Below are 139,833 nucleotides of genomic sequence, written 5' to 3'. Positions count from 1 at the left end.
TTCATGTCGTCGAATCTAATAATAGCGGTCGGAGTAAGTGTGTGATGCATGTCATCTGATGGAGCTCTCACAAGGCCATTGTGAAATAGGTTTCTCATTACCTATGTTTTACTGATGAAGAAATGGAGGTTCACAGTAAGGCCACAAGCCTTTGTGTGGCTAAACTGAGAATCTGTAGGTCTTTCTGTTTCTGTAGCCAACAGTCTCATTTATGACATGAGTGAGTCACTTAGCAGACATCATCTCTTCTATTTATCATCTGCAAGGAGGAACTCAGGATTTTCTTTTTTCCACTAGTTATTATCAAAAGGGAAAAACCTTGAAGACTGGCAGAATTCATGAGTAGTGGAATAAAGAGTAAAGGAGACATGCAATAATATTAGAGTATTACAAGTGAAAGTAAAAATGATTAATATGAATGTGTGATACCAAAAAAATATGTGATACCTACTGTGCTTAAGATTCATTAAGTTATATTTTGTTTCTTAGTAAAAAGAAGTGTGTCTTGACCAACTACGACAGTGTATAAATTGTTATAGACAACACAAACAATGGATTGCTTTCTAGATCATTGTTTAGCTTCTTGCCTTATCCAGATTGCAGGCTTCCCTATCTCTGTAGGAAATGGGGCCAAGGATATATACTCCCCCTCTCATTTCTTTGAAGAAATTTGGAAGGCACTGGGTATAACATAAGATGGAGACCCTCAGCCTCAGGAGGGGAGGGCCTCTATCCTTCCTGGGATTCAAGGCTTAGATGATCCCAATGAAGGCCCATCTATGCCTTGGTAGGTCTACAGGTCCTTCTACCTGTGGGTCGGGAGGGCAATGGGGAGCCCTCTCCCCAGTCCCATGTCTGCCATAGCCAAGACAAAACACTGTAAAAAGTATATGTCCTCTTCCCTTTGTTCCCCTAGATCCTTTGTTAGGGCTATCCAACATGGCCACTGCAGTGTCAGGTGATACTTGATATACAGATCAGCTAAGGGACCTGAGGCCTGTACCTGTCATAAGCACTAGAGTTAAGAGTGCAGGAAGGCAGGGGTTCTCAAAGATGATGGGGGAAATGAGAGATATGACTGTTTGTTTGTTTTTTCACAATAAGAAACACTCTGATCAGCCTACAAAGCTTCCTTGCCTGATGTGCCCTCCCAACCCCAGTCAGCTATCTGGAAGGAAAAGGAAGAGAGACATTCATGAGTCTCAGACTACATAAAATGGAATCTTCACTCCTTCCTTGAATTAATTCCTAACATCCAGGATCGATTGTCTATAGGTGGGGAGGTAGTTATACTTTAGGTGAAAAAGAAGAGTAATATTTAAAAATACCTGTTTTTAAATAAAATTCTATTTGCCTCCTGCCTGGAAACCAGAAGCAAGAGAAAAACAACTTTGACAGGGAGTAGTTCTGTTAAATTTCTTCATTGTCCTTATTTTTCTCCCATTTTTCTTATGTGTGTGCTGTAATGCAATAAGGAAACCACCACAGAGGTTAAAAGTACAATAAAGCCATAGAGGTATGCAAAGTGGTAGGCTTAAATAAAGCTAGATCAAACCAAACCAAGTCAAATCGATGTTGTTCTACCGAGGTGTGTTCTACCACGCTCCAGCCAGCGAGCCTGGTATAGAGCAGACATCTAGAACTGACTGTGAGATGGTGGGGCAAGGGTGATAGAAAGGCAGAGGTGGGAGGATGGGAAATTTTACACAGTGGGGGTCCTATTTACACCTGGCCTTGAAGTTGGGCAATGTCATGAAGAGTGGGGAGGGCATTCTAGGAAGTGATTACAAGAAGAAGCAAGGCATGTCAGCATGAATAAAGATGGTGGGGTCAGGAAATGGCAAGTACCTTGGCACAGATGGTCAGGGAGGCACTGGGGAAAGAGAAGGGACAGAGAATGTGGCTGGGAAGGTAGACTGGCCCAGACTGCGTAGGTCTTGAGTATCAAGCAAAGGAGCTCTAACTTCATCTTGTGGACTGCTATGAGAATTATCTTAGGAAATCAGAGTGTGTACATGGTTAAGCAGTGATTAAAGTAGTATCAGCAATCTTGCCTTGAAACAACCATGGAATTTTTACTAAGTAAACAGATGGTTCTGTTTACTCAGCACCGATTGTTGGGAGTAGACATACCGTTGGTTATTGTAGATGTCATTCTTTTGTTTGAATGTTGGGGTCATTTCTTTGTTCACTTCTCTCAGTGTTTTCTTAGTAGCTAGCTATAATTTCTAAAATTCTTGCCTAACTGAGCTATGCCAGGGAATTGAAAAGAAAGGATATTTTTGTTCCAAAAATTGGAATTGTAAGAAGGAATTGAAAAGAAAGGATATTTTTGTTCCAAATATTGGAATTGTAAACTGTACTCAGGGAAGTCTGGCATGATGGCGACAAAGGCATAAATATTAGAGCTCCAAGAGGAAGGAGAAACCTGGGGGACAGAATCAAGCTGCTTGGTCAGCTTCTCCTCCCTAGCTGCAGGTTTTCCATGCATTTACCCAATAAATTATTTATAAGTGCATTTATTTTTATAATTTGTATTATTTACATATGATATATGTTCAAACTAAATAATTTATAAAACTACTTATATATGAGGCATCCTTTTCTCTACAAAAATTGTGTTCTTTTAATGAGGATACTGAGAACTGAAACCATCTGTACCACATGACTTACGGTCTACATTCATATGAGTTTATTTTCTTCATTAACATATGCCTCAAGGAGATTCTTGCCTAGGAAGATAAAAATGGCAGATAACTATATTGTTCATTTCAGGAACTTCCTAAAAGACCCACCAACTCTTTCATACAAAGCAACAAATGGCAGTTTATCCCAAGAATTTCTGAAGACTATCCTCAAAATCTTTACCTTCTGGGACCCACCAAGCTTAGTCTGTTCTGTCATCATTTTTCCCCAATTCTAATCCAATGCCAATCACCACTCTGTCCTCCTTCAAATGACCAGACTCAACATCTCAAGAAATATCCCAACTTTGCCTTGTCTCCCCTCTGAGATGCTAACAAGACTCCATAAAGGCAGCATTCCCCTTACCTCCATAAGCCTAGAATGATCAGCAGGTTGTTCGGTGTGATGTGGGGGACCCAACATTCCAAAGAAGCCCTTCTCTTAAGTTGGCAGTTATGTGAAGTTTGAATTGGAAAAGTTCATGTGGAGGAAATTTTAAAGAATTGAATTACTGAAGTGAAGCCTTACCTAAGAATTAGATCACCATAGTAGGAAAAAAACAGACGACTAGGTTAAAAGAGGACATGAGAGATACAGAGAAACTGGCAAACCAGGCAATTGTTAGCAAAACATGAAAAAAAGCCAGAAAAGTTCAGGGAATTGGATCCTCTTGGAAAATGATGAGACAGCTTCATTTTTTAGTAAACAAATACTGTAATTATTATCCAGTTACTAAGAATAAGCTGTGGGATTAGCCCATAAACTTGGCTTGTATCAAGAATAATCTAAATACCACAGCAGTCCAAAAATGTAGGGAAATGGATTTCACTTGGATATTGGGCTTTTGTAATACAGTACCACAAAAACAAATATTTAGACAGGTCAATTTAATAGTTTCAGTGGCAATAAGCTTGTATTGCTTATAAATTAGCCCAACGTTTTGATCTGAATCTGCCTGAGGTTTAACATATAATATATAAGGACATGTTTTTGCATGGAATGGAATGGAAATTTGAATATGCAGAAGCAAATGTGTTCTCATAAAAATGATCTAAAGATTTTTAGTGTTGTGAAAACATGTAAGTTTAGATTTAGTTTAAAAAATTCAGTGCAAGTTGGAGTTTCTTCCTCTTCAACTGTAAACATGTTTGAGTGTAATTATAATAAGGCTTATGCAGAACTGAGGAAACAGTGAAAATTACTTGTACATTAAACATTGATTTTGGATTTCTGAATTAAGAAATTACTTTTTGGGCAACTTCAAATTTAAATTTCCTCATAGATACATCAACATTGACATGACCCTGATATGAAATGTTTTCAGGACAGTTTCTTAAAAAAAAAAAAAAAAGACAGTTTCTTTGCAGGTGAATTATTTAAATTCATACCTGCCAGTGATTTGATGCTGTCAAGGGTGTTGAACTTCTACTAGTTGAAGATTTTGTTACATCTTGATATGGGAAAAAAATAATGAACGATCTTTTGGGGTTTTGATGATTCATATGTCGATGCTTTCTTCCAAAGTAGAATCCTCCCACTGGAAGGGGAGAGCCTGGCTTATTCATGTAGTATTGTTTGTTCGATAATTTGGGTTGATATTATCAGACCATACAGAGTTAAAGTGTGACTGGGATATGCAAGATATTTTTAGAGAGCTCGTGGGGCCAAAACGATTTTCATAACAATACTTAGACAGCATTTTCTTTTTTCACTCTTATTCTCCCACAAGCGTAGAGTGGAGTTTCCAGAGGCTACACCACATGCAATATTGCAACAGAGCAAACGCAAAAAAAAGACACAAGAATTCAGCTTTCTATGAAACTTTACATTAAAGAGTTTTGTAAAAATGCAAAATAATGCTGCTCTTCCCACTGAATTTTTGTTTTGGAAAATGTAGTCATTTTTTTGCATAAAAATATGTAATTTGTATGCAGTGGGGGTTTTCTTGTTATCTTTCAATGAATGAATACATCACTATTTTTTAAATTTCTTGGTTTTCATTTCTAATATAGTAAATATTGGTTAATGTAGCCCACATTAAACTAAAGCTCTTTGGGGTCCTCAATAATTTTTAAGAGTGTAAAGGGATCCTGAAACCAAAGTTTGAGAACCACTGCCATAAAGTTTTACTACTATTCCCCATCGAGAAATCATTTGCAGCATTCATAATAGTGGATCACCCAACCCAGGAAAAAATAATTCTGTTCTTGATGAGGTCAGAGATTTGGGAGGAATTTTGTCAATCTGTAGGACAATCTCAATTATCGCAATGCCTTTACTGACCTGATTTCTAATCTTCTCATTAGTGCAATTTAGTTTTTCCTGGGCTCGGCACAACATGGCAAGAAAAGAGAATTTCTCTGGAAAGGATCTAACCAGAGCCAAGTGCAATGAGCCTATCAACTTCCTTGATTTGTCATTCTATTTTTTGCACTATTATGTCTTACAGAATTGCTGGTAGCAAATCCTTATTTTTTCTGAGTTTCTCCAAGAATTAGGGCTCTCCTAGTCTGTGTTCATGCAATAGATTCTTTAAACCCTAACGCTCATTCAAACCTCATTGTGTTGGGCTTGGTTCCAAATTTTAGCCTATCACATTTTTTAAAATCTTCCCTTAAATCAGAAGTGGCAAAACTTTATTCCATTATTATCTCCTTCCATTCTTGGAATAAGGAATTGGAGTATGAAATTTTAAAGCAAGCAAACTAGCAAAAATTTGATGTTATGTTAAAAATAGAGACATTTAGGGCGCCTGGGTGGCTCAGTTGGTTGAGCGACTGCCTTCAGCTCAGGTCATGATCCTGGAGTCCCGGGATCGAGTCCCGCATCGGGCTCCCTGCTCAGCAGGGGGTCTGCCTCTCCCTCTGACCCTCTTCCCTCTCGTGCTCTCTGTCTCTCATTCTCTCTCTCTCAAATAAATAAATAAAATCTTTAAAAAAAAAAATAGAGACATTTAAGGGACACCTGGGTGGCTCAGTCCGTTAAGTGATCAACTCTTGATTTTTGGCTCAGGTCATGATCTCAGGGTCGTGAGATCGAGCCCCACCATGGACTCTGTGCTGAGTGTGGAGTCTGCTTAAGAGTCTCTCTCTAGGGAGGAGCAAGATGGTGGAGGAGTAGGAGACCTAAATTTCATCTGGTCCCAGGAATTCAACTAGACAGTTACCAAACCATTCTGAACACCTACGAACTCAACAGGAGATCAAAGAAAAGAATAGCAGCAACTGTCTGAATAGAAGAGCGACCACTTTCTGGAAGGGAGGACGTGCGGAGAGTGAATCCGAGGCGATATTCAGGAGGATAGATGGCGGGGGAGGGGGCCTCTGTCTGCCACTTCTGGCAAGTGATAGAGCCGCGGAGCACAAAATTGGAACTTTTAGAAGTCGGCTCCGCTGAGGGACATCGCTCCAGTGGCTAAAAGGGGGATGGAACCCTCGCGGGACAATGTGGTCTCAGGACCCTCAGGGTCACAGAAAGACCGGGGGTGCCTGAGTGTGGCAGAGCTCCCAGGTATCGGAGCGGGGAAGCTGGCTGCAGAGACAGAGCCAAGGCGTGGGCTTTCAGCTCGGGGTTGCCATAAACCGTGATCTGCGGCACAGTCGGGCCACTGCTCCTCCAGCAGGGACCCAACAAGTGGCAGATCCAGGGAGACTCCCCTTCCTCCCCCGGGAGGAGCGACGCAGGAGCGCACCGCAGGGATCTGCTGGGTTTGGAGACTCCACACCGAGTCGGGTGCCAGAGATAGAACCGCTCAGTCACTCCCCGAGTTCTTGGCTCCTCCCAGGCAGAGATTGGGAGGCCGCCATTTTCACTCTCATCCTCCAAAGCTGTACCGAAAGCTTGCAGGGAACAAAAGCTCCAGAGAACAAACCCGAGCAGATTACTTAGCCCGGATCGGCAAAGGCAGGGCAATTCCACCTCCGGCAAAGACATCTGGGAACCAGGGCAACAGGCCCCTCCGCCAGAAGATCAGCGAGAACAGCCAGCCAAGACCAAGTTTACTGATCAACAAGAATGGCAGAACTCCAGTGCTAGGGGAACACTGCACATAGAATTCATGGCTTTTTTCCCCCTGATTCTTTAGTCTTTCAAAGTTAATTTTTTTAATTTTCCTTACTTTTTCTTTTTCAATTTCTTTTTTTGAATTATTCTTTCCTTTTTCAATCAACATCTTATCAATTCCTTTTTTAAAAATCTTTTTTAATTTTCATTTTTTACAATCATATTCTATCCTTCATTGTATTTAACCTTATTTTTTGTATATATATAAGTTTTTCTTTCTTTCTTTCTTTTTTTAATTCTTTCTTTTTTTTTTTTTAATAAGTTTTTCTTTCTTTAAAAATTTTGGGATACAGTTTCTTCTAACAGACCAAAATATACCCTAAATCCAGTGTATGGCTTTGTTCTAGTCTCCCGTCTGATCACATTCTCTCCTTTTTTTTTTTCTTCTTTCTTTTTTCAACCAACTTCTTATCTTACCAGTTCCTTTTTTAAAATCTTTTTTAATTTTCATTTTTACAGTCATATTCCACCCCTTCATATATATATGTAAGTTTTTCTTTCTTTAAAATTTTAGGAGGCAGTTTCTTCTAACAGACCAAAATACACCCAAAATCTAGTGTGTGGCTCTGTTCTATTCACCAGCCTGATCATATTCTTTTTTCTTTCTTTCTTTCTTTTCCCCCCAGTTTTGGGTCTCTTCTGATTTGTTTAGTGTATAATTTTCTCGGGCGTTGTTACCCTTTTAGCATTTTTTCCCTCTCATTTGACTATTCTTCTCTGGACAAAATGACAAGATGGAAAAACTCACCTCAAAAAAAAGAATAAGAGTCAGTACCAACTGCCAGGGACATAATCAATATGGACATTAGTAAGATGTCAGAACTAGAGTTCAGAATGACGATTATAAAGATACTAGCTGGGCTTGAAAAAAGCATAGAAGATACTAGAGAATCCATTTCTGGAGAAATAAAAGAACTAAAATCTAACCAAGTAGAAATCAAAAAGGCTATTAATGGGATGCAGTCAAAAATGGAGGCTCTAACTGCTAGGATAAATGAGGCAGAAGAGAGAATTAGTGATATAGAAGACCAAATGATGGAGAATAAAGAAGCTGAGAAAAAAAGAGATAAACAACTGCTGGCTCATGAGGGGAGAATTCGAGAGATAAGTGATACCATAAAGCAAAACAACATTAGAATAATTAGGACCCCAGAAGATAGAAGAACGAGAGGGGGGCAGAAGGTATATTGGAGCAAATTATAGTGGAGAACTTCCCTAACTTGGGGAAGGAAACAGGCATCAAAATCCAGGAGGCACAGAGAACCCCCCTCAAAATCAATAAAAATAGATCAACACCTCGACATCTAATAGTAAAACTTACAAGTCTCAGGGACAAAGAGAAAATCCTGAAAGCAGCTCAGGGCAAGAGGTCTGTAACCTACAATAGTAGAAGCATTACGTTGGTAGCGTACCTATCCACAGAGACCTGGCAGTCCAGAAGGGACTGGCATGATATATTCAGGGCGCTAAACAAGAAAAATATGCAGCCAAGAATACTATATCCAGCTAGGCTGTCATTGAAAATAGAAGGAGAGATAAAAAGCTTCCAGGACAAACAAAAACTAAAAGAATTTGCAAACACTGAACCAGCCCTACAAGAAATACTGAAAGGGGTCCTCTAAGCAAAGAGAGAGCCTAAAAGCAACATAGACCAGAAAGGAACACAGACACTATACAGTAACAGTCACCTTACAGGCAATACAATGGCACTAAATTCCTATCTTTCAATAGTTACCCTGAATGTAAATGGGCTAAATGCCCCAATCAAAAGATACAGGGTATCAGATTGGATTAAAAAAAACAAGACCCACTGATATGCTGTCTGCAAGAGACTCATTTTAGACCCAAAGACACCTCCAGATTTAAAGTGAGGGGGTGGAAAACCATTTACCATGCTAATGGACATCAAAAGAAAGCTGGGGTGGCAGTCCTTATATCAGACAAATTAGATTTTAAAACAAAGACTATAATAAGAGATGAGGAAGGACACTATATCATACTTAAAGGGTATATTCAACAAGAAGATCTAACAATTGTAAATATCTATGCCGCTAACATGGGAGCAGCCAATTATATAAGCCAATTAATAACAAAATAAAAGAAACACATTGACAATAATACAACAATAGTAGGGGACTTTAACACCCCCCTCACTGAAATGGACAGATCATTAAGCAAAAGATCAACAAGGAAATAAAGACTTTAAATGACACACTGGACCAGATGGACTTCAGAGATATATTCAGAACATTCCATCCCAAAGCAACAGAATACACGTTCTTCTCTAGTGCCCATGGAACATTTTCCAGAATAGAATACATCCTGGGTCACAAATCAGGTCTCAACAGATACCAAAAGATTGGGATCATTCCCTGAATATTTTCAGACCACAATGCTTTAAAACTAGAACTCAGTCACAAGAGAAAAGTTGGAAAGAACTCAAATACATGGAGGCTAAAGAGCATCCTCCTAAAGAATGAATGGGTCAACCAGGAAATTAAAGAGGAACTAAAGAAATTCATGGAAACAAATGAAAATGAAAACACAACTCTTCAAAATCTTTGGGATGCAGCAAAGGCAGTCCTAAGAGGAAAATATATAGCAATACAAGCTTTTCTCAAGAAACAAGAAAGGTCTCAAATACACAACCTAACCCTACACCTAAAGGAGCTGGAGAAAGAACAGCAAATAAAGCCTAAACCCAGCAGGAGAAGAGAAATAATAAAAATCAGAGCAGAAATCAATGAGATAGAAACCAAAAGAACAGTAGAACAGATCAACGAAACTAAGAGCTGGTTCTTTGAAAGAATTAATAAGATTGATAAACCCCTGGCCAGACTTATCAAAAAGAAAAGAGAAAGGATGCAAATAAATAAAATCATGAATGAAAGAGGAGAGATCACAACCAACACCAAAGAAATACAAACAATTATAAGAACATATTATGAGCAACTATATGCCAGCAAATGAGACAATCTGGAAGAAATGGATGCATTCCTAGAGATGTATAAACTACCAAAACTGAACCAGGAAGAAATAGAAAACCTGAACAGACGCATAACCAGTAAGGAAATTGAAGCAGTCCTCAAAAATCTCCCAACAAACAAGAGCCCAGGGCCAGATGGCTTCCCGGGGGAATTCTACCAAACATTTAAAGAAGAATTAATAGCTATTCTTCTGAAACTGTTCCAAAAAATAGAAATGGAAGGAAAACTTCTAAACTCATTTTATGAGGCCAGCATTACCTTGATCCCAAAACCAGACAAAGACCCCATCAAACAGGAGAATTACAGACCAATATTCCTGACGAACGTGGATGCAAAAATTCTCACCAAAATACTAGCCCATAGGATCCAACAGTACATTAAAAGATTATTCACAACGACCAAGTGGGATTTATTACTGGGTTGCAAGGTTGGTTCAATATCTACAAATCAATCAATGTGATACAATACTTTAATAAAAGAAAGAACAAGAACCATATGATCCTCTCAATAGATGCAGAAAAAGCATTTGTGAAAGTACAGCATCGTTTCTTGATTAAAACTCTTCACAGTGTAGGGATAGAGGGTACATACCTCAAAATCATAAAAGCCATCTATGAAAAACCCACAGCGAGTATCATTCTCAATGGGGAAAAACTGAGAACTTTTCCCCTAAGGTCAGGAACACGGCAGGGATGTCCACTATCATCACTGCTATTTAACATAGTACTAGAAGTCCTAGCCTCAGCAATCAGACAACAAAAAGAAATAAAAGGCATCCAAATCGGCAAAGAAGTCAAACTCTCACTCTTTGCAGATGATATGATACTTTATGTGGAAAACCTGAAAGACTCCACCCCAAAACTGCTAGAACTCATACAGGAATTCAGTAAAGTGGCAGGATATAAAATCAATGCACAGAAATCAGTGGCATTTCTATACACCAACAACAAGACAGATGAAAGAGAAATTAAGGAGTTGATCTCATTTACAATTGCACCCAAAACCATAAGACACCTAGGAATACATCTAACCAAAGAAGCAAAGAATCTGTACTCAGAAAACTAACTATAAAATACTCAGGAAAGAAATTGAGGAAGACACAAAGAAATGGAAAAACGTTCCGTGCTCATGGATTGGAAGAACAAATATTGTGAAAATGTCTATGCTACCTAGAGCAATCTACACATTTAATGCAATCCCTATCAAAATACCATCTTTTTTCCATTGTATGTAACCCGAAAAGACCCCGAATAGCCAGAGGTATGTTGCAAAAGAAAATAAAACCTGGTGGCATCATAATTCCAGGCTTCAAGCTCTATTACAAAGCTGTAATCATCAAGACAATATGGATAATGGCATAAAAACAGACACATAGATCAATGGAACAGAATAGAGAGCCCAGAAATGGACCCTCAACTCTATGGTCAACTAATCTTTGACAAAGCAGGAAAGAATGTCCAATAGAAAAAAGACAGTCTCTTTAATAAACGGTGTTGGGAAAATTGGACAGCCACATGCAGAAGAATGAAAGTGGACCATTTCCTTACAGCACACCCAAAAATAGAATCAAAATGGATGAAGGACCTAAATGTGAGACAGGAATCCATCAAAATCCTAGGGAAGAACACAGGCAGCAACCTCTTCGACCTCAGCTGCAACAACTTCCTAGAAACATCTCCAAATGCAAGGGAAGCAAGGGCAAAAATGAACTATTGCGACTTCATCAAGATAAAAAGCTTTTGCACAGCAAAGGAAACAGTCAACAAAACCAAAAGACAACCGACAGAATGGGAGAAGAAATTTGCAAATAACATCAGATAAAGGGCTAGTATCCAAAATCTATAAAGAACTTACCAGACTCAACACCCAAAGAACAAATGATCCAATCAAGAAATGGGCAGAAGACAGGAACTGACCTTTCTGCAAAGACATCCAAATGGCCAACAGACACATGAAAAAGTGTTCAACATCACTTGGCATCAGGGAAATACAAATCAAAACCTCAATGAGATACCACCTCACACCGGTCAGAATGGCTACAATTAACAAGTCAGGAAACAACAGATGTTGGCGGGAATGCGGAGAAAGGGGAACGCTCCTACACTGTTGGTGGGAATACAAGCTGGGGCAGCCACTCTGGAAAATAGTATGGAAGTTCCTCAAAAAGTTGAAAATCTATCCTACGACCCAGTAATTGCGCTACTGGGTATTTATCCCAAAGATACAAATGTAGTGATCCAAAGGGGCACGTGCACCCCAATGTTTATAGCAGCAATATCCACAATAGCCAAACTATGGAAAGAGCCTAGATGTCCATCAACAGATGAATGGATAAAGAAGAGGTGGTATATATATATACAATGGAATATTATGCAGCCATCAAAAAAATGAAATCTTGTGATTTTCAACAACATGGATGGAACTAGAGGGTATTATGCTAGGCGAAATAAGTCAATCAGAGAAAGACAATTATCATATGATCTCACTGATATGTGGAATTTGAGAAACAAGACAGAGGATCATAGAGGAAAGGAGGGAAAAATGAAAGAAGATGAAACCAGAGAGGGAGACAAACCATAAGAGACTCTTAATCTCAGGAAACAAACTGAGGGTTGCTGGAGTGGAGGGGGGTGGGAGGGATGGGGTGGCTGGGTGATGGACACTGGGAAGGGTATGTGCTATGGTGAGCACTGTGAATTGTATAAGACTGATGAATCACAGACCTGTACCTCTGAAACAAATAATACATTATATGTTAATTTAAAAAAAGCAAAGATGATCCCCTGAGGTAAAAAAAAAAAAAAAAAGCATAACACAACTATATACTGTTTATAAGGAAACAATTAGGTAAAAAGTAAAGGGTTGGAATTATCTTCCATATTCACACTGATGAAAAGAAAACTAGGGGGACTATGTTAATATCAAACAAACTTGCCTTCAGAGCCAATAATATTTCATGACAGGGTAGGTTATTTCATAATGATAAAGTGGTCAATTCACCAGGAAGATACAACAATCCTAAACATTAATGCACCCAGTAATAGACTTTTAAAATATGTGAAGCAAAAACTGAAAGAACTGAAAAGAAAAATAGACAAGTCCACAACAGTAATAAGAGATTTCAATACTCCCTTTCCAATAATCAAAAGAACAAGTAGTCAGAAAATCAGTAAGGATATATAGAACTTGAATAACATAATCAATCCACTTGACCTAATAGAAATTTATGGAACACCCCACCTAACAACAGCAGAATATATGTTTTTTTTTAATGCATATGGAATAGTTACCAAGATAGACCATAATCTTGTCCATAAAATAGGTCTCAATAAATTTAGAAGGATTTGAGTCATACAAAGTGTGTTCTATGACCAAACTGGAATTAAATTAGAAATCAACAACAGATATATTTGGAGAGACTTCAAGTATTTGGAAACTAAATAAAACACTTCTAAGTAACCCCTGGGATAAAAAAGAAATCAAAGGTAAATTAGAAGGTATCTAGAACTCACTGAATGAAAATGAAAGCACAACATACTAAAATTTATAGGATCCTATTAAAACAGTACTTGTGGGGGAACTTGAAAACACTAACACCGTTATTAAAAAGAATAAAGGTCTCAAACTAAAAACCTCAATTTTCACCATAAAAAACTGAAAAAAAAAATAAATGAAACTCGAGGTAAGAAAAAAAAGAAAAAGAAAGTTCAGAACAGAAATAAATGAAAATAGAAAACAGGAAAATAGAAAAAAACTAGAGTCCAAAATATGTTTTTTCTAAAGCAAGTCAATGAAATTGATTAATCTCTAGCCAGACTGATCAGGTGAAAAAGAGAGAAGACACAGATTACCAATATCAGAAATGTGAAATGTGACATCACCACACATTCTGTAGATATTAAAAGATAATAAAGGAATATAATGAGCAATATTGTCAATAAATGAAATATAAATAAGATTTATTTAAAAGGCTTTTATTTATATGAGAGAGAGTGAGAGTGAGAAAGAGCATGAGTGGGGGGGGAGGAGGGAAAAGGGAAGGGGTAGAGGGAGAGGGAGAAGCTGACTCCCCACTGAGCAGGCCCGATGTGGGACTTGATCCCAGGACCCTGGGATCATGACCTGAGCTGAAGGCAGACACTTAACCGACTGAGCCACCCAGGCACCCTCCGACATCTATTGTTGATTAAACACTCTCGGCAAGCTAGCAAAAATGTGGAAAACTTAGCTACCAAACTGACAAAAGATGTGCAAGATCTACACAACGAAAATTATAAAACACTGCTAGAGAAATTAAAGAAATTCGCTGGTTAGAAGGCTCGATATTGTTAAGATGTCAATTCTCCCCAGTGTGATGTCTAGGTTCGATGGAGTCCTAACCAAAATCCCACCAGATTTTTTGACAAACTGGTGGACTTTGACAAACTGAGTCTAATATATACATGGAAGAATCTAGAATGGCCAAACAACTTTGAAATATAATAAAATTGGAGGATTAACACTGCTTTTTTTTTTTTAAGATTTTAAAATTTTTAAGTGATCTCTACACCCAGTGTGGGGCTCAAGCTCACAACTCTGAGATCAAGAGTCCCATGCTCTACCAACTGAGCCAGCCAGGTGCCCTAATGCCAACTGATTTTAAGATTTATTATGAAAATATAGTAATTAAGACAGGGTGGTATGGTTTCACAAGCTGAGAAAAGAGAACATCTTCCTGATTGCATGTCAGGGAAGCGTTTCTTAGAGAAGATACAAAAGCACTATGAGAAAAGATTGGTAGGTTTGATCACATTAGAATTAAGAATGTCGGGCGCCTGAGTGGCTCAGTCGTTAAGCGTCTGCCTTCGGCTCAGGTCATGATCCCAGGGTCCTGGGATCGAGCCCCACATCGGGCTCTCTGCTCCGCGGGAAGCCTGCTTCTCCCTCTCCCACTCCCCCTGCTTGTGTTCCCTCTCTCGTTGTGTCTCTCTCTGTCAAATAAATAAATAAAATCTTTAAAAATAAAATAAAATAAAATCACAACCAGATACCATCACAAACCTTACAGATTAACAAAAATGAAAGAACCTGGTGGTATTTAATGTCAGTGAACAACATAATTTTTCAGAGATAGCTGGAGAAAGCATATTGGTACAATCACTTTGGAAAATGATTTGTTATTATCCAGGTAAGTTGAAGATCTATTTGCACCTCAGCAATTCCTTTCCTAGAGAAATTCTTATGCACATATATTGCAATCCAGTGTCTATGTATACAAAGATGTTCATAGCAGCATTGGTCATAACAGCAAAAACCTAGAAACTCAAATGTGTATCCATAATAGATTGGAAAAATACAATGCAGTGTACTTACACAATGGAATAGTAAGTCGAAGTTAATATAAACAGTTACAAGAACATGCATGAAAGGAACCTCATCTTTCATGATCAAATGAAGCAAGCCAGAAAATGATACATATTTCCTAATATATAAATATATTCTTAATGCCACTTTTCAAAGTGCCCCCTGCGGGTACCTCACCCCTGCCATTTGCTGCCTGCATCAATGTCCTCGGGAAGCTTGCCATCTTGTAAGGCTCCCAGAGCCATCTGTCTTCAAGGAGCCAGGGGGAAGCCGGGTTCCATGCTGAAATGGACAGAACTTCGCTGCCTACTTTATCTTGTACTTGTCACTTGGGTGCTGAAGCATCACTGTTTGAGCCCCGAATCTTACAAAATCTTTCACTAAAACCCCTTGAATGTTTACTTCTAACCTCTTCCTCCAAAGAGGCTCAAACCCACCCGCCATGTTGGAGGTGGTAGAAGCAAGTAAGGGTGGGGAGAACAGTAGGCAAATACCGTACTCTATTGGGTTGCCTGTGGAAAGCAAATACCCTATGGGCACCTGGGTGGCTCAGTTAGTTAAGCATCTGCCTTGGACTCAGGTCATGATCTCAGGGTCCTGGGATGGAGCCCCTCATCGGGCTCCCTGCTCAGCGGGGAGTCTGCTTCTCTCTCTCCCTCTGCCCTCCGCCCTGCTCATGCTCTCTCTTGCTTTCTCTCTCAAATAAATAAATTAAAAAAAAAAAATAGAAAAGCAAATACCCTGATCCAAAATAAGCAAATCCTACCCTCTTCAACTCCAAACAAAAAAGCACTCGCCCTTAGAATTGTGCAAATTTGCTTAATAAACTTAGAATTTGTTAACTCTCTCTATTCATGTTGGTAAATGATCATCCCTGTTACACTTCTGGCTGGGCTTTTGGAAGCATGCTCACTGAATGATATGATATGTATTCCCTTCTTCTTTCACTTTCACCTGAATATTCTCTGAGAGTCATATTTATTGTTCAGGGGAAAGCCCTGTGATCCAAGAACCCTTGCCTTCCCAGGCGAGCGGGGATGGTTGAGTGCCCTAGCAAGAGTTATTCATGATAAGTGACCTTATGGTATCCACTTAAGAATTCTACCCTCACCACTCCTTTGCTGCCTGTTGTTACTTTTTCCCCCCTGCATTGTATCCAGTGTTACTGGTTTCTCCATCAAATTCCCCTTCCCTTTCCACATTCCAAGCATCATAATCCATTATAGTTGGAAGGCAACTTAGATGTTACCTGGTCAAACTTATTGATCTATAGGTGATCAGACGGAGGCTGGCGAGGAGGACCAGCTAAATGGATACATCTAAATACAGAAGTGGTTATGCCTTGCAGTAACAAATCTGTAATAACAATAGTGACTAATACTCCTACGCTGCCAAGTCTTCCTGCTCACTGGGGACAACTTGTCCTTTAAGATGAGGAAAAAAGTCCCCAAATTCAGATCCCATTTATGATAAGCAACTTGGCTTCTTTCCCAATGTCTTGGGAATTCTTGGCGTCCTCACAGTCTTGCTGGGTGCCTCTAGGTCCAGGCCCTGTGCCTGCTGATTTTCTGATGCCTGACCTGCTTTCATTTTCTGCACAATGTTGCTGGGACTCCATTGCCTGGGACTTCAGCAGCTGTGGGCTTAATTTCCCTTCCACTGTCTCTCCTTCCAAACTGGGCCGTCACCATAGGCCATCACTATGCTCACCAAGGTCTTCCTCCAACCATCATTAAAATTCTTACTAGATTTCCCTGCTTAGTTTCTTAAAAATGATCTTTATTTAGCTCACCCTTCAGTACCATACGAGCACTAATCTTCCAAAACTTGGAGCTAGTTTGTTGGTCTAGGGTGGACCCAGTGTGTTGGAGCTAGGGTTGGTCTAGGGACAACTTGAGAGGACCCACAGGAAACATTTCTTCCACTCAATCACGCTTCTGATACATAACCAAGTCAGTGTCCCCTGAGCTTTGACACTTAGATCACTTCTACCTTGGGAAAGTTCCCTGCCCACCCCCACAAACTGCCCAAGATGAGGAAGGGTCTTTCTTTATCCACACCTGAGTCAGAGGTCTTGGTTATGGGACTGTGGTTCCTTTTATGGCTTTGTCCAGGGGATGGATCATATCCCCATGCAAATGGACTCCTGAGTGCCCCCTACCCCCGGAATTTACGTGGGACCCTAGATATGGAAATCACACCTTCTCAGGACCCCACTACATTTAAATATCTATAATAATTCCCAAGACTCTAGCTCAGTAGCACAAATACAATTTTCATGGTTTAGTATGGAGATAAAGCGATTTCTATCCCAAGTCTTAATCTAGTTTTGTTCGTCTGATTTCTGTGCTTATATAAAGACAGCTGAAGATAAAGGCTAGAATGACAGAAATGCACTGCATTGAATATTTACTTACCCCTCTGAGGGAGAGAAAATGAGCTGCTTCTTCATTCTGCATGAAACACGGGATTGTTTCGATATCTCGACTCTTGCTTTTCTGTTGACCTCTGTCCATTTTCTGATAATACTCCCAGATTGGGCCTAGCCTAACCTAAGGAGCAGGCTCAGTGAGCTGCAGGGGCAGCTGGGAGGGCAGAGGACGTCATTTCCCCTTCCTTGTGCCCTTATCATTCACAGCTGGTGTGGGCCCAAGCTTTGAAACTTTATTGTGCATCTTAAGCAATCCCCAGTGAATGGGACACGGTAATCTTTTGGAGACAGTGTCTCCCTAGGCCAGTCTGAGCCAGGCCAATCTGTCCACCACCACCCCCCCCCGGGGGGTGGGGGAAGGTGGCACTCAGCACTTTCAGGGGTGTCCTGAGGTTTCTATTAGAGAGTCAGGCTTAGCATCTGGCATTCTAGGAACGGAAGCCTCAGCCTCCTTGTGCCTGGCTGCAGATATATGGCCCTCCCAAGAGGGCTCTTCATACCCAGCCAACAATTAAATCCCCAGTAAAAGGTACTGCTCTGACAAGTCTGGAGGCCATCCAGGAGCGTCTGGTTCTAAGTCACCACCTAGCCCCAGGATCACTCTGTGTTCCCTTTAAAGAACTCTGGGTAAGCCCCACTTGGAGGTGGGCAGTGGCAGGGCATGTGAAGCTGTTCTTAGACATAATGTGCTGTGTTTGACTTTGAACATGGTGTGCTAGTTCCAACCCATAAGAAGAATGCTATGAAAGTCGAAGTGATCAAGAGAGCCATGGAGACGCAGTACTGAAAGTCAGACACCGCCCGTGTCCTGAAGGGGGCACAGATTTTATTAAAAAGCAACGGTTGCGGATAGTTCAGTTACTTCTGCTGTTGAAGAGTTATCTGTGACATGCCTTACCAGCATCTTCCCAGTTTTTTTCTGTAAAGCCTTTAAAGATCAGAGGGAAAAGTGTCTGTGGTCTCATTCCCACCTCTGCCCACCATGGAAACTGTATCCATTCATTTATTAATGCATTTATTCATTAAATAATATGACTCTCTTTGTTGTAGCGGGTGCTGTGCTGGGAGAGGGCAGTGTGCTAGATGCCTGCTCCCAGGAAGCTTCGGATGAGTGCAAGACTGGAGAAGCTTATATAACTCACTATGGTTCAGGTGGTCGGAGTCTAATGCGAAGAAAGCACAAAGGAGATTGTGGATTCTGCCTTGGGGGGCGGGGGTGGTGGTGGAGAAGGGCTTTCCAGGGCGAGGGGACGTGGAGTCTTGACCTAGACGAGTGGGAGAACCTTGCCAGGTAGGAAAGGTGAAGATAGGTGTCAAGACGGGGACCTCACCAGTGGGGGGACCATCACCATTCGTGGCCCAGGCAGTCTCTGACCTCGAACTGACAGGGGTGGTGTGAACACACTAGTGTTGCCCAGTGACTGCTTCCCCCCCCACCACCCCCCTGGCTTGCAGGCATTTTCTTTCTTTCTTTTTTTTTTTTTTAAAGATTTTATTTATTTATTTGACAGAGAGAGAGATAGCGAGAGCAGGAACACAAGCAGGGGGAGTGGGAGAGGGAGAAGCAGGCTTCCCGCTGAGCAGGGAGCCCAATGAGGGGCTCAATCCCAGGACCCTGGGATCATGACCTGAGCCAAAGGCAGACGCTTAATGACTGAGCCACCCAGGCGCCCTGCAGGCATTTTCTATGCTATGCATGCTGTTTCCCATTCTTACCCCGTGAAGTGCCACTTCCTGGAGAATCTAGAAAGAGGAAGACTTTGGTTTCCTTCATTCCACGAGGATCTGCACTTCCCATATGCATGGCACTGTCCCAGGCCCTCTGGGGGAAACAAAGGAGCATCAGGCACAGCACCTGGGCAAGAAGAGCTTGTAGTCTTGCTAGGAGCCATTCCAAAATAATGCCAAGTAGTAGGCGTGAGTCACAGAAATGAAGGTCATGGGTTGGCCACGGTGTTGGCTCCTTCCATATTTTATGGAATGCAATACCAAACATCACAAACACTAATAATAGTTTTTCTAAACTTCTCTCTAATATTCTTTAGGAAATTAAGCTTAATTTGTTTACAAGAAATGTGCTCACACTGAAAAAGCTTGTAAGACTCAGAAATACAACGGTGAGAGTTGTGTTGCTGATGACAATGCACAACAGCATCAAGTAACCAACCGTCTCTGGTGTCCTATCAATAATGCAATGTCCGTGACTTCGGTCATTTCTTCTTTCTATCTTCCCAAGAACCCACCATCACCACCGCCGACTCTAGGTTGATGGAACTATACATTTCCCTTTATATTTCATTTGAAATATAGGATTGAATGCCAACCTAAGGTCCAGCACTTCCCCCGGTGGGAAAATTCAAAAATAGAGGACATAGTAACAGGTGAACACCCCCGAGGTGAGTGGAAAACTAAAGGCAGGGCTGAGGGGAGGGAGGAGAAATTCCTGGGGAGGTGTCAGCAGACCCTTGCCTCCAGGACAGGTTATCTGAGCACAGAATGTCTGGCTTCGGGCTGTGTCTCCAGTCCCATGGTGCCTCCAGAAAGGCCGCCGGTTTTCCAGGTCAGCGCTGAGCACCATGCATTCATCATCATCATCGTCGTCATCATCAACGTCATCATCGTGAGCTCCGTGGTGGTGACAGCCTTTCTTCCCAAAGGGCCTCTCACACAGCCTTGGGGCCAGGCACCCACCTCCAAGGACCCATCTGAGGGTCCTGGGAAAGTGTTCTCTCTCCAAAAGGAAGCAGAGGCTACTGCTCAGACCCTTGATCTGCAGAAAGACAAATAACCCTGGAAGGAGCTCCCAGCAAGCCCTTGCTCCCCAGGAGACATTTGCTTCATGTTTGCTTTCTCTTCAACAGACGCTGATAGCAGTCTCCCCGCTTAGACAGGAAGAGGCGTCTTCTGGACAGAAGTCTTTCCTCAAAGAGGCGAGGAGCATCCAGGGAGAAGCTCGAGGTAGGAAGTACACAGTGTGACATAAGAAGTAAAAAAAAGTGCTGCCTCATTTCTCTTCACTGTTTCAAAGAACTGATTACCAGATGCTCATCAGTAAAGCGAACATTTCGTACTCAAAAGCCCTACATTTCTTTTCTTTTTTTTTTTTTAGGATTTTATTTATTTGACACAGGGAGAGCGACAGCGAGAGAGGGAACACAAGCAGAGGGAGTGGGAGAGGGAGAAGCAGGCTTCCCACAGGGCAGGGAGCCCGATGCGGGGCTCGATCCCAGGACCCCGGGATCATGACCTGAGCTGAAGGCAGTCGCCTAACCAACTGAGCCACCCAAGCGCCCCTGTTTTTGTTTTTTTCATCTCTTTGGGCATCTTGCCCCAGGGTTCCCTGGCTCAGGAGCAGCTACCCAAGGACAAACAGAGCTGGATGGTTGGAAGCAGACTTGGAAGCCCTTGAGTGGCCGGAAGGGGAAATCTCAGAGGTGCTCGTTTCAGTCCACACTATGGGCCGGGCCCCCCTCTGGTAAGCCTGGAACCGGCAGGAAGTTCTTCTGCAGTGTTGTGGGGTGTGTGCAAGGGGAGGTGGAGGGAGAGGCTGGGGACAGGGAAGGGGGTTGGCTCCTGGGTGGCATGTATGTAGAGAGAGAAGTGGATGGTTACCCTAGTGTGTTTTAAACTTCAATTGTGAACACACAGCACCTGGGAACCTTGTGGAAAGGCAAATTCTGACTCAGTGGGCCTGGAGTAGGGCCGGAAATGCTGCCTATTTGACAAACTCCTAGTTCTGGCTGCTGCCGCCGGTCCCCGACCCGTACTTTGAGAAGCAAAGAGGAACAGAGCCGGAAACAGCGAGGATTCAAAGACAACATTTTCCAGCTTCTGAACATTGCCTCGGTCTAGCCCTGGCCCTGGGCTTGAGCTTCAGATGGTGCTCCAAATGTGTTTTAATCGCCCGGTAGGCTTGCAGCTAATCTCACAGATTCGGCTGGAAAGCCAGGTGCATAGGTATGTGCTGCCCCCTGCCGGTCATAGTCTCGCATGTGCGTCTGCCGCGCCCTGGACTCTGGGAGCTGGAGTTTGGGGGCCAGGCGAGTCCCAGAAAGGCATTCAAATCATTCCTTCGACTTTGCAGGTCCATTCCACAACAAACCCTCAGATACGCACGTATTCTGAGCTTTAGCACGGGTTACTATTACATAGCTAGTTCTCCGGATTCGGTGTTAGGTCTGTGAGGGGCCCTCACGGTCATGTGGTCCTGGGTGGTGGGCGTGCCCGAGGGACCTCGGAGTTATTTTCACAAGAGACAAGAAAAAAGGACGTATGCTCAGGAGGCATCCCAAGGTATTCTGGGAGGCAGCCCCCTCTCTGCTGAGAACCACCAGAGTGGTGGCATTTTTCAGAGCCCAGCATGGTGAGCGACAGGAAGACTTGCTGGTGGGAGAGAAGGCACTGGAACCTCAGTGGTGCACACGCCGCCTCACACAGGGTCCCCAGGTCATGGCTCTGCACGACGAGGTGGCAAATCTCCTTCAAGGCGAGGATGGGTGACCAGTAGGGGCTTCCCCACATCCTGCCCAGTACCTCAGTTTGGCAAAAATGGCTTCTTGGTCAGAAGGAGGGGAGAAGGAAGTAGGGCAGCCCCTGCTAATGATTTTTAATACGAATCATCCTGGAATAACCCAACCGCGGCTGTCTGCAGGCTTCCTCTGTCAAGAACAATGCTTGTGATGACCACTGAGGAGCCCTGGGAACCTACCCTGGGAATTTTAGTCCCAGGGCTTTCCTTTAAGAGTTACTGTAGGAGACAGCAATGGAAGGGATCCCGAAAAAGGCCCTCTCCTTGTAAGTAATACACGCAATAGCCTTCCAGTCTCCGTCTTACAAGGGAGGTGACTTCATCTGCGATCCTAGGGTTTATGCAGGTAACCCAGTTACTAGGGAGACTGATCAGCAGGCTGCTATGGGGAGTATCAACTGGTTTTGGGAAAAGGATCAAAAAGAAAAGCACAAGACAACGTGGTTACTACTAGTCAAAGAGAAAAGAGGAGGGAAAAAAATGGATAGGTGGGGAAAAAATCCAAGAGGCCAATTCAGCTGTCTGTCCTTTACTGCCTACCCTTCTTTGAAATCATTTTACACCTTTGGGGCCTCTTTTACTCGACGGATCATGTCAGCATCCTTGCTACTAACCAGCTCCACGGCCAGACTCCTCTGGGGGCCTCACCAACACTAGGGGCAAATCATGCATAATATCACGAAGTACATTTCTTGTTTCCATAACACAGTTGAGGATAATCCCAGGCCTACCAGAATTAACTCTTAACAACTCATCCCACCTCCTGCACCCGCCCTCCATGCCACCCCAATCCATGGTCAAAGCCTTTTTACAACAAAGCAATCATTCCTAGTTTGACAGCATTTACTTGTCTCATGACATTGCCTTATCGGATGACACTGAAATGTACGTACAGATTTTTCCAGATTTTTTTTTTTAAGGTTTTATTTATTTATTCATGAGAGACACAGAGAGAGAGGCAGAGGGAGAAGCAGGCTCCCCGCTGAACAGGGAGCCCGATGCGGGGCTCGATCCAAGGACCTGGGATCATGACCTGAGCCGAGTGCAGACGCTCAAACATCTGAGCCACTCAGGGGCCCTCCAGACGTTTTCAATAGCCAGGGAGGGGTTGGTTTAGATTTAAACAGATAGCTAACGCATCCCATAATTCTGTCACAAACTATCTCATATTTTTGTAGTAACTTTACAAATCTTTTGCTTCCCTGCTCTATAGCTGTCTGCACCATATGCTATACATCTGTTGTGTAATTAAGAACCATAATCAATCACTAAGTAAATCTAAATCTTCAGGCCAAGTCTCTCCCATAGATACAACGTCCTGCAGGGGCTTTAATTCAACCTCGCGATAAATCTGATCAACATCAGTATTATCATACGTTTTATCACCTTTAGCAACATTAATTTTTTTTTTTTAAAGATTTTATTTATTTACTTGAGAGAGAATGAGAGAGCGAGAGCACATGAGAGGGGGGACGGTCAGAGGGAGAAGCAGACTCCCTGCCGAGCAGGGAGCCCGATGCGGGACTCGATCCAGGGACTCCAGGATCATGACCTGAGCCCAAGGCAGTCGCTTAACCAACTGAGCCACCCAGGCGCCCTAGCAACATTAATTTTATCTATGCTTCCTAAATTATAGCAAGCAGTACTCTGGACACACAGTTCCAATAGAAATCAGACATAAATACAGTATGGATACATAAACTGCTCTTTAAAAAACGTATTCATTTCGGGGCGCCTGGGTGGCTCAGTCAGTTAAGCATCTGCCTTCGGCTCAGGTCATGATCCCAGGGTCCTGGGATTGAGCCCCGCGTCGGGCTCCTTGCTCAGCAGAGAGCCTGCTTCTCCCTCTGCATGCCGCTCCCCCTGCTTGTGTGCTCTCTCTCTCTCTCAATCTGACAAATAAATAAAATCTTTAAAAAAAGAAATTTACTGAAGCATATTTAAAGAACTGTCTATATATATATATATATATATGTTTTAAAGTGTAAACAATCCAAATATGGGGCGCCTGGGTGGCTCAGTTGGTTAAGCGACTGCCTTCGGTTCAGGTCATGATCCTGGAGTCCCGGGATCGAGTCCCGCATCGGGCTCCCTGCTCGGCAGGGAGTCTTGCTTCTCCCTCTGACCCTCCCGACCCTCCCCCCTCTCATGTGCTCTCTCTCTCAAATAAATAAAATCTTCAAAAAAAAAAAAAATCCAAATGTGTATTGTTGGGATTAACCTCTGGCATGAGCAAATGCTGTACAAACGGAAATGGGTACACACGAGCTCCAATGGAGCTGGCCACGGTCCAGTTCAGTGGTTGGCCGGCTATAGCCCACTGGCCAAACGGGGCCTGCCACCTATTTTGTAAACAAAATGTTACATAGTCTTTTTTTTTTTTTTTAAGATTTTATTTATTTATTTGTCAGAGAGAGAGAGAGCACAAGCAGAGGGCGAGGCAGGCTCTCCACTGAGCAGGGAGCCTGACGTGCGGCTCAATCCCAGGATCCTGGGATCATGACCCGAGCCTAAAGCGGACGCTGAACCGACTGAGCCACCCAGGCGCCCCTGTTACATAGTGTTTATATCCATTTCCATAATGTTTATAGCTGCTTTCATGCTACAACAGCAGAGTTGAATTTTTGTGACAGCCCACATGGTCTACGAAGAATAAAGCAATCCTTCATGTTCTTCTCACAGGACAGAGGGCAAAAATGGTCTGCTCTCTTGATTAGTTCTGGCTTTTTATTTTATTTATTTACCTCTTAAAGATTTATTTATTTATTTATTTATTTGAGAGACAGAGAGAGAGCGTGCAAGTGAGAGAGCACAAGCAGTAGGGGCAGTGGGAGGAGAGAGAATCTTACTCAAGTAGACTCCTCAGTGAGCGGGGAGCCCGATGTGGGGCTCAATCCCAGGACCCTGAGACCATGACCTGAGCCGAAGGCAGACGCTTAACGACTGAGCCACCTAGGCGCCCCTGTGTTTATTCTTTTGTAGGTATGAAATATGGTATAAGTTTTAAAATTAAAATGTCAAAGAGTACTTTCTATTTCCATATAATGCAAGATTCTAAGTATGTACTAAGAGCCCTCTGGACTACTAGAACATAGCTTTTGAAAAATAAGTTTTCTTTAGTTTTGTTTCTCACAGTGTGTTCTATAGCTTGAGGGTGATCTACTGACAAAGAAGGGTAAGAGTGGGAGGATAGCACTCCGTGATCAAAAAAGCTTAGAACAACCCCATATTATACCTCTACTTCAAGATTCATAATGCACATGCTTAGTGTATTAAAGGCTCTGACAAGACCTGCAGAAAAGAAACCTATTTAAATTCAGTTAACCCAGAATTTTCCAAACTTTTTTGAATGCACCCATTGTTTTTTTTGTTTTGTTTTTTTGTTTTTGTCTTTTTCACATGACAGCTATTCCATGGACCACACTTTTGGAAGTCCTCTCACGCGATCTGATGGCAGTGGGTAAGAGGAAGAATGGGCCAAAGTGAAGCAAAAGGCCATAGCAATGGCCTTGGGTGATTCTATATGGTTTTGAATTGAAGTGGAGGCTGTGGGACAAAGGGTAGGGATTGAAATAGGAGACATTTTAAAGGAAGAGTCACCAATGCTAGAAGTATATTTGGATATGAGGTAGGAAGCCGGTAGATAGAGCAGGATCATTGTACATATTTTCATATTGGAGTGACTGGGGTCGGCTAAAATAGGAAAGATCGTGGAGATCCCGTCTGGGCCAGTTCATGAGCTGCGTAGACCAAGGCAGACCCGACAAGACTGCCTACCTGTGTTCCTGTCATTCACGGAAGGGTAGGGAAGTAGCCGGCCTAGAATTGTCGTAGGTCAGTGGGAATTTATTGCAAAATGAAGCAACCTCTATTCTCTTCATGTAGAAGAGAAGGCAAAACTCATTTGTTCTTTTTTTTTTTTTTTTTTAAGATTTTATTTATTCATTTGAGACACAGAGACACACAGAGAGAGAGAGCATGAGCAATGGGAGAAGCAGACTCCGGCTGAGCCAGGAGCCCGATGTGGGGCTCGATCCCAGGACCCTGGGATCATGACCCGAGCCGAAGGCAGACGCCCAACCATCTGAGCCACCCAGGCGCCCCAAAAACTCATTTGTTCTTTTGATAAGCTTGTCATGAAACCTATCACCAAGCGTACACTGCTTTGCATCATGACATTTTATTGATCGGTTATGATTACATAATGGAGTGGCCAAGGAATTTCTCTTAAACGTCCCGTGTTTTATGTCGTGACCCAAGGTGAAGGTTGGTGTTTTATGCAAAATGTGTAATGAGGGGTTTGCATCTGCTAGGTTTTGTCCTTTGTGTTTGAGCAGAATGTTGAAAGCGAGGCAACATTCTTTGATGATTGGACTTCAGCGTAGCCTTGACAATGTCAAGCAAGTCAGGTCCCCTGAGCAAGGTCAGGAGATAAGATAAGGACAAAACTATGAGAGAGAAGAAAGTAAATCTGGCGCTCTTGGATCTGGGAGGTGAGGAGAGGGGGCTGACGATGCCCATGGGGATGGCCCTTGGAAATTCTCTGACAGCATTGCCTCGGGGTCCAGGCCCCTCCTGCCCTTGGGATGATCAGGACAGTGGCCCAGTGCAGACTGGTGTCCTGAGGGCAGTCTACTCTCTCTTAACCCAGTCCACTTCACGTGATGCCCTCAAGGTCCATCCATGTAGAGCAGAGCCTGTGGCTTTCTTTCAGTGAACTGTCTTTGTGAAGTTTTGGTAAGAGTGTCTCAATGAATTCTTGGGGGAAACTATGGAGCTTTTCTTTTTCTGTGGTCCTGGAAGTGTGAAAACGGGGCATTATTCATTTGTTGAAGGTTGGAAGTGAATTCACCTTTAAACCCCTTTGGACTTGCCGTGTTTTAGGAGCTCAGAGCAAAGGAGATACTGTTCTTGGACAAATTCCTCATTTTCTCCATAGTTATTTATAGGGTTAGGTTGTCTATTCCTTTTAAAGTACATTTTAGGGGGTGCCTGGGTGGCTCAGCCATTAAGCATCTGCCTTCAGCTCAGGTCATGATCCCAGGGTCCTGGGATTGAGCCCCGCATCTGGCCCCCTGCTTCTCCCTCTCCCACTCCCCCTGCTTGTGTTCCCTCTCTCGCTGTGTCAAATCTGCCAAATAAATAAAATAAAATCTTAAAAAAAAATAAAGTACATTTAGCAACCTATACATACATACATGTCATAATTTAAGATGGATTAGTATGGAATTATGTCAAATAATTTCAAAAATTGTAGAATTTCCTCTGTATTTCTAGTTATTTTTTGCTTATTTATTTCTACGTAGGAGTATTTGTCACTTCCTTGTTGTTTCTTTATTAATCTAGTGAAAGGTATTGCTCCTTTGTTTTTTTACTTTTTAAAAATTTTTTATTTTTTGAAAGATATTGCTCTGTGTTATCCTCGTTTGTCTCTTAAAAACATGTCATATAGATTTAGCTTTTTTACTGAATTTGATAGGCCTTGATCATGCACTGAATTAATCATATTTATTCAGTAAATATTTATTAAGCGTAATCCTGAAGGGACACCAGAGGGTCGTTTTGCCAGATTTAGTGTCTCACAAGCATTAACACAATTTCAGAATGATTATAAGCGCTCCATAAGGGTCAGTCTGGGTAATAATAAATGGTGAATAAGACAGGGTCCTTGCCCATAAAAACATGGCAGTTTACTTTGACTTTTAATAGGTAAATTCAAAATATTTATATCTATGATAATAAAGATAAGTTTTATCATGTATCTGTTATCTAACCTTATTTTCCTTTCATCATGCTTTCCTGACTTTTTCCAGATTGAAAAAGTTTCCTTTATATTCCTGATGGTTTCTCTTTCTATTGGCTCGAATATTCTACAATCCATTCATTCACTGAATATTTGCTTAAGGAGCAAAGGGAGTCTATGTGAAGGCGGCACTGTTGGATAGTTTTCACCTGCCATTTATTTAACTAAAGTGAGATTTTGCACGCTTGGGTAGCTGTTTGGCTTAAGGCACATTCTCAGACAGTCCTGTTTGAATGGGAGATTTGTCAAATACTGAGATCAAATGGGATGTCGTGACTTTTGCTTGGATACTCCCTCCTTCACCTTTTATCCCAAATTTCTCCTCCGGGAACTTTCTACTATGGGCCAGCCTGGAGAATAGCAGCTGTGTCCAAAGAAGAAATCGGGGCCCAAGCTTGGGGGGGGGGGGGTAAGTAGTTCCCTCTGGTCATGGGGAAGATGACAAATACTAGATACTAGATACAAAGTAAGCAGATAGAGATAGCTATTGGTTACTTTTAAAAAAAGTGTACTGACTCAAACTTTTAGGTAATAGTTCAGGCTCTGGAGCCTACTCCCTTGAAGACTAAGACTTTCACTAACCTCATTCATTCCTTTGTTCATTCATTCATGAAGTACGTATTGAACACCTCCTATGGACCAGCTACTCTCTCAGGCAATGGGGTGATGGTGGTGAGCAAGACAGACAAGATTTCTTCCACATGGAGTTTTACATTTTGTGATGGGAGAAAGAAAGCAAAACGTGAACACACATTAACTCAGATTCTAATAAGCTGATGGGATAAATCCACTGAATGTGAGGTAGAGAGTTTTTGGGGGGAGAGGGTAGGCATGCCACTTCACTCGGGCTGATCAGGGAAGGAGGCCTATCAGTTCATAGGAGACATTTGAGCTAAGACCTGAAGAGAGAAGTCAGCCCTGCAGAGAGCCGGTACATGATTAAAGGCAGAGGGAAAAGCAAGTGCAAATGCCCTGGGACAGGAAAAAAAGCTTGGAATCTTTGAGAAATAGCAAGTCAGTGTGACACATGATAAGCAAAGGGAGTGTGGCCCAAGATGAGGTCAGAGAAGCAGTCAGGGGACAGAGAACAGAGGCCTTGGAGGCTCAGAAGTCTGTATTTTGCTGTAAGAGCAGTGGGAACTCATTGGTGGATTTTTAAGCAGGGGGAACGTGATCCGTTTTCACTGTGAGAAGTGTATAGTCTAGAGAATGATTTATAGCGGCGGTTTTCAGTCTCCAGCATGTGTCAGAACCAGTGGGGGGTCTGTGAAACCAGACTGCTGGGCCCCACATCCAGTGTTTCTAAATCAGTAGGTCTGGGGTGGGGCCTGAGAGTGTGCATTTCTAGCAAGCTCCTGGGTGCTCTGGTCTGAACCGTGTCCCTTCCAAATTCTGATGTAGAAGCCCTGACCTCCAAAGTGATGGTATTAGGGGCTGGGGCCTTTGGGAGGTAATTAGGTTTTGATGAGGTCCTAACGGTGTGGTCCTCAGGGTAGGATTAAGGTAAGAGACATCAGAGAGTGAGTGAGCTCTCACTTCTGTGCTGTTTAAGGACACAGTGAGAAACCAGTCACCTGCGAGCCAGGAAGTGAGCCTTCCCAGAACCCAGCCATGCTGGCACCTTGATCTTGGACTTCTAGCCTCCAGAGCTTTGAGAAATAATTTCTGTGATTTAAGCCCCCTGGTCTGTGGTATTTTGTTATGGCGGCCCCAGCTAAGACAGCAGGTGATGCTGGTCCGGGGCGGGGGTTCACACTTGGAGAACCACTGCTCCAGCGAGAACAGAGCAGGTCCACAGAGACCAGGTAGGAGCTATTTCAGAGGTCTGGGTGAAAATGGGCAGGCAATGCAGCATCAGTGGAAAGGGGACGGAGAGGGCGCCTGGGTGGCTCAGTCAGTTGGGCAGCTGCCTTCGGCTCAGGTCATGATCCCAGGGTCCTGGGATCGAGTCCCGCATCGGGCTCCCTGCTCTGCGGGGAGCCTGCTTCTCCCTCTCCCTCTGCCTACTTGTGTTCTCTCTCTATCTCTCTGTCAAATAAATAAATAAAATCTTTAAAAAAAAAATAGTTTAAAAAAAATAAAAGAAAGGGGACGGAGAGAGAATCAGTCGGCTGATCTGTAAAAAGCATTTACGGTCAGACAAACCAGAAAAGTTAATACACTTCCTAACTAAATTTTACTCTAAAGTTGACAAAGAAATTCTCTCCACCTTGTTTAAACATTAGTCCATTTTTCTTCTAAGTATTTAAAAGTCACGAATTCAAAGGTTCGGATAAAGGGGTGAAACGGAGAACTGAACGTTTTCTCGGACTTTGGTGACAATTCTCAAAGCAGCATCGTGGAAGCATAGGACATCCCTCCTTCTGTCGTCCTTTGTGTGACAACAAATTAGGCATCCATCCATGCACAAGAATGCCAATGTGGCAGTTGTGGGATCCAGCACTATAAGCCACGGGCCCCCAAGTGGCCTCTTGCCCACCTGCGCATCTGGTAGTAGTCAGACCTCAGTTCTAGCTGTTGCCTTCTCCTGGCTGCGGCCCGGGGAGAAACCTGGAGAATGCTGACGTGGGCAAATACCCACGGATGAAAGAGAATTTGTACAAGTCCAGCCTTCCCGAGGGGAGATTCCAGCACGCCTTTGGAGCGGAAAAAAAAAAGTGTACACAGTGGAGAGGGAAAGCGGCACTTTGCCAGCACCAGCCCTCCCCAGGACAGCACAGTGTGCCACTGAGCTAGCCCCAGCTGTGCGGGAAGATGCTGGAGAAACCCATTTCTCTCCAGCAGCACCCAGAGTATTGGTGGGATCCTCCGTGACTAGGCGGGAGCAGGAGATGGGGAGAGGGGCAGCTAAAATACCAAAGCCCTGGCTGCACTCAGGACTCCAGCAGGAAGCCCACCCATGAGCTGCTGGGAGGAGAATCTTACCTGGATTGCCCATGGGCCCCAGTCACCCCCAATGCCCTATGTAGTAAACACATATCCCCACTCAGCAGCGGGGTCCTTATGCATGCTCCCAAGTGCGAGGGCCAGGGAGAGTCCGGTAAAGGGGATGCTTTCAGAGAAACAGACCAGGATCTGCAGGCAAGGACAAAACCATGAGCTTGAGCTACGGTACCACCTTCTGAAAAGGGAAAGAGAGGTTTCCAGCGGCCAGCTGGTGAGTTTAAGAACCAGAGAAGACAGGGGCGCCTGGGTGGCTCAGTCGTTGGGCGTCTCCTTTGGCTCAGGTCATGATTCCAGGTCCTGGGATCGAGCCCCGCATCAGGTTCCCTGCTCCGCGGGAAGCCTGCTTCTCCCTCTCCCACTCCCCCTGCTTGTGTTCCCTCTCTCTCTGTGTCTCTCTCTGTCAAATAAATAAATAAAATCTTAAAAAAAAAAAAAAAAGAACCAGAGAAGACATAAAAGCTTAAGAGCACTGCCCCAGGAGGGAGCAAGAGGTGTGGAGAGGTGGATTCATACAAAGTCAGAGAGAAAACCCCTGAGGTAACAGTATCCCCTATCTGAAGGCAACTAGTAAAGATTTTAGGAAGTTTCTGCTACTTCACTTGCAAAAGCAGCAATGCAAAACTGTAAGGAACACAAAGAATCAAGGAAACGCCCTCACCGAAAGATAATAATGATTCTCCAACAACCGAGCCCAAAGGCACAAAATCTTGCCATCTAGCTGATAAAGGATTAAAATGAGCTATTTTGAGGAAGCTCAATGAACACCAAGAAAACACAGAAAGACAATTCAGTGGTAGCTGGGAAAAAAAAATATGAACAAAAAGAGAAATTTAACTAAGAAATATAAATCATATGGGCGCCTGGGTGGCTCAGTTGGTTAAGCGACTGCCTTCGGCTCAGGTCATGATCCTGGAGTCCCTGGATCGAGTCCCGCATCGGGCTCCCTGCTCGGCAGGGAGCCTGCTTCTCCCTCTGACCCTCCCCACTCTCATGTGCTCTCTCTCTCATTCTCTCTCTGTCAAATAAATAAATAAAATCTTAAAAAAAAAAAAAGAAATATAAATCATAAAAAAGAACCAAACAAATTCTGGAGCTGAAGAATTCAAAGAATGAAATAAAAAATGCAGTTGAAAGCACCTGCTGCAGAGTAGATCGAATTCAAGACAGAATAAGTTATCTAGAGGACAGGAACTTTGAAATAATCCCTTCAGAGGAGAACAAAGCAAAAAGAATGAAAAGGAGTGAAGAAAGCCTACATGACCTATGGGACCCAATGAAGTGTACCAATATTAGAACAATTGGGTTTCCAGAAGGAGAAAAGAGGGAGAAGGGGACAGAAAGTTTATTTAAAGAAATCATAGCTGAGAACTTCCCTATTATACTATTATACAGGTAATCTGGGGGCTCTGTTACTTAACCCAGGTCTATTTGCAGAAACTTGACTGAATAGAAATAAAAAAATTTTCTTACTAAAATCTTATGTCCTCCCCGTTTCCATCAGCATAAGAGCATGCACTGGAGGAACATAAAGATGCTGAGTAGTTAGAAGCCCCATGACTTGTCAGCAGGCTGGAGGAGAAAAGGAGGGTTGGGGTGGATGGGGCGCCCTCCCACGGTGCGAGCAAACACACACTTTTCAGAGACAAGTGCAGAGAAAATCACGTGGGTTTTTTGATACCTTACACAGGTGGGCTGGACGTGTAAAACATAAATGCAAGGTTTCAGAAGAAAAATGTTGTCAGAAAAAAACAAGAGCCGCTCTTGCCAGATGATCCAGTGATTATGCTTCTTTGTATTTATCCAAATGAGTTGAAAACTTGTGTCTATGCAAAAAACGTGAATGTGAATGTTGACACCAGCTTTATTTGTAATTGCCCAAACTTGGAAGCCACGGAGATGCCTTCCAATAGGTGAATGGAGAGGCAAACTGTGGTACATCCCTACAATGGATACAGCTCAGTGGGGGGTGGGGGTGGTGGAGAGCTACCAAGCCATGAAAAGACGTGGAGGAAACTTAAAGGCATATCACTGAGTGCAAGAAGCCAATCTGAAAAGGCTATATACTGTATGATTCCTACTCTAAGACATTTTGGAAAAGGCAAAACTGCAGAGACCGTAAAGAGATCAGTGGTTGCCAGGGGCTGGGGAGGAGGGGGAGCCATGACAAGCACAGAGGATTTTCTGGGCAGTGAAAATATGTATGATATTTTAATGTTCGACACACATCATTATGTGTGTAAAACAGAAAAGGTACAACGCAAAGAGTGGAGCCTAATGCAAACTCTGGACGTTAGTTAATAATAATGCATCCATATTTTCTGTAAACCCAAAACTGCTCAAAAATTAAAGCCTATTCATGAAAAACAGGCCCTAAGACAAAGGCTGAGGCTGTCACACCTGGAAATGGGCTCCACGCAGGGCCCATCGGAAGCTCGGCAGATACCGCATCTATACCCATGATACTTCCAGAGACCCACAAAGATGTTTTCATTTCTTTCAAGCTCAGAAGAAAAACATGAATATGTTAACGAATATATCATCATAAATCCAGTCTTTATAGCAACGCAGTCATAAAATATGCTTTGGAATATTTTTATGGAAGAAGGAAGTGGCTAGGGCCATAAAAGACATAACGCTCGGCCCCTGCTGTGTGGGTGAAACATAACGGTCAGTGGACTTGGGTGTGGGCCTGCCCCCAAGCTGGGGCTCAGTTGGGAAGGCCTAAGGGCTTAGATGCAGAGCTGCTACGTTAGGAAGAGATGGGGCCCCGGGTGGGTTGTTCCAGGGGAAGCTTGGGCAAGCAGACTGCTGCTGGAAAAGAAGGAACACAAGTCGGAAACTGCACAAGCAGGAGTTGTACTGGCAGAAGCCAGAGTCCTTTCTGATCTGAATAAGATGCTGGGCTTGGAGGCAAACCAACGACCCAGGGAACAGCGAGGCGGGGGCTGGATTCTTACAGGCAGGGACCAGGTGAGAAAGAAGAGTCCTGTTCTCAGGGTGTGGGGACCCCAGAGGAAGAGACTGGACAGGACTGCACATGAGTTCTGGTGTTCGTGTTTCCCAAAGAAGCGGTCAGAAAGGCTTTCCTGGCAGAAACCCGGCGTGTGCTTTCCATCCATTCCTGATAAACTCGGGTCTTGACTTAAATCTGTCCCATGCCTCTCACTTCACGTAAGTAAATGAAACTTATGCTGTGCTGTCAGCCCCAGCGATAAGCAACCCGACAACAGAATGTTTTCTTGAGTTACAACCATTTATAAAAATATGCACATCCTCGTAGGTACCTTTGGGTGACTATATGTTCGCATTTCTGGTGGGTATTCACATGGGAATAGAATTGCTGAGTCCAAGGATTAAGAGTTTGTAAAAAAAAAAAAAATTTTTTTTAAAGATTTATTTATTTGAGAGAGAAAGCGAGAGTGCACACGAGCAGGGTGGGGGGAGGGGAAGGGAGGGAGAGAGAATCTCAAGCAGACTCCCCTCTGAGCTCCGAGCCTGATTCCAGGACCCTGAGATCATGACCTGAGCTGGACGCTCAAGCGACTAAGCCACCCAGGTGCCTTGAGTTTGTAAAAATTTTTAAACAGTCCCCATTCTTGTAGCAAGCTTTCAAAACTAATAATGCTTGAGAGTTGTTCTTACCCGTAAGTCCTCACTGAAGGCAAAAAACCATCGTTCCCTTCAGTGTCTGCATTTCATCAGTTTCAAAAGATCTTGGATTGAGAAGTATTATTGGGTGTGGATTGACTTCTTTGCAATGTGGCCTAATGCAGTTTTTCTTCAACTCTGGTATAAGATTCACCTTGGGGGAGGGGTGCCTGGGTGGCTCGGTCGGTTAAGGGTCTGCCTTCCGCTCAGGTCATGTCCCCCCGCCCCTTGCTCTCTTTCTCTTTCTCTCAGGGAAAAAAAAAAAGAATCACCTGGGGTGGAGGTGTGGTTGTTAACAGTGTAGATTCCCAAAGACCCCCTCCCCCCCCACACACCAATTCTGGTTTAGTAGATGCAGAAATCTGCCTTTCAAACAAGTGAGCTGGTGTGGGTGCTCCTGCAGAGTAGACAGTATTTTTTTTTTTTAAGATTTTATTTATTTATTTGACAGAGAGATAGAGAGAGAGAACAAGTAGGCAGAGAGGCAGGCAGAGGGAGAGGGAGTAGCAGGCTCCCCGCCGAGCAGGGAGCCCAATGCGGGGCTCTATCCCAGGACCCTGGGATCATGACCTGAGCCGAAGGCAGCTGCCCAACCAACTGAGCCACCCAGGCGCCCCCAGAGTAGACAGTATTATGAGAAACATCTGCATGGTGCTTGATATGCTCTCTAGTCTAGAGAAGGCTTTCTCAACTGTGGAGCGCCTTAGGATCCCCCAGGGATCTCTTCACAAATGCCAGAGCTTTACCCTTGGACTCAGCAATTCCACTCCCATGGAAATAGTCACCAGGAAGGTGAACATATATTCACCAAAAAAACGCATACGAGAATGTATATAGCATCACCACGTCTTAATAGCCCCAGACTGGAAAGATCCCTCATGCTTGCTCATCAAGAGTTGACTACAAATACTGTGGTCTTCTCATACAGTGGAGTGCTATACCACAATAGGAATAAACAAGCTACATCCACATTCGGCAGCCAGGAGCCTGGTGGTTCTAACGGGTCTGGGGAGTGACCAGGAGGGGGCATGAGGGGGCACGAGGGGGCACAGGGGGCTCCTCTGTTTGGAGTGTTCGGTTTCCTGTTCCCAGTGTGGTTACATGGTAATGTTCACTCTGTGAAATTCATCAACCTATGCTTCCACTGGGAGCACTTGCCTGGGTGTATGTTGTAATTCAACAAAGTATCTACTGAAGACTTCAAAAAAGGTCGGTGTTTGGGCCCTAGCCCCGGCCACATAAATCTGAATCTCTTGTGTGGATGAGGGTGTAGGTAGGTGGGAGGACCCTGGCAACAAGGGTCAGCAGTTGCCCCACATGATGCTAATGTGCACATCCACTGCATCAAAGCTCTTCCCCTTACTGGTCGTGTGACTTTCGGTCTTCTAGAGTCCAGAGGCTCCATGACTCACGCTTGGGCTACTCTACTCCCCTCCACCCGTTTCCTGAGTTGCTTTCTTGATCCACAAACGTGGGATGACTGTACTCACTACAGCTAACATCCACTGAGGGTGAGCTCAGAAAGTGCTGACATCCTAAGCCCTTTGCGTGTGTCATCAACTCATCGAATGCTCACAACAGCCCCCAAACTGTTCTAGTGTTGTTCCCCCACCTCACGCTGTTGTGAGAATAAATGGGGGTGATACTTGAAGGCACTGAGCTCCATGCTTGGCACCAGGCTTATTGTTAGCTACCATTAGGAGTTCATTCCAGTGCCCTCAGCCCTGCTTCCTGCCCTCCTTCTTAGCACACTGTTCCAGGCAACTGGATGGAAGGTTGAGGTGGGGTCCCTTCTTGTATCCTTCCAGCACCTTGTGGGGAGTGGTCTGAGGGCACGCCAGAAAAGAATGCCTTCTAAACCAGAGTTCATGCCACATAGTCTCCTTTGTGCTTGTTTTCTCTGCAGGTTGTCTCGTTTGGAGGATTACCCCTTCTATACAGAATATTAAAGCCGAATCTCCTGATAAGATGACCCCATAGATTCTCTCTCTTCACTTTATTGAAGTGTAACTCTCTCTGCCAGAGTCTGACTTTTGCCAAGCTTATCTGAAATCACACTGAGCCTGGCCTGCCCCTAGGCCAGGATTTAGGCAGCGTTGTATCGAGATTGGTATGTTCAACCGGGAGCAGGTTATCACAGGGAGATCTGTCTTAGATAAGCAAATTACAAGGTTCCCACCCACCCCCGCCCCACCCCACTTATTTGATCCCATCACAGGGGAACTCTCAGAACACTGAGAATCCAAAGATAAAAAGAATAAAAAATTATAATAATAACCAAAATGGACTGAGAGTTCACTATGCACCAACGCTATTCAAAGTGCTTTTCTTTTTTTCTTTTTTTCAAAGTGCTTTTTGTATGTGTTAACTCCTTGAATCTTGCAACCATCACGTGTTTACAGAAAAGCAAATGCAGGAATGGAGAGGCCAAGGAACTTGTCCAAAGGCACCCGGGTTGTGAGTTACTGAACCAAGTTTCAAAGGCAAAAAGACAGGGAGAGCTCCCCGTGATTGGTCACCCCTGCTTCTCAAGCCTCTGGTACCTTCCCTCCTTGTCTTTCCCTATTCTTTTCCTTCCTCGTTCTCCCCCTCTGCCTTTACGATGCCCTCCTGCCCAAGAGTCAACTCCAGTGATCCTCAGAGCCTGTAAGACCCACAAAGGTGCCACTCTTCTTTGAAGAAGAGTCATGGCAAATCCTCGGGAGTGGAAGTGGAAAAGGAAGTGAGTCTGAACAAGTAAAATGTTTGTTATTGCCGTTAATCTGGAACTTTTTTTTCTATAATAATTTCTTCTGAAATATTCTAATTATGTAGAAATGCACAGAGTAACATAATGAGCATCTGGCCACTCACCTTATAAATTTAACAAATGCTAACGTTTGGCCATATTGGCTTCAAACTTTTTTTTTTATTATTATTAATGAAATAAATAGTTACCAGTATGGTTGAGGACCACTCTGTACCCTCCCCTCCCCATTCTCCTGACTCCCTTCCCAGAGGTCGTGCCCATCCTCAGGTTGGTGAGCGCCAACCCCCCACGCCCCCCACCCCACCCCTGGCTGCTCACTTGCCTGCTTGCTCCCAGCCCTTACCTCCTTCTATTCGTCATGGGGGTGAGGGGGTGAGGGGTGCCGATGGACTACATTTCCCAGGCTTCCCAGCCACTTTTGCTGGATTTGGTCAATAGGAGTTACGGTCAGGTGATTGGAGGGCTGGAGGAAAGGAGAAGCCAGGTGTTTCTCCTTCTTCTGCCTGGAGTGGCATCTCCAAAAGCAGTCCCATTTCTTCTGTGATCTCAACTCTTGCCAGGCAGCCTCCACTTTGATTCTCTCTCTCTCTCAGCAGAAGACCCTGCGGCTGGGATTAGGAGCATCACTTCCTCCTAGGTGCTCCATCCCAAGGACCGAGTCCTTTTATGCTGTTGTTAATTCCTGAGTCACCTCACCGGGCTCTTCTCCCATTTCATATCCCAGCTCTTCCATCCCTCAGGTAGCCAATTCTTTGAATTAAATATCTAATGTTCAACAAGCTTAGAGTGCATTCTGTTCTCCTGGCTGGACCCTGACTGATACACTTCACATCCACGTTTTGATATTTTCACTATTTATTTACACATCCATAAATAATCTATGGGATTGTTTTGTGTGCTTTTAAAATGGTATAAATATTTTTTCCTTCATGTGATTATGATTTCCTTGATTAAAAAGCTTAGGTTATAGGATAAAAAGATTAGATTCCTATTAATGATTTATATGACATTTTCATTTCACTTACATTTAACAAAGAGGTAAATAAGTATGTAAGAATTTTATGACATTTTCACTTCACTTATATTTTTAAAAAGAGGTAAATAAGTAAGCTGATACAGAGAAAAGAATGGATTCTACAAAAAGGAACTTCCTGGTTATTCCCGATTTTATTTTCCACATTTGCATCTCGAGGAATGAGAACTTTGCAGGCCTCAGGGTCCCTAATCTCACAATTCTGACAAATACAATGAATCCATCCTAAAATCTGTTCACTGTTCTTGGATGGCTGGAAATAAAGCCACTGCAGTCATCAACTAAACCTGTGTCCACCCTGATGGAGTCTTATGTATACACTAGAGGTGTGTATTAAATGAACTCTTCCTACTCCATGAGTGTGTAGAGAACTTGCCTTATCTTATGGAGAAAGAGGAAGGGGAGGAGCAGGGGAGGAAGGGATCCAAGGCAGGTGTGGAAAATGAAGGGAGCTTATCATGGAAAGTGGTGGGTCCTCATGTCCCGAGTATGTCTCTCCTCCATCCATTGTCTGGGATTGGGCTGGAAAACGGGGTACCAGCTAACCTGGAGTTCCAGGAGTCACTGCTGCTGTCCTGCAGTTCCCAGGAAGTCTTGGGACTTGACTTGACCCCTCAGTACGTGAGTGAGATCTAGCAAACGCCAGCCAGTGGATGCCAAACTACAGCTTGGACCCAGAGGGATTGGAGGTACTCAGACAGATCCCATAATGCCCAACCGCCCAGGCCGGCTTCAGTCGTTCATTAAACTCATAATAACTGCATTTTACCCGATTAAAATTTTGGACCCTACCTATTGCATTATTGTGGGATTTCACTGAGCAAAAGTGGTATCGATTAGAGTCTCCAGTAGCAAATAAGTTTCAGTAAAATTCAAGACCCTCTGAGTGAACATTGTTGGAAATAAGTATTTTTTTTTGGCTGAAATACTGAGTATGCATGACTATAAAAATGCAAACTCTAAACAAAAACTATGCAAAAATAATGGGCAGTAATTTTGGAAAAAACCATTTATCATGAATGTGACGGAAAACGGATTCGTGATTTTTCTTATGATGAAAGAGCCTTTTCAAATCAGTAAGAAAAGTCTGAGAGAAAGCAAAGTGGATACACAAAACCTGGCCAATTAACCATGTGAAATGTTGTTCAGACCACTATGCAAAAATGCAAATTAAAACTAGCTGTTTTTTTTACTATCAAATCAACAAAGTTTAAAATAAAAGGAAAATATATCTAAAAAGATAGAAATGTAAACAGTTCTTTTTCCTACGTAGTCACAAGTGAATTTTGTTCTTGTTATGATTTTACATAATTTCAAGTTTTCTACAATGGGAAATTCATCTTTACAATCAGAGAATTATTAAGCCTTTGAAAAAATAACAAGGATTCAACTCAATTAAATATTTCATACACCTACACTGTTGCTTGAAATGATTTTCATTCAATTGGCCTTTCAACTTTAGAAAACAAATATTCTGAATGTACTATTCAGTGGAATTTTTTTTTTTTAAGATTTTATTTATTTATTCATGAGAGACAGAGAGAGAGAGAGGCAGAGGGAGAAGCAGACTTCCCGCAGAGCAGGGAGCCCGATGCGGGACTCAATCCCAGGACTCTGGGATCATGACCTGAGCCGAAGGCAGACGCTTAACCATCTGAGCCACCCAGGCGCCCTACACAGTGGAATTTGATCACATACTATTTTAATTCTACCCAGCTTGTTGTTCCCCCATTTGTTGTTGGCAGGGTGTTTTCCCAGAAATTCCAGGAAGTGTCTCACCCTTCAGCTTTATGGTGCTGTCTGCCAACACCTTTCATTGTTTCAAAGGGGCCAATCCCCAGGTAAATTGGGGAGAATTGATGGAGACCAAAAAGAAGAACTTAAGAAGACCATCATTAAGAATAACACAAGATAGGTGGTTTGGGCTTACTTACCACTGTGTTTGTGCCCCAGGGCCTTTGCCCTTGCTATTCTCACTGCCTGGGATGTGTTCCCCTCAGATATGGGGGTGATTCTCCGCCTGATATTCTTCTGGTCCTTGCTCACTAACCATCTTCACAGCAAGGCCTTCCATCACCACCTTATTTAAAATTAATCCATTTCCTCTGGTACTCTCTTTCTCTTCTCTGTTTTCTTTCCCACCATACCATTTATTTATCTAATATATCACATGTAACATTTATTGTTGGTGTGCTTGCTCTATTTCTACCCAATAGAATGTAAGCTCGATGAGAGCAGGACTTCTGGTCTGTTTGTGGCTGTATCCTCTCTGTTCCTTAATGCTATCTCTTGAATAAATGGACCCCATTTATGCGCTTTCTTGAACAGAACTTACTTTTTGTATTAAACTGTTAGCCAAATAGCTAAAATAGGGGCACCTGGGTGGCTCAGTCGATTAAGTGTCTGCCTTCGGCTCAGGTCATGATCTCAGGGTCCTGGGATCGAGCCCCGCATCGAGTTCCCTGCTCCTCAGGGAGCCTGCTTCTCCCTCTCCCTCTGCCACTCCCCCTGTTTGTGCGCTCTCTCTCTCTCTCTGTCAAATAAATAAGTAAAATCTAAAAAAAAAAAAGCTAAAATAGCCTCTCAGTGTCATCTGAGTCATATTTAGGCCAGTTTTTTCTTAACAGCCCGTTTGCTTCTGTACGTATCCGTTCTTGTGGCTCCCCACCTGTGTTACCTTACCCAAAGCGAAGCCTTCTCAGCGGGGTTTGTGAATGCTGGCAGCTTCCCCGGCACCATGCTTTTGCATTTGCCAGCTGCTGTTCTCTGACAGCAACCTTGTGCCTCCGGAAGACAGACACGAGCTGCTTCTGCCGAAGAACCCAGTTGCCTGAGGTGACTGAAAAGATTTGCCGGGCCTTTATCCATCTGGCCTACAAGGTATTTCCCTCTCCAGAGCCAGGCCCAGCAGGGGCCATGATAACACACTTAACGTGATAACAAACGAATTAAACCATTTCCTTGGGGGCTCTAGCCATTATCTATCTAAAGGTAGATGTCGAAGGCAGAATTTTAAGGCAGCCTTCAGTGACCCTCTCTCGGATCATCTCCTTCCCTGGAGTGTGGAACTTGTAAATATGATAAGATGGTACCAAAATACTGATGTGATATTGTATGGTAAAGGGGATTTTACAGCTGTAACTAAGGTCCCAAATCAGCTGACCTTAAGACAGGGAGATCGCTGGGGTGGGCCTGACCTAATCACATGCGTTGAGTCCTTAACTTGTGGTACTTCTGTTTATTAGACGATCACTTGCACTGAAAATGATGTAGAAGAAAGGAAAAGACAGGGCAAACTGTAGTTCCTTTTCCTTTTAGGACATCCTTACTCATCTGTAAGCCAAATGTAGAGCCAAATGTGGCGAAAATGAGCACGTGTCAAGAAGTGAAATAAAAACAGTGGAGTTAGTTTTGTGCAATCTTCCCACTGTTGTGAGAACTACATATATATGTGTGTATGAGCTCCAAAATATAGTTGTGTAACACTGGTGATTTTGCATATGAGTTAAATGCTCTCATATTTACATTTAAAACTGATACCGCACAATATAAACAGTAAAATTCATACTAATAATTTCCAATTTAAATTTTCCTCTACTTAAAATGACATGAAATAGCAAAAAAAAAAAAACAAAACAAAAACCCACTACGGTTGAGAGAGGCCATGGAAAAAAAGAAGAAAAGAACTTTATTTTTTAGTACCTTTAACAGCATTTTTTCCTGCCAGGGGACAAGGGCTCTGCATTTTCATTTTTCCATTTGGTTCTGCAAATTATGTAGTCAGCCATGCAGTCAGGTTTCTCATTGTAAGAGGTTACAACTATGAAAAGACACAAAACTAGAATGAACTCCATGGAATTGGATTAGGATTAGTGTGGACTCATGGTTTTCCAAATAGGGTGGCATAGAAGATCCATATAGCTATAGATATATATGTGTCGTTCTCCATTAAAAAAAAACAAAACAACAAACTAGGTTACTTGGAGAACTGGCTGACTTCAGGGTAGCAGCAGGGCACAGATTTTTCCACCGGAAAGTGAGGGAGTGCTCAGTGAACGATGGGGTCCTGCCTAAAGGCACAGAGGCCAGCTCAATTAGAGCATAAAATTAATAATGACACTAATGGATTATGACCCACTGAATAAAAGAGGAATTCATGGGACCACACTGAAATGAATAAATGGGACCGAAAACTCTTCCTCACTGCATATTGTTAACTAATATGCGAAAGAAATAATGGACTTAGAAGACCACGATTTTATCAACTGTATTAATAATTAATCCATCCAAGAAATGTCGATTGATACTTAAACTAATAAGTGGGTAAATATTTGATGAGAAATTGGATATTTGTCTAGTCTTAAATCACTTCTTTACAAAATGCTTATTAATTACTATTATGGGTGTCCCCCCTCACGCCGCCCCAAATTCATATGTTGAAATCCTAACCCCCAATGTGGTGGTATTAGGAGGTGGGACCTTTGGGAGGTGATTAAGTCATGAAGGTAGAAGCCTTATGAATAGCATTAGTGCCCTTATAAGAAGAGATGGGAGAGCTTGCTTCCTTTCTCTGCTCCAGCCACATGAGGATACAATGACAAGATGGCCATCTGCAAACCAGGAAGTGGGCTCACCAGACAGCAGATCTGCCCTCACCTGGGTCTTGGACCTCCCAGCCTCCAGAACCGCTGTTCCCGGTAATTTCTATTGCAGCTCAAGCTAAGATAATTACTGGGAAAGAGTAACTTTACAGTCAAGAAACCTGGCAGATACCTCTTGTATCTGTATCTGTGTAACAAATTAACATAAACTTGACAGCTTGAAACATACCCGCTTATGATCTCATTGTTCTATAAGTCAGAAGTCCATGTGGGTTCAACTGGGTTCTCTGTTCGGGGTCCACCAAGGCTGAAATCAAGGTGTCTATCGGCCAGGCTAGACTCTTATCTGGAGGCACAGGGGAGGAATCTACCTTCTAAGCTCATTCAGGTTGGCAGGATTCAGTTTCTTGAAGCTTTAGGAGTGAGGTTCCCATTTCCTGGCTGGCTGTCGGCTGGGAGCCAGGAAAAGTCCCCCAAACCTGGAGGCTGATCACAGTTCTTTGCCCTGGGGCTTCTCTATCACATCAAGGTAGACCTTCCTAGAGTTGAATCCCTGTCACCCTTCGAAATGTCTCTGACTTCTGCTTCTGCTATCAGCCAGAGAAAACTCTGGTTTTAAAAGACTGATGTGATTGGGTCCACCTGGATAATCTCCCCTTTGCAGTATAACATAGCATAATCATGAGAGTACCACCACCGGCCAAGGTCATAGCACCATCCTAAAATTCTGCCTATCACCCCACCTTAATCAAGTGATGAATCTAATATTACCAGTTATATGACAAATGCAAGTTGTGTACCACCTGATAGGATGCAATAAGAAGAATCCAGCATCACATCTGTGATATTCCTGCCAATGCACAATTTAAATATAAACTTGAGGAAACATCAGACAATCCCACCGTGAGAGACATTTGACAAAAGGAGTGGTCTGTAATCTTTAGAATAGTCAAAGTCATGAAGGTCAGAAAAAGACTGAGAAATGATTGAGATTGAGAAATACAAAAAGACATAAGAAATAAATGTGATGTGTAATTCTGAACTGGATACTTTTGCTATAAAAGACATTACTGGGACAACTGTTAAATCTTGAATGGGGTCTGAAATTAAATGACATTAATAAATTACAGTTAATGTCCTCATTTTGATGGTTGTAATGTAATTATAGGTGTAAGTCCTTGTATGTAAGAATTGCACACTCAAGTATTCAAGGGTGATGGGGCATCATGTCAGAAAGGAAAGCTCTTCCTACTATTTCTGCAATTATTACTTAAATCATTTCAAAAGGGAAAAAAAAGAAATCATTAGTTACCTAATCAAGATAATAAGAAAAGCAGGGTGGATTTCCAACAGAATTTAAAATAAATGATTTTTTAAAAGATTTTATTTATTTATTTGTCAGAGAGCGAGTGAGAGCGAGTGTGCACAAACAGGGGGAATGGCAGGCAGAGGAAGAAGCAGACTCCCTGCTGAGCAAAGGAGCCCCATGTAGGACTCAATCCCAGGACCCTGGGATCATGACCTGAGCCAAAGGCAGATGCTTAACTGACTGAGCCACCCAGGCTTCCCTAAAATAAAAGATTTTGTTAAAATATCTCATATATTCTTTTTTAGAATCCATTTTGTTTTACTTTGGGTATTCAAAAAAATCAAATGAAAACCAAATGAAATGGTCTGCTCCCTTTAGGATATTTGTTTGTAAAAATGGAAAATTTGCTAACTGGGAGGAAATGGAATTGAATCAGAGTCAGTTACAAAACGGGTCTGAGGTTGTCAGACTAATCATGTATCGATATGGAAAAGCTGAAGCTCACAGGGACAGAAAAATGGAGTATTCGTTTCTCCAGTGTGTTGAGAAAGTAATTCACATTTTTAAAAAGATATTTATTTATTTATTTATTTATTTATTTATTTATTTATTTAGTGCAAGCGGGGGAGGGGGGAGGGACAGAGCGGGGAGAGAGAGAGAGAGAGAACCTCAAACAGACTCTGTGCTGAGTGCAGAGCCCGTCGTGGGGCTCAATCTCATGACCTTGAGATCATGACCTGAGCTGAAATCAAGAGTCGGATACTTAACGGACTGAGCCACCCAGGTGCCCCAGTAATTCACATTTTTTTAAGTTGAGCCCTGAACAAGCCAGGTTTGAACTGTAGAGGTCCACTTACACATGGATTTTTTACAGTGAAGTGCTGCAAATGTATTTTCTCTTCCTTATGATTTTCCTAAGAACATTTTCTTTCCTCTGGCTTTCTTTGTTAGACTACAACGTATGATACATATAACGTACAAAATCTGTGTTCATTGACTATGTACGTTACTAATGAGGCTTCCCATCAACAGTGGGTTATTAGTAGTTAAGTTTTGGGGAAATCAAAAGGTATATGTGGATTTTCAACTGCTCAGGGGGTTGATGCCCCTAACCCCTGCACTGTTTAGGGGGTCAACTATGTACAGAAGTGCCAAGAGTTTTGTCACCGTCCTAGGCCACTCCTTGTGGTTACAGAAAGACAATGGCCTTCCTTTATGAAGCAATAAGCAGGGTTTATACTAGGCTTTTTTTTTTTTTTAAGATTTTATTTATTTGCTTGAGAGAGACAGAGATAGCGAGAGAGATTATGAGCAGGGGGAGGGGCAGAGGGAGAGGGACAAGTAGACTCCCCAGTGAGCAGGGAGCCTGATGTGGGGCTCAATCCCAGGACCCCAGGATCATGACCTGAGCCAAAGGCAGAAGCTTAACCGACTGAGCCTCCCAGGCACACCTATATTAGTTTTTTTTTTTTAAAGTAACTAATATTTATTGATTATTTTTACATATATCTCCTAGAATTCAGCATGTGATAAATATATAGGGTCTACTCTTTTGTTTCTGTAAAAAAACAAAAACAAAAGACAAAAAACACCCTGGCTTCCCCCCCCACCCCCCCCACCTTAGCAGCTCTGTTGTCTTCTGCATGTGTTGGTTTCTACACCCTGCACTACCACATCCAAATACAATCTTGCCCATTGTTAGGCTGTTGGCTGAGTTCCCCGACACCATGACTCTGCATATACATCTTCCTCACCCTGTCTTTAGATTTAGGGCTTTTGCCTTCTGTCTGCACAAGACATAGGGTTGTCACTCTCTCTCCCCCAAAAGGCGAGGGCTGTGGATCTCAGAGGGGGCAGGCTTCTGAAGATCGAAAATATCCACAGGCCCCCAGCTCATTCTTTCTCTTAACAACCTTTTTTTTCCTGCTATTAGTTATCGTAATAAAGCAACATACACATGATCCATACACTCTTCAGAATAAATCAAATACCAAGTATTTTCTTAAAAGTCCAGAAACTGGTTGTAAACTAGTGAAGTTAGAATCCACAATTTTTTTTAAATTTAAATTTAATTTAGTTAACATATACTGTATTATTAGTTTCAGGGGTAGAATATAGTGATTCATCAGTTGCATGTAACACCCAGTGCTCATTACATCAAGTGTTCTCCTTACTGCCTATCCCCCAGTTACCCCATCCCTCCACCCACCTCCCCTCCAGCAATCCTCAGTTTGCTTCCTAGAGTTAAGAGTCTCTTATGGTTTGCCTCCCTCTCTGTTTTCATCTTATTTTATTTTTCCTTCCCTTCCCGTATGTTCATCTGTTTTGTTTCTTAGATTCCACATGTGAGTGAATTCATATGGTATTTGTCTTTCTCTGACTGACTTATTTCACTTAGCATAATACCCTTTAGTTCCATCCATGTTGTTGCAAATGACAAGATTTCATTCTTTTTGATGGCTGAGTAACGTTCCACTGTATATAGGTACCACATCTTCTTTATCCGTTCCTCTGTCGATGCACCTCTGGGCTCTTTCCATATTTTAGAACCCACAACTCTTGCTGAAGTATTATTTCCATATCCACCAAAATTAAGTTCCCTCTCTACTGCTTGCCTCGGATTATGTCGTTCCAGAAAAGGCTCTTCCTGGACCCCGCACTCTCTACTTCCTGGCAACAATATGAAGCTAGTTGTAAAAGGCCCTAGAACCTGTGAATCAATTTCCTTAATTTTTGCTTGAGCTTTCAAAGGGGAAAAAAACAAATGATCTCAGGAAAATGAATCCCTCTCCTCCTTTCTTCTTCGATCCCAGAACTTTAAGAGCGCAGTTTCTGTCTTTCAGCTTTGCTTGACTTATTTCTAAACCAACGGGTAATATTCTAAAGTGGGAAATCCTGCTGTCATTGTGTCCTAAGGCCTCCTACCTTAATTCAGTTCCACCTGGAAGCTGGAAGCCAAGAGTCCAGACGAGAATTTTAAACACTTGCCTTATCATAATGACCAGCCTTGCAACATCCTCCATTGAGAATCTACTAGAAGAAAAGCCGCACACTGGTGGCTACGAGCTCTGGGTGCGCTGATAACCGGGCAGGCGTGTGTCCCTGGAGCCACGTCCTGCCTCCGCGGAGAAGCCGAGCGAGGACTGGCAGGCGAGGGGGCCTCAAGGCTCTCGTACAGTTGTGCACTCTGGGCTGTGACAGAAATGACAGGGCTGATTTAGGAGATCACAGGCTATCAGGGTCAGCGGGGCCTTAGGGGCATTGAGGGTCTTCCAGATCTTCGACACCACAGGCTGGCCAGGGCCCAACTGCCTCTCGTGACCAGGAATTCGCTCTTCCCAATGGGTATCCAGAGAAATCTTGTGCTAGAAAGGTCTTTGTTATGCTAAGCGAAAATGTGCTTTCCTATATCTTCCACCTGTTGTTCTCAATTCTGTATGTTTGACCACACAGGACAGGTCTTATCCTAGTCCTCATGGAAACCCTGCTGAATGTTTGATAGAGCTGTTCTATTCCTATGTTATTATACCCAATTGTTTGTGGTAAACATCGTCAATCCATTGATACAGTTTAAACTAATTAAATTCATCTTAAACAATTCAATTTATGATCCCATAAATTAATTTATTGATGTTAGAGCAATGTGTTAATTAAACTCAGTGAATACAGTTTAACATGGACATGGCTTTAAGTTAAGAGTGGTAGCTTTAAGAGAAGGAGGCTCAGGCTGAACTTCAGAGGATGCCAGCCAGCATATTGGTGAGATCATTCTGAGGCCAAGGTCAAGTCTTCAGCACTGTAGATTTTAAAATTCATTCTTGTTAGTTCACTCAGGAGTGATCGGGGTGTGTGTGGGGGTGATCCATAATAATCTAGTTCATAACAAACTGATACATGTGATGGAATTCTCTTTACATCACTGTTCTACGAGATGTGCCCACCGAGCGGACTAGAACATGTGTGTATCTGCTGGCCACACGTTATGTTTTCATTAGATCAAAAGCCTTTGAAAACTACTTGAATATCAGGAGTGATTATAATAAAAAAGTTCAGCCCGAGGCACTTACTGTTTCATCTGAGCTCACAGCTGAGCACACCGACATATGCCTGCCAGCCAGAGAGCAGATTCTCTCTCTTTCCATAGTGCTGGAGGGTGACTCTGACAAATTCTGGATGAATGATTCCTCTTTTAAAATACTCTTTATCTGCCACAAAAATGCTGTATCAAACATTTCTGCATTTGGCAAGATGCAGTGGTTAGGAGAGCCGGCTCAAGTCAGTAAGTATTTATTAGCTGAATGACTGAATAAATGAATCAGAAATCATTGAATAGGACAAGCTCAGTTGAAATTTGCCAGAACAGGATATATTTTACGTCAGTGTGTTAATTTTTTAGTGAAGGGTTTGCAATCATTGCCTTTGCACATAAGATTTGTCAAAGCTGCCACCCCCGGCTTCTTCCTGTGAGTTAGGAAACACTCCAGTCATCAACATTTGTAACTGTCCTGGGCTCAACGTTGGTGCACCCACCACATTCATATGCTGAGACCCTAACCCCCAACGTGACGCTGTTTGGAGATGGAGCTTAGGCTAGTTCACAGGGTTAGGCCCTCCTGATGGGATCAGCAGCCTGATGAGAAGAGGAAGAGAGAGATACATGCCTGAGGAAAGACCCCTGTAAAGGTGTCAGAGAAGGTGGTTCTCTGCAAGCCAGGAAGGTGCTCACCAGCGACCAAATTGGCTGGCACCTTGATCTTGAACCTCCCAGGCCCCAGAACTGTGAGAAATGAATGCAGATTGTTTAAGCCAGCTGGGCTGCCCTGTTCTGTTATGGCAGCCTGAGCTAAAACAGTAAAGTATCTTTCAGAGAAGTACATTGATTCAGAGATGAGATGCAGGATATCTTTTTATTACTTCACATTGAAGAAGGTGGCATTTCTGACATCTTCCCAGCCACCTCTAGAAAGGTCCTGCAGAGGACTCTGTAGGTCCTGTGCTCGGTCTACAGTAGAGGGGGACTGCGGTGGAAGGATGGGACAGATGGTCTCAGTCCTTCAGATAAAGGGGGATGTGAGATTGGGGAGCTGAAATGTGGTATGGGAATTTCAGGGAGTGGAGCAGGATTAGAATTGGTTCCATGAGCAATGCCCAAAGGAGTTAACTAAGGACATATAGAAGAATGGTGAACAGCCTTGAGGTCACCACCGAGGTTATGTATTATGGATGGAGAGTCGAGTAATGTGGAGACCCTGCCAACTTTCTGTAGGAGCACCTGGCTGCCCAGAAGGAGAGAGACAAGAGAGCTGACTTTATTTATCATTGGGGATTGACAAGGCAGTTAAGAGCAAAGGATTCCTGGAGGCTTACTGGCATTAAGTAACAAACCCTTAAATAGAAAGTGCTTCAGAGAAGCAGAGCAGGGGCACCTGGGTGGCTCAGTTGGTTGGACATCTGCCTTAGGCTCAGGTCATGATCCCAGGGTCTGGGATCGAGCCCCACGTCGGGCTCCCTGCTCAGCGGGGAGTCTCCTTCTCCCTCTCCCTTTGCCTGCCGCTCCCCCTGCTTGTGCACGCTCTCTCTCTCTGTCAAATAAATAAATAAAATATTTTTAAAAAAGAAGCTGAGCAGTGAATGTTTCAAAGCAAGGGGAGACTACCCACATGGATAGGTATGAAATGTTTAGTCAATGAACCTGGGAGTGCCCTGCTGCCTCCCCCATTGCTCAGGTCTAGCCACTTCTCTGGTTTACATTTACATGGGGCTCAAGATCTTGTCTCCAGCTGACCAATCTCCCTGTATTCTTTATCTTTTGTTTAATTCCATTTTTGCCCTGCCCCTTCAAACTCAAGGTTCCTGTTATTAATACCAATGATCTTCATGCCCAAGCTGGTGGACAGTTTAGTCGAGACTCTGCTGCCATCTAGTGGTCCTGGGTCACTTCACGTGTCCACGGTATCCAGGCTAGGAAAGAGGCAAGTGAAATCAAGGCAGTTAGTTGAATGCTTGGATATGAATATTCAAGGAGTCTGGAGTTCATGCTGAGAGTAAAGAAAAAAAAAAAAATTAGGGGGTATGAGAATGACAGAAGAATGAGAGTTTGTGGCTAAGAGAACTTCAGAGTTTGAAATCTTGATGATGAAGGAATATCACGTGAGGATAATACCAAAGGAGTGGCTAAGGTTGTGTGCAACCGAAAGGGTCCTGAAGAAAGACATTTAAGTTGAAAGTCAAAGAATTGAGGGCCAGGTTGTTGCAAGGGCCCTTTGCATTCTCCACTCAGAGATGAATGTTCCTGTGTTAGAGTCCTTGTCTCAGTGATATTTTTCATCTCCCACACTTCCGGACACATTGTTTATAAAATCTTGTTGGAACGGACTTGAACATTGAAACATCGCTAATGGTGATCATAGAAGATGGAATGGAGATTTCAACCGTGAACTGGTTGGCCTGTACTTTTAGATATGATATCGTTTCAAATATTTGGCTTTCTCAAGCCAAGCGGCTGTTTTCCACCTTCCAGTGGATGTGCCAGTATATCTCCACTAGGCAGAGCTCCCCATACCTGGTACTTGCCAGCTTCATGTATATCTTCTAGGGCAGGAAAATATCCCGGGTGTTGTTGTGTGCTCGTGGCCTGAAAGGGACACCCCACTTTCAGCAATTCCCTCCTTACCTTCCCTGACATTTATTCTCCACTGTGAATTTTCTGTCAGCAAGATTTTCCTCGAGGGATTCTTAATCTGGGGTTCATGGATCCCAGGCTGTAGGGAGCCCCTGAAATCAAATGCAAAACTATATTTTGTGAACACTCGTTTATTTTTATTTTATTTATTTATTTATTTATTTATTTATTTATTTATTTATTTATTTATTAAAGATTTATTTATTTATTTGAGAGCACGAGAATGAGAGTACATGAGAGGGGGGAGGGTCAGAGGGAGAAGCAGACTCCCCACCGAGCAGGGAGCCCGATGCGGGACTCGATCCCGGGACTCCAGGATCATGACCTGAGCTGAAGGCAGTTGCTTAACCAACTGAGCCACCCAGGCACCCTTCTCATATTTTTTTTTAATTAAGTTCTTAAAGGAATGTGTGGCCCATGAAGGAAAAATAAGACTTGCTTTGGGCAATTTGACTTGCTTTGATCTCAGGCAAGTTTCTGAACCTCCAAACTCCGTCAGCTTTCCCTCCTTTCTGAGTTTGTAAAAGTTTTTGAAAGTTCCTGGGAAGCCTGGGTGGCTCAGTTGGTTAAGCGTCTGCCTTTGGCTCGGGTCATGATCCCAGGGTCCTGGGATCGAGCCCCGCATCGGGCTCCTTGCTCAGCGGGGAGTCTGCTTCTCCCTCTCCCTCTGCCTACAGCTCCCCCTGCTTGTGTTCTCTCTCTATCAAATAAATAAATAAAATCTTCAAAAAGAAAAAAGAAGAAAGTTAGTTCTTCTACTTTGCCATACTTGTCCAAGGAAGTATGGAAATCCTGCATGTCTGCTTACTGGGTAATCTAGCTTCTGGTCACACTGTGATCCGCAAAGGGTAGAGGATTTCTAGACATTTTTTTCATTCCTCACCAAGTGGAGTCTACATTTCTTCCAACTGAGAGCTCACCCAAATCATACGCTTGACTCATTCCTGCTGACCCCCTGAATCTCCCGTGGGGCTCATTAGCTCTCGAGCTGAAACTTGCCATGGTTCCCCAGGCGCCCAGTGCCTGAACGACTGAATACTGTCAGTCCTTTGAACACTTTGATGAATACTCTGGTTACCTCTTGATTCTTATGACACCTTTGCTAGCCAACATGTCTACCAGGTGGCTTCTTCGTCAGCTGTGGTAACAGATCTCATTTCTTTTTTCCAACTTCTTACTATGGAAAAATGTCAGTCATATACAAAATTAGAGAGAATAGTATATTGAATATAATGTACAGATCACTCAGCCTTCATCATTTCATGACCAATATTATTTCATCTGTGCCCCCTTGCTTTCCACTCCTCACTCGGATTATTTTGAAGCAAATCCCAACAGCATCCCCTATAAGTATATCAGTATAAGAAATATATCAGTATAATAAGAATTAATACCACATCGGGGCGCCTGGGTGGCTCAGTCGTTGAGCGTCTGCCTTCGGCTCAGGTCATGATCCCAGGGTCCTGGGATCGAGCCTCATGTAGGGCTCCCTGCTCAGCAGGGAGTCTGCTTCTCCCTCTCCCCCTGCTTGTGTTCCCCTCTTTCGCTGTGTCTCTGTCAAATAAATAAATAAAAATTAAAAAAAAAAGAATTAATACCACATCACATCTAAAAATTAGCAAGAAATTTCCACATTTCATTTAGCGTTAAATAGTAGTGGTTCAAAGTAGCTCTTGCTCAGAAAAAAACCTCAATTTCAGTCTTGAGCTAAAAAAAACCACACACACACAATTAAACTTTACCACGACTAAGTCACCAAGTCAGGATATTTTACTTCTATTTCTGACAAAAATTCATAGAACTGAAGATAAGTGTAAGTCCATCAGAGTCACTAAAGTTCATTTTTGACACCATTGGTTCAATAACACAAAGATTCAAATATTTTCTGCAAAGGATCTGCTGATGAAGAATACAATAAATAATCACAGGCTTTAGCATCTTTTTTTTTGTTTTTTGTCACAAGCTTTGTGAAAATTTGTCCAATTAAGTTTTTTTCTGTTCCACGGAAGTTCTTACCAACAGGAGGTTGTTAGTACATCTTAGCAGATTCCACCTCAGGTTGTACCGCATTATCAATTTTCTCAACTTGTTGCTGTTCTACACAGACTATCCATAGGATCCAAGTCTCCAGTCACTTCAGACCTGGCATTGACACTTCAAGTAAGCAATAGTAAATGAACATTATCAGTGGCATCTGGTAACCCATCAAGATACAAGGGAAAATACTCAGAACCATTAGCCTTGGTTTTTGGGGGTTTTATTTGTTTGTTTTCTTTTAACTAACTGTTGGTGTTGTTCTCAATGTCTTCAATACTTGGACCTGCTGTTCTTACCAAAAGACTTGTTGTCTTCAGCAAGTTTTTTTTCTCTGGACACATTTTCTCAGCTTCTGCCGTCAAACACCATTTAATTGACTTACTTATGGTCAATGGCTTTCCTTGCTTACTACCAAACGGGCCATGTGAAAACTTTGGTTGCAACCTCGTTTCCAATTTTAATTCTTGGGAAGAAATTCTGCTATAATGAGATATGCCATTTTAAATTTCATAATATTTTTGACTGTTACTTTTCTGTGAATTGGGAATATTGTGATGGCTACTTAATCTGGTAATGCTGACATATATTGTGTTGTTTGAGCACAGTTATGGTGTCATTACATAATGAATATAATTCAGTAAAAAATAAACCACACTCTACAGTGACCAGAAAGTGCAACATTTGGAGTCCACTTTTCTTGTTTTGACATGAAGGATATGCAGTGGTACTATAAAATACAGTAAAATTAAATTAAATTAAATTAAACATTATGGTACAATGATATGCTTAGCACTCCTAACACTGTTTTGAGTGAGCTATGACCCCCTGAGCAGCAGTATGAAGTGATGAGAGTTCAACATATGGTCTCTGTTGCAACTTTTCAGCTCTATTGTTGACACTTGAATGTAGCCATAGATAACACGTAAATGGAAGAGTGTGGCTGTTTTGCGATAAAACAAAACAAAAAAATAGAAACTAATCTTTAATTTCAAGTATTTTTCACATCACAAAATACTATTATTCTTTTGATTTTTTTCAACCATTTAAAACTGTAAAACCATTCTTGGTTTGCAGACCATATAAAAACAGGCAGTGGGCCAGACTGGGCCCACCGGCCATAGTTTGCCAACCCCTGGTCTAGATCATTGTACCTCTAAAAATTCCACCAATGTGTCAGGTTCCTGAATCTTTTCATGGTATATTTCCTATCACCTCTTTCTTAGACATTCAAAGTTCTAGCCACTTTCTGCTACCAGGCCCTATTGGCATGGTGTCATCAGTGAGTAGACCAGTGACCAGAATGTCCAGATAACCAAGGTCCATCTAGTCCATGAGCTATATACTTTCAGCAAGGACCAGAGCAGTGAATTGAATGGGTCATCATCAAGAGTATCACTCTTGCATCCTTTGAGTGGCTGAGGGTGACACAAATCACTGCAGGATTCTCTGTTGCTGTCAACTTACTACCTTTGCCTAGGGATAGGGATCAGGGAGGACCTCTGGGATTTCCATTTAGCCTTTCCTACCATGAAGACTTAACTCCACAGAAAACCAATGTGACCATTCTTCCAGTTGCTAAGAATACCACAGCCCTCTGACTTGGGCTTGGACTCCATCTATCACTTGGCCTCTAAACATCTCTCTTGAGTAAGGATGCTGATGCTATTTTGGGCCACTTGGCATCCATGTCAGTCTATCCACAGCCCTCAAAATACCTGCATATTCACTTTCCCCAGTGTATAGTTAATCTGGTAAATGTCTATAGGCTCCTTGGAGGAAGGATTGTTCATCCTTCTGTACTATAACTACTTGCTATGGTGCTTCAGGGTCCTTCCTCAAGGGGACAATGGATTTTGAGACTGAAAACTGCCTGAACTCTTGAAACTAGATAAGAAACCATGATTTTCATTGAGGGTGTGGACCGACTCAAGTTTTTTTGGGATATAGAAATCAAGCAATACCCTCATTGCTTTCCTACATACCTTGCTCCTAGGTTACCATGTCTTATTAGTTTTTGCCACAGATTCCTAAGGGCCAAATCCTCCTGGTTGTCACTGTTGCCCATTAGGATAATTGCATCTACCTGGCTTATTGTGGGGGCAATTAACACAGCCGATTAATACCAGTAATCCCACCTTCACTCTGACAGTTTTGTGCTCTCAACTAGCTTCTGCTATTCCAGAACCCTATCATCCCCATTTTCCCGGCAGATCTCTTACCATCTGCCAACCCTGGCCTGCAGAAACAGACAATATTGAGTTTGTCAAGATGCTAGTGCCTCCCTTCCGAAGCATTCCTTTCTACTTTAGTGAAGAGTGTCTTCTGGGCCTTCCTGAGAACCACTGTCATCTGCTGGTTCCACGGTGTTGCACAGTAAGTCAGTTCTAACATGCCCATCTCCCTGAGCCTTTCACCCCTTCCTCAGCCAAGGAATTTCCAGCATCTCCGCCTCATTTTTTCCAAGCCTTATTTAAAAGATATTTTGAGGGAGCCTGGGTGGCTCAGTCGGTTAAGCGTCTGCCTTCGGCTCAGGTCGTGATCCCAGGTCCTGGGATCAAGTCCCACGTCAGGCTCCCTGCTCCGGGGGGAGACTGCTTCTCCCTCTCCCACTCCCCCAGCCCTCATGCTCTCTTGTGCACGCTCTCTCTCAAATAAATAAATAAAATCTTTTTTTAAAAAAGAGAGAGATTCTGGCAGTTTATTAACAATGGCTCCAGGTATGCTCGCAGGGCAAGCTGGAGGAAGAGAAAGCAGAGAACAAGAAAGTAAAAGAATAGGTCACATATCTTTTTTCCCACCAGTAAGTCCTCAAATCAAAAATCAGTTCTGAGCTGAGGGAAGGGAAACACTTTGCAATGGATGGCAATTTGAAGTTTTTAACTGAATAACACTTTCTAATACTTGAAAAGCCAAACTGTTTTAATACCCAAGAATAAATGGAAAGCAAATGGAGAGTCTTCGGATCTGCCCATGATATCTCCAAGGGACAGGGAAGGGAGAACCAACAGAACCAATCTCCAAGGACAGGGAAGGGAGAACCAGCAGGCAGAGGAAGAAGAAAAATGGAGCTGTTTCCTCATTGTACTATTGATGACTGATGGTTTATTTTATTTATTTATGTTTAAAAGATTTAATTTATTTATTTGAGAGAGAGAGAGAGCAGAAGCAGGGGGAGCAGCTGAGGGATAGGGAGAAGCAGACTCCCCGCTGAGCAGGGAGCCCGATGTGGGGCTCGATCCCCAGACTCCAGGACCATGACCTGAACTGACAGCAGACGCTTAACCAACTGAGCCACCCATGCGCCCCTGACCAATGGTTTAAACAGCCAGTTACACAAGTGTTGAAGTGCAAAATGGTGTTGCTCCCTTCTAGTTCTCCAAGTTGTTTTTTTTCCCATTTAGGAAGTGGGTTACAATGAGCCATTATGCAACAAGAAACCTCTAGACATTCCATTTTTATAGACACAGGGAACAAAATACATAAAATCTGCATGCCATGATATGTGAACTGGTCTCAGAGACTGGGAAGTAGCACCCTAGGTGCCCTACAAAAGTCTCAGCCATGTACCATGGAGCTCAGTGAAGGCGACATCTCATCCATGGTGCAGTGGTTGCGGATCAAAGAAGGTTTCACGAAGGAGATGATATTTAAAAGGAATTTGAAGTACTGAGTATGATGTTGAAAGACATAGAGAAAGAAGTCCTTCAAGGGAGATGGGACAACAGGGAAAGACATGTCAGAGTGATCTGAGGGATGAGAAATTCAATTTAGATGAAACAAAGAACCCACGTGGAGACGAAATAGAAGACGAAGACCGAAAAACATGTTTCATTTGTATGTGGAAAGTCCTGGACACCAGGGAGCAGGATTTATATGTCAGAGGGAGGCATAGGAGTGATTGATCAGAATCCTAATACTCTCCTTAGTATTTTTCAAATCATTACTTGGGATCTTCAAGTTCTTGTTTGTAAACTACATCTGAAGGTAGAGTAAGTGGAAGTAAGACTGTGCTAAGGAGCCAGCGGGCAGGGACTTGCTGAATCAGAGCGTTGACTGGGGGCAGCTATCCCAGACTGCTGCATGGCAGTGACCTGGAGAACAGGGAGAGCTCTAGAGTTCTCGTTCTGTCTACCAGCCAGCAGTAGCCCAGGCTGAAGGAGGCAGGTGACTGTTCCTTAGACACCGCTTCTGGATTTGACCGCTTCCAGTGAATCCCTCTTTCCTGGAAGCCCATATACTGCCTCGCTCCAGTCTGGTCCTGGTCTGAATAAGGAAGAGGATGGCATACAACTGTGTTGGACCCGATGAGCAAAGGGCCTTTTCCCTCTTAAGTTGATTGCTTTGTCTTCAAGGTGAACACTGGAGTCCAATATCAGTATTCTGTATTTACTCAAACAAGCTTATGCTTTCCCCTTGCTTGATCTTCAAAGGGAAGAGCGTTATTAGAACACTCCTAAGGTGCTAGAAACACACCTTGAACCCCTGTCCCCTGCCCAGGTAGTTGAAAACATATTACATCCCTCATCAATTATATTCCCCTTTCCTTTTCTTTTTTTTTTTTAATATTCCCCTTTCCTGCAAACATTCTTCATATTAGATGGCTCCGGACTTGCATCGTCCCAGCCCCTTCTTCTGGACCTCTACACTTTGATGTCCCTGGATAACGTGATACCCGGCAGAGTACTCAGTTCCCCAGGTATGGGCTGACAAGGGAAGGAGAAGTAAAAGCATTCTTTCACCTTAGCCAGCTACTAAAATTCTGTTTTTCCGGGTTAAGATTTCTTTAGGGTTTTGTTTTGTTTTGTTTTGTTTTGTTTTGTTTTGTTTTGTTTGGCAGCAACAACTTGCTGTTGACTCATATTTAGCTTCCAGCCAACGGAAACTGGAATCCTTTCTTTTTCCCTGGGTGATGCGATCCAGCCATCTCAACCCCACCCAGGTCTTGGGCAGTTTGTTTTTATAGACCTGAGTAAGGGACCTCTCGCGTCTGTTAAATTCCATCTTGTTAGGTTCATTTTCCCCATTCTAGCCTCTGGCACGTTAATTCTCCTGCCCTAGACTCACCCCATAAGAACCAGATACATATCTTCTTTAAATTCAATCAATTTTTCAGCGATGTCCTTTACTGAAACTTATTAAAAAGTTTAAACAAGAGCAGAAGCACCAAAAGGCAGCACAGAGCCCTGTGACCTGCCACCAGAAGTTTCCTCACAGATTGAAGGGGAATTCAGGAAATGCCACTCTTTGGGTATGGGCATTCAACTGGATATGAATGCACCTAATTGATCTAGAGTCCGGTTCACATTTTTACACATTTTCTAAAATAAATCACAAGGGAACTTGCCAAGTGCCTTGTCCACAGGCACAATTTATGCTGTATTCATTCCATCTTCCAGTCTAGAAATGCCACCAAAAATGAAATGAATCCACTGTTAAATGGCTTCCTCTTTGTGAACACTGTATTTATCACTCTCTGGGGTGTTGCCCCTCCATCATCGCTCTTCCCTACACAACAGTGGTCTCTCAAATGTACTCCTTTTTTGTTTTTTACAGAGGTAGTGTAGCACTTGAAGATCGTGAGGAGTGTGAATCCAGGCTCGAATCCTGCCCCTCCCCCTCAATTACTGGCTGTGTGAACTTGGGCCCTTTGTCTCACCAAACTGTGCCTCAAGTTTTTCGTCAGTAAAATGGGGACAATGATAGAGCGCACATCATAAGGATGATTTGAGAATTGAACAACTTAACACTTGTAAAGCATGTAGAACCATTTCTGGCACGTTAGTAAGCAATATGAAAATTCTTGTTAAATAAGTAAGTGGAAAAAAAATAAACCCAGTGCTTTGGTTTGGTGTCTGCTCTCTTTTTCCTTTGTCATATATGCTAAAGATTTGTCAATTTTGTTGATCTTTTCAAAGAACCAACTTTTTTTAAAAAGATCTTTATTTATTTGAGAGAGAGCGCATGCACATGAGTGGGGGAGGGGCTGAGGCAGAGGGAGAGAGAGAGCCCAATCTTACCACCCTGAGATCGTGACCTGAGCTGAAATCAAGAGTCAAAAGCTTAACTGACTGAGCCACCCAGGTGCCCCTCAAAGAACCAACTTTTGGCTTCATTGGTCCTCTTTATTGTTTTTATATTGTCATTCATTTATTTCTGCTCTAATCTTTATTAGTCCCTTCCTTTTGCTAGCTTTGGTTTAAGTTTACTTGCCTTTTTCTAAGGTATAAAGCTGGGTCATTGGTTTGAGATCTTTCTTCTAATATAATTGAGAGAGCATTGGTGAGTGGCGGGGGGCGGGGCACGGGGAGAGGGTCTGTGGGCGAGGGAGAGAGAACTCAAGCAGACACTGCGCTGAGCATGGAGCCTAATGCAGGATTCGATCTCATGACCCTGAGATCACAACCTGTGCTGAAACCAAGAGTTGGCCCTTAACTGACTGAGTCACCCAGGCACCCCCCTTTCTTCCTTTTTAATGTAAGCGTTTACTGCTATAAATTTCCCTCTGAGCATTGCTTTCACTGCATCCTACAGGTTTTAGTATGTTGTGTTTTCACTTTCACTCATCTCAAAGTATTTACTAATTTCTATTGCAATTTCTTATTTAACCCATTGGTTGTTTAAGAGTGTGTTGTTTGATTTCCATATATTTGTAATTTTATGCTACTTTAAATCATACTTCAAAATCTTGACCATAGTCAGAATGTCTATAATATGAAGAATCCATATTCTACCCTAATTTAGGACCTTACCTGAATCCTTACTAAACCTTGTTGTCTTGTATTTATCATGCCATCTAGACAAATTGTTTTTGGATTCTGATTTTATCATTCAATATATTTGGCTTTGAAGTCTTTTATCAAATAAATGATAAAAATGTGGAATAGGATTGGGTAAGGATAAACCTATCTTCATAAAAGTTAACAGTAGCAGTTCATTGTATTAATTTTTTTTACCTTATGAAAAAGGGTTAGGATTAAAGATCCCAGCCTACCTTCTTCAGACTATAAATCCTTAATATAATTTATATACTACAAATATAATTTAATATGCTATAATACTGCTGTAATGGTTAGTTTTATGTATCAATTCAGCTGTGCCACAGTGCCCAAATATTTGGTCAAACATCATTCTAGATGTTTCTGTGAAACTATTTTTTGGATATGATTAACATTTAAATTAGCAAACTTTGAGTAAAGCATACAATCCTTCACAAAGTGGATGGACCTCATTCAATCAGTTGAAGGCCTTATAGGAAAAGACTAGCCCTAGCAAGGACTCAAACTACACCACTTCCCTGAGGCTCCACTCCATCAGATTTTTGATTTGTCAAGCCTCCACAATCATGTAAGCCAATTGCCTTAAAATAAATCTCTCTTTATGCACATACATCCTGTTGTTTCTGTTTCTTTGGGAAAGTGACTGATAAACTTGCTATGAAGTATTATTCTGAAACTAAAATACTTTCTTTTAGCCCTATGATTTGTACTTTGTTTCCAGAGTAAGATTTTACTGCATATCCAATACATTCTCTCCTGTTGGATTCCATCATTCATTCATTTGACAAATATTTCTGAACATCTACAATGCACCATGCACTGAGCATGAGGCAGTGAACAAATAAGGAAATATATAGCATGTCAAATGGTGTTAAGTGTTATGGAAAACAATAAGGGGCAGGATGCAGGGGGAGTTTACCAGAAGGCAGTAGTGTTACCACATAGGGTAGTATGTTAGGTACCTTCCATTTGCTTCTCTAGGTCTGTTCCCCACCATTCTCCTCTCCATTATCTGTCATAGGAGGCTGACATGTATGCACTACACAATATGCTCTTTTGCACTTGGCTTTCAGTTGGGTTCAGCTAGTGGGAGCACTGGCAAGAGATCAGAGGAAAAGAAAAGAGTAGATTTGGGGTATTTCTTCTTCTGGCTCCTTTCCTACTGTATTACAATGGTTTGGCTATGTCTTTCTACTGAAGGTTTGTCTAATTGGATGGCCATCTCACCACACCTGTCTCTCCTAGGGTTCTAGGAGCTGCCCTTACCTAGTGGCAAGAATTGGGGCAATTCTTTACCCCAGGGGACATTTGGCAATGTGTAGAGAAATTTGGGTTGTCTCATTGGGGGGAATGCTACTGGCATCTTGTGGATAGAGGGCAGAGATTCTGCTACACATCCTTAAAATGTGCAGGACAGCCCTCCCCCCAACCACATAGAATTATCTGGCCAAAAATGTTGATAGTGCTGAGGTTGAGAAGCCCTGACTTGCCCCCTCAAGTCTGGGAGTTGTGCGAAATGGCTCCCAGCTGTTACTGGCCCAGAGTGACTACACCATCCCTTGTTGTTTTTCCAAAACCAAACCAACACTTATGTAAACAGTCCTTTTATTAAACTCTCCTCAAATTACAAATTTCCTTCTGGGACTGAAACTGATATAATCTGTCAAGTCAGAATCCAGTGAATACAACAGAAATAGGTCTGAAGAATAAAAAGAGAGGAATTTATTGGAAAGAATTGGGTACTAGAAGACTTGAAAGGCCAAATGATTAACATTAAAGAAACCTGGAAATCAGTAACGGCTGGAAGCCACTAGCATTCCTAGGCTAGAGGAACAAAGGAAATACATGGTGTTATCAGATTCCAGAGGCTAGAGTTGCCTGCCAGAGGCAAGAAGCTAGTTCCAGAGGGACTAGAGCCAGGGGCAGATTCACTGCCGCCTGGAGATGCAGCCTGAGATAGGACAAAATACCCCATCTCGCCTTCCCTCCTCCCACTCTCTAGTCTTTTGTTGGTGCTCCCACTGACTGAACCCAACCAGAAGCCAGCTGACGTAGGAGTCTGAGGAAAGCAGCCCACAGAAGAAAGCAAAAAGTTGGGCAAGGGAATGATCAGAGAACATGCAGGCTCATGCCCAACAAAGAAAGTCCTTCTAAATAAGATGACATTTCAGTAAGGACTTTAAAGAATGAAGAGGCAAACCGTGTAGATATTTGGAATAAGAATGTTCTAAAACAAAACAAAACAAAACAAAACAAAGAATGTTCTAGGTTGCAGGAGAAAGTGCAAAGATCCTAGGTGGTAACACACTTAGTATATTAAGGGAAACATATTGCTAATGATCCTACAACAGAAAGAATGAGCAGGAGAGTGGTGGGAGATGAGATCAGAAGTTAAGACAGGCAGCAGACCATATGGGACTTTATTTGCCATGCTATGGACTTTGCTTTTGGCTCTGAGATGAAATCATCGACGAGTTTTGAGCAAAGGAGTGACATGATGTGACTATGGTTTAGAAGGATCCTTGTGGCTGCTGTGAGGAAAATAGACTTTAATGGAGCAAGAGATGAAGAGAGAGAACAGTTGGGAAATTATCTTAATAATCTAGGCAAGGTAGCTTGAGTGAGGAGGGCCCAAGAAGTAGATGAGGAGAGGTAGGATTTTGTACATCTGTTGAGGGTAAAGCCAACAGATTTTTTTTTTGTTGTCGGGTGATATATGGGTGTGAAAGAAAAGAGTGAAGTAAAAAATGACTTCAACTGGAAAAGGGCAGTTTGGAGGGAGAATCGGGAGCTCACCAGTGATAACATGAAATTTGAAACGGAGACTAAATCTCCATACAGAGCTGTGGGGGAGGGCCATTGGATATATGTTTCTGGAATTTGGGGGATGTTGGGGTGAGGGATGTAAATGTGGGCGTTACAACTGGCCATGTAAATAGTATTTGTCTTCATTTGGGTTCCCCTAAAGGCAGACCCTGACAAGAATTTGAGTGCAAGCAGTTTATTTGGAGGCGAGTCCAAGAATTACAGGCCGAGAAGAGAAGAAGTGAGACCGGAAAAGGAAGGAAGTCAATAAAATGTGCATTGTGAAGTAAGTTATTCTCATTGGCAACTGAAATTTGTTCCCATTGTGGAATTCTGGGAAAGAATGTAGAATAGGCCTCAAGGTATCCTGAGGGATCAGAAAGCTAGGTTGTTTATCCACCAGATGGCCATCCATCTTTGGTTGTGAGCTTGCTCTGAGGGACATGAACTCTCCAGCACTCCCAGGTTTTCCACAGGAGAGTCCAGTACTGCCCGGGCCAATAAAAGGCCCCAGGGCAGAAGGGCAGAAGTGAGGTTCCCAGTAACCAGCCCTCCATGTGCAGAGGTCTTGAAGGATAAAGTTGGGGCCCCCACAGCATGAGATGATCTAGCATCTCCCCAAGAGGGAGTGAGGTTAGAGAGAGAAGGCATCTTATCTCTAAAGCTCCATAACATTCCATCATTTAGAGGCCAAGGAAATGAGAAGGAACCAGCAAAGGGGACTGAGGAGAGGCCTGTGAAAAAGAGAGAGTGGAGTCCCAAAAGCCAAGTTCAGAAAGTGCTCCTAGCAGTTGGGAGAGATTAACTATCAAATGCTGCAGGAGGCTCACAGAAGTGAGGATTGAGGATGGACCATTGGATTTAGCAATCTGGAGGTCACTGATGACCTTGAGGGGATCAATTTTGGAGCTGTGGTTCAAGATAGGGAGTTCAACAGAAGAGAGAAATCAGAGACAACCTGTAGAGGCAACTTTTTAAAATAGTTTGGTGTAGGGCGCCTGGGTGGCTCAGTTGGTTAAGCGACTGCCTTCGGCTCAGGTCATGATCCTGGAGTCCTGGGATCGAGTCCCGCATCAGGCTCCCTGCTCGGCGGGGAGTCTGCTTCTCCCTCTGACCCTCCTCCCTTTCATGTGCTCTCTCTCTCTCTCTCTCTCTCTCATTCTCTCAAATAAATAAATAAAATCTTAATAAAAAAAGTAGTTTGGTGTAGAGAAATTGTAGCTAGCTGGCAGGAGATGTGTGGGTCAAAAGAGAGGTGTGTGTGTGTGTGTGTGTGTGTGTGTACGTGCATGTTTAAGATGGGAAATGTTGCAGCATGTTTGTTTGTTGATGAGACTAATCCAGGCAAGAGGGAAAAACTGATAATGCAGGAAAGAGACAGAAAGTCACAGAAGTGATATCCCTGGCACACAATAGGGAATGGGATCTGTGCACATCTAAACATAGCTCCCTTAGAGGAGCACAGATATTCATCGACGGTAACATAGTTTCGAAAGGCAGAGGGTAGGGCCATGGATGTGGATAGGTGGTGGAGTGTGTGGAAATTTTCTTCTGAATTGCAGTATTTTTCACAGAAGCAAGGAAATCCACTAACATTTGAGGATGGAGGAGAAGTAGTTGAAGATTGAGGAGAGAGAAGAGGTGTGAAATAGTCATTCAGGATTGGGAATACTGAGAGAAGAGGTTAACCCCTTTACCCTCGATAAATGCTGGGAGCTGGACTTCCTCTCTGGGCTTCTTGACTCTGGTGAGCTCTATTGCCACTGATGAAGGAGTCAGAACCCAACATCGTTTAACTGTGAGTTGTAAGTAATTTGCTCCAGTTTACAAGAGGCTGAGTATAGTAGTACAACCAGAGGGATTGTAAAAAGCAAGAAAGGTGTGTTTGAAGTAGTCCTACCTTCCTCTAGTAAAAATGTCTTAACTACTTTTTTAGGTAGAGCTCACATCTTTGATGAGCCTCTGGTCAAAGATTCTACTAAGAAAACCCTTGAGACCTGGAGCTGGATATTCTGGACTTTTGTCTTACCCCTGGCCAATAAGAGTTAAGATAATGTGTCTTTCTGTCCCAGTGTCAAGTTTCTGAACAATGTCAAACAGCCCATTTAGCAGCGCTCAGAAGACATCCATGGCCACACCAGATGTGGGCTACGGAAGGGCGGGCACAGGGGGTTGAATATCATACCCCCAAAAGATACGTCCAAGTTCTAACTCCTGGAGACTGTGAATGTGACCTTGTTTGAAAACAGGATCTTTGCAGATGTAATTAAGTTAAGGATCTTGAGATTAGATCATCCTGGGTATTGGGTGGGCCCCAAATCTAATGACTGGCATCCTTACAAGAGAGGGGAGAGGAATATTTGAGACACATAGAGACGCGGAGAAGGACAATGTGAATTTGGAGGCAGATATTGGCATGCAGCATCTACAAGAGCCACAGATTGCTGGAAACCACCAGAAGTGAGGAGAGAGGCATAGAATAGTGTCCCTCAGGGTCTCCAGAAGAAACCAACCCTGCTGTCACCTTGATTTCAGACTTCCAGCCTACTGAATTGGGAGAGGATAAATTTCTGTTGTGTTAAGCCACCAGGTATGTGGTGATTTGTTACAGCAGCTGTAAGAAACTGATGCAGAGAATGAACTTATATTTTGATAAAGTGAAAAGTGCAAGGTCAGGAAAATGACAATGAAGCATTCTTGGGACTAGGGAAGGAGGCTGGAACCACTTCCATTTCCTAAAACCTTGGGGGTGTTTCCTTTTATTTCCCTCTAGAAGAATGTGGCTCCTCCTCCGGAAATAATGTTTCCTGACAGTCTGGAAAGCCTGCAGTTAGATTCTGAGTCCACTGTCTCACTTCCATGAAAATGTTTGCAAGTATCTTGCTCCCCAGGAAGTCCTACCCTCATGATTTAACAAGCCTGCTTCTGCAGTCCTGAAATTTCTGCTTGCAGCAGGTCTGAGCTGAGAAATTTGCCCTTGGAGAGAGCAGCCTCCCAGACACCTGTCTCTCCCTGGATTCCTGCCTTGTCTCATCTGGACTGGAAAGAAGTTAGAGTTAGCACCGCACTTTGATGTGTTGGATTAGCCATTCCATTCTCTACTTTAAGTGCTCACACTCCATTTAGGGAGCTCCTGCCTCTCCTTCAGGACTTGCCCAAATGCCTTCTGCTCTGTGAAGGCCTCCCTGGAGCCACAGAATCAATTATATTTCCTTCTACGCCCCCATAGAATTTGGGCACCTCTGTTCAAGGACTTATTAAAGTTTATTACAGCTTATTTTTTACCTATCTGTCTTACCTGAAACACACCAGAGGAAGTGTTATTCACATCTGAATCACCAGCATTTAGTCTAGAAGCTAGGTCCACAAATGCTTTCTGTATAAAAAAAGGAAAGCAGGGCACCTGGGTGGCTCAGTTGGTTAAGTGACTGCCTTCGGATCAAGTCATGATCCTGGACTCCCAGGATCAAGTCCTGCATCAGGATCCCTGCTCAGCAGGGAGTCTGCTTCTCCCTCTGACCCTCCCCCCTCTCATGTGCTCTCTCTCATTCTCTCTCAAATAAATAAATACATAAAATCTTAAAAAAAAAAAAAAAGGAAAGCAACATCTTAGAAAATCTGCAATAACCAAATTCAAAGCTTCTCAAAAATATGCAACTGCTGTTAATTAACTTCATCTATTTTGGATTTCAAGCCATTAGCATTTGGCAAAGGAACAAAGCAACATAGAAACTAGGATGTCCTATATGAGTAAAGAGTTCAGTGCAGAATTTTGGAGGTAACTGTTGGCTGCTTTGCCCATAACGATCAGAGGGAAACTTCTTTCCTACAGATAAAAAGGGCAATGTTACCCGATGGACGGCAACTTTCTTCAACCCGTGGGAGGTAGGTTCTTCCTATTTGGGATGAGAGTTTAGCAAAAACTTTCTGGAATCAACCACTGAAGAAGCACACTGAGCCACATTTCCTTCATCTGGCCACTGCAGAAGGCTGAAGTGTTTACAGCAGATGGTATTCAATGCGATGTTATCATACCATGGTTTACCCAAAAATCTCCTCTCATCATGTTTTGTTTGGAGTTATACCTGGAGTTTTATGTATTTGAAAACATTCAGGATGACTCCTCAGTTGTAGAAGAAAAATAGACTGTGCTCTAAGCTTATATGTGAATATGCTCTGTAGAAAAGATGAAACATCCAAGTGAACAAGCTGAGAGTATGAGAGGAAAGTTTGAGTAGGTAAGTGTGTATGTTCCCATGGGAATGCACAGCTGCTGCCAACAAAAACCATGGGAAAAGGCTACAGACTCCTTCTATGATTCAGACTAAAATCAAATTTGTAAAGGAGTCAAAATACACATGAATCATCTGCTCTTTCATCCGCCATGATCATTACTATCTCCAAGTCAAAAGTTGGCCAAGAGTCACAATGAAAACCAGCCAGTTGTGACGACTGGAGATGTTTGTACTAAAAAATCTCCCCACCAAGAAATTCCGACAGCTTCTAGCATCCACCACATTCCACTTAACTTCTTTGGCCTATGAAGACCCCCATATGCTGGTACTACAGTCTCTATCTCATCTAATTTGTGACCACTTCCCCATTTTGATCAAGATGGTCTTCTCACTAGTCCCTACACATTCATGTTCATTCCTAACTCCAAAACTTTACTCACACTCTTTGTCCATCTCCCAGTGCATTTTCCTTCTTCATCTATTCAAATCAATTTATTCTTAAATTCCAGTCCCAGTACCATCCTCTACTGCCACTTGAGACCTAGAATCCCAAGCTAATGCTTCTTTTGAAATCAATCCATCATTTATGGACACTCGTTGGGTTCACACACTGCTCGGAGCATAATGGAGATTTCTGGTTGATCTTCTAGCTATTGTCTTTGCTGTTCACCATTTTAAACAATTTGTTCCTTCCCAAAGATGACCAAGATAACTAAGGGCTTTTCTTCCTTTTAAACCCTATGCAAGAGAAACATTTCTCCCCTTTCTTAGGCAAGAAAGAACCAGGGTGCACTAAACTGGTGAAAACTATTGAACTCTTGACCTTTAACCCCTTCCAAATGGAATAAATCTCAGTTAAAGTACAAATCAGTTATTCATTGAGGAAACCCTATGCAGATAAAAAATTACTGGTTTTGGGTACCACTTGGGGTAAGTGCTCTGAATCCTAGTTTTTGGATATCTAGGCTGTGGAATCACTAATAGGCATATTCCACAGTCAGGATGCAGAATGAGAGTAATTTTGGGGGGATCTGAACCTTGCAGAGAAAAATAAATGAACAAGGCTAGATCCAGGTCTCAGAGTCTGGCAATCCCACTTTACTCACGAACAGATAACGGAATCTCTGTAGCATTTGCTTAACATCTAAAACCTCAAAATGCCTCTATTTCTAGGTCAGTATCATCTCTGTATCAAGAAACTGTTCCCGAACACTGAGAAATTTAGCCTGGTATTTTGAAAAGTCACCCTAGTTCAGCTGTGCTGAGAGGAAAACTGAAAAACAAAACAAAACACCAAAATTCTCCTCCCTTTAATTGAACAAACTGTAGCCTGCCCTTGAATGACTTTTCTGTAGCTTATCCACTGTGGTAGGTTACTGTCAAAAATATTTACCCATGGGACACCTGGGTGGCTCAGTTGGTTAAGCGTCTGCCTTCAGCTCAGGTCATGATCCCAGGGTCCTGGGATCGAGTCCCACATCGGGCTCCTTGCTCAGCGGGGAGCCTGCTTCTCCCTCTGCCTGCTTCTCCCCCTGCTTGTGCTCTGTCTCTCTCTGACAAATAAATAAATAAAATCTTAAAAAAAAAAAAATTTACCCTTTTCCCCTTTTACCTCCATGAAAGGAATATTCTTCTTCTACTCCTTTACTTTGGTTTGGCCATGTGACGTTCTTCGGCAGATGGGACACAGACAGGGACTTGGAACGTGCTTGAGTGGTTGGGCTCGCCCTCTTGCACTTCTGTCATCATCACGAGAAGAGCATGTCTTGACTAGCCCCTGGTCCAAAGAGGGTGAAGACATAAAGAGCAGCTTCCCAGCTGACCTGCAGCTATGTGAGATGGAGTGATTGTCCAAGGAGGGTGAAGACACACAGAGCAGCCACCCAGCCGGCCCGTGGCTGTGTCAGATTGATTGTTATTTTAATGTGCTGAGTTCTGGGGAAAGTTTGTTACACAGTGTTTTTGTGGCAATAGCTAACTGAGGTACACGCCAATAATTTCACAGCCAGATTTTCTGGAGTTCTGTTTCAGTTCCCAGAAAATACCATTCTTGACCTTAAAGATGCAAACATAATATTTTCCTAGGGGCTTCTAGATCAAATGGCATAGTGCCCTTCAGACAAATGCTTATATTTTTTTCTTTTCTTTCTTTTTTTTTTTAATTTCTGACACTGTGAGTATTGTGAGTAGCTCACAGGGAAATGAGGTGTCTCTGTGTGCACAGGTACTTACTTGATTCCAGGCTCAGAGGAATCTGATTGTGATCCCTACATCTGTCACTGTGTCATGGACTGCCAGAAACTTGAAAGAAGGAGATCTATCAGTCAGGGGCTCAGCAAGAATCAGAGAGACACTCAGCTTTGTGGTGTAGAGGCTTTTTAAAGATTTTATTTATTTATTTGAGACAGAGAATGAGAGACAGAGAGCATGAGAGGGAGGAGGGTCAGAGGGAGAAGCAGACTCCCTGCTGAGCAGGGAGCCCGATGCGGGACTCGATCCCGGGACTCCAGGATCATGACCTGAGCCGAAGGCAGTCGCTTAACCAACTGAGCCACTCAGGCGCCCTGTAGAGGCTTTTTAAAAAAGATTTTATTTATTTATTTGAAAGAGGGAGACAGCGCTGAGAGTGAGAGCATGCAAGCAAGAGGAGGGGGGAGGGACAGAGGGAGAGGGAGAAGCGGACTCCCCACTGAGTAGAGCGAGCCTGACATGGGGGCTAGATCACAGGACCCCAGGATTATGACCCGAGCCGAAGGCAGATGCTTAACCGACTGAGTCACCCAGGTGCCCCATGTAGAGGCTTTTTAATAAAGGTAGGGTTAGAGGAAACCAGGAGGGAGGAACCAGAGACTAGACAGAGTGGGGGTCAGTTGCAATCCCCAGCCTGAACAGCAGGGGGACTCGACCCTGTTATCAGAGCCTGGTTGAGAGCTAAAGTCAAAGGGACTGCCCTATGGGAGTTTGGTGATAAGGCCATAGACAAAACACAGGGAAGCAGAGTGGGTGGGAGGGAATAAATGCCCTGGCATCTCTCTTCTCCCACATTCTGACCTCCGGCTGGCGACTCCTACTTGCTAGAGGGTGACACAGTCCATAGAAGCCAGCTTCCCAGGGCAAAGAACACAACAGAGGAAAACAGAGCTGATCTGGGGAGAATCAAAGAACAATCAGAATACAGACATACCTCAGAGATATTGCAGATTCAGTTCCAGACTGTCACAATAAAGGGCATATTGCAATAATGTGAGTTAAATGAATTTTTTGGTTTCCTAGTGCATATAAAAGTTAGGTATACACTTGTCTATTAAGTGTACAATAATAGCATTCTGTCTAAAAAATGTACATACCTTAATTAAAAATACTTTATTGTTAAGAAGTGCTAATGATCATCTGAGCTTTTGGTGAGTCATCATCTCTTTGATAGTGGAGGGTCTTGCCTCAGTGTTGATGGCTGCTGACTGATCGGGATGGTGCTTGCCGAAGGTTGGGGTGGCTGTCAAAATTTCTCAAAATAACACGACGGAGTCTGCCACATCCATTGCCTCTTCCTTTTACAAATGATTCCTCTGTAGCATGCGATGCTGTCTGATACTATTTTACCCATGGTAGAACTTCTTTCACAATTGGGAGTCAAGCCTCTGCAATCCTGCCACTGCTTTATCGACTAAGTGCGTGTCACATTCTACATCCTCTGTTGTCATCTCAACAGTCTTCGTAGCATCTTCATCGGGAGTCAATTCCATCTCAAGAAACCACTTTCTTTGCTCATCCTTGAGAAACTCATCTGTCAAAGTTTTATCATGAGTTTGCAGCAATTCAGATACAAGAACAATGAGAAAGTTTGAACTATTGCAAAGGATTATCACAAGATGAGCCAGAGACCCAAAAATGAACAAACATTGGGAAAATGGCGCCGATGAACTCGTGTGCCTCAGGGTTGCTGCAAACCTTCAGTTTGTAAAAAATGTGGTATCTGTGAAGCACATAAAACCAAGTATGATTGCAGAGGTTTATTAACACTGGACCCAGTTACCTCAGGAAAGAAAACATGGTGGGGAGAGAGAACAAGAAAGGGGTTATGTTTATAAGGATACTGGTTAGGGAAAGTGTACAGTCTTTCATTGTTAATTGATTAGCAAAAGATGGAGAATTAAATAATCTGTGATTGGGCCAGTAGGTTTCTTTGCACTGTACTACGTTGACTTCAAGAATTTCTCTAAAGGCATCACAAGATAAGCCCATGGCACTAGAGGCGATCAGTGAAATTAATATTAAAGCATCTGGAAGATAATTATTTTGAGGAGGGCTAGGGTACTAAGTTTCAGGCCTGAATTTATGGATTTGGAATTGGGATTTAAGAAGAAATATCTTGGGCGCCTGGGTGGCTCAGTTGGTTAAGCGACTGCCTTCGGCTCAGGTCATGATCCCAGGGTCCTGGGATCGAGTCCCACATCGGGCTCCTGGCTCAGCGGGAAGCCTGCTTCTCCCTCTCCCACTCCCCCTGCTTGTGTTCCTGCTCTCGCTGTCTCTCTCTCTGTCAAATAAATAAATAAAATCTTAAAAAAAAAAAAAAAGAAGAAATACCTTAATGGATAGTGAAGCAAAACATATCTTGGTGCCAGAAGATTTCTAACACCTTTGAGCCATGAAACCCTGACACTGTTTCAATTTTGTGATACTCTTCTGATTCTTGGCCTATAAAAATATTATGTGGAGCTATTTACCAAACTTAACTCATGACATATCCATAAACCCACGCTTGCCAAAATATTTTAGGTGAGAGAAAGGAAGGCAAGTGATGCTGAGGACTCCTGGGTCCATATACATGCATGCCTATACATACACCAGCATCAGTGATCTTTCTTCAGCAAAATTACACTTCCTTTCCATCTTTGTTTCCAAAAATAGGCTAAAGTGAGTAAAACCCAAATATCAACACGTTGAGGATATCTTCTATTATACACAGAAGTATCTTAATATGCTGGGAAACAATATTATATATTGTACCAATTTGCCTTGAAAAATCAAGTAGCTGACTCTTCATCTGAACTCAAATAAGTGAGACACACTTCCTTGGTTTTGAGATTGTTCCTTAAACTAGATCTTTACCTCAGAAGAACTCTCGAACAATAATATTGTGGGGATAACGCTAGGTAAACTCAACGGAAGTGAATTCTAGGTCTTTAGGAATGCTAGATGTGAACCATTTCAAGTATCAGAAGATTTACTAACAATAGGTTCATACCAATATTTTATTAGTCAGTTTGCTTGATATTAAGCTAGCCTACATTGGGTTTCTTCAGAACAGACCCTGAGACTAGGGCCAAGGCTAGGAGTTTATTTGGAAGGCAATCTCAGGAAACATCGGTGGGGGGAGGGGGCAGTGAGACAGGGAAGGGAAGGAAGCCAGTAGATGAATTCATGAGTATGTTATAGCTGTGGGGAACTTGGGCTCATTTCTACTTCTACTGTGCAACTCTGGGAAGTGGTGTAGAGCAGACCCGAGAGTTGTCTCACCCAAAGGATGAGAAAGATGGAGGACTTAGCCACTAACTCCCATCTGTCATGAGTTTGAGGCTGGTCCCAGGGATGTCAACTCGCTGGCACCCAGAATGTTCCTGTGGTCAGATAACGCTCTCAGGCTAAGGGATGCAGGTATTGGCAACAGAAAGCTTATCAGCATGCATAGGAATGTTGAGTGACAAGGGGATATATAAATGGTGTGCCGAAAGTACCTACTCAGAGGCATAACCAATTATCAACACACTACTAAGGCCTCCTCTTAATGGGAGGAGACCAAAAGGCCAGCAACCAAGGCTGCCAAGATATGAGAAGCATAAACTGTAACCCTTCTAATAGCAGTCCTACTTTCTTCCCACATAGGATCCTTGCATGCTTCTCCTCGAGCCCCAGGCAGTCCCTAGAGGTCAGACTAAGGGAGGCCTGAGAATTGTAATCACCCTATTTCTCTACAGGCTTGAAAGCCACGGGATTACCCCTTTGAAGGGAAATACTGAAGCCGAGGTGCTTACTGTTCTTCAGTAAGATGCCCAATCTTATTGGAAATTGGACATTTGGTTTCCTCCCATTAAGAGGAAGCTTTAGTAGTGTGCTGATAATCGGTTATGCCTCTGAGTAGGTACTTTCGGCACACCATTTATATATCCCCTTGTCACTCAACATTCCTATGCATGCTGATAAGCTTTCTATTGCCAATAATTGTACTTTCCTTTTAGATTTTATGGCATGTCCCTGTCTTAACATGGGTCCCAGCCCTACAAGCTTCTTGTACCTGGTAACGTCAAACTGAATGAGCGACTATGACTAAGGCTGTTTGTATTTCTGAAATTGGGGACTGGAGGAGGGTGCAGGAAAGGAGAGTTTCCCCTGCCCTAAGGTTCCAGGGTGCTGCAAAAAAGACAGTGGTTGATGCTGATTCTAGAAAACTGGTTCTCATGGATCTTTTAGGCTGATTTCCTCATCTCCTAACTTTATGGGAGGAAGGATTCCTTTCAACAAAGTGAGGACTAGATAAGGAGTAAGTAGTTAACTAGAAAGGTGTGGTAGGTAGTTAAGTGTTCTGGGCAAGGGAATCATGTGTAAAAAATACATTAGGCCAAAGGAATAAGCTCACAAAAACATGCTCAATATCTTTAGTCATTAGAGAAATGCAAGTTAACACTAAACTGAGATACTACTTCACACCCAATAGAATAGCTAAAATTTAAGACCGACAAATACCAAGTGTTGATGAAGAGCCAGAACAATTAGAACTCATATATACTGCTGGTGGGAGTCTAAAAATGTGGTAAAGGGTGTGGTAGTTTCTTATAAACATATACCCACCTTAAGATCCAGCAATTGTAGATCTAGGTCATTGTCCAAGATAAGTGGAAATATACTTTCACAAAAGGACTTGTATAAACAATGTTCATAGCAGTTTTATTCACAATAGCCCCAAACTGGAAACAATCCAAATGTCTCCTGACAAGAGGATGGGTAAACAAGTTGTGGTATTATATTACCACTCAGTATTAAAAAGGATGACTTATTATACTGATACCTGCAACAACATGACCGAATCTCACAAACCTAATGCTGAGAAAAGAAGCCAGACATAAAAGGGAATATAAATACTGTATGTTTCCACTTAGGTGAAGTGCTAGAATAGGCAAAACTCACCTAGGGTGAAAAAAACAATGGTTGCTTCTGGGGGATTCAGGGAATCACCTGGGAAGGGAGGAGGACTCTTTCTCATGAGATGGAACTCTGGTAAGATCGTAGGTACACAGGTGTATCTAGTTGTCAAAATGGTTCAATTAATTGTGCATTTCAATATATGTACATTTTACCATAAAAACTCTAAAAAGTAATGATAACCAAATAGAGGGGCTGGAGAGTGGGTGGTATAGATAAAACAAGAGTGGTAGAATATTCATGGTTGAAGTTGAGTGATGAGTAAGTGGGATTCATTACACAATTCTGTTTATCTATGTTAGAAATTTTCCACACACACACACACACAAAAGTAAAAAAACAAAACTAAACAAAACCCAATAAGCAAACATCATCAAAAAGCTTTCAGGAAACTGAAAACAGTGCAGAATGGCTGAAGTGGAGTGCCTTTTCCACTCGTTCATCTAGTAGGAATCTTCCAGACAGTGGTGGACTGAAGATACCAAATCTCTTAGTCACATCTCACTTGAGAGCATGGATGGTTACAATGATTAGCTCACACAAACAAAAAGCTGTGGTGGGAAAAACACATTTATACCCCATGTGTAAACATAACTTACCAAATATTGTTCCTTGACGTACCTTGCAGCAGTTGGAACAAGCATTTATACATGAGCCATTTAGCTACCATGGAACATGGACATACTTACTGGTTACAGGCTCAGAGCAGTATAATCCCCTTTCTTAACCTGGTAAAGCTCCTGAAGTTGCAGTAACTAAAATACACCACACCCAATCAATAACTAATTTTAAAAAAGCGATACCTGTCTTATAAATCAAAAATCATGTCTGGAAATACATAATATGGCCAATAAATCATCACCTCTCATCACTTCCTACTTTAAAATAGATTAATGCCGGGGCACCTGAGTGACTCAGTCGTTAAGCGTCTGCCTTTGGCTCAGGTCGTGATCCCAGGATCCTGGGATCGAGCCCCGCATCGGGCTCCCTACTCGGCGGGAAGCCTGCTTCTCCCTCTCCCACTCCCCCTGCTTGTGTTCCTGCTCTCGCTATCTCTCTCTGTCAAATAAATAAATAAAAATCTTTAAAAGGATAAAAAATAAAATAAAATAGATTAATGCCAATGTTTTGAATGTTTCATAAGTCTACATTAAATTTCCTTCATCTTAATGCAATGCAGTTGTGTGTGAGAGAGAGAGAGTGGGGGGGAGGGAAAGGGAGAGAGAGAAATCAGGGGTTTCTGTAGACTTGTTAGAGTGAATTACAGATTTTAGGAAAAATTTAAAGTTCCCTTTAATTTTGCAGATGAGGGACTCGAAACCAGGACAAATGGAGTTACTTGTCCAGGATAACAAAAGTAAGACCATCACTCAGATCTTCTGATTTCTTCAAATTGAGACAGACTATTCTGCCTATGAATATGAATTTGAAATGAATATGAAATTCTTTCCATTAGCTGCATCCATATTGAATTACTCAAGAGAACTTTATCTTGGCAATTTACAGAACACTATACAAATTCAGAATTGTTCAAAATGTTTCCAGTGCCGTAGTAGAAATATACCTTTGCCCCATGGAGATTACCACACTGGAATACGGTGACATCTTCAGTATATGTGCTTCTGAAGTGAGCACAATACGGTGACATCTTCAAAAGATTGTGGAAAATACTGCCAATTCGCCATCTGCATTTGCTTGCTGACCCAGCATCAGAGTGGATATTGAACGATTCAAGAACTTTTCCTCTTTTTTTTTTTCTTGCCCACATCTTCACTTGGGTGCCATCACACACTCTTCACATCAGTTGTTTTTTTTTTTTTTTTAAGTAGCACGTTACAATCCATTATTAGTTTATGAAATAAACTAAATGGGACACAATCAGCATCTTTAAAATGAAATTAATTAGACTAGAAAATGGTGTACAACATACATAAGTTAGGGCAAGGACTATTTCATGAAATTTTTGTCTTAGTCATATGCATATGTGTGTGCACTGGGTGACAATATGACATTTGTTACTGTCGATCACAGTCAAAAGCACTTGAGAGCCAATAGTTCTCAGAGGGTCTCGTAAGGACTTTAATGTTCTGATTACTCCTTTCTCAACTCACGTTTGTGTTGTCTACTATTTTAATTTTCATTTTTAGAACCACAGAAATCAGACATTATTATCATCATCACTTATATAATGTCTGGATTTAACTACATGTTTGCTAGTTTCTGTGCATCTGTGAAAAAAAATTTTTTTTGCAGAGAAGGGGAGAGAAAGCACGTGTGTGGGTGGGATAGCGGGAAGGGCAGGGGGAGAGAGGGAAAATCTTAAGTACCCTCCGTGCCCAGCATGGAGCCTGACGCAGGGCTTGATTCCTGAGATCCTGACCTGAGCTGAAATCCAGAGCCGGACCCTTAACCAACTGAGCCACACAGGGGTCCCTGAACTTTTTTGTACTGTGGCAAAATTCACATAGCATAAAATTCACAATTTTAGCCATCTTAATGTGTATAATTCAGTGACAGTTCATTTACAACACTGTGCAACCATCACTTCTATCTGGTTCCAGAACATTTTTATCATCCCAAAAAGCAACTCCATACCAATTAAGCAGTCACTTCACATTCCTTCCTCTCCCCAGCCGTTGGCAACCAGTAATCTTCTGTTTCTATGGCTCTGCCTATTCTGGATATTTCAAATGGAATCATACAGTATGTGACCTTCTGTGTCTGGCTTCTTTCACTCAGCATAATGTGGTTATTGTCAATAGTGCCGCTATGGACATTTGTGTACAAGTATCTGTTTGAATACCTATTTTCAATTTGGGGGGGTAATATAACTAGAAATGGATTTGCTGCTTCATATGGTAATGCTATGTTTAACTTTTGAAGGAACCACCAAAATTTTTTCCATAGCAGCTACATTTAAAATTCCCACAAGCAATGTACAAGGGTTCTAATTTCCCTACATTCTCCCCAACACTTGTTATTTTCCATTAAAAAAAATCATAGCCATCCCACTGAGCATGAAGTGGGCATTTCATTGGGGTTTTGATTTGCATTTCTCTAAGGACTAATGATGTTGCACATCTTTTCATATGTGTGCTGGCCATTTGTGTATCTTCTTTAGAAAATGTCTATTCAAGTCTTTGCCCACACTTTTTTTTTTAATTTTTTAAAAGATTTTATTTATTTATTTATTTGTCAGGGGGAGAGAGAGAAAGAGAGCACAAGCAGCGGGAGGGACAGAGGGAGAAACAGGCCCCCTGCCGAGCAGGGAGCCTGATGTGGGCTCTATCCCAGGACCCTGGGATCATGACCTGAGCAGAAGGCAAACGCTTAACCGACTAAGCCACCCAGGCGCTCCTTTGCCTGCACTTTTTAACTGAGTTGTCTTTTCATTATTGAGTTGTTTAAGTTCTTTCTAAATTCTGAATACTAAACACATGATTTATATAATTAACAAATAATAGCTCCCATTCTGTAGGTTCTTTCATTTTTGATCATGTCCTTTGATGCACAAAATCTTCAATTTTGAAGTCCAGTATTTTTGTTGTTGTTGTTGCTTGTGCTCTTGGTGTCATATCTAAGAAACCATCCCCAAATCCAAGATCATGGAGATTTACCCCTGTGTTTTCTCCCAAGGGTATTATGGTTTTAGCTCTCACATTTAGGTCTTTGATCCATTTTGGGATAATTTTTGTGTACTTCATTCTTCTGCATGTGGGTATCTTGAACATGCTTTTAGAACCATTTTTCTTTTTAAAGTACACTTTTTTTTTTTTAAGATTTATTTATTATTTGAGAGCAGGAGGAAGGGGCAGAGGGAGAGCGAAGAGAGTCTTAAGCAGACCCCATGCTCAGCTCAGAGCTCAATCTCACAAACTTGAGATCACGACCTGAGCCAAAACCAAGAGTAGATGCTTAACTGACTGAGCCACCCAGGCGCCTCAAAGAACATTCTTTAAAAATTCCTTTACATAAGGTTTCTTGGTTGCAAATGTAATCTATGTTTATCTGAAAGTGTCTTTATTGCCTTTGTCCTTGAAAAATAGTTGTGCTAAATCCACGAATCTAGCTCGACAGTCATTTTCTCTTCAGAACTCTGAAGATATTATTCTGCTGTGTTCTGGTTTCCGTTGTTGCTATTGAGAAACTGATATCTACTTGTCCACCTTTATAAGTTATCTACCTTTTTCCTTCTGCCTACTTTTAAGATCTTCTCTTCATCTTTGATATTCTTAACATATATCTGGGTGTGACTTTCTTTTTATTTATCTATTCTATTTTGGACTTTTGTTTCCTCTATCTGTGGATTCATGTCCTTTCGGCAGTTTTGGGAAAATCTCAGCCTTTATGTCTTCAAATATTGCCTTTTTTTCTATTTCCTCCTTCTGTAACTCAAATTAGATATGTTATACTTATTCATTATACCCTCCATGTAGCTTAACATTTTTTCCATATTTAGTGCCTTCTTTATGTGTTATAGCCTGAGTATTTCCCTCAGATTTAACTCTCTTCAGCTACATATATTCTGCTGTTTAACCCATCCACTAAATCATTAATTTTAATAATTATATGTTATCTATAAATGTTCTAAGTGTTAAATGTGCCTGGTATCTTTATTAGAATTATATTTTGACCCTTTTTCAGTTTTTATTCCATCTTTTTTTTTTTTCCTAAGATTTTTTTATTTATTCATTTGAGACACAGAGAGAGCATGAGCAGGGGGACAGGCAGAGGGAGAGGGAGAAGCAGACTCCCCACTGAGCAGGGAGCCGGATGTGAGGCTCGATCCCAGGACCCCGGGATCATGACCCGAGCCAAAGGCAGACGCCCAACCATTTGAGCCACCCAGGCGCCCCCCATCTTTAATTTCTTGAAACACTGATCCATAATTACTTTATACTCTCTGTTTCATAATTTCAGTATCTAAATTCTCAGGAACTTCAATGTGTTGTTTTCTCCTGATTTTCACTCATGGTAGGTTTGTTAATTTCTTATTATATTTGATTGCATTTAATTTTAACAAATCAGGAGGCTTCAACTATATTTGTTCCTTCATGGATCCGGGGTGGGGACCACTCTAGGCCCCTTCAAAGACTTTGGCTTAAGGGAAGAGTCTCACTCTCCACTTCACAGAAAGCCCACAACTTTAAAGGTCACATAATTAAATAACATCTTAAATTTACAGACAAGTAACTTCGATTACAGTTTTAAGCAATTTATCCCAAGGTCACACAGCTAGTATAATAAATCGTGGGAGCAGACCCAAAGTCTCCTGACTCCAAGCCATGCTTATGTATTACACCACACTCTACAATTGATTTGACTTGATACAAATTGTTCAAGTATGTGACATTGCATACCAAAAAGAAGAGGGGGGGAATGCTCTCTTTGAACTAGTTGTTTTCTTCCTTGCCTTTTACAGAACTGATGACTTCATACATAATCTTGTTTGCTGAAAGAAGCACATATTCTTGATGAATATAAATCCTCTATTGTGTTTTTTTTTTTAAATAATTTGTGCTATAAGGACAAAAATCTTTTCTTTCTTTCTTCTTCTTCTTTTTTATTTTGGTGACAGTTCAACTCCTAAGTTCAGTAGATAAGGATGGATACTGCCCAACAGTAAATGAGAAACGCAGTTCTAGTTAGAGCCCAGGAAAAAGCTGATTGGTGCATCAGAGTCAAGATCTCAGAGATATAAATAGAAAATGTCTGATGAATGAGGTTAAGAGGGAAAGGAAGAAGTGTACATGTGTGGAGTGGGGCAGGGTGAAATTTGAAATTCCAGAAGATGTATATGCTTAGCTGATTTGGGGTAGGTTTTAAAGGGGTAAAGACTCAATGCACATTAATGTCTACTTTTCTACCTCCCTTCAGGGTGAGGCTGAGTAGAACTGGACTGGAGTTTCTTTAGTGATTTGCTTAGTGAAAGGCTGCTACGTGGTTGAGCCTGTAGCACTAATAGACTCCCATTTGGTCATCAGGGGCTATAGCTGTTTCCTACAATGCTGGGAATCCAGAATAACATATAGAGTTTCCTCCCTAGTAACAGAGGTGAGCTATGGAGGCAGAGTGGGGAGGCAGAATGTATAAGATAGATGTAGCTAGGCTGGGTAGAGCAGGGAGCAGTGAAGGATAGGCATGTGTAAACATACAGGTGAGGAGAGAGAGAGACAGAAGTTACCTACAATGGTAACCCTCCATACCCAAGAATGGCACAAGACTGTCCCATAGCTCACAGCTGGGATTAGTAACAGACTAGCTAGGAAGACACTACACATGTTTCACTACTTAAATAGCCTTCTCTGATGTGTCGCTTGTCATTTAAGGTCTGATAGCTCTTTTTGGCCCACTGATGGGTATAGCAGGAAATGACAAAATATGGGGTAGATGCCTAGTAGGTGGTTAGAGTGAATATGGGAGATGAGTCAGGAGGTTATGCAGCCAAAGAGAAATGAGGGCAACTTGATTAAGAAAAGGATTATTAGTACAATCCAAAAAGAGATTTGAAATTTATAAGAGAACACTACATAAAATTTTGCCATAAACTGGAAAATCTACATGAAATAGATGATTATATAGAAAATACAAATTACCAAAAGTAATTAAAGAAGAGATAGAAAAATGTACATAGACCAAGTAGCACCAGGTGGGAGGTGGGGTTGAGGGAGTAAAAAGCGTGTAAAAATGTCTACCCTCTAAAAAATCCCCAAGCTAAGATGATTTACCAAGAGAACTCTAGCAAACATTCAGAGTACAGGTATTATCTATGATAGTCACATTTTTCCAAAGTATCAGAAAAGAAGGAGTTTTCCCAATTCATCTTATAAAGTTGTAATAACCCAGGACCAAAACCTTGTCAAGAATTACTCAAAACTGGGCGCCTGGGTGGCTCAGTTCGTTAAGCGACTGCCTTCGGCTCAGGTCATGATCCTGGAGTCCCAGGATCGAGTCCCGCATCGGGCTCCCTGCTCAGCAGGGAGTCTGCTTCTCCCTCTGACCTTCCTCCTTCTCTCTCATTCTCTCTCTCTCAAATAAATAAATAAAATCTTAAAAAAAAAAAAAAGAATTATTCAAAACTGAAGACCAGCCTCTCTAAATAAATAAATAATCATAAAATATATAATAATTCATTCTAACAGTATATTTATAAAATATACTGTGCCAAAGTAGGTTTTAGTTCAGAAATTAAAGGATTGTACTGAATACTAGAATAACTATAAAGTGATCCATTAATGAATTTTATTAATAGAACAAAAGATTTAAAAAGCAAAAGAGCAAGAGCAAGTAATTACAGCAGAAGTCAGAGGCTGAAGAAGCTGCCTACTTGAAGTCTAGTCAAAATGCAGTGAAGATGGGGTGCCTGGGTGGCTCAGTCGATTAAGCATCTGCCTTTGGCTCAGGTCGTGATCTCAGGGTCCTGGGATGTCCTCCTGAGTCGAGCTCCCTGCTCAGCGGGGAGCCTGCTCCTGCCACTCCCCCTGCTTGTGCGCATGCTGTCAAATAAATAAATAAAATCTTTAAAAAAAAAAGAGGGGCGCCTGGGTGGCTCAGTCGTTAAGCGTCTGCCTTCGACTCAGGTCATGATCTCAGGGTCCTGGGATGGAGCCCCACATCGGGCTCCCTGCTTGGCAGGAGGCCTGCTTCTCCCTCTCCACTCCCCCTGCTTGTGTTCCCTCTCTCGCTGTATCTCTCTCTGTCAAATAAATAAAAAATCTTAAAAAAAAAAAAAAAAAGAAAAAGAAAAAATGCAGTGAAGATGATTATTGTAAGCAAAGAACAGGGACAAAGAGAAAATAAAGTATAGGGACTGAGTCTGTAATTTAGACGTGTTTGGTGATCTTTCCTGTCATTTTTTTCCCTTTGGGGCCCTTCTACTATAGTAGGAAGATCCTTTCTCACACAAATAATTCAAGCTATTTAGTATCCCAAGAGGTTCCCAGTAGTGTACTACCACCAAAGCTGGAATTAAAAATATACTTATTAAAAATATCTAGATTGGGCGCCTGGGTGGCTCAGTCGTTAAGCGTCTGCCTTCGGCTCAGGTCATGATCCCAGGGTCCTGGGATCGAGTCCCACATCGGGCTCCCTGCTCGGCGGGAAGCCTGCTTCTCCCTCTCCCACTCCCCCTGCTTGTGTTCCTGCTCTTGCTGTCTCTCTCTGTGTCAAATAAATAAATAAAATCTTTAAAAAAAAAAATCTAGATTTATCTGTGAAGTTGGCTGATGATGAAGAGTCCTATCAGCCTACTGTTCACACCTGCGAGATGTTAGGACCTCTGAGATTTCAGTCGGTCAACAGACATTTGGGGTAGATGCTGAGTGTGGATTATGGCTGCGGTTAGCCCTGAGGAGGACATATCTGCTCTTGTCACTCACTTGGTGACCTTGGGTCATTTATTTCAACTCTTCAAGGCCCTATTCTCATCTGTAAAATGGGGATAATACGAACGTATCTCATAGGGTCGTTATGAGAATGAAAATGAGATCACAAAGATGAAGAAGCACAGAGCCTGGCTATGGGAAGGCCCAGGAGCCCTTAGCTGAAATGGATCACTACTGTGTTCTTTCAGAAAGGCCCCGTTGCCAACCCCTTCACACGTGCTAGCTCCTCTGAGCGCCACGCAGCGCATCAACGTTGCCCTTCCCAAGTGACGGCCCCTCTGAAGTTCTGCAGCCTGACACCTCAGAATTGCTCTGATTATACTGCTCTTCTGTGAATTTTGTCAGAGCAAACCAACATTCAACAGACGTAAGCGTTAATATCTGCTTTCCTCCTTATGTTAATTGAGCAAGGAGTCAGCAGGATGTAAACTAAATAGCCCTTGAATATGGACTTATACATAAATATTGAGATACACTAGGTTTCTGGCATTAGGAAGCAAGCTAATTTGCGGTATTAATTTTCTTTTTCTTTTATATTTTAGAACACTTTGCTACTTTTTTGAAGTACTATTCTACGGGTACAAATATTTCATTCTGTCCTCACAATAACACTGGGAAATACACAGGGTAAAGTACATTTTTCCCATTTAACTGGTGTGAAAACTGAGGCTCAGAGAAGTGTAGTGATTCATCCAATGCCAAACAGATATTTGGTGTCAGAATTTGAACTACCACCAACTAGATCCTAAGACACCATATACAGGAGTGCTTTTTTGTTTATCTTTCCTTCCCTCCATCCTTCCCTGTCTCCTTCCATCCCTTCTTTTCTTCCTCTTTTTCCTTCCTTCCCTACCTCCAGGTCCTCCCTCCCTTCATTATGCAATATTTCACAAATATATATTCCTGCCTAAGTGAGTGTCTATTAACCCATCTTTCAGCTTAAGAAATGTTATTACCCATACCTCTGAAGCCCACTGCATCCCACTCCCTACCTAACCACTATCCTGGATTTTGTAGTTATCATTCCCTTGTCTTTCTAGCTTTATCATCTTATCATTTGTGCATCCCTACAAATGTCTATATTATTTCATTTTGCATGTGGATGGATTTTAAGTAAATGGAATCATACTGCAGATATTCATCTCTGTGTAATATTCTATGTCTGAGATTCATTCATGTTGGTGTGTGTAGCTGTAGTTCATTTCCATTGCTTTAGAGGGTTCCACTTTATGAATATACCACACTCTATTCACCTTTTCGCCGACTGATGGGCATTGGGTTCAGTTCTGTGCTACTCTGAACAAAGTTGTGCATACTCCTGTCGCACACGGGCAAGAGCTTTTCCAGTGGAAATACTGGTTCATGGAATGCACCTACCTACAACTTTACTAGCTAATGCCAAATTGTTTTCCAAACCAATTGTACCAACTCCCATAAGCATATGAATTCCAAGGACTCTGAATTTTCATCGACTTGAAATTGTCAGAAATTTTAGCCAGATCTTGGTTTCCAAACACCACTCTAAGACAGACACCAGAGCTCCTTGGAGAAATAGTTGATTCCAGGGCCAAGGCAGGTAATATGTGAGATGAACCTGGAATGTCTTGTGGTCCCAGAAAGTAAGAACATGCTCCAAAACAAAACAGGACTGGGGACCAAACTGAATTAGCTCTTAAGTGCCACAGTTGGAACAATTCGAGCAGCAAGATAAATAATCACAGTGTTAGATTCTAATCCATAAATATAATAAATATCCATGAGTCCATACTGAAAAAAGTAATTAATTAAATAAGTAAGCGGGGGAGATGGGACAACTCTTCCTTACAGTAGAATTTGAGTGAATAAGTGTAAAAGGAAAGAGAAAAATAGAAAATTACCACAAAATACCACAATAATAATGCTTGCAGACAAGCTCCATCAATAGATGATAAAATTAGTGGGTCAGAGTTTGTGGAGAAATAAAGTTCACATCATTTCAAAATATCTGCCCCAAGATATTTATTAGTTACAAAGGGAAATTCAGTAATTTTAAGCGGGGAAACTTGGCAGAAACCACCTTAAACCAAGTGATCAAAGTTAATACCACCAATTATAAGATACGTCAACATCATGAACCCCGTTATAGGAGGCAGTATGAAGAACACAGTACTCCGTGGTAATCTCACCAAACGTACATCACCTCAGGTCAATTATGAGAAAACATCTGGCAAACTCAAACTGAGAGACATTTGACAAAATCATCTGTACTCTTCAAAAATATCAAGGTTGTGAAAGACAAGGAATGACTGAGGAGCGATTACACACTGCAGGGGACTAAGGGCAACTGCCAACTTCTTGGCACCCCCAGAGCCTCCCCTACACACATTTAAGTGTCCCCTAGCCTTCCACCAAAACACTGCCTTCCACCAAACCATCTCAATAATTGCACTGGCATTATATTTGTTGGGCTGTAATCAACAATTCATGAGTTGGGTCTCTTTCCTATTGGGCCATGCTCCTTAAGGACACGGAAAATACTTCACTTCTCTTGCTCCTAGCACAGTTCATGGTAGGCACTAAAAGTATTGTTAATTCAATTTATTCAAAATTCCTACCACGATTTCTTTTAACTTTTTAAAAAATACTTATTTATTTTTGAGAGGGAGAGAGTAAGAGAGGGAGAGCACAAGTGGAGAAGCAGACGCCCCGCTGAGTAGGGAGCCCGATGTGATATGGGACTCCATCCTAGGACCCTGGGATCATGACCTGAGCAGAAGGCAAATGCTTAACCGACTGAGCCACCCAGGCACCCCCTGCCACAATTTCTTATGTTAGGAGACATTTAATGAATAATTGGTTACTTTTGGGTTTGATTTGCTGGTTGAGACCAGATTCTGTGCATTTCTGAAGATTTTACTATTTTTTTATTCTTCCTTTTCCTTTTTTGCTCTTCTTTCTCCTCCATTTTTAGAGAAGGTAGAGATGCTATAAAGCATAAGGAAATATACGAGTTTAAGCAAAGAGGAATACATATATATATTTATATATTATATACCTAATACAATAAATTATGTATATATTTCTTAAATTTACCCTTTTTTGGAGATAAAAATGTAACTTTTTCCCTAATACTTTATTAAAAGTTGGCCTGTTATTAATATTTTGCCTAATATTATTGGGCTTGGAGCTGAGAACACAGGTTTTTTCCTACTGGTCTTAAAAATACTTTTCAGGGGGGCACTTGGTAGCTCAGTGTTAAGCATCCCACTCTTGATTTTGGCTCAACTCGTGATCTCAGGGTTGTATGATCGAGCCCGGGTTGAGCTCTATGCTGGGCATGAAGCTTGTTTGGGATTCTCTCCCTCTGCCCCTCCCCACTCCCACCCTGCTCTTGCATGAGTGCTCTCTCGCTCTCTCTAAAAAAAATAATAATAATAATAATAAATAATTTTCAACACAAGGGAAGTTTTAGCAAGATATGGCTGCCTGGCCTTTATACACTTGCTTAGGGTTCCAAAGATGAAGAAATGTAGGTCATGTGGCACTGTAGTTCTCTGCTTCAACGGTCACTGAGTAATCATGGATCACAGTAATCAGAGTTTCAGCACGTCATTCAGCATGTCAGGAATCATCAGCATTGATGCCTTTGCCACTACTCACCTTATAAATCATAACTAGTTTACAGAATAACCTTTTTTTGCTAACTTTTACATCCTGTGGTTACCAACAGGTGATTTCCCTGTTTCTCTTATCTGACATCTCACTGAAAGATGATGTCAGGGACTAGTTAGGATACTCAACTGGCATAAAAAGACCAATGCTCAGTTGCTGGTACTGGCTGATGGTTACAAAACTGGTAACACGTTGCTTATTCTCATTATTCTGTACATGATAAACGAAGCCAGTCAAGCTATTTTCTAAATTTAATTAGTAAAGATTCTGTGAAGATTCAAATGGGAAACGTGAACAGCTTCTTCTCACTCGTGTGACTCGAGTCACAGACCTATAGGTAAAGTAGCTTCTCTCTGGACACAAAACAGCACTTAGAAGTAGCTATAGAAGGGGTGCCTGGGTGGCTCAGTAGGCTAAGCGTTTGCCTTCAGCTCAGGTCATGATCCCAGGGTCCTGGGATGGAGCCCCACATCAGGCTCCCTGCTCAGCGGGGAGTCTGCTTCTCCCTCTCCCTCTGCTCCTCCCCTCTGCTCCTGCTCTCTGTCTCAAATAAATAAATAAAATCTTAAAAAAAAAAAAAGAAGAAGAAGTAGGTATAGGAATGACAGCTCTGGAGGCCACCAGAAAACATTCTGTTAAAAAATTCTGGGACCTCAGGTAGCCTCAAAAATGTCTATTACATTTGACAAAATACAGCATCCTTTCCTGATTAAAACTCTTCAGAGTGTAGGGATAGAGGGAATGTTCCTCAATTTCACAAAAAGCCATCTATGAAAAGCCCACAGTGAATATCATCCTCAATGGGGAAAAGCTGAAAGCCTTTCCCTTAAGATCAGGAACATGACAAGGATGCCCACTCTCGCCACTATTGTTCAACATAGTACTAGAAGTCCTAGCATCAGCAATCAGACAACAAAAAGGAATAAAAGGTATTCAAATTGGCAAAGAAGTCAAACTCTTTCTCTTTGCAGATGACATAATACTTTATGTGGAATATCCAAAAGACTCTACCGCAAATTACTAGAACTCATCCAGCAATTCAGTAATGTGGCAGGATACAAAATCAATGCACGGAAATCGGTTGCTTTTCTATACACTAACAATGTAACTGTAGAAAGAGAAATTAGGAATCGATTCCATTTACAATAGCACCAAAAACCATAAGATACCTAGGAATAAACCTAACCAAAGAAGTAAAGGATCCATACTCTAGAAACTACAGAACACTTATGAAAGAAATTGAAGAAGACACAAAAAGATGGAAAAACATTCCATGCTCATGGATTGTAAGAATAAACATTGTTAAAATGTCTATGCTGCCCTGAGCAATCTACACTTTCAACGCCATCCCTATTAAAATACCATTGGCGTTTTTCAAAGAGCTGAAACAAATAATCCTAAAATTTGTATGGAACCAGAAAAGACCCCGAATCACCAAGGAAATGTTGAAAAAGAAAAACAAAGCTGGGGGCATCATGTTGCCTGATTTCATGCTATATTGCAAAGCTGTGATCACCAAGACAGCATGATATTGGCACAAAAACAGACACATAGATCAATGGAACAGAATAGAGTCTCCAGGAATCGACCCTCAACTCTATGGTCAACTAATCTTCGACAAATCAGGAAAAAATATCCAATGGAAAAAAGTCTCTTCAATAAATGGTGCTGGGAAAATTGGACAGCTATATAGAGAAGAATGAAACTCGACCACTGTCTTACACTATACACAAAGATAAACTCAAAATGGATGAAAGACTTCAATGTGAGACAGGAATCCATCAAAATCCTAGAGGAGAACATAGGCAGTGACCTCTTCGACATCGGCCACAGCAACTTCTTTGATGACATGTCTCCAAAGGCAATGGAAACAAAAGCAAAAATGAACTTTTGGGACTTAAGATAAAAAGCTTCACACAGTAAAGGAAACAGTTAACAAAACTAAAAGGCAACCCACAGAATGGGAGAATTTGCAAATGACATTACAGATAAAGGGCTGGGATCCAAGATCTATAAAGAACTTCTCAAACTCAACACCCAAAAAGCAAATAATCAAGTCAAAAAATGGGCAGAAGACATGAACAGGCACTTCTCCAAAGAAAACATACAAATGGCTAACAGACACATGAAAAAATGTTCAACATCATTAGCCATCAGGGAAATTCAAATCAAAACCACATTAAGATATCACCTTACACCAGTTAGAATGGCAAAAATTAACAAGGCAGGAGACAACAAATGTTGGAGAGGATGTGGAGAAAGGGGAACCCTCTTTTTTTTTTATTTTAAAGATTTTATTTATTTATTTGACAGAGAGAAAGACATAGCAAGAGAGGGAACACAAGCAGGGGGAGTGGGAGAGGGAGAAGCAGGCTTCCTGCGCGGAGCAGGGAGCCCGATGCGGGGCTCGATCCCAGGACCCTGGGATCATGACCTGAGCTGAAGGCAGACGCTTAATGACTGAGCCACCCAGGCACCCCGAAAGGGGAACCCTCTTATACTGTTGGTGGGAATGCAGGCTGGCACAGCCACTTTGGAAAACAGTAGGGTGGTTCCTCAAAAATTTAAAAATAGAGCTACCCTATGACCCAGCAATTGCACTACTGGGTATTTACCCCAAAGATACAGATGTAGTGAAAAGAGGGGGCACATGCACCCCAATGTTCATAGCAGCAATGTCCACAATAGCCAAACTATGGAAGGAGCCGAGATGCCCTTCAACAGATGAATGGATAAAGAAGATGTGGTTCATATATACAATGGAATATTACTCAGGCATCAGAAAGGATGAATAGCCACCATTTGCATCGACATGGATGGAACTGGAGGGGATTATGCTAAGTGAAATAAGTCAAGCAGAGAAAGACAATTATCATATGGTTTCACTCATATGTGGAACATAAGGAATAGCACGGAGGACATTAGGGGAAGGAAGGGAAAATGGAAGGGGGGAAATCAGAGTGGGGAGACGAACCATGAGAGACTATGGACTCCAGGAAACAATCTGAGGGTTTCAGAGGGGAGGGGGGTGGGGGGAAAGGGTAGCCTGGTGATGGGTATTACGGAGGGCACGTGTTGTAATGAGCACTGGGTGTTATACGCAAACAATGAATCATGGATCACTACATCAAAAACTAATGATGTACTGTATGGTGACTAACATAACATAATGTCTGTTACACAGGGAAAAGATACTTTACATAACAAGGCTTGGTTTAGAAGCTTATGATAATTTCCTTTGTAAATAGGTTGTCTTTTGTTTGCTGTTGTGATTTCTTTATACCATTTTAGATTTCTTTAGTATTTCCCCCCCTCTGTATTTTTAAAAATGACTAGGCTTCCTGTTATCTCAACACATTAGCATCTGTGGCCTGGTCCTTGTTTTTATAAGTAATCACATGCCTTACCCTCCGTAGTGCAGCCCCTGCAACCTTATCTGCTAAGACCAGCCTTCTCCTGCCCGAGGAGGGCCTCCCATTTGCTTGCTGTATCTGTTTTTCTCCAGAAGAAAACAAGAGAATATCAACAAGGTTGATTTTATTCTATACATAAGAAATAATATTGGGTCCTTAATCTATCGTGGAGACTTTTTAAAATGAAAACTTCTTGGGCTCCTTTCCATGTGCTAACTTATTTAAATAATACAACTTTATAAGGTAGGTACCTTTACTGTGCTCATTATACAAGAGAAGAAATAAGGCAAGGATGCTCAACAAGTTGCCCAAGTTTGCATGGTTAGTACAGAAGACAGTCAGGATTGGAACGCAGGCGAACTGGCTCCAAGCCCACACTCTTACACTTCTTTTGAACCTCCAAATCATATTTTCTTCCTGCTGGATAATTATTAGTCCCCAGTAATATACCTGCATTAGAGAGTCAGCCTAGGAGTTAGGAAACTTGGATTATTGTTCTGTGCTTTAACTTGGGAGGAAACAGCGTTCTAGGGAGGGAAGTGCATGTACAAAGGCCTAGAGGTTGTAGGGAGGAAGAAGTAAGACCAACATTAGGAACAATGGGAAACCACTGCAGTGTTTTTTGTTTTGTTTTGTTTTAAAGGTTTATTTATTTATTTTAGAGGGGGTTAGGGGCAGAGGGACAGGGAAAGAGAGAATCTCAAGCAGACTCCCTGCTGAGTACGGAGCCTGCCATGGGGCTCAGGCTCTATCTGACGACCCCAAGATCATGATCTGAACAGAAATCAAGAGCCGGAGGCTTAATGGACGGAGCCACTCAGGCGCCCTCTTCCAGTAAAGATTTATTTACCATCGCAGTGTTTTAAGCTGGAGGGGCTGGGAGGTTAGTTGTCATATGACTACAAAGATACTCCACCCAGATCACCTTGGCTGCGTAAAAGAGAGCAACAGTGGATTCAGGAAAATTTGGTTAGGAGTCTACTGAGAAACTCCAGGCAGGAGGTTATGGTAGCTTGGGTTAGGGTGTTGAGAGTGTATGGGAGGAAGAGGAGGAATGGAAAAAAGGTATTTTAAAACAGGTACCCTTGATTGAAACTGATTTTGATTAGATTGTATAAAAAACCTTAACAAAACATTCTAGTAATTATACCTCCAAATAAGGATTACTGGCTTAAAAGTGTCATATTGGGATGTTATACACCCATTTCAAGAATGCTTCATGGCTGGGGCGCCTGGGTGGCTCAGTTGGTTAAGCGACTGCCTTCGGCTCAGGTCATGATCCTGGAGTCCCGGGATCGAGTCCCACATCGGGCTCCCTGCTCAGCAGGGAGTCTGCTTCTCCCTCTGACCCTCCTCCCTCTCATGCTCTCTCTATCTCATTCTCTCTCTCAAATAAATAAATAAAATCTTTAAAAAAAAAGAATGCTTCATGGCTCTAAACAATTCTGGAAAACCTTTTTTAGAATTTCCTCCAGAGGGCGCCTGGGTGGCTCAGTCGTTAAGCGTCTGCCTTCCGCTCAGGTCATGGTCCCAGTGTCCTGGGGTCGAGTCCCGCATAGGGCTCCCTGCGCCGCGGAGAGCCTGCTTCTCCCTCTCCCGCTCCCCCTGCTTGTGTTCCCTCTCTCGCTGTGTCTCTGTCAAATAAATAAATAAAATCTTTAAAAAAAAAAAAAAGAGGGCGCCTGGGTGGCTCAGATGGTTGGGCATCTGCCTTCGGCTCAGGTCATGATCCCGGGGTCCTGGGATTGAGTCCCGCATCGGGCTCTCTGCTCCTTGGGAGCCTGCTTCTCCCTCTGCCTCTCTCTCTCTGTCTCTCATGAATAAATAAATAAAAATCTTTAAAAAAATAAAAAATAAAGAATTTCCTCCAGAAACAGTTTGAGCCAAACCAGAAAAATAGGCTTATTGTTATATACATCTTCATGTCATATATATCATACTTCAAGTCACATTTCATACCATATATACAAATATACATATATATATATACAAGCATACATACATACATTCATACATATACACAAACACACACATACAGTCATACTTCTTAACTCCCAAAAGCTAAGGAAACTATGTGTAATATTGTTAAATTGTTGCAGGGTTTTAAGAGCTTCCTTTTATGACTCTGAACTTCCAATATATACAGTAAGATCACTTATGTAAGAAAATAAGCAAAAATATGTAGGAAAAAAGCTAAGTCATCTGACTGTTCATCAAAAACTGAAGATAGGGGCCCCTGGATGGCTCAGTTGGTTAAGCATCTGACTCTTGGTTTCCACTCAGGTCATGATCTCAGGGTCGTGGGATCGAGCCCCATGTTGGGCTCTGTGCTCAGCACGGAGTCTGCATGTCCCTCTCCCTCTGCTCCTCCTCCCTTCCCCTTGCTTGTGCTCGTTCTCTCTCTCAAGTAAATAAATAAATAAAATCTATAAAAAAAAAACCCTGAAGATATATTCTTGAGGCAAAGAGTGAGCCAACTCGGAAAACCCACAGATGGAAGGAAGTCTTTTTTTTTTTTTTTTTAGATTTTTTATTTATTTATTTGACAGAGAGAGAGAGAGAGACAGAGAGAGAGAGCATAAGCAGGTGGAGCGGCAGGCAGAGAGAGAGGGAGAAGCAAGCTCCAGGAGAAGCAGGCTCCCTGAGAAACAGGGAGCCTGATGCGGGGCTCGATCCCAGGACCCCGGGATCATGACCTGAGCCGAAGGCAGTCGCTTAACCAACTGAGCCACCCAGGTGCCCCAGGAATTCTTGGACAGTAGGGGATTTGTTTTTTTTTTAGTGAGTAGATAACAAATATATCCTAGAAGATTGACAACAAATTCCTCACAGAAAAAGAATCAGCTTTTAGGAATAGTGGGAAGCTTGGTGGGAAGGGTCCAAATTTCAGAACCAAGCGTAGGAGTCAATGTCTGGTTCTCTAACTAGCTCTGCAGGCTTGGACAAATTCTCTGAGCCTTACTCTCCTCATCTATAAAATGAACATATAAATGCCAGGAGTCTGGTGAGGTTCTGTTAATGGAGCCCTGACTTCCACCCCCTCTCCCCATTTTCTGTCACCTAAACTCCTTTACTTCAGGTTAAAGAACCAGAAACGCTGAGGGAAGCAGTAAAAGGGCAACCCTCCTTCCTGGAGCTTTCAGGCTTACATGGCTTCAGCATTCAGGCTCTGCTATACCCCGCACAGAGAAAAAAATTACTGGCCACCTTTATCATCAGCCTTGTCAAAAAAGAACTGTGGCAAGTAGGCAGTGCCTTCGGTTCAAAAGACATTCCCAGAGCACCCTGTCATTAGGGGACAGAAGCAGCCCATTTAAATCCCTGAATCTTTTCAACAAACTGAAATCCCCTCAATGTCCGAGAGTAGCAGATGAGTTGAAGAGTGAGACATAATACTTGAAGGCAGGTGGAATTACATCTTGAAAAAGAGTATTAAATGACAGGGGGACATGTTCATGATAAATGAAGTAAATGTTGCTGTAAAATAGTATATACATTATAGATTCCTGGTTTTTTTTTTAAATAATTGATTTATAGGGAAAAACAGAAGGAAATAAAAATTGTCAATGATAAATTCTGAGTGGTAAGGTTATGGGGGCTTTAAATTTTTTTTCTAAGCCTTATACGATAAATGTAATATTTTTTTAATATAGAGTTATAATATGTAAATATGATACAGCTTTTAAACAACTCCACCAGGCAGAAATTGTGACTTTTTGTTCATCACCACAGAAAAACAAGCATTTTAAAGAAATGTGGCCTTTTTCTCAGCGTGAGGTAAAGAATTTGTATAGGGGCAAAGTGCCTCTTGATTTTCTATAAGTTTCCTCCCTTTCTCCCTTGTCCCACCTTTCAAAGAGTTTTGGGTCCCCACCCACCCTTAACTGAGTGTGGAAAAAAAGAAAAAAATCTTTTCCTGCCTGAAGATGCTCAATGTTGAGACTTAGAATAGGGAAATTGCACATTGTTCAGATTTCCCAGTACTGGTGGCTCCTGGCCGAGCTGGTGCATCTGTACCTTCTCCACCTTTGGCTCCTGACGGTCGACTCCTGTATCCTCTGCAGGAGTTCAAGTCTCTGCTTGAGAGCAGGAAAGGAGGGGAAAGCACAAGGCCCAAACTTTCTTGAGTTCTTAAAGTAAGAGTACTTCTAAGTAGCTAGGACACTTTACATTTATCATTACTGTGATTGTTAAGAGTAACTACCATTTATTGAACCCTTTTCATAGACACTGTATTATTGCATTGAATTTTCACATTAGTCACTTAGGGCTTCTCCCCATTTCATGGATAAAGACGTAGGCTGTGGTCAAGTGGCATGCCTAAGTTCCCAGTGCTAGAAAATGGCAGACGTCAGGCGCTTCACAGATTGCAAAATTATTTATTGCCTGTTATTCTTCACACTACTCTGTGAGATGAAGATTCTACGTTTTCACTTGTGAAATGAAGGGACGGATGCCTTTAAAGTCCGTTCTGTGGGTCTACATGACTGATCCTTGAGAACATTTCCAACTTTTGGTTTCACTGGAGGAGACCTGTACTTAATAGGGCAATGATGGGAGCCAAACATAAGCCTACTAGCCTATTCAAATTTTAATCTGAATCTGAAGAAGGTAGGGTGGGGTGGGACACTAGATACTAGCAGTGAACAACCAGATTATGATGTGACCTCATACCGTGAAGACAAGGAGACAGTTGTACATTGGCTATAGGGCCACAGAATTCTGGAATTTGCTGGTGGGAGGGTGTGGGGCAGGAAACCAATAGCTCTACCAGGGTAGAAAAAGGCAGAATAGCCTAGGTCGGTGGATGCTTTGATGCTTGGTGGATGGGCTCAACCCTACCTCAAAGGTAGGGGCTCTGTACAAATAGCTGTGAAGTTATTTGGGCCAAGTATGTATGCGATTATAAAAGTATTTTATTCAGGTCCTGAATAAGACAATCTGCTACCAATCTTTAAAGTACCACATGTGTTAACATTGACTTTTCAATACACGTAACAGAAAAACAAAGAGACAACACAGCTATAATAATTTATGCATTTTCATTTCTTGCTTGGATGAAAGTGGGACTACACCAAAAGTTGCTGGAAGTAAAGTAGTGAACTGAGACACTGGGTTATTTTCGTATCTATACTGCTTGCTGTATCAGAATTAAATTTCTCCTAATTGGCCTTAATGGAAGCTAATTTTAACATCAGTAATCTTGATTTAAAAAAAAAAAAACTATTGTTTTTTTGGAAGGTGGGACGAGGCAGCGAAAGAGGAAACATTTTCTCAGAATTGTGAATTGGCAACCTTGGATCCTCACAGCTCTGCCCTCAACGAGCTATGTAACTGTGAATAAATCTCTTAAATTTCAAATTGCTCACCTGTACAATGAGATTCTAAAAGGCAGGTGATGTTTGATATTGTTAATGTTCTATGTGACAAGCTAGCATTCCATGGGTATCCACAACAGTAAAACCAAATCCAATGAGCAGGTGCCCTTAAGTCCTACGTAAGTATCCCTAAATGTCAAGGGCTCTAAGACTGACACATGTAAATGGTTGTCTTTATCCTCCAGAGTAGGGATGGTGGGCACTGAGTAGGGACCTTTGATGTTACACTACAGTAGGAAAGTTTTTCCCCTCACTTTGTCCCCATGTGATATGGAGAAGAGGAAAAACAAGTGAGTAAGAGTACAGGATTTGGAAGCTGCATTCCTGGGAGTCGAGACTTGAAGCTGCTTCCTCCAGTTGCTCTGACCTGACTCTAGTCGATCTTGTGCAAGTTAAAAATTCCAAGTATCACAAGGTGGGACCGATCACCTGCTGGGACCTGTCAAGCCTTGGATCTGTGTTCTTCCAGAAGTGAAGGTATGTTTTTTAAGATCCCAGGAGGAACTGTTACACTCTAAGACAGATAAATAGGATGTAGAACTAACTACAAACACTTAAGCATTAATGAAGTCAATACATAGTATGCCACAGAGTTTAAAACGTGGAAAGATTATCTTTTCAAAATTATAATTTATGTTTATCCTTGGCGGTCACAAACCTACTGAACTTGTTATGGGGATGAAATAGGAAAAACTCAAAAGAAGACACTAAACACTAGGTAGAACGGCTTCTAGAAATCAAGAAGGGCGATTTCCCATGTGGTCAGACAAACATATCATTCCTTATCGTTCTCACCCACCCAAGAGTTCTGACACTTGGCGTCAAAGTTTTGTGGAGTAGTTCAAGCCTACTTCGATGCTTAAAGGACCTCGTCCCAGGCTTTGGGTATTTTCATGGATTTCTTTTGTTCAGTAATTGTGGCCTCCCAAGTTTTTATAATTCTCCTCCTCATTCCATTCCATCCTCCTTTCAAACTTGTTTGTGAGCTTTTAGTGCAATCCGCTTATCACTTTTCTTCCCCAACCAAAATAGTGTCAGGGAATTGCCTAAGGGGAGTCCCTATAGAAGTACTAAGAGAAAGGCGGGGATAAGTTACTGCCTATAAAACTGGCACTTTAAAAAGCTTTCGCTTTCATGACGATTTAAGACTGACACCATAAGGAAAGCAGGAGCTTTCATCCGCGCGAACTCCCACCTTCATCCCCAGGTTGAACTTTCCCATGAATAAAAGAAGGTATCACCTCATCACTTCCTGGATTCCGCGGACACTTCTCTATACTGACAGGTACTTCCTTTGCGACCCGAAACGCTTTCTAGCACTTCAACGACTTAAACTCTCCCCACGCCTGAGGTTGCTCTATCGCCTGGGCGACGCTCCCGGCTTTGTTTTTTTTTTCTACTTCCTCAAGCCCAAGCCCGCCCACCAGCGTCGACGTCAGCTCTTTACTGGTCCTAGAGTGTGTTCGTCTCCTCAGAGAGCCAATCAGAGCCTCGCCGTCCACCCCAGGGATTTGGGAAACGGAAAAGACCCCGACCTGTTCCCGGGAGTGGGGCGGGGCCTTACGTGAGTGACAGATCGGCCCTCCAATAGGCAGAGCGCTAGGACCTCCCCCTTCGGGCTCCAGAGCTAGAAAAGAGCGTCGATGCCGGCGGCAGTGATGAGTTGTAGGAGGAGCTGGGTGCTTGGCGTTGCTGAGGAGCGGCTGCTGCTACTGCTGCTGCTGGTGGCCTCTTTACAGGTGAGTGGTTTTGTTTTAGAATTTTGCTCTTGCGAACCTTTCTGTTTTTAAGTGATGTGGTGTTTTAATTTGGAGTGCAGGAAGGCCAGTTCTTGACTCCCCCGATTCCGTCTTTGGAGGGAATCTGGTGCCCGCTCGCCTGCCCCTCGAGCTCCCACCCTCACTTACTCCCCAGGTCCCTCTCAGGTCCCTTTCTCAGAATAAGCCTTCCTGGGACGCACGGATCTGTCAGCTGAAAGGAGGACTCCGCCTTGGTCGTGGTGCCTTGACGGCAAGAGTAAACAGGAGTTGGAGGGAGTGATGAACTCAACTCTCCTGGACGTATGAGGCGCAGTGTGGCAGAGGAGAGGTCCTGGAAGCAAGCTAGGGGTGTTTTGAGGGCCACGCCACTCTGTTTAGGGCGATGGCAGACCTGGCCCTAAACGTCTAAGTAGATAGAAAAAACCCTGCATGCCAGGGAAGGAGAAAGAGGTGAATATCTGCAATGGTTTCACGTAGCTCTCACATCGAGCTAAATCACAGGTTCTTAGAACCACTAAAAATTAAAAAAAATAATAGTAAGTGTATTTCTCCTCTGTTCAAAGGGATGGGGGCTGCATTACTAGAGAAGGACAGGAGAAATGCATAATGGAAGTAAAGTTCACAGTTTCTTTGAAAAAGTAAAGTTAAAGGATAATTAGTTGTTTGCTAACTTATTATACTCCTCTTCCCCTACCACCTCCCTTCCAAATTATGGAGGCTTTACAGCTTGTGAGTGGTACCAGAATGCGAACTGACTGAATGCAGACTTTTGGGGAAAAAAAATCAAATAGCATCTTTCACCAGGAGGTACTACAGTTTTCTGTGATGAAAGCAGAACACATGTCAGCTTGTACTTTGCTTTAAAACTCTCTCCCCTGAGGCCAGGGACTGGGTTTTATCCATCTTTGTTTTCCTGGAGCACCTCACACACCATAGATGCCCCTCATATGGTAGTGGGCCTTCTTTTATTTTGAGTTTTTATTTTTAATTCTAGTTAGTTAACATGCAGTGTTATGTTCGTTTCAGGGGTACGATGTAGTGATTCAACACTTGCATGTATCACCCGGTGCTCATCACAAGTGCACTCCTTAATCCCCAGGTGGTGGACTTTAGAGAAGTGTAATTCAAGCAAATGGTGTAGTGGAAGGAGCTCTGAGTTGGAAGTCAGAACCCCTAGGTTTTAGTGTTGAAGCTGATGCTATTTGTGTAATCTTAAACAAATCATTTCAACCCTCTGGCTTAATTTTTGCATCTTTAAAAAAGCGGACGTTGTCGCAGATTATTTCGGAGGGTCATGCCTGTGTTAAAAGTCTGTTTTATTTTATTTTTTTTAAGATTTTATTTGTTTATTTGACAGAGAGAGCAAGAGAGCACAAGCTGGGGGAACAGTAGAGGGTGAGGGAGAAGCAGGCTCCCCGCCAAGCAGGGAGCCCAATGCGGGGCTCGATCCCAGGACCCTGGGATCATGACCCGAGCCGAAGGCAGACGCTTAACCATCTGAGCCACCCAGGCACCCCTAAAAGTCTGTTTTAAAATAAAGATGATTAGACATTTTCCACCACAAGTACATAAGCAAAAATGTCATAGTGGTAAATTCTGGGCCAATCTGTTAGCAAATAAAAGTTCCCATCAACAAAGGATAGTACTTGTTCTTTTGTGCCCCTCTTTAAACCAAACCCAATGGATCATTGTAGAAAATTTGGTCATTGTACAGAATAACCATTGTACAGAGTATAATGTGGCAAAAAATGTCATCCTTTATTCCATCACTCAGAGGTAACCACTGTTAGTGTTTGGGCAGATCTTCCAGTCTCTCTTCCTCTTTTGCCTTCTACGGTTGGTTGAGATTAAGTGGCATATTTCATTTTAATAATGACTGGTACATCTAAATTCAGCTGTGCCTTCATTTTTGTGGGTCTGGTGCTCAGAGGACACAAGTATTTGAACCAACAGGTCTCTTGAACATCCTTGGAATGAAATCTGGTGTGAGAGAATGTTTACATAGAGAAATAAGACCGAAAGTATTACTCTTTCATGGAAATTTGGCCACAAAAACTGAAAAATGTACTTTATAAAATGTAGAGAAAATGTTAGCCACTTGATTAAAGCATTTGGATTGTAGAATACTGCTTAATATTTGGTATGCTTTTAGAGCTTTGTCTTACCATCAACTCCCCACACCCCCAACACACACAACATTCGACTGCATTTCTCCTTCCACTACCTAATTTAACCTTTTCTCTTCATCCCCATCCTCATTTTACTTTGTTCCCAGCTTTTACTTCCACACATACCTCAGCAAGGTAGGATCACTTTCAGGGGCCTGAGGTCTGGGCGAGTTTTCATTAGTCTGATCCGTTCAACCCAGAACACCTCTCACTCTTTGGCAGAGTGCTTCACCATAATCTCATTTAGTCTCCGTAATAGCCCCTTGAGAACAGCAATTATCCCTGTCTTTATGGATAAGGAACCTGAGGTCCAGAAAGTTTGAATCACTCGGTCCATATCACACCATCAGTAAGTAGCAGAGCTGGGACTAATGTCGGGGTTTCTTGACTCCAGACTTCTGGGATTTGGTGGCAATAGTTTGTGTTGACAAAAGCTATTATCCTGGGGGAATAAGTAACCAAAGTTAGGAAGGAGGTGTCAGGAGTGGGTGTTGCGCTCATCAGTGATGCTGCACAGGCTGGAACAAGCAACATGCCCTGGGCAAACACTCATCTCATGACCCAGGTAGATCTCTTCCCTGTGAATAGGGGTCTACCTGCTATGGTTTGCTACCTGTGTAACAAGTGATCGGTAGAGGCTGCTGGTAGCGGTAAAGTTGGAGAATGACCGGGGTTACAGTGCCTGGAAAACACCAGGAAGTGATAGCATTGGCTCCTGGTAAAGAGGTGCTCTTAGGGCGCAAGTGGAAAAGTTACCATAAAGCTTTAGGAAGTAATAGATGGTGGAATGCAAGGTACTTTTAGGTACGGTCATGTTTGAACTTTTAATATCGAGCTTGATTTTGAGGAAAGCATATTTTGTTAAGATTTAAGGAACTGTGCTCTGGATTTCATTTCCCTTAAGAACCGTTCCTTTTTTAATTTATCTGAAACATGATTAACCTCTCTTTTTTTCTATCCTCGAATATGCCAGCCTATCTTTTACAGAATTAGATTCCTCTAGAGGTAGATTAAGAGTTGTTCAAAGCCATGCAATGGGGATTTGGACTAGGGAAAACATCCGAGTGGTGAAGGGTAGCATTTGACTATCTAATATTTAAGGGGAAGCTTTTGATCACAGCAACTCTGGCTCTGTATCTCTTATTTTATGTTACTTCAACATTATATCATTGATCACACTTCTTACTCAGTTTTTAGAAGCAGAAAACTAAGTTTTTATTTTTAGACTGGCCCTTATCCTATAATTTTCCTCACCCGTTCATGAGTTGTTAATACTAGAGCATTAGATATTACATTTCAGACACCCGAGGAAGGGAAGCAGCAATGTCTCAGGAGCATTAGTTTGGAAGACAGGACGAGCCTCAGTTATGGTGGGGGGCGGGCAAGGTATGTGAAAGTATATGGTTTAATGAGGGGCAGGAGTGGGAGGCAGCAGCAAGATCGTCTAGTGCTACATTTGTTGAAACTACCTAGAGGTCCTGGAAATATTGTAGAAGTAACCTCAGTAAATGCAATGCTGTGTATTTGCACCAGTCCCCTACCTACCTACTGCCTCCAGCCCTGCCTTGCCAAAAGGATGTGCTAATTCTAAAAAAAACATAACTTCAGTTTTATGGTGGCATTTATGGAAAGAATAACTTTTGCTCTGTAGGCAATTGAGATGGAATTTCTATACATAGACATAGCGAGAAGTCTTTGAAAATATGTCACCTGCATAGTGTGTTTCCTTGGAATCACTTGTCTCTTTACTGCTAAGCCAGTTGTTCAACTTGTATGCCCGAGCAAGTCTACATTCTCCTGAAGTGTGAGGCACGGTGACAATTTATGAAGATGGTGTCTGAGAGAAGTAAAGCATGTCAGAATGACATATTTTTGAAGTTGGTTAACAGCATGAATACTTTTTCTCTGTAATTTTACCTTGAACCCATTATTAAATCAATTAAGCAGAAGTAAACAGACTGATTTGAATACGTTCAGTATTGTCTTCTGCGAGGAAGAAAAACAATTATGAATGGGATTCCATTACTCAAGGTACTTGCAGTTCTGGCCAAGAATAAAATCAGGTGATTTAATAATTCTGAGATTATCCCACGACAGGATGCTTAAAGGTTCAAAATGCTGATGTGATTAGTAGATCTGAGTATGGTATCCAGCTAGGCCATGGTTTGGCAAAATAAGGCCTGCTGGTCTACTACCTCTTTTTGTACAGCCTACAAGCTATGATTGGTTTTTATGTTTTGTTTTTTTGTTTTTTGTTTTTACTGGTTGAAATACATCAAAGAATGACAGTACTTCATGGACATGAAAATTATATGAAATTCTAATTTCAAGGTCCATACATAAAGTTTCGTTGAAATAAAGCTTCATTTATTCATTTATGTACTGTCTGTGGCTGCTTTCAGCTGCAATGGTAGAACTGAGCAACTGTAACAGAGACCATAGAGCCTAAAAAATTTACTGTTTGGCCAACACCAAATACAGAAAAAATTGCCAACATCTCAGCTAAGCTGTAGTGTCTTTCATATCCATCTCCTGCATCCCATCTCAGTAGCCATTATCCTGGTCCAGTCCAGGTCCATTGCAAAAGCCTCTCACGTATTCATATCAGTAGTTTTCCCCATCTCATTCTGTGTTTGTAAGTGTTGCCTGATCCTCCTGAAATACACATTATTAAATCTTCAGTGATGTCCCAATACTTATAGAAGAATCTATCTTCTTTGGCACAAGGCCTTTCTGGGGCCACTATTCAATCTTATCTTTCTAGGCTTGTCTCCTCCCACTTCCTTGATATACTCTGTACTTAGGATAGGGATCATATAATTTTCCAAATGGGACACTCACGGGTGAAAGGGGCCCTATAATAATTATGTTGGGGCAATAGGCCTAAAGCAAGACTGTTCTAGGCAAACGTGGAAATGTGGTCACCCTTTCTGTACTCCAGCCAGTTTGAATGGCTCACCATTCTCCATATACACCTGTTCCCTTGCCTCTACTCACTATTCCTTTAGGCTAGAATTCTTTTTCCTTTTTCTATAAATCTAAGTCTTGAACATCTTTCCAAACCCAGCTTAAATAGTACCATGTCCATGAAGCCTTACTCAGAAATAATCTCCCCTTTTTCATCTCCTTTATGAATGAAGTGCTTTCTCATTGTGTGGATTACTTTCTGTTTTAGTGATAACACACACACACATCCCTTTCTCCTATCAGTTCTTTGAAGACATAATCTATGTTGGATTCTGTACTTCTCACAGTCCTGTGTTATGCCCTGCTCAAATGGGGTTTGCAACACATGTTTAAAGAATGAGTTAATTGACTAGACTAGGGAGACTGATGAATATTTGGGGCTGTCAATTTATAAATCATCCATTTTAATGTAAGTAAAGTGGTGAGAAAAGTTTCCAAGGACTGAGGACAGAGCCTTGGGTGCCAGTGTGCTGATGTAGCAGAGTGGTTCAAGGCCTAAGGATAGGCTTAGGGGGTCCAGCCTGCCTGAGACTGAACTCCAGCTCCCGCCATTTGCAATGTGTCACCTTGGACAAGTCGACCTTTCCTTCTAAGTTCCTGCATCTGTAAAAGGGGAGTAACCATAGAACCTTCTCCATAGAATGGTTGTTGAAGATTCAAACAGTCCCAAACACATGATGAGCCCTCCATGAATATTGCCTGCTATGACTTCATATGCTGTCTTCATCATCACAGATAGTACTGTTAGTGGTGGGTAGGAAAATATGGAGACCCAACACCAGGATGTAACAATAGAAGAGCTGAGAGAAACACAGCACCGGAATCTTAGAATAATTCTAACCCCTCTATTGAGGTAGTCAGCTTCAGAGGGATCAAAGAGATGCGAGTCCTGAGAGAAGGTGGTCTTCACTTAGTAAGAAATAACTAATTGGTAGTCTTTTGAGAGACTATTTCAGCAGAGTGGTCAAGGCTCAGGTTAGGTGTCAGAAGACTAAAGAAGTAATGGCCAGAAGGAGGGGAAAACAGCAAAGAGGAAGGGGTGAGAAGATGAGACACAGAGTCATATAAAAGATATGTTTGTTTAGTAAATTTTTTCTTTGAGCAATACCATACTTTAAAAAGGAAGAAACCCTGGGGCGCCTGGGTGGCTCAGTCCATTAAATGTCCAACTCTTGATTTCTGTTCAGGTTTTGATCTCAGGGTCATGAGATTGAGTCCTGCGTTGGGCTCCATGCTCAGCAGGGGAGTCTGTTCTAGATTCTCTTCCTCTCCCTCGCCCCTGCTCCCCGCCCCCCCCCAAAAGCTCTCTCTCTCTTTGAAATAAATAAATACATCTTTAAAAAAAAAAAAAAGGAAGAAACCCTGGGGTATGCTAATTCAGTGACCTGTGTGGCCCTTTTTAGTATGAAGTAAATCATTGACTAAAATTAGTGCTTAATTCAGGTGCTGGTAACCCTTGCCAAGGGATAAACAAGGAATCTTGAGAACCAACTCCAGAGTGGTGAGCTTTACCAAAACAACACAAAAAACAAAGGTTGCCTTTAAAAAAAAATAGTTTTTAATTTAAGGGTGGGGAGTGTATATTTGTAGTATGGTACCTCTTTGTAAATTGCCCACTTGACTTTGTGCCTTAAGGTTTTTCTCCAGAGCAGTCATAAGCTGAGCCCTCCTTTATACTCACCTTGTTTGTATGCATTTTATGAAATGACTGCCTGGGTTTGGAAGGACAAGTTGTGACTGGAGATGCTCCTGTGAAGTGAAGCCAAGTGAGCCTAGATACTCAAACCCAGACTCTGAAGTCTCCATGGGGAGGAGGAAGAGCACAGGTATTGGAGGCCAATGTGGATTGCAGTTCCAATTTGCCACTTAGTGGCTCTATGTGTTTTGTTTGTTTGTTTGTTTGTTTTTTGGGGGTTTTTGTTGTTGTTTCAAGTTTTATTTAAATTCTAGTTAGTTAACATATAGTGTAAAGTTGTCAGTCGGAGTCTCTTTTCTCTGTGCAGATTACGGCCATTCGTGAATATGCTAAACCTTGAAGGATACGGAAATGTAATGGATGATTGTGATTGGCTCTGGCTTTGCCATTAGATACACTGCGATTCTTGAATTAAGACTTCCTAACCCCTCGGGCCTGCAGTTACCACTCAAACTGTCAAGCCTTAGGCTCATTCGCACAATGTAATCACTTCCGTTGACCTCAGTTCAGTGAACACACCTTCCTACTAAGTGCCCAGCGTGTGTCACGTGTCACGCTAGGTTTTAGAGATCGGGCAGTGAGTGAGGCCTGCCGTGATGCAGCTGACAGTCTAACAGGGCACATAGAACATGAGCAAGTAATCCGTACAAGCGACCCATCACAATTCTACCCAGTGTTGTAGAGCGGGGTTCTTCAAGAGTGTCTGCCAAGCAGGACTGACTACTTCCCCGGGGGTAAGAAGGAAGGGCAGAGGCGCGCCTGGGTGGCTCAGTCGGTTGAGCGACTGCCTTCGGCTCAGGTCATGATCCTGGAGTCCCGGGATCGAGTCCCGCATCGGGCTCCCTGCTCGGCGGGGAGTCTGCTTCTCCCTCTGACCCTCCCCCCTCTCATGCTCTCTCTCTCTCATTCTCTCTCTCAAATAAATAAAATCTTTAAAAAAAAAGAAGGAAGGGCAGAGATGTTGGCCTCGAGCCGAGGTGGTTGAAACCAGCAGTATCTCAGCATCACCTGGGAGCGTGTTAGAAATCCAGATTCTCAGATTCTCAGGCCTGTACTCAGACGTACTCAGTCGGGCCTTGGAAGTGAGGCCCAGCACTGTTGTAACCACTTCTCTTGGTGATTCTGATGTACGTTCAAGTTTGAGAACCACCGGCCTAGAAGAAATAACCTTAAAACTCAGCTGTAAAGCTGTTCCAATCAACATGGTAGCTACTGGTCACATGAGCCTTTGAAATGCGGCTGGTCCAAGTTGAGCTGTGCTTTAAGTCTAAAATATCCGTAAGGTTTCAAAGACTTACTATGAAAAAAAGAATGTGAAATACCCCATGAAGAATTTTATATAGATCATAGGTCAGAATAACATTTTGAACCTCTAAGGTTAAATAAAATATATTATGAAAATTAATTTTATTTATTTCTTTTCCCTTTTTAATATGGCTTTTAGAAAAATCTAAAATTACAGGTGCGCCTGGGTGGCTCAGTCGTTAAGCATCTGCCTTCGGCTCAGGTCATGATCTCAGGGTCCTGGGGTGGAGCCCCGCATCAGGCTCCCTGTTCAGCAGAGAGCCTATTCTCCTTCTCCCTCTGCTGCTCCCCCTGCTTATGCTCTCTCTGTTTCTGTCTCTCTGTCAAATAAATAAATAAAATCTTTTAAAAAAAAATCTAAAATTACATATGTGGCTTACAGTATATTTTGATTGGACACAGCTATTTTTTTTTAAAGATTTTATTTATTCATAAGAGACAGAGAGAGAGGCAGAGGGAGAAGCAGGCTCCCCGCTGAGCAGGGAGCCCGATGCAGGACTCGATCCCAAGACCCTGGGGTCATGACCTGAGCCGAAGGCAGACACTTAACCATCTGAGCCACCCAGGCGCCCTGGACACAGCTGTTCTAAAGGATGACTAGAGGTTACCTAAAGCTGGGTGGGACCGAGGTGGCTGTGGAGGGGAGGGGAAGGTGGGCGAGGGTTCTGGGTACAGTGTGTGCAGAGGTCCTGAAGCAAGAAAGAACACGGCATGCTCAAGGAAATAGAAGAAAACCAAAGCCTCGCAGTTCACATTAAGAATTTTGAACTTTATCCTAAGACCAACAGGAAGTGATTGAGGATTTTAAATTAGAGTGCTCACTTTTCAGGACTTTTGCAGCTAACCAGTGAGGGCATGAGAGCTACATCTGAATATAGCAAGACTCTCAGAATCCAAGCTTCTTCCCTCCCCCAAAAGATGGTGGGGGTTGGAGGCATTTGGTCAGGACCGAGAGGGAGCAGGACCCTGCCCATCACCGGCCTGTGCCCTAGGATCCGAGGCACAAACACCCCTGACAAAAGGGAGAAGCAGACACCTGGGAGAGGTAGTTTTGCTTTCAGCTCGGAGCTGGCAGAAGCATTCCCGGAAGAGTCCAAAGTTGAGTGGAAGTTTGATTACAGAGCTGGGGCTCTGCAGGGAGCTGGCCAAGGGTTTGGCGAAGGAGGGTCAGGGACAAGGAGGCCAGCAGGTGTGGAGGTTAGAGAGTGTTGAACAAAGCAGGGGAAGCCAGGATTGGAGCCTGGAGGCTGGGGGTCTGACCATCTCCCAGGGTAAGGTGGCCTTTTCTTTCGTCTGTGGCCTGGAGGAGATTCTTTGTAAGTCATGGACTCAATCTAGCCTCCAGACATATTTCATTGAGCTTACATTTTTCAAATGTATTTAAATTAGTTAGCAGTATTAGTATTAGATGTCGCATAAAAAAATGTGCATTTCTGGTGTTTTTGAAAATTGGAAGATCCAGGAACCCCAGTTCTAAGCCTCATAGAGAAATGGGGAAGCTAAGTAGTCACTACTCCTTTTAGTTTTATATGAACTTTTAGGAGCTGAAATGACAATTTTTATGTTTTTTAAAGAAGACTTTTTTTTACCCCGAAGGCAAAATTGAGTTCATGGGTCTCTGTGGTCTCACTCGAAGTCTTACATTCTCTCCAATGTTTGCTTTGAGGAGTCCCATCTTCTGTTTGTTCTCCAGAAAGGTTCTAAGAATGGGAGCCTTAGTTCAGTGAGACCAGGTTATACAAAAGCTCTGTCCACTGACACAGGAATCGCGTCCATCAGAGAAGCACGCGTGGTCCCCAAAAGTTCTCCACGGTTCCCATCACCCCTGTGGCCCAGCATCGCTGCTCTTCACCTCAGTCTGGCCCCTGGGACATGTGAGTTTGCAGCCCCTACCTGAAACTTTAAATGAGACTGACTGCACTACTGTGTGTTTGTTGGCAAAAACTTGGTATACCAGCTCCCATGGTGATTAAAATCTTAAAGATTGCAGACTCTAAACCTCAACAGCTCCTCTGTAAATATTCAGCAGTTAATTAAGTAGGAAGTCAGTTGATAGCAAGGAGGAGAGAAGGAAGTAACTTTGTTTACGCAAGACAGATGCACTAGTCTAGTACCTTATCCTGTATTCACCACTGTATGCTGGAGTGAGGGAAGGGTGTGTATTTGTGTAGTCTTCTGGCTGTGGTACTGTTTCTCTGCTCCAGTGTATGTAATTGGACGGCGGCGGGGGGGCTGGAAACAGAGAAATTGTTCTATTTCTTAAACAAAGTAAGCAAACAGCAGATTCAAATACTGCCAAGTTTGGCAGTAAGTGCCTGGGTGTTCATGATGTTATTCCTCTCTGTATATATTTTGTTCTCTTGATATAATTCAAAATCAAAGACAAGGGAGAAGTGCTTCTGCCTACAGAATTTGTTTATCATACCCTTTTCCATTTGAAGGGAAAATAGCTTCATTAGCATAAGGAAGCTTCTTGCTTGACAAGACAAAGTAAGGGTTGAGGTGGCTTCTCTTTTCTCCATCCCCCTTCACCAGCAGCAAAAAACAAAACAATAAATGTTACAAGGGGGTGGATCTAGTTTTTGATTGGTCAGAAGCTTCTACTACTTGGTGAATTGGGGCTCTTTAAAAAAACAATACAAAAATGTCTTTCTTTTGCAAATTAAACACACACATACATGCACGCATGCATGCATGTATGCACCCGTGAGCGCGCACACACACGCACACACACACACACATGCTTGTGCATTCGTTATTTGGTTTCTCCCAGTGCCTTAGAAGGAGTTTGTTCAAGGGAAGGAGCCTGAAGCTTGAGCTTCATTAGCTTCATAATTATTCTGCTTCTGGGCACCAGTAATCATTCAGCAAAACGCTGCGCAGATGTCTTTCATCCTGTTCTCTGTTCTTCCGCCACCCCAAAGGAGTGCTGAGGGAGGGCAGAGGCATCGCTCTCCCTACAGAAATTCTCAGCTCTGTGAGCTGCCTTCGCCTGAGCCCATCTCTTCCAGATGCTTTCCGTTTCCTGTGCAGTGAAGCTTCAGAACTGATGCTTGACAAGAAAGGGAAGTCCTAAACCTAATCACCCTCATCTTTCACCTACTTCCAGACTACCTCAGTCTGCTTCCTCCCTCAGGTCCTCCTCTGTTTGCCTTCACCTGAAATAAGATGAAGCCTTATTTTAAAGGCTTTTTGTCCCCCCTTCAGAATCTCTAGGAATTACTAAAAAAAGGAAGAAACTCGATACCCAGATTCCAGTTAACTTTGTCACTGATTGTTATGTAACTGTGGATGAATCACAGGTTAAGTGGGACAGAAAATCTCCAGTGAACGGGGCTTGCCAAGAATGGCAGAGGACCAGGCCCCGATGTTCCTATCATCTTTACTCCCCAGTGTGGAAAACCCTGGGGTGGAAATGGAGAGCGCTAGGCAAGCAAAGTGAGTGGCATTTGTCAGTGTAAGTACGTCCACTGCAGGGAGAGTGGGGGCAGCCTAAGGCAGCCAGAATTTAGCTAGAACCTAAGGCAGCAGACTCTCCAGGGGACAGAATGGGCCCAGCAGACCTTTGGGCCAGCAGCTTAACTTGGGGAATTCAGAAACACCTGAAGGTTGTCTGTCCCACTCTACCAGATTCTTCTCCTGCTGAGATGTGGCTGGTTTGTGTAGGACAGTTTAAAGGTCGGGGAGGAGGAGACAGGGCCTTCTTATCAGCGTGCTTCCTCTCACTCCTCCAGACCTGCTCCTGCTAATCTGTTTCCACAGGCAGCATCTCTTAGCTGCTTGCAATTGATAGCTTGTTTGGCATACGGATTTATGCCTGCCAAAAGCTCTACCTTGAGGCAGGTGAGATTATTTCGGTGAGTACCGCGTTCAGTGTTAATGTTGCTTTAAATCACTTTTAGTGTTGTTTGAATGTTGCACCTTAGATTTTCTTATAGATCATGGAGCCTATTGCACTGGAGAGCGAGCTGCCCCCACTTAGTGATTTACATACCGGATAAATGTGCTGGGTCACTGAATGAACATGTTTAACTTCTATAATAAAATGAGACTGGTAAATATTTCTCTTTTCACCAGAGGAAAAACAAAGTGAGGAGGATGCCTTCAACCCGGAGTCAGCTGGTAGGAGCTGGGAGTTCCCAGCTACTAGTCATCCTTTTAGACATCTATAACTCATTCCACTAAATCCTCTCTTTTGTAAGCACGGACTGTCTTTTTATCTGGCGGAAATGCAGCGTGCCATTAGAATGACGTGGTCTGTTAGTGTACCTCATACAATTAACATACTGTCCAGCCGTCAGAAAATTTAAGTCGACGAGGTTCCCTGTAATGAATTATTTGTAGAATATGCCATTATGTGCCATGATGCATAAGGTGTCTGGTGTCTTGATGTCAAATCTGGTCAAAGGAATGCCTCCAATTTAGTTTCAGACACCGACTATTGTAAAGTTGTGCTTCCATTCCCAGGAGTCAGTTGAATGAAGAATATAACAATACACTTTTTGTTCCTTCTCTTTCTAGATGTATTGCTGTCATTGAATATTGGCCCATTTGAAAGTGCTAGGGAAGCTCAATCATCAGGATGTCCAAGTACAAACTGATTATGTTAAGACATGGAGAGGGCGCTTGGAATAAAGAGAATCGTTTTTGTAGCTGGGTGGATCAGAAACTTAACAGTGAAGGATTGGAGGAAGCTCGGAACTGTGGAAAGCAACTCAAAGCACTAAACTTGGAGTTTGATCTCGTATTCACATCCATCCTGAATCGGTCCATCCACACAGCCTGGCTGATCCTGGAAGAGCTGGGCCAGGAGTGGGTTCCGGTGGAAAGCTCCTGGCGTCTAAATGAGCGTCACTATGGAGCTTTGATCGGTCTCAACAGGGAGCAGATGGCTTTGAATCACGGTGAAGAACAAGTGAGGCTCTGGAGAAGAAGCTACAATGTGACCCCACCACCCATTGAGGAATCTCACCCTTTCTACCATGAAATCTACAATGACCGGAGGTATAAAGTGTGCGACGTACCTGTGGATCAGCTGCCCCGATCTGAAAGCTTAAAGGATGTTCTGGAGAGACTCCTTCCCTTTTGGAACGAAAGGATTGCTCCTGAAGTATTAAGTGGCAAAACCGTTCTGATATCCGCTCATGGAAATAGCAGTAGGGCTCTCCTGAAGCATCTGGAAGGTACCATCTTTATGCTACTACTTCCTAGAGGTTGTGAGTGTTATACTTGGGCCTTAATCTAGAAAGGACATGGTTTCTGAGCTAATAATGCCCAACTGGCATGATAGATTTTCTTTCCCGTTCCTTTTTGCCACTTTAGTCTTCTAAGAATCATTTTGTTCTATAAATGAAAAACCCTGTGCCTTTTACATTCATATTATAGACAGAAGTGATTCTAAAACTTTAGCAAGCATCAGAATTACCTGGAGGGAGAGTTTGATCTACTACAGATTGCTGGCCCCACCTTTGGAGTTTCTGAATTCGTAGGCCCCGGGTGTGGCTGGAGAATTTGCATTTCTAAGACGTTTTATGGTAATGCCCATACTGCTGCTTGGGGTTCTCCACTTTGAGAACCTTTGATATAAAAGATTATATGGCTTTTGTTGTAGTAAGGGTAAGGGAGGCTAGGAAGGGTATACATTTCTATAGAAATGGTATGCAAAGCGCACTTACTTATTTGAGTCTTTCCAGATAAATAAAATGATCTAGACTGGTTTTGCCCATGCTCTTCCAACTTTAAACAGTTATTCCGGTGTTTCAGACCTGGCCTTCCTGAACAATTCCTTCGTTCCGATCCTCTTTCCAGACCAGCCTGAGTCATTGCTTGGGAGAAAGTTAGGGGGACAGAAAAGGAAAGTATGGCTTTTTGGAGATAACCGGTTGCCTCCATTTAACTCAAGCATTTAACTGCTTGATGTTGTATTCTAAATGTATTCTGAAATGTACACTATTGTTATCTTCCTCTTAAGTAACGTGAACTAAATGAACTCTTGAGGACTCGAGCTCACCAGTTTGGAGCGTCAGTGATGGCCCTGTGGCACCTTCAGGGGGGTCTCTCCTTCCCCTTTCTCCCTTCACTAAGTAATCCTAAGGAGTTGTGCGTTTTGAGTGATCTGCTCCATCCACTGTTTCCCTGTCTGTTAGCACTCTTAGCAGTTAGCCCATGATACTAGAATGCATTTCTCCAACATTCCCTTCCCATTCTGCTTTACTTTTCTCTAAGAGCCTGTGAGAAATGAAAAGGTTGACATTGCATGTGAAATAAGTGAAAATAGGTTATTGGTAACAAAACAAAGTGATCTTTATGAGATTTTATTGTAAACTTTTTAGCATGTATTTTTACCCCTGATTTTTATATAACATGGCCGGGAGCCAAATCATTACTCCTATACCTGCATCCATTAGTTGTGCAGAGATCTAAACTCTACAGATTTTATTGGCTATTAAAAATGTTACTGGCTAGACATGGCGCTCAATCTGTTGGTGTATGTTTGTGTATATATCTTATTTACTCAACTATATAAAGGGTTCTATTCTTCCTCTTTCAGAATAGTCAGATACTGGATTAAATGATAAATAACATCATCGTTATTGGACTGTAGTACTTTATTGTTTGAAGAAGAGTTGAGCCTTCTCTTAGGACAACGACAAACTGAAATGGAGAATTTCGAAGTTTCTGCCAAAAGATGTATTCTGTCCCACGACGCCAGTTCCTTTTTTCCAGAGACAGGGCTTAGACCTCCTTGTGGCCAAGCTCCCTTCCCTAAAGAAAATGCCATCACCTCCTTCAGGATCCTCTTTTCTTCCCTGTCTTAGCTAGGAAATCCTCCCTTTAAAAACGATTTCTTGCTGTTGAATACCATTTATTCTTCAACTGTCTTCAGGTTTAGATGTCTTTAAGATTATTCTGCATCCCCAACCACAGCTCATCTTAGATACCCTCTTCTTTTAGTGCGTCAGTGACTTCCCGATTTCTTACTGTTCTTTTTTTGAAGGGAATAGGAAGGTTTACAGATGGTGGTGAGGACGACTACCACCGTGGTGGGAGTGGAGGCAGACCTGCCTGTGGAGGGCAAGGTTACCCACAGAAAGCTTACTTTCTGCATTTGAAGCAGGTTTTGAAAGCACTAATAATTTATTTAAAAAACAGTCATTTGGGATAGCTGCTGTGGAAAACAATCTGGCAGCTTCTCGATAGATTAAACACGCAGTTCCCATATGAGCCACCAATTGTACCCCTAGGTATTTACCTGTATTCATTTCCTAGTGCTACTGTGACAAAGTACCAATCACTGCATGGCTTAAAACAACAGATACTAGTTTTCTCACAGTTCTGGGGCCTGGAAGTCCTAAATTAAAGTGTTCGCAGGGTCATATTCTCTCTGAAGTCTCAAGGCGAGAATCCTTTCTTGCCTCTCCTAGCTTCTTGTGTTCGTTGGAAATCTTGGGCATTCCCTGACTTGTAGATGCATCATTGCGGCCCTCAGTCTTCACTTGGTGTTTTCCCCATGTGTCTCTCTCTTCCTTGTCCAAATGTTCCCTTTTTGTAAGAACACAAATAATAGTAGAGTAGGGCCAAAGACCTCCTCTTAACTTGATTACCTTGATAAAGACCCTATTTCCAAATAAGGTCACATTCTCAGGTTAGGACTTAAGTGTATCTTTTTGGAGGGATACAGTTCAACCCATAACAGTACTTAAGAGAAATGAAAACATATGTCCACAGGAAAACTTGTATACAAACCTTCATAGCAGTATTAGTCATAAGAGCCAAAACATGGGAGCATCCCAAATGCCCATCACGTAGTGACTAGATAAATTAAATTTGGTATATCCATACAAATAGAATATTATTTGGCAATGAAAACAGATGGAATAGTCTTCTGTGCTATAACACGGATGAACTTTGAAATCGTTGTTACCTGAAAGAAACCAGTCACAAAGGAGCATATATTGTACAATTCTACTTAAATGAAATGTCAGCATGGCCAAATCTTTAGAGACAGAGAAGATTGTTTCCTAGGCCTGGGGTGGAGGTGGTGGGGGTGTGGATTGAAGAGTGACTGCAGTTAGGTATCGGCTTTCTTGTTGGGGTGGTGAAAATGTGCTAAAATTGATTGTGATGATGGTCACACAAGTCTGAGTGTACTAAAAGCCATTGACCTGGACACTTTATGTGGGGAAATGGTATGGTATGGGAATTATCTAATTAAAGCTGCAAAAATAGCTTAATCGATGGGATTGAAAGATGAAAGGATTTGACATTGGCCTAGAAAAAAATATTTCAGGGCAAATACATAGAAATGCTATCAAAGTAGACATGCATGGATGTGGAGTACAGAATAAGGAAAAAATAAAATAAAATACAACTTTGACCTCTAGGGCAGAAGTGGATTTATAGGGATTGCTGAGAAATTAGCAGACATTAGTTCTCAGGCTTTATTTAAACTTTCTTCTGAAGGTCTTTTTTTAAATGTTGGATGTATAGAACTAAATTACCTTTCAGAGCTTACTGAAGTTGAAGCAATCTTGAATTATAATTCCTATCCCTATCACTATAAATAGGCCTTAGACACAATGTGTTTATTTGTGAGATAGTTTAAAACAGCGGTATTCATGCTGGAAGAGGTAAATAGTACAAGGAGACTCGAGTCAGAAGTTATGTGAAAGTGGAAGAGGTGTGGAGTTGGCCCATGTCTGCAGCAGAGGACGAGGGAGGTGTAGATGAGGGAGACAGGGACTGGAGACGGGAGGGTAGGTGACCAGGGAGGATGGCAGACATTCAGGGGGAAAAAATGGCTGAAAATCCAGAATATGCCATTGGCACAAGCCCACAGGTGGGGAAAACAAATGGAGTGGGTGGGAAGATTGGGATCTGTCCATAGAAGACACAAGGCTGGTATGTAATCTTGGCTCACCCATCCTGGGTAGGGGAACAACTTTGTTCCTTTTTGGCCTGTAGTACCCCCTGGTGGTGCTGCTGTTAAGATTCACAGAGCTCTTTGATGTCGCTGTGATTTCCTGTAATGACTTCCATGCCTAACATGGAAGAAATTATTTCATGTGCATGAAATGGACTAAACTAGATTTTAGGATCACTTGATAAATTAGTTATCATGTCTTATTTTAGGAGTTCTCTAAGTACCAATCTCCACTAAGAAATTTCTCTTACAGTGTATACTGAAAAATAAGATGCAAGTATTCTATGTCACAGCTCTAAGAATTAAGTATAAGTGACTTTCCCAAGATCAGAAGAAATCGTGTGCTATTTCTTCCATGTCATTTCTGTTAATGAGATTTTAGGTTTTTTAAAATTTATTCTGGATGTATATGGTCACCGGAATAGGAATCCCAACATGAGTCCTCTTACCTCACATGTCTGACCTTCAGGAGCTCAAGTTATAGGGCTTTATGTGGTACTTGATAAATTCCCAACCTAAAAGAAAACATTCCTTTGAATTTGGATGCTAACTTTTTAAGACTCAAATATTAGGTCAATCTCCCTTACTTTAGGGGGAAAAATAGAGATTTTTATCTGATAGTAAGGACTACTTGCAATTTATTTGTGATTATATGTGTTTGGTGTGTTAAAAACATATCATAAAATTTACCATCTTAATTGCCAATTTATTCTTACTGTAAAGTTACATGACTATACATACCACCATTAGCCATTTTCTGGTTAATACCTATTGTCCCAGTGCAATTATTTATTTATTTATTTATTTTTTAAAGATTTTATTTATTTATTTGAGACAGAGAGAATGAGAGAGAGAGAGCACATGAGAGGGGGGAGGGTCAGAGGCAGAAGCAGGCTCCCTGCCGAGCAGGGAGCCCGATGCGGGACTCCATCCAGGGACTCCAGGATCATGACCTGAGCCGAAGGCAGTCGCTTAACCAACTGAGCCACCCAGGCGCCCCGTCCCAGTGCAATTATTAATAGCCTCTCCTTTCACTTTCAAAAGTGCCCCACTTGAATGATAAATCATGTGGTCATCTTACTATAAAGATGTTAGCCTTCACTAGTATTAAGAATGAATCCTTGGGGTGCCTGGGTGGCTCAGTTGTTAAGCATCTGCCTTCGGCTCAGGTCATGATCCCAGGGTCCTGGGATCGAGCCTCATGTAGGGCTCCCTGCTCAGCAGGGAGTCTGCTTCTCCCTCTCCCTCTGTCTCCTCCCCCCCACTCGTGCTCTCCCTCTCTCTGTCAAATAAATAAATAAAAATCTTAAAAAAAAAAAATTAATCCTTGAAATGGCATGGCTGTGACCAGATTCCATACTGCCTGTAAACATAAAAGTTGCTAAATTCTTTGCATTGATTACAAAAATAAGAATGCTTGTGTCTATAGATTCATCTGATTCCTAGTCATACTTTCTAGATGTTTATATAAAATTCTCCTCTATAAACAGGATCTTTCAAGGAACTGGGTGATGTTTCCCTGTATTGTGCTTATATTGTTTGACAGACTTAAAACTGTTACTTCCTGCTGAGGAAGAGTGTGGTAGCTGATAGAATCCAATGACTGCATACTGTCATATCATAAAAATACTTTATTGTTTAAAGACTAGAACTTGGGGTAGGAAGGATGATGACCCTGTTAAATAACTACTTAGAATACTGGTTTACCCTGAAATCTCAAAGTGTCTTATGATCTTTTTACTTAGAAAGTATACTCGTGTTCCACATCTGCTCTACATTGTATATACCTCAACAATGAAGAGTGTTGGTTCTTAAGACATTATTTTGTTTCTCAGCTATTTGGTGCTATGACTTTACCCTATAAGCAGTCAAGTCCTGACTGACACGTCTTCCATTTGTGAAAAAGAAGACAGGTGCTGTAGGAGGAAAATGAAACCCAGACAGACCTCAGATGACTTAGCCAATGATCATGATAATTAGTTGGAGTCGTGAACTCCACCCAAACCCAGTTCACTGAGTCTCCACACATGATTACCACCTGGGCTTTTTTGTTTTAATTTTTTTCTGAAAAGTAGCCCTTCCCTTGATCTATTTTTTGTTTGGAGTACTAAGTTTTAAGAAGCTGAGTCAAGAGTATCCTTGGCAGGTAAACCATTAAAAGTTAATTTGATGCAACTAACTGAGTCCCCAATTATTATTGCTGTTACCCTAACATTGTGGCTTGTGTGTGGTGTTCCTGGGTACAGTTATACGAGGTGGCCTTATTTTGAGTGCATGCTATGTGCTAAGCGCAGTTCTAGACATTTTACCTCATATGCTGTTTAAAATAGGAACTAGTGCAAGGTTCTGAACTGGCTGGAAAGCTGTGTTTCAACCGTGTGTTTTACTCTGCTGTTTAGTGTATCTAGGTCATATTTTTAAATTTCATTTGACCAATCATTGATCACTAAGCTATTTTGCTTAAAGAAACTGCTTTAATAAAAAGGAACAGCCTAAAAAAAAAAAAAAAAAAGGAACAGACTACTGATATACCTAACATCCTGGGTGAATCTCAGCTGCATTATGCTAAGTGAAAGACACTGAATTTAAAAAGCTATATGTTGTACATTCCTGTTGAAGTCTTAGCCCTCAGTAGTTCAGATTAGGACTGTATTTGGGCATAGGGTCTTTAAAGGGGCAATTAAGGTAAAATGAGGCCATTAGGGTGGCCCCTAACCTAACATGATGGGTGTCCTCATAAAAGATCAGGACACAGACACAGAGGGAAGACCATGTGAAGACACAGGGAAATGGCAGCCATCTACAAACCAAGGAGAGAGGCCTCAGACATCAGATATCTGCACAACTGTGAGAAAATAAATTTCTGTTATTTATTTTTTTTTTAAGCAACAAACAAACAAACTAGGCATTGTATGACTATTTGCCATTCAGGAAAAGGCAATACTGTCGGGTCAGAAAACAGATCAGTGGAGGAAGGGTAGGCTGCAAAGTGGTAGAAGGAAATTTGGGGGATTTATAGAACTATTCTGTACACTCAAAAGGGTGAATTTTACTGTATATAAATCATACGTCAATTGAAACAGTCTTGCTTTTATCCAGCAAAATGACCAATGCCCTAATGGGGACCATGCCTTTTGTTGCACAAAATAATAGGCTGGATTAGTTTGATTGTCAAATAGTAGAATTAAAGGAAGAGTGCTGCATACACTTACCTTTGCCTTTGAAAACTAACCTGGAGGGCACTGCTATGCTTTCTCAGGAGTAATCGGTGCTGTCTCTAAGCACCCAAACCATGGACAGCGTAGGGAATCGCCAGTCAAAGCCCATCTTCGTGAATTACCTATAAGCTGCGGGAGCACAAAGCTTTGTACCTGGAGGTTGTAAGCTCCTCCAGTAAAGGTTTTTCTGCCTCAGAATGATTTCTCCTCACTAACCACCGAATTCTCTGACTTGTTTTCCTTCTCACAACCAGCCAGCCCAGGAGTAGGTCAAACCCAGGAGAACAAACAGTACAGAGAGGCAAGTGTTACTGATTCAGAGCAACACTCTTGTACAGGCATTGCAAACCCAGGACCCACGTGTCAGCACCCAGAATATGCTTCTTGCCTGCTCGGGGCGGCCTCTACCCTGTCAATTACTTACTCAATATCTCTGCTTTTCAATTGTAGATCACTGGGGGGGTTGCATTACCTTTAACTTGAGAGTAGCTCTTAATACTTTCAGAAGAAAGAAGACTTCAGACACACCTAGGAGATATTGTATAGTAGGAAGATGCCCTACCTAAGAGAGGCTTTACCTATTTTTAGCAGCCTAAACGATTATCAGTGCTGTGCTAGTAAGTCCAGGCCAAAGAATTCCGACCCATTTCTCCCAGAGCAGCACCATATGAAAGCTCCTAACGCAGGCTTAGTATCTAAGAGCATCCTGTTCTGTAGCGTTCCAGACAGGCGTGTGATTCTTTCTCTGTGGTTGGCATAGTCACTTCCTGTTTGTTTCCTGCTGGCCCACACTGAAGGAAAAGCCAGGGACTGAACGGGAGCGTTGGATGTAGTCTGCATCTTGCCAGCGGAAGTGGATTGTTTAGTCTGGGTTCAAGCACAGGACTAGGCAGTTTCAAGTTTGGAATCAGAGTGGCATGCAGGAGGCTCATGAACAACGGGCTTGATCCCGGAAGAACAGCGTGCAGCGGCGTGAGAAGCCTTGAGGCAGCATGAGAGAGCCAGGGAGGGCAGGTCAGCCGGGGCCAGCTGTGGGGGCGGGGCTGCGGAGTGCATCACCTTTGACATTTTAGTGGGATATTTTCAGAAGCGGCAAATTCAGGCCTCCCTCCGGCGAAGCAAATGCTTGTCCAGTGGTACGGTTACGTTTTCTCTCATTAGAAGTATCCTTGATTTATAAAAACCTTTACTTTTAAAAGTTGTAGGCTATTTTAACTGTAAAATTCAACGTGGAGTGGATTCTGTTCTCTGCCTTATTCTAAATTAGAGGCTGTGATCCTATCATCATGTTACAATATTCAAATAACCCCTTTCCAGTTGCTCCCCAGCCTATCTTTAAGTTGCACATAATAGCATCCGAACCTTAAGGAATTCTAATTAAAGATAGGTAGATCATCTGTGAAATTGAGGGTCTCTTGGGTCAGCTCTTATTTTTGCAATAGAATACAGACCTCTCCCCACGAATCGCCCATCGGTGGGGTTTGAATTGTGACTTACTTGCCTGGGAGAGGTACGTGGGGCCTGCGTGGCACCTCACGGTCCAACAAACTGATCAAAGTGGTTTCCCTCTTTTCTTAGATTCCAAAAATATGCACTGCAGATTTGGGGTTTGCTCTCGTCCTGTGACAGATCTGTCTCCCTGGACATCTTCTCTCCTGTTTCCCGAGATTCAAGGATTTTGAGCAAACCCTTTGGAGGAAATCAAAGAAAATATACGGAGGACAAATTTAGTTTGAATTGCTTATTAGCACTAAATATAAACAACCTTTTCTTCAAGGCTAAGAGCCTTCTCAACTCTCTTCTTGGTAAGGTTTTTAAAGGAAACCTAATCTTTCATCAAGGTTTTAAGAGTACAAGACTAGGGCGCCTGGGTGGCTCAGTTGGTTAAGCGACTGCCTTCGGCTCAGGTCATGATCCTGGAGTCCCGGGATCGAGTCCCGCATCGGGCTCCCTGCTCGGCAGGGAGTCTGCTTCTCCCTCTGACCCTCCCCCCTCTCATGTGCTCTCTCTCTCCTCTCATCCTCTTTCTCAAATAAATAAATAAATAAATCTTTAAAAAAAAAAAAAAAAGAGTACAAGACTAGATGTAATTGGCCCAGAGAGTTCAGGTTTATTCATTTCAGCTATGTGCTGAGGGCCTGTCAATTCAGGTACTGTTCTTGGTGCAGGATACAGCCTCTAGAACTGGACACACGAAATCTTTACTTTTGAGGAGCTTATGTCTCCATTTTGATCTCTTTCTGAAATTTGGCCAAGACCGTACCTCTGGCAAAGTCTTCAGAGTGTTTTCGTGTATAGGCTTTATGCATTAGAATTTTTAGTTAATGTTTTATTCTTTATTGCTTGTCTTTATATGTGAGAAGTAGATTTATATAATATATACAGTTGTAATAGTGGATCATATAGCTAAATGATTTCTGGATCCTGGAAGCCAACACATAACAGGGTTCTTTACAGTTGAACAAACCATTTTCTAAATTCCCACAGTGGCTAAGGCACTGTTCTAAGATATAGGTGACACAGGGATGGATGAGACATGGTCCTGTTCTCAAGGAGTTTGTAATCCTGGCGGGAGAAGCAACCATTTGCGCAGCCATTTCTAAGGCCAAGTGTGAGTGCCGTAGTATATGTACGGTGATCTTGATATCTGTCTCTGGTTCCTGTTCCTGCTGTATTGACTTGGAGGCTGGGGCTCAGAGGTGCAGATTTGACTTCTTTTTTTTTTTTTTAAGATTTTATTTATTTGACAGAGGGAGGACAAGCAGAGGGAGAGAGAGAGAGAAGCAGGGTCCCTGCTGAGCAAGGAGCCCGATGTGGGACTTGATCCCAGGACCCTGGGATCATGACCCAGGCCAAAGGCAGCCGCTTAACCGACTGAGCCACCCAGGCGTCCCCAGATTTGACTTCTTGAACTTAATCCTGTATGCAGAAAATGAAGTTGTTTGAATTTCTCCCCATATTGGCATCGAGTTACCCCTTTGACTTACCATAAACTTTCATTATTTCTTACTTAGAAATTTTCTTACATTTCGACTGATTGCAGTTAACTCCTAGATGCTCCTATGTGAAGGTTCAAGGATTAAAGACAGGGGCACCTCGCTGGCTCAGTCGGCTAAGTTTCTGACTCTTGACTTCAGCACAGGTCTTGATCTCAGGGTCATGAGTTCAAGCCCTACCTTGGGCTCCATGCTGGGCTCCATATCTGTGGAGCCTACTTAAAAAAAAAAAAAAAAAAAGAGGGCCTCTGGGTGGCTCAGTTGGTTAAGCGACTGCCTTCAGCTCATTTCATGATCCTGGAGTCCCGGGATCAGGTCCCACATCGGGCTCCCTGCTCGCTGGGGAGTCTGCTTCTCCCTCTGACCCTACCCACTCTTGTGCTCTCTCTCTCACTCTCTTTCTCTCTCAAATAAATGAATAAAATAAAATCTTAAAAAAAAAAAAAAAGACAATGGTTGGGAGTTCAAGAAGGGGTGGCTGTGGAGGGGGAGTGACAGAGAGGGGTAGTTGCAGGGTGAGGACTGCATTCTTGGATGCCAGATAAAAAAATCTAAGCCCGTTATCAGACAGGGCACGTGCTGTTCACTCATTTTAACCTTCATATGATGTTCCAGTTAATGAATTTATAATACAGTATTGCATAACGTAGTATTGATTCAGTTTGGCTTAATTCAGTGCAGATGCATTATTCTAGCCTTAGGACCTCTTCTTGCTTAAGTTTCTCAGGACGAAGAATGGCTTAAGCCAAAATCGGGTAATGAGTAATAGCTTCACTGTGGTTTTTCCTAATTTGCTATTTTAAAATTTCAGTCTCTTAAGTCTCACTGACTGATTATTAACCAGTCTAGGTATTTTAAATATGTGTAAGTAATTAGTCTGCCATGTGAATGATTTGAGTAGTCATTAAAGTGGAATGTCAACTTTAATTTATTTATTGGAAATGTTTCTATTTCTGTTGAGCTCTCTTTCCTTTGTAGGGGAAATATTCTAGTTCTTGTGGCTTTTGTTTAGTTGTCTCTTTGATTTGGTCCCACAAAAAAGTGGGTTGTTATCTAAGCCATAGGCGTGAGCTTGAGGGTGGTGCTACTAAAGAGAGGACCTGTCAAGGTCTGGTTAGATCTGGGGCCATGGTCAAACAAGAGAGTCCCATGTGTGCTCCAGCCCCTTGCCAGAGGCCTAGAACTCTTTTCTAAGGTCACAGACTACAACCCCTAAACCTGGCCCATCGTGATCCCAGTGTGTTAGCTGTTTCAAAGAGCTCAGACGACTCTGTTCATGCCCTTTACCAATCCCGAAAACAGTTAGTTCCCAGCCCTTCACAAGGGCACAGCAGGGATGCAGAGATTCTCCTCTCTCCCTAGACTGCCGTGGAGGTAGCCTTGGACAGACAACCAGGGTTGAAGTCCTGGGATTTGGGAATAAAAAACCCAGGTCCAATTTTATTGCCTTAACAGTCTTGAGATTTGAGAAGCTTTATTTAACTTTTCTGGATCTGTTTAGTATTTTTTAACAGCCCTATTGAGATATCATTTATATAATATACAGTTCACCCATTTAAAGAGTACAATTCAGTGGCTTTTTGTATGTGTACAGAATTGTCCATCTATCACCATGGTCAATTTTGGAACAATTTCATTATTCCCAAAAGTAACCCTATACCTAGCTGTCACTTCCAACTTTCTCCATTCCCTCTAGCAGTAGGCAACCACTAATCTCTTTGTTTCACTCTGGATTTTCCTATATAAATGCAGTCATCCAACATGCAGTCCGTGGTGACTGGCTTCTTTTCATTAGCATAGTGTTTCCAGGGTTCAACGATGTTTGGCATGTATCAGCACTCACTTCTTTTTCATTATGAAATAATATTCCACTGTATGGCTCCGCCGCAGCTACCACAGTTAATTTATCCCTTCATCACTTGAGGGACATTTAGGCTGCTTCCACTTTTTGCTGTTATGACTAATGCTACTATGGAAGTTCACATATGAGATTTAGATAGGAAACATGAAGGAACAACAGGTTGCCCCAAAGGGTATCTGCTCTCCTAAAATTTGATGTGATGCAAATCTCTAAGGTTTTTTTTTAACTTCTGGGAAGTTTTTTCCTTCCAGGAACTATAGCTAGAATCCCTCCCAGGATCTGGCATGGTTCCAGATACACAGCTAATATGGGACTCAATAAATGTGCAGTGGGGAACCTGGGTGGCTCAGTTGGTTAAGCGTCCAGCTTTTGATTTCAGCTCAGGTCGTGGTCTCAGGGTCCTGGGATCGAACCCCATATCAGGCTCCGTGCTCAGTGTGGAGTCTGCTTGAGATCCTCTCCCTCTGTCCCTCACTCCGCTCACTCTCTTTCTCCCTCTCTCTCAAATAAATAAGTAAATAAATAAAACCTTTTAAAAAATAAACATGCAGTTACACAACTGAACGGAACTTCCTCTTACACTGTCTTCAATGTCTTGTTCGTTCCTCTCCTGATCTACAGGTATCTCCGATGAAGACATTATCAACATTACTCTTCCCACTGGAGTCCCCATTCTCCTGGAACTGGATGAGAACCTGCATGCTGTTGGGCCCCACCAGTTCCTGGGTGACCAAGAAGCTATCCAAGCCGCCATTAAGAAAATAGATGATCAAGGAAAAGTGAAAAAACAAGCTGAAAAATGAAGGTTTTCCCATTTGCTGGCTAGGAATAGCTGAAAAAAAAAGTGGCATGCAGTGTTTTATGGGTGCTGATCTCTCTCTTTCTTCCCCCCCCCCCCGATTTTTCCAGAACTGGGCTATGGGGTAGAGTTTATATAGGTAATTAGGGAACTTATGTTGCCCAGGTAAAGGCTTTAGGATGCCTGAGGACTTTGTCATGTCTTATGAATGAACTCTCCTGCTAGTCCTGTTTGAATTAGTCATTTGTGGGGCTAATTAGTAACAGTGGTGGTTAATCAATGTCCTAAATATCTAAGGAGAGTAACAAGTAGAGGTGAAGTTTAAGGTATTTGTCATTCAATAAATCATTATTGAGTCACTGTGGACAGGCACTACTTATTCTAATAAGTAGTTCACTTTTATATTTACTAAGACTTTCTGGGATGATAGTAAGCTATCTTAGATAATATACTCTAATTAAGTATTTATTACTAGGCTTCTCCTCTAGGCAAAGGGATGCTTTGCCAGTTAAAACCAGAGGCCCATTAAATGGGGGAAATCATAGATGGGTTTCCCCAAGAAAGCCACCAACAAACAGTAAGGCCCTTTGCCTTGTCTCTAGTCCAGAGACATCCTTTCTTTGACATTTGGTAGGAATGCCCTTTGGCTGCTAAAATTAGCAGCATAGAGACAGCCCTAGCTGTTGGTGTTCTCCTTTTGTTTTGTTCTGTTGAACTTCAATCTTTGGGTACTTAAAATTGGTTTAAAAATAAAGGTCTGTGACCGAAAAATGAATATCCCCAAAGCATCTCCATGTAAGTGCTAAACATTAGGTAAAGGCTTCTGAACTAGTCTTTGGCTCCGAATCTTCCTGTAACACTCGAAAAGTTGCATGGACACTCCTGATTCTCTACAAATTGAACATCGGGGTTGGGGGGAAGGGAGAATATAGTGCATGTAATTTTATTCACGTGAGCAGGGAAAACATGGTACGTTGGGGCTTGTCATATACATGTATTGTTCATCCGCTGAGAGCAAATGATTATAGTACATACTGTAGAGCAGCATGGGTAGGCCATGGGCAGACATGATTACTTCTCAGTCTCAGTGACAGTTTTCCAGATCGTATTTTTAAATGTCATGGGTACGTAAGTCCTCATTTCTTTAAACTCTTGCCTTATTTCAAGGCAGGTGACCTGTAGTTCAGTGATAAAGTCATGGGGAAAAAATTGTAGCTATTTATCAGTTTTTCCTGGTTTTTCCATTGGCAGATTAATCTGTTTGTATCCATTTGATGATAAATGGCAATAGAAGAAGACTAATTTAAACCCTTGCTATTGCTTGGTCTTCATTTGGTCCTTACCGTAGGGTTCTGGCTGCACTGGTGATGAAGATGGCTGGGAAGAAGAGCTGACGTTGGTGTGCTCACAGCTGACCACATCTGTGACGCATAAGGACGTGGAATGTGGGTGCTTTACATTTCTGACCAACTCGTGGTGTAGCCCTTCTGTAGGCCTTCATTTTAGTCCAGCTGCTTAACCAAATGATAACTCTTTAGAATTCAGAGATCAGATCTTCCTAGAATTCTAACCCTATGGTGAGGCCGTACCTCAGACCGTTCTTTAACAGTTTCATCTCTGGAATTGACCTCTGCGTTTTCTGACCCGAGCGGTGACCCTATCTTAATGCAGCTCAAGATCCTAGAGTTGGAGTCTTCCCTTGTCCTGCATCTGGATGTTCACTCCCAGGGTACCCCCCGGCCGAATGATGTGCTTCTACACACAAAGCTACACTGACAACCAGACACTTTGGAATCTTGCAGATTTCCCAAGATAGGGTTAATTTTTGCTGACACTTTCTGATATAATTTGGTTTATTGTTTTTGAGATCTTGGCTGAAATAAATGAGCCATTTATGAAAAACCTCATGTAAAATTATTTTTTTTTAAAGATTCTATTTTTTAAGTAATCTCTACACCCAGTATGGGACTCGAACTCACAACCCTGAGATCAAGAGTTGCACACTCTACTGACTGAGCCAGCCGGGTGTCTCATTTTTTTTTTTTAAGACATGTAAAATTATTTCTAACAACTCCAACAGTTCAACCTTAGATCACCTAATGTACCTGTTTTTTTTTTTCACATGGCTTACAAGATATCCAGAATTTTTGATGTAGAAATCTTTTTTTTTTTGAAGATTTTATTTATTTATTTATTTGAGAGAGAGAGAGTGAGAGAGAGCATGAGAGGGGAGAGGGTCAGAGGGAGAAGCAGACTCCCCACCGAGCGGGGAGCCCAATGTGGGACTCCAGGATCATGACCTGAGCTGAAGGCAGTCGCTTAACCAACTGAGCCACCCAGGCGCCCTGATGTAGAAATCTTGAAGGCTGACTAAACTGCATCCTAATCTTGGCATCCTTCTGTTCTCTGTGAGGCTGGGACGAAAAGAAGAGAAATTTTTTTTTTTTAAAGATTTTATTTATTTGAGAGAGAGAGAGCACATGAGAAGGGGGAGGGTCAGAGGGAGAAGCAGACTCCCTGCCGAGCAGGGAGCCCGATGCAGGACTCGATCCAGGGACTCCAGGATCATGACCTAAGCCAAAGGCAGTCGCTTAACCAACTGAGCCACCCAGGCGCCCCGAGAAATTTTTTTTTAAAGAAAAGGTAGACAGCCTGTTTAGAAATTTGGCCATTAGAGAAGGCAACCCATCCTGCTGCCAGGTTGGGCTAGTCCCAGAGCCAGTGAGAAATGTCTCCTCTGCCCAGGCTGAAGTAGTTGTCCCAGTGTGGAAAGAGTGTGGTAAGATGAAGGCGAGAGCAAGATGCTCCTCCTAGAGTTTTAATTTTTAAATATCTCAGTTGAGTACTGTATCCTAGTACACCAAGAATTTATTTTGCCAAAAGAGCAGAAGTTCTGCTTCAGAAAAATGAAGGTTTGCTCATCATCTAATACTATTTTGAGCCCCGACAACAAAGCATCCCTGGATAAGAATACATTCTATCATGTATTTTTCTTTGCTAAGATGTGCAAGAAAGATTTCTAAATGCAGTCTGGTTATTTCCAGGCTCGACGAGATTGTTTCGCCCCAGATTTGTAGGTTATTTCTCATCTTGGAGCATGATCGCTTTTATCTAAATGCTGTTCCTACACATGCACAGGAATGGCCATGGTTATTTGTCTTCCAGTCTGGGATGCCTCCCCATGTTCTATAGCTTTTTTTTGCGGCTGGGGGGGTGGGGGGTGTTGTTATTTATTTATTTTTTTTGGTCAGTGCATGCATCTGTTAAAACCAATCCCCAGGGGGCAGCACTTGGCCAGCTTGGTGGCCAAACGCGGAAACCTAACTGTTCATGTTGCCACCCCAAGAAAAGAGAGAAGAGAGAGGTCAAATATTTCCCCACTCCTTTCGTGTAGTTATAGTTCTATATTTTCCTGGCCCCTCACCGCTTTTGACAGAATGGGCTAGGGAAAGCAGTTTTACTAGACAGGCATTTCATCATCCCCTGGTGTCATTTTTATTCCTTTGCTTGCATTTGCAAGCAACAGTCTCTTTTCAAATTTCAGCTTCCCTGTTACCTGGAAAGCCTTTCATATGTTGTTCTTCCCTCAGAAACATACCAAAATTGCCTCAACATTACAGTTCCTGATTACGTTTCCTCCTTTTGTGTTTTGCATAATTGGATTTTGCAAATTTTTGGCTGACTCTTATAACACAGTTTGTAGTATTAAATCATGCCTTGCCTCACAGCAGATCCGGCTGTGGCCTGAGCGTTTTCCACATTGGACTATGAAGGGAATTAACACCACCAAATCCAAGGGGAAAATGAAACATCCAAAATAGAAGAATATTGTAATCCTTCTATCTCCCTCTTACGACAAAGTTAGTTGGCCAACTGATAGGCAGAATGAAAGTCACTCTTTTTCCACGATTGGTCGTGTTTTATTTATTGGAGGATAACCTGGCTATATAGCCTTTAAGACACTGGGACGTTAAGTTGCCAAAAAAAAAGTAAGTTCCTTTGACAATTTTCTAGAGGTAAGCTAGAGTGTCACCATCTCTTCCTACGTATACATATTAAGGCCACATATTTCTTACTTGTTTTTAAGTCAGAGCAGGCCACTTAAGTTTACATTTACTCTGATTTGACAGGAATACGTTTTTAAAAATCTTTTTATTATAAAAAGCTTTAAGCGGCCACAAAAGCAGAGAGTATAAATAGCACAAAGAACACTCCTATGCCCGCCTGCCACCCAACTGCCACCTCATTCGCTTACGGCCACTGTTCTGTATATCTCCCCTCTCTCTTCCCCAGCCCCCACTGGATTATTCTGGAATAAATGCCAAACATCAAACGGGATAAATTCTGAAAAGGGAAATAGCTTAAATAGTGTCTGCACGGTTAAAGTGGAAGCCATCAATATTCCATTTTGAACTTTGTCTTTTTCTCGGTACTTTAGAGACATCTCACGGCAGCCTTTGCTAAGTTGTCCAATTTGAGTCTTGGCTCGCATACAGTTTGTATTACCTCTGGTTGCTGTCTAGAGACCTGTTAGTCTGTTATGTGTGATTTCTGCTGAATACTGTGGGATGATTTGGCGACTCTGATGTTAAATTCAACTGTTTTAAAGATGAAAATGTTCCTGAGACTATTTTAAATAATTCTGAAACCAATTGCATAGGTTTAAGAAATGAGCAAATTTGTTGATGTTCTTGTAAATCAGGTTACTCACTATGGGAGAGGGGAGATAGAACATGGAAGCAGATAAAGAAGAACGCGGTTTTATTGGTTTGGAACTGGAGATATTTATATGAGTGTGTGTGTGTGTGTGTGTGTGTGCGTGCACGCGCTTTCTCTCCCTAACACCACCTTCTCTCACCCCCAGCTCTGTTCCTGTTCCCTGAAAGGACCTGAAACAATAACCTAGTAATGATGAACTTACCTACAGCCCTGAGCTTGCTTTCTAATTACTCTTCCACAGAACCAGGGGTGTTTGGGAAAATGGTCAATTCCAGGTTTGGGACAGATAAAATATAAGGGGAACTTGGAACAGCTTGAGTCAGAAAAGAAGAAAACGCCCAAAGACTGATGGGACACAAAAATTGGCTTCAAGGGGCGCCTGGGTGGCTCAGTTGGTTGGGCGACTGCCTTCGGCTCAGGTCATGGTCCTGGAGTCCCGGGATCGAGTCCCGCATCGGGCTCCCTGCTCGGCGGGGAGTCTGCTTCTCCCTCTGACCCTCCTCCCTCTCATGCTCTCTGTCTCTCATTCTCTCTGTCTCAAATAAATAAATAAAATCTTAAAAAAAAAAATTGGTTTCAAGTGCCAAATTTGGGACAATTTGAGATTAAAGACAAGAGTGATGATCATGGATTATGGAACATTTGTCTCAGTCTGCTCAAGCTGCTGTAACAAAAAACCACAGACAAGGTGGCTTTAACAACAAACATTTGTCACAGTGTTGGAGACTGGGCCGTCAAAGATTAAGGAACTAGCAGATTTGGTGCCTGATGAGGGCCCTCCTGGTTGTCAGACAGATGTCTTCTTGCTCTCCTCTTGTGGAGGGCGGAGGGGAGGGCACTGGTCTCTTCCTCTTACGAAGACACTAATCTCATCATGGGGGGGGGGCCTACCCTCAAGACCTCATGTAAATCTAAGTACCTCCTAAAGGCCGTCCCTCCAAAAACCATCACGTTGGGGATTAGGGCCTCAATATTCGAACTCTAATTGGATATTTTAATTAAAAGTTATAAAGGACATTTGGGGGCTGAAGAATTTAAAGGTGATGTGTCATGTCTTTAACTCACATTCAAATAGTTCGGCCAACACAATGTCCCTGTATATTTAGCGAGCGACAGAAAGCAAATGCAGTGAATATTGTAACTGATAAACTGAGGAAAGAATGTACTCTTCTTCCAGCTTTTCTGTAGGTTTGAAATTTTTCAAAATGAGACCAGGAAAACTAAAGTGACAGGAGGAAAAAAAAAACGCACAAAGAAGCAACTAAAACAACCTCTCTATAGTGACTTGGATAAAGGTACCTGCTTTCTGTGCCGTTTCACTCTTCCTGAAATCTCAGTCCTTGTTAGGTGAGAGAAGAACTCCTCACGCCTGTATTGTCAAGAAACAAGTACCCTCATTTTATTTCAGTTACGCTTGGTGCTGCAGTTATAGGCATTACACCAACACTTAGCTTTTCTGCTGAGAGAGCAAATCAGGAACGGGGTTACGATTGCCATTACCTTGTAGCTGAACAAATGGGAAATGGAATTTCTTTCTCCTGGTGCAAAACTTTCTGTTTAATCTCCTTTACTGCCTTAGGGTGGCATTCCTTCTCACTGTCACCATTTGGCTCCGAAACCTTATGTAATGTCTGGGCCTAGGGTTCCTTGAATTTGAGCTCGCTGCAGTGGCAGGCTTGCAAATGTTCCTCGTGTCACTCATCTCAGGGTCCTAGCCCCCACCCGAATCCATATGACTCTGAAGCAGCCTTGGTTTCTGCTCTTCCTCCGTGCATCCTTCTGCTAAGACTGCTGAGGGTCAGAGGCCTGCAGTGACTGGCTCTCACTGCCCCAAACAACAGGCAAATGGACCGTGTTGGTACTAAAGATTTGCCTTTTATTTATGCTGTGATTGACCATGTAAGCCTTCAGTCTAGTCTCGCTTAAAAAACAAAGTTTGTGAAAAAGATCCCATTTTCGTGAAGGAAGCTCTACCTCTCAAGACAGTTTTATTGCTCAATCTGTTCATTTAATTCTCTGCAAAGCCAAGTTTTTTTAGACTTCAGCATAGCCCAGTAAACACAAACGCAACTCCAAAGAACCAGCGCCTAGTTTCCAGTGTGCAGAAGATAGATGCCTACTGATAGTAACTTTAGCAACCGTTGGCCAAGATGTCAGATGGTCACTTTCTCACTTTCTCAATAAGGCAACTGCAGCGCCGAGTTTACTCAAGGATTTTTCATGAATTCACCCGAGCCTCACAGCTACTGCAAAGGGAATGTCCACCAACCATGCTGCCTTGCCTCCACTCGAGAGGAAACTTCATTTGACATAATGCTGACCTCGGTGAGGAATCAGAGGGTTATTAGTGAAATTCATTGCATAAAATCTACCCTGTTAGTGAGAAGACTCTTGGGACTAATTGAAACTGGACCTTGGAACAAAGAGGGTAAAGTCCATCACATAGTTATGTGCCCACTGGCCACTTGGATTGAGGCCCTTAATCCATTCTGACACTTGTTCTATAGAATATCCATCAGAGTTCCCCAGGCAGTCCTTGGCCATAGGTTAGCTAGTCAGCATTTTAATTTCTTAAGCACACTAGGATTCTGAACTGGACTGTAGGGAATGGGATTTGTAGCTGGAATTCCACATACTTTCCCGGGAGTCTTGGTATTTTATAATCTTTATTTTTTAATCCTTATTTAATCTTATTTCTACACCCAGACACTGGGGGTCAGTATTTGTTCATAAATGCCTCTGGATTTGCCTGCAAACCTGGTTCTGACTATTTACAAGAGGTCATGGCCAAAGAGGCCTGAAATCGGTTGTGGGATTTCTTTCCCTGATTATGTAACTGTAGAGCTCAGCCGATGTAAACATAGAATGTAAATAGAGACCTCATGGATCCCCATGGAATTGTAACCTGGGAAAGAGGCAGACATGAATAAATATAAATTTAGATTTTCAATCTAAAATATAAACTCATACCAAGTCCTTGCTGGTTTCTGGAGTCTTGCTGGTGTCTGGCAACAGGGGTCCTACCAATGCACTCGGATGCTCAGCCAGCATCCTGGCTGTCACCGTGACTTCCTTCTGATCAGTTACAGAGTCCTGTTGATTTTCTTTCCTTGTTCCTTTCAAATCCATCTCCTCTCTATCCTCCACGCTCAGGCCCTGGGTCACATCCTCAGCTTTGCTCTCTTTAAACATTTCAAACATTGGTCTCCCTCCTTCTACTTTTACTCTTCTCCAGTCCTCTCCAAAAATTTGTCGGGTGACTTTTCAAAAGCTCTGCCACACAGAACTTGATGCAGACTTTCAGGGACACCAACACGTTTTTAAGGATCTGCCTTTGCCCTCATCGTCTATCACCTGCTCCTTACCTGCCTAGTATCTGCTCATCCCTCAGGACTTGTAGGCTCCCTTAGAGTCCCTGGCTTACCTATGCCAGACCTCACTTGTCCCCTTGTCCCTTCTCTTTGCTGGCAGGAGAATTGAACAAATCCCAAGTCCTCCACCTCATGAAGCTGAGTGCCAGACAAGATCATGCAGATTTACTCTCCAAAATTTCAAAAATGTATCCCCCTTGAGCCCTGGACTGTTCATTTTTATTGATTCTTTAAAATAGTTCTCGTCTAGCAGATATTTGATCTTAATCTGTACTGTGCTCTCTGGCTATCTTCCCATCAGTCCACACAGATGTGGAAACCCTGCTGCTGATAGACAGAGAGCCAAGTGAAGCCAAGTGGCCTGACAGCTCAGAGCATTTCTCCATGGGCAGCTGCCATCATGGTGTGCAAACAGGTTAATGACTTGTGTTCTTGCTTTTTATTCAAATTACAGAGTTAAATGTAGCAGTATAAATATTTTGAAAACAAGTAGAGAAGGGGCGCCTGGGTGGCTCAGATGGTTAAGTGTCTGCCTTCGGCTCAGGTCATGATCCCAGGGTCCTGGGATCGAGCCCCACATCGGGCTCCTGGCTCAGCGAGGAGCCTGCTTCTCCCTCTCCCTCTGCCTCTCTCCCTGTTCATGCTTTCTCCCTCCCTCTCTCTGTATCTCTGTGTCTCAAATGAATAAATAAAATCTTAAAAAAAAAAAATTAAAGTTTAAAAGAAAAGAAAATAAGTAGAGAAGATTCCTTAATCCTATTATCCTGAAAACTATTTCATTTATTTCTTCCTATATGCATTTTTCACATAGATATATTCTTAATTTACATTCCATTGTGTGTTTTTTAATCATAAATATTTCTCCGTGGTTCATGGGCTTCAAACAATCTTAATATATGGGTAAATATTGGCCCATCATTTGGATAGAACTTAAATGTCCCAACAGGGAAAAAAAAATTAGATGCTTTCAATATTCTGCTATAATAACTAATTCTGTTTCTATAACTTCCTTACAGGCCCATCTTGAATGTGTGTGAGGTTCAGTACAAGAGCACAATGGCGGCCCACATGCTACTTGTCTAAATATTTTAAACTACCAATCAAGCTAACAAACTTACATAAAAGGTTTTGTATGTTTTATGTAACCTGACAAATACACCTTCAAAACAAAAAGTATTTTAAAATATGTAGACATTTTCTATGACTGAAAGCCAGCAAACATCAAGAATGGTTATGGAAGTCTTCTCTGAAAAGATTTCATATATACTAAACCTTGAATGATACAACCCATGTGTCAGGGTGTGCACTTGTGCATATGCGTGTGTGAATGCTAAGGCAGAAAAGGGGTATTTAAGAAGTAGGTAATAGCTAAAGTCAGGGTAGCTTGGGCACAGTAATGAGCAGTGAAGCATCATGGGATGGGATTAGAGAAGTAGACAGAAGCTACATTGGGCTATGTGAGAGGGATGGAAGATATGAGGAAGGTCTTCTCAGCAGAAGAGTGGTCCAGTGGTCCAAGCCCTTCTGGCCACAAAGAGCTTCAGCCATTTGAGCATAGTCTCCCCAAGGCAACATTTTACTTTCCACTGTTGTGAAATCTAATCCCTATGAGAATCATAGATCCTATCATCTTTAAAGAGAGATTAAGCCTCCCAAATATATGAATCACTGAGAGAACTGAAAGGAGAAATGGACAGCAATACAATAATAGTAGGAGACTTTAATACCTCCCCTTCAGTTAGGCTAGAACTACTAGACAGAAGATCAACAGGGAAACAGAGGACTTGAACAACACGATGGAACCAATTGGACCTAAGAGACATATATAAAACACTGCACCCCAAAACAGCAGAATACACATTCTTCTCAAATGCACATAGAACATTCACCAAGATAGATCACATGCTAAGTCACAAAGTAAGTCTTAACAAAGTTAAGAAGGTTGAACTCATACAAAGTATCTTCTTTGACCACATGAAATGAAACTAGGATTCAATAGCAGAAAGAAAACAAAAATCAGCTAAAATATGGAAATACATAATTCACTTTTGAAACAATAAGTCAAAGAAGAAATCACAAGGGAATTTAGAAGAAATCTGGAGGTAAAATGAAAATACAACATTCCAAAATATATGGAACAGTAAAAGCAGTACTAAGAAGAAAGTTTATAGTGACAAATGCTTACATTAAGAAGAAAGGTCTCAAATCAACAATCTAATTTTGCATCTCAAGGAATTACAAAAGGAAGAGCAAACTAAACCAAAAGTTAGCAGAGAGAAGGAAATAATAAAGATTAGAGCACAGATTAATGGAAGAGAGACTAGAAGCAATAGAAAAATTAACAAGACCAAGAATTGGTTTTTTGAAAATATCAACAAAATTGGCATATCCTTAGCTAGACTCAGAAAAAGAGATGAAACTCAAAAATTAAAATTAGAAATGAAAGAAGGGACATTACAACTGATGTCACAGGAGTAAAATGATTATAACAGACTACCATGAACAATTATATGCCAACAAGCTGGATAACCTAGAAGAAATGGGTACATTCCTGGAAACATCAACCTACCAACACTGACCCGTAAGAAATAAAAACAAAAAAAAATCAGAATAGACTTATAACTAATAAAGAGATTAAAGCAGTAATCAAAAGCCTCCCAACAAAGGAAAGTCCAGGACCAGAGGCTTCACTGGAAAATTCTACCAAATATTTAAAGAAGAATTAATACCAATCCTTCTAAAACTTTTCCAAAGAACTGAAGATGAGGGAACATTTTCAAACTCATTCTATGAGGCCAGAATTACTCTGATGCCAAAAAAGAAAGAAAAGCCACTCAAATTGGAAAGAAAAAAGTAAAATTATATCTGTTTCACAGATGACATAATTTTATATGAGAAAACCCTAGGGATTACACAAAAAAACTGTCAAAATGAAATTATTTTAACAAAGTTACAGGCTAGAAAATCACACAAAAATCAACTATGTTTCTATACACTAACAATGACCAATCTGGAAAGAAAATTAAGACAACAAACTCATTTACTATAAAATCAAAAAGAATAAAATACTTAGGAATAAACTTAATCAAGATGAAAATCTTGTACACCGAATGCTACAGAACATTGCTAAAAGAAATTAAAGAAGATACAAATATATGGAAAGACATTCTGTCTCATGGATTGGAAGATTTAACGTTGTTAAAATGTCCATACTAGCCAAAGTTATCTACAGATTCAGCACAATCCCTATCAAAATCCCAATGGCATTCTTTGCGGGGATAGAACTAAATATCCTAAAAAGGAATCTCCAGAGACCTGCAATACCCAAAGCAATCTTGAGGCCTCACACTGCCTGATTTCAGAACATACTACAAAGCAACAAGACTGTGTAGGACTGCCATAAAAACAGGTATATAAACCAATAGAACAGAACAGAGATCCCAGGAATAAAGTTTTGCATGATATGGTCAAATGATTTTTGATAAACATGCCAAAACTACACAGTGGGGAAAGAACAGTCTCTTCAAATGGTATTGGGAAAACTGGATATCCATATGCAAAAGAACTAAGTTGGACCTTACCTTACACCACACATAAAAATCAACTCAAAATGGTTTGAAAACTTATCCACAAGACCTAAAAATATGAAACTCCCAGAGAAAATTTAGGGAGAAAGATTCAGGACACCGGATTTGGCAATGATTTCAAAAGCACAGGCAATGAAAGCAAAAATAGGCAAATGGAACTATATCAAATGTAAAAACTTCTGTGCATCAAAGGAAACTTTGAACAGAGTGAAAAGACAACCTACAGAATGGGAGAAAATATTTGCAAATCATATATATAAGAGGTTATATCCAAAATATGTAAGGAATTTCTACAACTCAACAACAACAAAAAACAACCCAATTTAAAAATGCGCAAGGGACTTGAATAGACAATTCTCCAAAGAGAATAAACAAATGGACTACACACATATGAAAAGATGTTCAACATCATTTATTATAAGAGAAATGCAAATCAAGGGGCACCTGGGCGGTTCAGTTGGTTAAGCGTCTGACTCTTGATTTTGGCTCAGGTCATGATCTCAGAGTTGTGAAATTGAGCCCCACCATCAGGCTCCGTGATTCTCTCTCTGCCTCTGCCCCTCCAACCCCTCTCTCCTCCTCTTTAAAAAAAAAGAAAAAATGAAAAATGCAAATCAAAACTACATTGAGACATCACTTCACATCCCTTAGAATGGCCATTATCAAAAGAACAGAAAATAACAAGTGTTGGCAAGGATGCAAAGAACTCTTTGGCACTGTTGGTGGGGATGTAAAATGGTGCTGCCATTATGAAAAACAGTATAGAAGTTCCTCAAAAAATTAAAAATAGCATTACCATAAGATCCAGAAATCCCACTTCTAGGTATATATCCAAGAATTCAAACCAGGATATTGAAGAGATATTTATATACCTGTCAATTACAACGTTATTCACAACAGCCAAGAGATGGAAGCAACCCAAATGTCCACTGACAAATGAATGGATAAAGAAAACGTGATATATACATACAGTGGAATATTATGTAGACTTAAAAAAGAAGGAAATTCTCTCACCTGCTACAACATGGATGAACCTTGAGGACATTCTGCTAAGTGAAATAAGCCAGTCAGAAAAGGGGAAATACTGTATGATTCCATTCATATGAAGTATCTAAAGTAGCCAAAATCATACAAGCAGAAATTAGAAAGGTGATTGCCAAGGCCTAGGGGGAGAGGGGACTAGTAGTTAATGGTTATAGAGTTTCAGTTTTGCAAGTTGAAAAAGTTCCAGGGATCCTGCTGCACAACAGTGTGAACATATTTAATTAAACTGTCCACTTAGGGCGCCTGGGTGGCTCAGTTGGTTAAGCGACTGCCTTCGGCTCAGGTCATGATCCTGGAGTCCCGGGATCGAGTCCCGCATCGGACTCCCTGCTCAGCAGGGAGTCTGCTTCTCCCTCTGACCCTCCTCCCTCTCATGCTCTCTCTCTCTCATTCTCTCTCTCAAATAAATAAATAAAATCTTTAAAAAAAAATTTTTAACTGTCCACTTAAAAATGCTTACATTGGTAAATTTAATGTCATGTGTTCTTATGATAATATAGAAAAGAGATTAAGAGAAAGATGTCTGTACTTTTTTTTAAAGATTTATTTATTTTAGAGAGAGTGTGTGTGTGTGGAAGTGGGGAGAGGAGCAGAGGGAGAGAATCTCAAGTAGACTCCCCACGGAGCGTGGAGCCCAATGCGGGGCTGGATGCCACGACCCTGAGATCACAACCTGAGCTGAAATCAAGAGTCAGACACTCAACTCTCTGAGCCACCCAGGCGTTCCAAGACTTCCACACTTCTAAATGCACCACTGCTGGAAATGATGTCATGACAAGCATCAAAATGAAACGAAAACGACGATGACTATTTTTATGACTGTCAAAGTCATGCAAAAGTACTATATTTGAAATCTTGATTTTAACTTTTACCATACAGGTGTCATGAATTACTCCCAAAGATGATTCTCTGATGCAAAGTAAGCCTGTCTTAGATCTCGTTAAATCCTCACAGCAATACTACAAGGATGCATTCTCACCTGACAGAGGAGCCTCAGAGAAGCTGAGTAACTGGCCCAAAGTCACAAAGCTAATATAGGGCTGCCTCAGGATTCAAATCCAGGGCTCTCTAACTCCACAGCCCATGCCCTTGGCCACTACACCATACTGCTTTTAGTTTGAAAAAAAATTTTTAAATTGAGATGTCCGTTTAAAATTGGCCAAAGATTATCCAATGAAGCTACAGTGAGCAAATCCCATTTTCATTCTCTTACAAACTAATATGGTGCCACATAAGTCCAACAGAACACTGAGTGGAGCTAGAGAGCTTAGATTTTTCACACAAAATTTAAGTGTTTGCTTTTCTCCATGAGACAAATAGAGTTTGCTTTCCTTCTTTTCTCAAACCATCTGCTTTGATATTTGGGGAGTCCTGAGCTTATGTGTTAAAGCCTCGCTGGATTATATGAATACATACATAGGAATAGGTGAGCTGAACATTTTACTTGCCAAAAAGTAAAACAAACATTGTGCCTTCTTCAGTATGCGGTATTTAAAGCCACAGCGCTCCAGCCTTGGAAAACTATCAGTGCCAGGATCCCCAGTCAGAAACAGTAGAAACCACTCTCGCTAGTCTAAACAAAACAGGAGTTTGTTAAAGGATATCAAGTGCCTCACAAACTTCTTGGGAAGGCCAGAGAATTGAGCTTGGAAGGCCACTCTGCTGAGAATAACACCCAAAGCATGGAGTGGGGATGACTCCAGCAAGGACTCCAATGCCCCCGCCATTGGGCACAGACACTGTAGCTCCCAGCGATGACTTTGGGCACTGTGCTAGAACATCTGCTGCTGCTATCCCAATTGGCAACGGTCTAGTAGATTGCAAAAACAGCCATAAATTCTTCTTTTCTCCTGTATCCATCCATCCATGCTCCTTTACCAGGAAACTTTGAATGACCTCCCACCTGATTCTGGGCTCAGCCAACGGGATGTCAGGAAAGAGACACTAGCAGAGACTTGAGAAGCCTGCGCACTATGGAGCTTGTCTTCTTTTGGAACCCTGATGCTGCCACGTAGAGAAACCCAAGTTGACCTGCGGGATGATGAGATATACACGGCACAGTCACTCCTGCTACCCAAACCTACAGCTTGTCAACCACCAGACATGGAATTTGAGGCCATCCTAGATCTCCCATCTCTTAGGCAACCTGCCAGTTCACCATGGACACATGAGTGAGCCCAGCAATGATCAACGAAGCTGGCACAGACCACACAGTCTGGCCAACCCACAAAATCACAAGCTAAATAAATGGTGGTTATTGTAAGTCACTATGTTTGGGGTATCAGCAGCAAAAGGTACCTGATATTAGTTTACTAAATTCTTTCACATACCTTATCTCACTCTCCTCTACTCACAACTCTCTACGGCAGGAGAAGCAGATATATTATCCACATGTTCCAAGGGGAGGAAATTAAGCCCCACAGAAGCTTAATGACTTGCCAAATGTCAAAGTGCTAATAAATAAAAAAGGTGGATTTAGAATGGAGGTTACCTTGACCCCCTAGTCAAAATATACACATCAACCATATTGTTTTGTTTGAGCCAAAGCAGTAGCGCAATATGGCTTCAGCTTAGCCAATGGTTCTGCCAACATAGTCCTATCTCCTCTGATTGCCATCTGAACTCTTAAAATTCAAGAGGGGATCCCTCTGTCAAAATCTGTTCCATCACTTAGAGGCAACTATCAAGTAGCCAGACTGGGCTAGAGTTTCAGGTGATCGTAGGGAATAAGCAGGCAAATATCTCCTGTGAAGAGCATACTTTGGAAGAAGTCAACATTTCTTCATCTCTATGGATCTCTGCTCTGGTCTCCCACTTGCTGATAAACTCTTACAGATGCTAGCATAGGTAAGAGGATTGAACGTGTTATAGGCAAATATATTAGGATGGAATTTGGGGTCAGTACTAATATGAAGGCAAGCTCTTCGTTCTATTAAGGAGCTTAACTCAAGTTTGTTGTTAGCTATGGTTCTAGGAGGAATGTGCATGGTTGTTATGAAGTGGGAATGATAAAATACTGTTGGTGTTCATTAGCAGGGTTCACAAAAGCTTTCATGGGGAATATAGCATTGAAGCTGGGATTACAGCAGAAGAATGGGAGGACAGGGAGGTGAGCAAGTCTGGCAGGAGGCTGGCTAGAAGGGGTCTGAGAAAATGGGAAGACCCAAATAGACTAAGGTAGGTTTTAAGCAGAAATGACCAGAAATAACCTTAACTGAAAAAGAGAAGTGGTTCATAAATGCACCAATTCTAGGATTTGCTGGCAATAAGAAATCAATGAAACAGGTACTAGCTTATAATCTGAAGAAGAAAGAAAGGGGCTGGTGTAGGGAAACATAATGAGTTTCATTTTGAATATGTTGGGCTTAAAGTATCAGTAGATTATCTTTATGGGCATGTCTGTGACCAGTAAAAAACATAGCGCTGGACCACAAAAGAGAAGCCAATGGGTTCAGCTGTGATTCCCACCTTGTAGAGTTTTGTGAGAACGAAATAGGAAAATATATCTACATGTCTAGTGGAGTGCTTAGCCACAGAAGAAAGTTTAAATTACCGTTCAGTTCCTAGAATAAACAGTTTCCTTACCCCACTTTTTCCTTCTCCCTTGGCAGTGGGGAATCCTGACTTTGAATGTTTCCTAGGATCTGCCAAGACTACCTGAAAGACCTTTGCCAAGTGCCCATCATCAAGAATGGTTTGGGAACCCTGTTCTAGAGAAAACAGTATGGTGGTTTTTTAAAAAATTAAAAATAGGATCACAGTATGATTCTGCAATTCTACTTCTGAGCATATGGCCAAGATAATTGAAAGTAGGGTCCTGAAAAGATATTTGTATACCCATGTTCTCAGCAGCATTGTTCAAAATAGCTAAAACAAGGAAACCACCCAAATGTCCATTGACAGTTGAATGGATAAACAAAATGTGGTATGTACATACAACACAGTATTACTCAGCCTTAAGAAAGAAGGAAAGTCTGGGGCGCCTGGGTGGCTCAGTCATTAAGCGGCTGCCTTCGGCTCAGGTCATGATCCCAGAGTCCTGGGATCGAGCCCCGCATCGGGCTCTCTGCTCAGCGGGAAGCCTGCTTCTTCCTCTCCCGCTCCCCCTGCTTGTGTTCCTGCTCTCTCTCTGTCTCTGTCAAATAAATAAATAAAATCTTTAGAAAAAAAAGAAGAAAGAAGGAAATTCTGACATGGGCTACAACACAGATAAACTTTGAAGATATTATGCCAAGTGAAATAAGCTAGTCACAAAAAGGCAAATACTATATGATCCCACTTGTATGAGAATTTAGAGTAGTCAAATTGTAGAGACAGAAAATAGAATAGTGTTCGCCAGGAGCTGGGGGAAATGGGGAGTTAATGTTTAATGGGCAGAGTTTCAGTTTTGCAAGATGCAAAGGTTTGGAGGTGGATGTTGGGGATGGCGGCAAAGCACTATGAATGGATTTAATCCTACTGAACTGTACCCTTGAAAATGGTTAAGATAGCAAATTTCTGTTCTGTGTATTTTACCACAATAACTAAAAAAAAAAAAAAAATCACATGACCTGGAGAGCTTGGTAAAATACAGATTCCTGGGCCTCACCCACCAGGGTGCAGGCTCAATAGCTCTGAAGTGGGGCCTATGGTTTGAAATTTCTTTTTCTTTTTCTTTTTTTTTAAGAAATACATATTTTATTTATTTATTTTTAAAGATTTATTTATGTATTTTTATACTTATTTTTTTAATTATG

The 139,833-nt window shown here is 42.2% G+C and overlaps 1 protein-coding gene and 1 long non-coding RNA gene across 5 annotated transcripts; one reads left to right on the top strand and one right to left on the bottom strand.

Moving 5' to 3' along the window:
• Positions 1–46,317: 46,317 nt before the first annotated feature.
• Positions 46,318–96,058, bottom strand: LOC123835284 (uncharacterized). Its single transcript, XR_010406364.1, has 6 exons — positions 95,925–96,058; positions 70,008–70,633; positions 52,202–52,361; positions 51,886–51,984; positions 50,799–50,899; positions 46,318–50,086 (listed from the first exon to the last, which is right to left on the bottom strand). It is a non-coding gene; the product is annotated as an uncharacterized LOC123835284 (long non-coding RNA).
• A 211-nt stretch (positions 96,059–96,269) lies between these two features.
• On the top strand, positions 96,270–139,391 carry BPGM (bisphosphoglycerate mutase). 4 transcript variants are annotated; one of them, XR_010406363.1, is made up of 5 exons: positions 96,270–96,422; positions 109,101–109,762; positions 122,199–122,382; positions 123,725–123,821; positions 128,273–139,391. XR_010406363.1 is itself a non-coding variant. In XM_045864240.3 (4 exons), the coding sequence occupies exons 2-3, from the start codon at positions 109,162–109,164 to the stop codon at positions 122,378–122,380; spliced, it is 783 nt and encodes a 260-aa protein (XP_045720196.1). In that variant the 5' UTR covers positions 96,270–96,422; positions 109,101–109,161; the 3' UTR covers positions 122,381–122,382; positions 123,725–128,262. The 4 variants fall into 4 exon arrangements, 2 of the variants coding, with proteins under 2 accessions (XP_045720196.1, XP_045720195.1); XR_010406362.1 differs by lacking the exon at positions 128,273–139,391 and adding an exon at positions 124,048–128,262; XM_045864240.3 differs by lacking the exon at positions 128,273–139,391 and having other exon boundaries at positions 123,725–128,262.
• Positions 139,392–139,833: the final 442 nt, after the last annotated feature.

Source organism: Mirounga angustirostris, unplaced genomic scaffold, assembly GCF_029215605.1.
Source record: "Mirounga angustirostris isolate CCGP_5_RB_7025 unplaced genomic scaffold, mMirAng1.0.hap1 SCAF_12, whole genome shotgun sequence".
NCBI classification, from domain to species: Eukaryota; Metazoa; Chordata; class Mammalia; order Carnivora; family Phocidae; genus Mirounga; species Mirounga angustirostris.
This window is presented reverse-complemented; position numbering and strand designations above follow the sequence as displayed.

Excerpts from the sequence above, each read along its gene's own strand:
- BPGM (XM_045864240.3), top strand. The coding sequence starts at position 109,162 with ATGTCCAAGTACAAACTGATTATGTTAAGACATGGAGAGGGCGCTTGG. Across the intron at positions 109,763-122,198 it reads TCTCCTGAAGCATCTGGAAG|GTATCTCCGATGAAGACATT; the intron begins GTACCATCTTTA and ends CCTGATCTACAG.